Source organism: Ochlerotatus camptorhynchus, unplaced genomic scaffold (assembly GCF_037179485.1).
Source record: "Ochlerotatus camptorhynchus isolate MF236.1 unplaced genomic scaffold, CSIRO-AGI_Acam_v1.1 ptg000007l, whole genome shotgun sequence".
Lineage (NCBI taxonomy): Eukaryota > Metazoa > Arthropoda > Insecta > Diptera > Culicidae > Ochlerotatus > Ochlerotatus camptorhynchus.
The window spans coordinates 946,371-1,051,537 of record NW_027040499.1 but is presented as its reverse complement, the minus strand read 5'-3'; the positions used below and the strand labels follow the sequence as shown (position 1 = coordinate 1,051,537).

The following is a 105,167-nucleotide window of genomic DNA, read 5'->3' as shown; positions in this document are numbered from 1 at the left end:
TACACCCGAATGCAACCGAAACTTCCATAACGGTTTGCAGCAGTCCCTTCGCATCTGCCATCGGTGAATATTAAAAAGAGATCGCAAACTATCACTGAGATAATTATTCCTACAAATTTCATAAACTACATCGTATGAACGTATGCAAATACGAGCCTGAATCAATTTCATAATTATCTTATGTTTTCATACTCCATCTATAGTATTCATAATTTGATACAACAAAAGGTATACGAAAAACATTAAAATTTCATAAACACATCGTATGAATTATTTTGGTTCAGCTTACGGCAAAAAATCATACGATGATCGTATGAAATTTATTTAAACAGTGCAAATCAAAACAACAACAAAACACAAGATGGCGGATCCAGCTTCAAGACGTGGCGCAAGGCTCCGTAAACCTGTAAGTAAATTTTATTCATATTGTTTCATTGTAGTTTACAACTTTATTTACATTTGTAGACAGTTAAGCAAGCTGCTGTGGGTAAGTGTCAGATATATGTTTTGTTTTTGTGTTGATAATTTAATACAACAGTAAATTTTTTTGAACAGGAATCGGACACGAGTACAAACAAAACTACTCGCAAAATCGTAAGTATAAAGTTCTCAGTTGGCTCGTTATTTTTTACAGTACCGAAGGTAATCCAGCCCCGAGCTAAAAGCCTCCCTAATAAAGAAAACCTAGCCTAACTTTACAATTTTTGTTTAAAGAAATTGGAACCACCATCAATATCCAAATCAGCTTTTCTTCCTGTCACAGCTTCAATAATTCAACTGGGATCTTCTATTCCAGCTGTTTTCAAGCAAACAGGGTTGACAGAAAATTACGCTAAAGTGCTGCAGAAAAGAAAGACACTGAAGTCCTTGGAAAATGTAGGGCAAAACAAACAACAAAATTTCTTAAAAAATTAAAACTAATCGGTTTCATTTTCAATCCTCAGCTACCACAAATTGACGAACTGGAAAACCGTTTAAAGCTGCTACTCCAGCTAGCAAAACTGTATCTATTGCTGCAGCTCCACCTTTCCCAATAGCATCAGGGTCGACGATAGTTACTACAGTTACAGAAAACACGAGCTGCCTCGGAGTCTTAATTTAATATATATAATATAATAAATATAATAAATAATTGCTTGGTTTAACGGCTTTCTCAGTCTTAATATCACTCTAAAGACTACGATTTAATCTGCCCGACGCTTCAGTCATAGGTTTTAGTTCATGGTCTATGGCCAAAACGTCGGGCAGATTAAATCGTTGTCGTTAGAGTGAGATTAAGACTTAGAAAGCCGTTAAACTAAGCAAATCACTCAAGTACTAGTCGTCACCATCACTAATAAAGTAATTAATTAACTCAAACTACATTTTCCCTTCATATCCTTTATGAGTTTCATACGAAATGACAAATGAAATTGTTCGTAATATCCTATGATAGCTATTGTTCGTTTAGATTGAGATTCATAGTTATTTGCATGAAAAATCATACGATGGCTGATTGACAAAAACTGACAGTTCTTCATAGTTCGGTCGTATGAAATTCAACATAAAATCTTGTCGCAAAAAATCATACGATATTTCTATGAAATTTGTTTGATTAATAATCTCAGTGATGCTTTCTCTTTCTAAGAAAACGGTATGCAATGGAATCATTTTTGTGTCGAGTCAACTCTCAACTTGATTTTTGCACGTTGCGAATAGTCTCGCAATATCAAAGGAGCTTGTAAAATCAATATCAAGCATGATATTTTGTTCCAATATCGCGCATGATATTGCGAGCGCATGAGAGCGGAAAAATATCAATTGATTTCTGATTTTGCCAACACTGGTCTGGCGTCTTGCCGTCGTTCTTCATATTTTTTTTGGTTTTTTTTCTTTTTCTTCATTTTTGTTTTTTTCTCCAATTTTTATCCATTCTGATGGGTCCCCCTTCGGGCCACTATCTCCACTCGTTGTATGTAGCCGCTTATCGTGATCCCATGGTTATCTATGCAAGCAGGGAGGCCATGCTAGGGTTGACACGGTCCTTCATGGGGGCCGTGTTCAGAGCCAGATCGGCGTAAGTCAGGAATGTTACATCTGAGCCTACTACTCACTAGGTTGTCAATTCACCATTTGTAGCCCTGTGTGTGTGTGTGTGTGTGTGTGTGTGTGTGTGTGTGTGTGTGCGTGTGTGTGTGTGTGTGTGTGTGTGTGTGTGTGTGCGTGCGTGCGCACGCGCGTGTTTGTGTGTGTGTGTGTGTGTGTGTGTGTGTGTGTGCGTGCGTGTGTGTGTGTGTGTGTGTGTGTGTGTGTGTGTGCGTGCTTGTGTGTGTGTGTGTGTGTTCCCTCTAACCCCCCCTGGCCGGCAGTGTTATTATGGAAGAACTCTCTCTACAATGTCGTATTTATGGTCATTGTAGACAGCTTTAGTCCGGGAGTTAGAAAGTAATAGCTCTATTGCAGATCCAGCAACCCATTTCAGAATGTCTGGAGAGTCATGCCCATTCCGAGGTTACTTTCACTTACAATAAGCCCCGCATGTATGCATCATCGTTATCAAATGGAAATTGGTATTACATACACGCTTCCAGGTTCGAAAATATTCTTTTCAAACCTGTCACGTATTTAGCTTATGTTTTTTTTTTTAATTCTGAAGTGTATTTGGGCTGGTCTTACCATGTTAGTTTGATCCTCCAATGGGTTCCGTAGTTTTGATTTTGTCTTAGCTTTGCATCTCATTTGGTGATGCACTTTTGTCTTCATAATACTTCCTTCAACGAACACAAATTTGCATTGTCATGGTCATCTGCGAGGAGGTTCGCGTCTATTGCTTTTCCCAGGAACAGTTCGCGGCCACCAACTACCACCCGTCCAGTCTTGGGCGTATCCAGCGAGGCATCTTTCATATTGCTCGCAATCTCCGACACCGGCGAGAGACCAGCAGCCGAGCATTTTTGCAAGCGGAAAACTTGCTGATTCACGGCAACGTCGGCCACCGAATCACCACCAAAACTCGCGACGGACACATCATCAACACGTTCCCGGGCTAATTCACCAACCGGACCGATCTCTCAATAGAACTACACGTCAAAAGTGTAGCATCCAGCTCGGAGAACCGGGCTCCCGGGAGGCAATGAAAACCGACACCGAACAATGGAACTCAAGTTGCGTCGTATATTTTGGAGGTTAGATTCAAGGTCAACCGAGTCGCTCAAGTAAAACACAGGCAAAACACGATATATTACTAAATGATAACTCTATGAACACTTGAAATCAAATTTCAGCACACAAATTAACAAATTTAAAGCAAAAAATGTTTCATTCGCTGACGAAAAATACGCAGCAAAAGAAAAACACGTCAGCTTTCAAGCACGACCTACTGCGATCTCGGTTTGAATTATTCGCAATTTGAGCTAAAATTCGGCCATGTTGAATCTCGCATGAAACTTAAAAATGGCGTATTCGATTTTTTCCAACAAACCATAATTAGAAAATGTCACTTCCGAGACAAAGTTGTGGGAAAAATCAATCCTTTTTAATAAAAAATATATCTTAAAAATCTAAAACTGTTAAGAACATAAATAACAAAAATCAACCCCCATCCATATTGTTTAAAAACTTTGCAGTATAAAGCTTATGAAAAATTCTATCTTCTGTTAAAATTTCAAGTTGGACACAATCATTGAACAGCAACTTGTGGACAAATTTTGGTACTTTTTTTTTCAAACAAATGCTTGTAAAACTTTTCACAGAAAACATTTTTTTAGACTTTTAAAATCGTTTTCTGTTAAAAAAATTTATAAACAGGTTGTCCAAAAATTGATCTTTAATGATCTTTGTTAATTAAAAAAATAATGCAGAAGATAGCGTTTTTATGAGCTTTTTAGTTATTCAAGTTTTAAAAACTTGTTTGGATTTTTGAAGAAAATTACTTGAAATTTTTAACTGTGTATATTTATCCTTAAAAGCAAATATTTTTTTCCATTTAACCCTCTGTTACCCGCGCCAACTTTTGTAACATGAGTACTCGCGCGTTGTACTTAGTACAACAGTGTGAGTTTTCTATTGCCATTTTGCAGCCGAGCTACCAATCGATATGAAACCAACGAGTATTTCTTAAAAAATTGTTTTTAACTAAACATGCAAAATTTTTATCACAGTTAACCCCCGAAAATGCGGATAATAGAGAAAATGTGGATGGAAACCGCGTAAACGGTGTCCGTACTACGTGGAATTTGACTTAATTGGTTACAACATGGAACATCTCGAGATCATGACCAGATAGAAAGCTACTGTCTTCGGCAAAGCTGTTCAGGAGATCATAACCTTTTTGCTGGTGGAGAGTAGTTTAGAATTTTCTAACTACGTAGCGCTAGAATACATGTGAAATTCTCATATAAAATATCTAGAGATCCTGACCAGATAAAAAGTTACTGTCTTCGGCAAAGTTTTTCAGGATGTCAAGATCTTTTCGTTGGTGGAGTAGTTCAGAAAATTTTCACTACGTGGCGCTAGTATATACCTGCAATTTTTGCATATACAATATCTCGAGATCCTGACGAGATAGAAAGTTACTGTCTTGGGTAAAGCTGTTCAGGAGATCATAACTTTTTCGCTGGCGAGCAGTAGTTCAGAATCTTCTCACTAGGTAGTGCTCGTATACATGTTAAGTTCTCGCATGTGATACAGATCTCTAGATAAAAATAATTTGTCCGAAATAGATTAGACACGAAAGAATACATAAATTTTGTACGTGTGTTCGTGGCTAGAATAAATATTTTCCGCGAACACGGTGGCAGATGTCAGTTTTGTGCTTTCATTAGAGATTTTTTTTTGTAATTTGTATGATAATTCATGTCGGTTTGTCGGTGGTAATCCTAGCCCCTATATTCATCTTTTCGATATAAGCATGACGAAATTCTTGATTGTTGCCCCCGTGATCTCTAGCATCTAATACCAGGGTGGTTCACTTTTATTTTCAACTAATACTTCAAAATACACGCATAAATCATAAGTTTCCATAGTTGAAGATGCTAGTTTCAAATAACATACTAAAGTGGTAATGTTTATACGATAGATGAGGAGATGAAAGTATAGAATTGATAGTTCCGTGTGTGAAAATTGCATATAGAGAGTAGAAAGCGAACTAGGACAACTTTTTTAGGAAGGTACAAATCGGTTTAGAGATTAGGGCAATGCAAGAACCACTAGGACCTAAAACTGGCATACTTACCCTGGTTTTATTTCTAGCTTTTTTAGAAAAAAAAAATCGACTTTTTTAAAATGTAAACGTTAACATCCATAAACAGAATATTTCGTGCTGAAATCACAACATTTATAAGTATACTTACTAAAAGCACACCTAGTCAACGGAATCATCAAATCTTTGAATTGTTTACATTCAATTACATTAAATTCTCGTAATTTTCGTAATGAATCCAATGTAACTCAACTCTGTTGAAGAGACGACGAAATATTACATCTGTAAATAGGCAATATTACTGATTGATAACGGTCTCGATTTGTTTCTTATCGACTTGAAAATACTTGTTAAAAAATCCTTTGATAAGCCCCCTGTAGAGCTAGTCGAAAAAAGAATGGCCGCATTACCTTGACAATAGCGGCACCGGTGGTGTAGTGGTAAGCGTGATTACTTCTCACCCCAGCAGGCCTGGGTTCAATCCCAGTCGGCGCCGCCGGGATGTTCTGAGGCATAACATCTCTGATCACGCCTTCCTTCGGTAGGCAAGTACGCCTACCTATTCGGTACCACCCACCGAATGCATGGATGGATTTCTGTAGATGCTAAATGATACTGAAAATCAATTATCTATTGAAATTGTCAAGTTTCTTTCTGGATTTAACTACAGATCATGCTAAGAGTGGGCATTGGTTGTCAGAAAAAGTTCATTTGTTTACACCATGGCTTCACCCGAGCAAGCACGTCGCGATTCGATCCTGCACGCTCGAAACGAAAATCCCGGTCTATCCGCCCCTGGCATTTTTCTTAGTTTTGGGTTAGGCTTTTATACCTCGGTTGACCGGAAGAGTGCTCAAGAAGAATGTAAAATCAAAAAGAAGTCGAAATTCCCCAAAAAGTTCCTTGTTTGGCAAGCAATCTGTAGTAGTGGGCTGAAAAGCGCATCATTCGTTACATCTGGGACCATGAAACAGCAAATTTACGAGGAGAAGTGTCTACGAAAGAGGCTACTGGCTGGAGGGGGTATCCTATTCAACCTGTCACTACACAAATTCCACCAAACAGTGGTACAGCGAAAATGGTGTCACAGTCACAATACTCCGGAACTAACGCCAATTGAGGAATACTGGTAAACAACATACTGAAGAAAAAGGGTGGAAGTGTAATTGAACTGAAGAATTTCAAGCGGAAATGGAATTTGGTAGCCAAATAAGTGGGAACAAAAGATGATGGGCCGTGTATGAAGAAAAGTTCGAGCAATGGCCTATGGTAAGAAGGAAGACTGATGGTCTTACAATAAGCATAATACTTACTAATGTATAACTGTTACATTGATTTATGAAAAATAAAACGCATTTTTAAACCCCAACAAGATTGTCGTGTGCGGATTTTATGCAATCAATGACGTGAAAACCAAAAGGAAAAGGATTAAATCTGTTAAGCTGCAAATTTCACCCTGGGCGCGAATGTGAATATGAATGAATATCATTTAAATTTTGTAAGTCTCGTTTGTGGGACTTCTAAGTTCCATATAATTGCAGTGGGCAAAAATATCGTTGCATGGATTTATCTTATATCATCTGACATTAAATATTACTTATATTGAACAGCGAACATTTCAAGAAACCAAGCAAAGACCACCAAGCGTAACTGTTTTAGCATTTTTATTCGTCTATCTCTTTGTAGTACATCTACAACTAAATATTGTCTACTTGTCAACACTGTCTTAAATGAACTTAACCATCTGACTATGTATTTACGATTAACATGAGCATGAGTCTGTTCGAGTATCAATTTATTTAACCAACGAATTCCGCTTCCACGAAGCGCTGCCGTCTTTCTCTATTTCGTCATCCTCCGCAACCGAGGGGTGAACGGATTTCCTGATGTCATGTGCAATCAAAACAAGTACAATTTCACAAAATGAATCATTATGGCGGCATCCTAGAACCTAAATCTTCTCGATTTTTTTTTAAAGTCAATGCTTCTCGCGCTCTCTCGCTCTTTCACTGTTTTCTTTTCGGAATTTTAACGACTAATAATTTAAATAATAAACTCCTAACAAGTAAATCTGCGCAATCTAAATACATTTACATCGCGAAGCCTAGGCTCAGGTTTTACTGACTCTTGTTGGTGCTCGTCACACTTCGGGTAGTGGTCGGCGCTCCGCTCGGGGTCTGCTTCTTCTTCATCCGATGGACCATCTTGTTGATCTTTTTGAACTGTTCCTCGGTGTAGGGAGCATCCCGTTTGCTGGATGCCTTGCTGGTCAAACTGGAGCTGGAGCTGCTACCGCTTTTGGCCTTTCCACTGCTGCTGCTGCTGCCGCTGCTACTGCCACTGCCCGCGGATCTGGTGGCATGCATCCGATGGCCGGAATTTGATCGGGGCGTATTGGCGTGGTAGTTGTAGATGTGTTTGGGTTTCTGAGTGATCGCAACGATCGGTTCGGTTTCGTAGGGTGATTCAATTTCCGGTTCCGGAGATGAACCATGGCTGTGTAGGTCGTTGATCGCTTCCGGGGTCACGGGTTCGATGAAAGCCTTGTTCTCTAGGTATGGAGTCTGTGAGGGGTACACTGCCTGGTAGATGTACTGTTCCTGGTGATCGTGCTCGTGCTGATCGTGTTCTTGGTGGTGGTCCTGCTGGTGGTGGGTGGCGTATTCGGGTTGTTCTTCGGAGGCTTGCTGTAGTTGGGCCTTGATGGATTGGGATTTGTATACGACTCGGGTGTGTTTGTCACTGGGGTAGTTTTCGACCAGTTTCGGTTCCGGAAGGTAGTCTTCGGGTTCCTGGTGGAGTGGTTTATGTTGGGCATGGTACTGGGCGAAGTTTTGGTATTTGGGAGGTTGCTGGTAGTGCTCTTGATGATCGTCGTGATCGGGAGTTGGGGTGACGAAGTTAACCATGGGCTTCTGATAGACGTACTCTTCCTGTTGTTCTTCGGGGGCAGTAGGAGCTTGTTGGTGCACGTATTGGTACTGGACTTGGACTTGGGGTTGATGCTGGTGTTGGTGTTGGTGCTGAGCTACGGCTTGCGATTGATGATAGGTTTCGTACTCATAGGCTTGTTGTTCGTGTTCGGGTTCGGAAGTGCTGTGGTAGGCAACGTGAGTCGGTGTGGCGACCGGTTTGCGATAGGCTGGTTGCGTTGGTCGACTCTTAGGTGATTCGTAGTAGTGACCGTGGACAGGAATGAACTTTCCATGCCCAGCGTTGTACATCTGGACGTAGACTTCTTGTGTTTGGTAGGGATCTGGTTGACTGTACTTGGTCGGTTGAGCGTGTTGAGCTTGATGCTGATGACCATGGTGGTGTTGATGATAGTGTTGCTGATGTTGTTGTTGGTGATGTTCATGTTGCTGCTGCTGTTGTATCAGCTGTTGTTGCTGCTGTGCGATTGCGTGTTGCTGATGTTGATACTCCTGTTCCTGTATTTCTTTGTACAACTGAGCCGCTCGGACTTCCAGGTATTGCTGCAGAAGGGCTTTCAGATGTTGAGCGTATTTGGCTGGTCCAGGAATCTTCAGCACTATCGTAGGAGTATCATCCTCTTGTTCTTGCTGATGGTGGTGGTGCTGCTGCTGTTCATAGTATTGCTGTTCGCGTGTCGACTGGTGATAGCGACCGTCGGGGTACACTTGGTAGACCTCTTCGATTGGTTTCAGTTCGTAGCTGTGCGACGGTGTAATTTCAACCTCGGTGACCGTTTCCTCAGTGGAGTGCGTAGCTTTCAAGTGACCGCTATGGTGTTGGGCGTAGGGATATAACATATATTTCGGTTTAGAAAAATGATACCCTCCTTCATGTTGATTTCTGTAGTGACCATAACTAAAAGGAAAGAATTGCATTAGCTCACCAGTCAATCGAAATAATTTACTAACTAACCCCAGGTCACCGTCAATGGTTCGCTTAGTGCTTTTCGTTTCGGAGCTGTTGTCTCGTTGGACCTTGATTTTGATCTTGTTTCCTAGCTCGTTGAACTGCTTGTCGAGCTCCTTGATGAAGTCGATGTCCTCTGGCGGAAGGCCGTTGAACTCTTCGACAATGGATTTCGGTGTCTTGGTTGGCTTTACCGAGGAAGCCTTCTTGGTGGGTCGTTTCTCCGGCTTCTTTTCTCTGGTTGCGGCCGAGGTTTGCAGTGCCACCAAGGACACTAGCACCGATATCTGGCGAAATAGACGACAAGAAATTGAGTTAATCAGTGATAAGCTTGGAAAGCGAGTTGCCATGCAGCAGTATATTGTTGTGCTACCTGGTTGAATCACTTATAACCTACGATTTACGATGCATGATTTCAGCAAACGTGAACAAGTACAATTAGCGAAATTGCCTGGGAAGGAAATGGAAACCTACCGTCCGTTAAAGGCGTGCTGAAAAATTCGGTAAAAGTGCGTGAATAAGTCATGAGTTTTCGCTGGCTGCCGGCTGCATCCATTGCAGTGTCCGAATCGTTGTCAACAATGTGCTCCATCATGGTGAGAGATTTGTTATTGGCCATATCCGGTACGAAGTGTGTTTGTTTGTTGGGTGCTTATTTTGAGTTTATGAATTTTATGTTGTAGGAAGGATGACTGCATGATAAACGATTTATTAGTTTATTGTACGTTGTCTACTTTATGACTAACATGCGTTTGATTGATATGTGCTGGGGTTTACTGGGTGTGAAATTGATATTTATATTCAGTGAACAAACCGTATTTACTGCATTTGCGGACGAACAAATTATTATTTTCTAAGGGCTTCTTTGGAAACGTAATGTTAAAACGATGAAATTCTCCTGAAACCATGGAAAAATGCTCTGTTACTTCGTAGCTACACAGATTTATAGTCCTGATATTTTTAGTCAGAGGAGTGGAGTGACGGTTTCCGAATTTGTATCCGAGTTGTGTCAGTTCGTTGGAATTCTTCTTCTTCTTGGCCGTTAGTTTAGTGTTTAGATTGCGTACTAGAGTTATTTATTTTGAGCATTCCAAGCCTGTGTGTGTACACTTTACTTTGAAAAATATTTAAGTCTATTGCTGATTTGTATACAGATAGAAGATATATAGATTATTTTATGAATTACCGTATGTACTTACAGATTAAGTAATGTGGTCGCCTGAAGATTTTTTAAATAATTCTATAAATCAAATGAATTTCATAAGAAAAAGTGCCTTATCGATTCTGGGATTTACCATGTTTATTAGGGTCAGATACCTACTTAAAGAAAATTTCAATTCATATTCAGTTTTTCCTCCTTTTGTTCCATAAATTGGTATATGGCAGAAAGTTACCAATTTGCACTTATATAGAATGCATTCGACCTTATGACATTTTTAAGACTTTCCCGTATTACTGAAGCATTGTCTGCCCATTCTCTTACATTAAGACTCAAAATTATCCTTGCTTGCTTATAAGTCTTTCATTATCATGCTCTAAATAGTTAACTGAAAAAGTTGTTGAACTGCGGTAATGTAATTCAGACTCGAGTTGTTATTTTTAAATATACCGAACTATAATAAGGGACATGTTGAGTAGACAACGTGGAAGGTACGTGCAGCCTAGCTCTGGTGGTTTCAAGTTCTTACCTCACGATTCCTCGAGTTATATGATCACAATTGTGACTTAATTAAAATACTACTAGCTGGCCACAGCTGGTGGCATAGCCTGAGGATGTGATGCGAATACTGGTGGTTGTATCTATATTACGGTGATACAGAAGATTATTCGCCAATTTGAGCGTCTATTCATCATGGAGGTGCACCTTAAACAGCGTCTAACTGGCATGCAGTGGCTGAATAAGAAATGCTTATCCCCAGAAGCTACATCTAAGTTGGCAGCCTCCTCGTTTGACCTGGGTCCTGGTTAAGGTAGAAGCGTTTAGCCGCCCATGATGGAAGTTTTACACGTTGACCCTCGTTGATACATGAGTTAGTTTCTCAGCAGGTAAAGGGTGGAACGGTCAAAAATGGGTTGACTCAAATTTGGAGATTTTTTTAAATCTTGCATTTAAAAAACTACAAGAGACAGCCCTACATGGGGTTGTACGCAATGGTGACGTAGGACTACGTGGTCTTATATAAGAAATGTTATTTGTTAACTGCATCAGGAGCTTGTGTTTTGTATAGGAATAGGAATTTGAGCAGGGTTCTCTCTGTTTATACTCTTTAGTATGACTATGATTGCTCTGAAAAAAACCTTTTGATATGAGTTTTAGTTCGGAAATTTATCTCTTTTGGAAAATCCTGGTGGTCCTGAAAAGGGCCGATGGTAGTACAGGCTTACAGCCTTTGGAAGATGATGATGACGTGTAGGTAGCTGGATCAGCAAATCGGACCGGACAATCCCATATTCTTCTGTTTGATGATTGGGCACTCGCAATAGTCTCGGCCCGTTTGCTGCTGGACAGGGGTTGAACTGATGTTTGCGACACGTTTGTAGGCCGCAGAATACCAGCTAAAGCTCCTCCCCTTTTTAGTTTTTCTCGTTTTTTCTCAACAAGTTGGTGATTTAAGCCTTTAGCAGTTTAGCCTTTAGCAGAAAGACGCTTAACACTTTTTTCGGCGAATGATCCTGTTTCACGTCATGGTTCTTCTATATGCCTGTGCAGATAAATTAGTACTTATATTTATTTTCTCTACTGCGCTAAATCAAACGAGTAGAAATACGGAGGTATGTCGGTTACGCGCTCAAATAATTGAAAATTTGATAAATATTAAATCGACTAGCTGGAAAAATCATTACGATTAATCGTTAATGGAATAATTAGACTTTTAGGCATCCCTATAAAATAGTGTAATTTCATGTTTTTGGTGGTCCTTCCAAAATGTCGAACAGCAGAATTGCAACCCACAAATGTAGCCCATTCCTAGTTGAACACTCAGTCGGTTAACAACGTCCCGGTCTCAGTCGCGCGGCATCTAGTTTTTTTCGGTGTTTTTTCCGCCCGAGCGGTTTTTTCACCCCCCCCATTGGGTGCCCCAAGTGACCAGTGTGCAACAGAGGAAGTGGAATTCCATGGGCCGAGCCCCTTGGAGTTGCCATCCAGCTTTAATCCACCCCGGTAATCCATCCGGTCGTCAAGCCATTTTTTCATCATCGTGCCGACCCACCAACACCAATCATCACCACCAGCAGCAGCAAACGGACCATCTAGCTGCAACGGCTGATAGGTTGTTTACAACCGGCATAAGTATTAGACAATACATTTTGCAAGTCCATTGCCTCCCTATTGTAGTTTAATTTTGCCTCGTGGCGCGTGACTCTGTCTCTCACCCCTGGTAGGGGAGTATGGGTCATAGTGAGACAAATTTTTGCAAGTAGATATAAGTTTTTTTTTTTTTTTTCGATTTTTTTTTTCTTTTTGATTTGTTCGTACGTCGGGCAAAAAATTTAATTACTAGTAATTAAAATTAATTAATTAGTGAAGGTTTTATTTTTTTTTCCTTCTTAAGTGGTTGCGCACCGCTTTTGCGCAACACTTATGGCATCTTCCGATGCCTACGTTACGCGAACCAGATACTATGAACCGTCTTCGAAAGGACCATGGGTTGTCTTTTTTCGGCCCAAAAATAAACCTTTGAAAACTCTCGACATAACGAGAGATTTGCTGCGTAAGTATCCGGGAATCTTGGTACACAAAGAAAGATTCAACAAACTGCGTGTAGAAGCACCGACTTATGATGTGGCAAATAAAATTGCTGATCACGAGTTGTTTAGTGTTGAGTACAACATCTACATCCCTTCTCGAGATGTGGAGATAGAAGGCGTGGTCTCCGACGCGAGTCTGACTGTCGAGGACTTGAAACATGCCTCGGGAACTTTTAAAAACTCGACATTCGCTACCGCGCTAGTGAAGATACTGGATGTAAGGCAACTGCATTCAGCATCTTTGCTAGACGGTAAAAAAGTTTATAAACATTCAGACTCGTTCCGGGTGACTTTCGCAGGTTCAGTTCTCCCAAACTTTGTTAAAATTGATGGTGCTTTTTTTCCGGTGCGACTGTTTGTACAGAGGGTATATAATTGTACCAACTGCAAAAGGCTGGGACACTCGGCCAGCCATTGCGGCAACAAAACTCGTTGTGGCAAATGTGGTGAAAACCACAAAGAGGATTCTTGCCACAAAGAATCAGTAAAATGCGCTTACTGTGGCGAGAATCCTCACCCCTTGCAGGAGTGCCCGATGTACAAACAGCACTCCGATAAAGTGCAGCGTTCAATCTCTGGACGCTCCAAGCAGACATATGCTCAAATGTTGAAGGCTGCATCAGCCGTCCAAGATGCAAACCAATTTTCGGTTTTGTCAGTTGAAGAATCGGACTCTGACTCATCCGATGAAGGTGATTCTACGGTGGTACACGCACCTTCAAAAATAGACGGTTCCTCAAAAAGAAAATGCCCCTCTCCGAAAGTGCGCCGTAAGAAAACTAAAGTCACCTCCAGACGATTGCCAAATTCCCAGGGTAATGGGGATGAAAAAACAAAACCGAAGGCTCCTGTTGATCCAATCCCTGGATGCAGCAAGAATTTTCCGCCATTGCCCAACAAAGATAAAAAAAATAAAAAAGCTGCTCCTCAAACTTCTCAAAAGAAATCCAAGTCCGAACGAGGTTTGCTAGCTTTTTCGGACATTGTGGAATTCATATTAAACATGTTCAACATACAAGACCCTCTAAGAAGCTTAGTTTCTGCCTTGCTTCCAACGTTAGAATCATATCTTAAGCAATTGACTGTTTCATGGCCCCTCCTTGCATCAATCATATCTTTCGATGGATAATTCGTCGAACGAGGTTGAAGATATGATCACTGTGCTACAGTGGAACTGCCGTAGTCTAGTGCCTAAACTAGACTCGTTCAAATTTTTACTTCACAATTCTGATTGTGATATATTTGCTCTCTGTGAAACATGGCTTTCTTCCGATAAAGAACTCAACTTCCACGATTTTAACATTATACGCCTGGATAGAGACGATTCTTATGGAGGAGTACTTTTAGGGATCAAAAAGTGCTACCCTTTCTACAAAATTTCCCTTCCTGCTCTATCCGGCGTCGAAATCGTTGCTTGCCAAATAAATGTGAAGAACAAAGATCTTTGCAAAGCTTCAGTATACGTTCCACCAAGAACCTCCATTAGCCGTAGTCAACTCTGGAATCTAGTTTCGATTCTTCCATCCCCAGTATTAATTCTGGGTGATATGAACTCCCATGGTACTGGGTGGGGCGATCTATATGACGACAATAGAGCGGCTATTTTTTTACGATTTATGTGACGATTTCAATTTGACTATTTTGAACACTGGTGAAGCGACACGTATAGCAAAACCTCCGGCTCGAGAAAGCCGACTCGACCTATCTTTGTGTTCAAGATCGCTATCATTGGATTGTCAGTGGAAGGTTCTCAATGATCCCCATGGTAGCGATCATTTGCCAATCATCATTTCAATAAAGTGTGGCCCTCACTCTGCAGAACCATCTCGGGTTCCGTTTGATCTTACAAGGAACATCGACTGGCAGAAATATGCAACGGCGGTGACAATCGGTGTCGAATCAATAGATGCGCTTCCACCATTGGAAGAATATCGATTCCTAGCCGATTTGATTTACAAAAGCTCACTGGAAGCACAAAAAAGAAAAGTTCCAAGTGCACCCTTTAAAAGGAGACCAGCCACACCTGGTTGGGACGAAGAATGCACAAAATTGTATGTAGAAAAATCTGATGCTTTCAAAGCTTTTCGTAGACGCAAAACCTCCACATACTTCGAGGAATATTCAAAGCTTGAGACAAAGCTGAAACAATTAATCAAAGCAAAAAAACGCGGTTATTGGCGCAATTTCGTCGAGGGACTCTCACGAGAAACCTCAATGAACACCTTGTGGAGGGTGGCTCGCAACATGCGTAACCGCTCATCTTTCAATGAGAGTGAAGAATACTCCAACCGATGGATATTCGATTTCGCTAAAAAGGTCTGTCCGGACTCAGTTCCAGCACAAAATATTCTTCGAGAAGCGTCTCCTAGCGGCGGCTCTCTGGATAGACCATTCTCAATGCTGGATTTCTCTATGGCTCTTCTTTCATCGAACAACTCCTCACCGGGAAGCGATATGATTAAATTCAATCTTCTGAAAAATCTCCCAGATATCGCTAAAAGACGCTTGCTAGATTTATTCAATTCCTTGCTAGAAAACAACATTGTACCGCCTGAATGGAGACAGGTCAAAGTAATAGCCATTAAAAAACCTGGCAAATCAGCGTCTGACCATAACTCATACCGTCCGATTGCTATGCTTTCGTGCATTAGGAAATTGTTGGAGAAAATGATCCTTCGGAGACTCGATCACTGGGTCGAATCAAATAACTTGCTATCAAATACACAGTTTGGGTTCCGCAAGAGCAAAGGAACAAACGATTGTCTAGCGCTGCTTTCCACAGATATTCAACTGGCCTTTGCACACAAGGAGCAATTGGCTTCAGTATTCTTGGACATTAAGGGGGCTTTTGATTCAGTTTCCATTGAAATTCTGTCAGACAATCTGCACAGATGTGGACTTTCTGGAATTTTAAATAATTTCTTGTACAATTTGTTGTCAGAAAAGCAAATGAACTTTTCTCTTGGAAAACTGACAACTTCCAGAATTAGTTACATGGGCCTGCCCCAAGGCTCATGTCTCAGCCCTCTTCTTTATAACTTTTATGTCAAAGATATCGACAACTGTTTGGCAGAACAATGCACGCTAAGACAACTTGCAGATGACGGTGTGGTTTCCGTAAGAGGTTCACATGCCGTGGACTTGCAAGGACCATTGCAAAATTCCTTAGATAACTTGTCTTCTTGGGCTATGAATCTAGGGATCAAATTCTCGCCGCAGAAAACTGAACTGGTAGTGTTTACTCGAAAGCGGTACCCAGCCCAAATGCATCTTAATCTTTTGGGCAGAAACATTACTCAATCATTGTCTTTCAAGTACCTTGGGGTCTGGTTTGATTCAAAGTGCACTTGGAATGCCCATATTACGTATTTGAAGCAAAAATGTCAGCAGAGGATCAACTTTCTCCGTTCAATTTGCGGCACATGGTGGGGTGCTCATCCGGGAGACCTCATAACGCTTTATAAAACAACTATTCTCTCTGTTCTAGAGTACGGCTCTTTCTGCTTTCTCTCGGCAAGAAAAAGTCACCTAATAAAATTGGAACGAATTCAATATCGTTGTCTGCGTATTGCTCTAGGCTGTATGCACTCAACGCATAACATGAGTCTCGAGGTTCTGGCAGGAGTAACACCCCTCCAGAACCGTTTCTGGGAGCTCTCTCTCAGAATACTAATCAAATGCGGAGTGACGAACACACTTATAATTGCTAATTTTGAAGAAATTCTTGGGTTGAACACACAATCTCGATTTATGAGAATCTACCACCACTACATATCATCAGATATGTGTCTTCCTTGTTATACTCCAGACCGTGTTCACTTCACCAATCGCAGTTCCTCAATTGAATATGATCTGACCATGAAACAAGCAACTCATGGGATTCCCGATCAACTTCGACCTATTATTATCCCACGTATTTTTACTGAAAAGTACCAACAAGTCAATTGCATGAAAAGATATTTTACAGACGGGTCCCGTCTCAATGGATCCACTGGCTTCGGTGTCTTCAATGAAAACTCTAGCGCCTTCCGCAAACTTCAGGAACCTTGTTCCGTTTTTGTTGCTGAGCTGGCAGCAATCAACTTCGCATTGGGGATGATTTCCAATATGCCCACAGACCATTACTTCATCTTCTCGGATAGTCTTGAGGCTATTCGGTCGATGAAACAAGGTAGGCACTCATCTTATTTCCTTTCAAAGGTAAGGGAGCAGATGTGTGTGCTGGTCGAAAGATCATATATGTTTACCTTTGTATGGGTCCCCTCACATTGCTCAATCCCAGGCAATGAGAAGGCGGACTCTCTCGCAAAGGTGGGCGCGCAGGAAGGCGAATTGTATGACAGGCAAATTTCACACGATGAATTTTACCATTTAGTGCGTCAGAGTACCTTTTCGAGTTGGCAAACCGATTGGGACACTGGAAGTCTTGGACGGTGGTTACATTCAATTATTCCTAATGTTTCTTCGAGAGCGTGGTTTAAAGGCTTGGGCTTAAGTCGTGACTTCATTCGCGTGATGAGTAGACTTATGTCCAACCACTACTCGCTAGATGCTCATCTCAATAGAATAAACCTCGTGGACAGCAACATCTGTCGGTGTGGAAACGGTTACGATGACATCGAACACGCAGTTTGGCAATGTACGGATAATGACGCCGCCAGAGAGCGACTTTTGAATACCCTCGAGGCCCAAGGAAGACAACCCTATGTTCCTATCAGAGACGTGTTGGCAACCCGTGATCTCTGCTATATGCAGTCCGTTTATGTTTTTCTTCAAATGTCTAGTATAAGAATTTAATTCCTTTTGTATTTTGTCTCTCTTTATTAGTTTTTGTTTGTCTTGTCCCCCCGTCTCGATGAGTCTCATCGTCGCCCACTGGTCACCATAGCCGGTCGAACTCCTGACGAAGCTAGAACAGCACTACCGTTCATACTGGCGACAACGCTCTGATGAGACAACAAAACCCTACCCCAAGCTCCTCCCCTGATCCTATCCTTCGAAAATGTACCCTTCTAACCTCGAGTAAGCCGCGAGTAATCGGCCCAACTCCTACTAGACATAGAATTAAGTCAATTTTGTTACACACAGTGAACAATGAATTATCGGCTCCGTAAAGCTAACGCGATTGAGCCTTCCAAATAAACGAACTAGATAAAAAAAAAAAACAAATGTAGCCCAAGAACCAAAAGTGGTGCGATGCTAGTTTTCATTGCTATGAAGACGACTGAATTAATGGGCTTAGAGGCAGAGGGGTGAAAGTCAATTCTCTTCATCGATTTCCTCTTTTGATTACCATGGCTTCACTAACCTATTTCGCACTATTTTTGCTATGCTCTTCTATCATCCAAAAAAACAAACGTATCAATGAATGTGTTTGCCGTCGAGTTATTGACGAAACAGAAAGTCGATGAAGAGAACCGATCAAAATCACTTGCACCCCTGCTTCCAAGTTGGGTTACAAGATTACATCTCTGGAAAGCATTTTGTGTAGTCGTTGGGGGCGTGTGCTTCTGAATATGGCGATGAGTGTGCAAAATGTTACGAAATTGCATCCTCCTTATTCGCACACTCCCGAAGATCGGAGGCGAATGCCACTTCGACTTGTTTCGTCTAATAACGACTCTCTGATGACAGTGTTGGGGAAGCAGCAATGATACATCGACATATTTCGTCTAGAAATGATTCTCTGATGACTGTGTTAGAGAAGCAGCATATGCACGCAATCGGTGGATTTGCTAGTTATTTCAACGCTTTTAGACAATTCTTGACATTTAGCTCTTTTCGATAGTTTCTTGTTAAAAATCAATAGTTGAAAGCATTAATGTTGATGCGTTGAACAATTTCTGATCGATTGGTGATAAAAATATTCAAATAAGTCCAGGGGCAGCTTAGTTAATTACGTTCAAAATCTTTCATAATTTCGTGACATGTTCCATTTTCGGCTTTCACAAAGTGTACCCCCATATAGAAATCACAGACGTATTCTTACGTCAAAACTTGAACACCCTTTATTTTATAGGTCTGTGCATACGGAATGTTGCCTCTATTTTGTTTTTGCTGTTTTCCATTCAGTTGTCAAAATGGCGTCGAATCAAGAGGAACAGCGTATCAAAATTTTGCTCGCGCATAAGCGCATACACTGCTACCGGAAAAGGAAAGGTTCAAGATAAGGTTAAGCAGAAAAAGTTGTCAAAGTTCCCGAAAAAATACTTGGATTGGCAGGCGATTTGCACCTGTGGGCTGAAAAGCGAAAATTTCGTAACAACTGGCATTGTCAACCAAGATATTTATGAAAAGAAAGGATTGCAAAAACGATTGTTGTCATGATAAGAAAAAACCCAGTTTTTCCGGGTGGCTAGACCTCACTTCATGTCACTACGGGAAAATAGCTCAGGAACGGTATACCGCCAACAACCTGCAAGTCAAAAACCCTCCTATCTCGCCGCAGCTGCACCCAATTGAAAAATATTGGGCAATCGTTAAGCGGAACATCAAGAAAACTCAGAAAACAGTTGTAAATGAGTATCAGTTCAAAGCAAATTGACGTTCAGCATCAAATAAGGTTGATACAACAGCGGTACAAAATCTGATGGAAGGTGTGAAACGTAAAGCCCGACAGTTGGCATTTGGAATATCGGATGTTTAATTAAATAATTTTCCTGTATTTTGTTGGCATTGAACTGAAGAACTATAGTTTGATCATTTATACAATAAAATAATCAGTGTGCACTTAATCATGATTGACCAATTTTTGAACGTTCCACCCTTTATTCCTTTAAAAGATTTTCATAAGGATTTAGAATTGGTTTGAAATTTACTCTGCAATTCTCTTGCAATTCTTAATTATTCCTGCAAGAACTCGCTGGTAGTTTTCTTCATAATTATTTCTCACAGTTCCAATTTGCTCCCATTATATTAACTATGAAATTTGCCAAAGAGTTGCCAAGGAATTTCCCTCAGAATTTTCTTCTAATTTTCCTGTAAAGCAGAATCAAAGTAAAATATCTTTATGTTGAGTAATACTTTTTACAACCCAATCCAGTTATATAAAGGTTATATTAACTGCTATAGTACTTGCGAGTTGTTTGGGAAGTGTTTACTCTCTGAGTTCCCAGCGTTATTTAGGTATTAAAAAAAATATTTGGAATTCTACATAAAATTCTTTTGAAATGTTCATAGAAATTAATTTACACTATCCTGAAAACATCATAGGAACTCTTTTCAGGAACCCTAAATATTCTCTCTGCATTCACTTGGAATTCTTCTCAAAATTTCATTGGAATGCTCGCATAAGTCCTTTTGTATTCCCTTGGATTCTTCCTTGCAATTACTTTGAAACTTTCCTCAGAATTAGAGATCGCCTTGTCATTCCTGTGAAACTATGCTTCGATTATGATTCCATTTGAATTGCTATCAGAATTCAGTTGGAATTCTAGACAGGATGCTTTTGAAAATTCAGGCAGAATTTCCTTTAACATTTTCTAAAGAATTATTTTCATCCAAAAATGTCCTATGAATTCTGCTAAACATCCTTCTAAATCGGGAGATGAACCAGCCCGTGGCTGAATCTTGTTTTGAATTCTTGATAAGAAGACAACACAAAAATTCCTCTAAAGTGATGGAATTTTTGTCAAAGCTCGATTTAAGATTTATTATGTTGCATTTCCAGTTCGGATGCTAAACTATAAGTGCTGCTTGATAAAACCTCACAAATGGTTACGAAAAAGCCGGTGAAAAAGCAAATGTAAGTTAACCGAACAGTTACCCTTTGTTCAGCTTTTAAACATCTAAATCTGGTAATTTCAATCAACCGAAAGCATAACAACCCAAGCTACAATTCAAGATGAACAGTAAAAACAGCAGTTGATTTAAGGTGTACAAAGCTGTTTAACTTTGAAGCTGAATATACAGTTGAATAGTAGTGCATGAAGCTAATTGTATCCCCAGAATTCAACCTCAATAAGTTAGCTGATTTAAAGATTGAACTTCAAATATTTTGATAGCCTGATCTGTTAAATGTAGTCAGTGTCACTCGTTGCATTTCCGGCATTTTAGTTCTTCTGAATTCACTGCCTACCGTTCCCAAGCAGTGGCAGCAGTAGAGACAAGGTAGAGGAGCTTTTCAGGAATAGCTACAGGTAGAAGTGGGCTGTGATGACATCGGAAGTATTAACATTTGTATTTCTGTGTTTTGACTGCTATATTGCACTGAATTTTCAGACATCACTCCAAAAATATAACAATATAATTCGTCGCTCTTCCGCCCCTTTCAAATGTTAGTCTAGAGTTGTATAGTGCTATACGTTTTTTTCACTTCCACTTTCTTGTAGCCATTAACATAGGGGTGATCAAAATATGTAGAACCTAAGATGAATAACTGTACCAAGAGTTAAAATTCCTTTAAAGAAATTGAGATACAGTGCATCGAGATATGGAAATTTTTATCTGTTGCAGAGCAGGTAAATATAACGGCCATCATGTGACAATTAGAAAACAGGAAATCTCACTATCACGATATGAAACTACCTATCATGAGCTTTCTTGTCATTTCCCGATGGTCAAGCACTCATGAGAATAATTCTCATACGGGTTTGATATCATAATTTCTGACTGATTTAGATACATTTAGGCAAGCAATAGTATGTAATCGGTGGAGTGAATATATGTTTAAGATTTTCGCAGCACAAATAACAATAATATTGATAAAAGTGCTAGTAATTGCGATGTTCACAGCATTGGTCACGTTCTATTATGACAGAAAAATTATGAGATATTGAAAAAAATCTCTAGCATCGTTTTCTCACCCGATGATAGTGACAGATCGAGGATTTTAAATGATGCAGTAATGTGAGCCCTGTCTGAATTTGATATTTCATAAAGCAGGACTATCATCTAATTATTTTACTATGTTTTGAAATACTTAGCCAGAAAAAAATCAAAATGTTTATAGATTAAATCAACATTGAAATTAAAAGTTATGGATTGAAATATGATGGCAAATGTTAATGTTGCTGAATGAGAAATATTGTTTCATCCGAATTCGTTAAATAAATCCAATTTTTCTTTATATATCTTTTGTAACGTAAACAAATGTGATGTTACGTTTGAGCTTAGTTCTCTACCCACATATCTCACAAATTGTCACGTTTTTCCTACTTCCTCGCCCCCTAAATGCGTGACGTAATTTATGCATGGACCCTAGCCTAATTTATAGGGGTGCCTACACAATTCTGGGCGTGGCCTCCCTCTAGGCAATTTTATTAGCTACGCCGGTGATTGTGAAACTAGGTGACTAATTGTATTAGGTATGCTTATATTTTGAGATAATTTTTGTTTTTCGGCTGAAATGGGTAGACATATCATAATCCATATTGTCAGAGGCGAGTATGTATGGCGATGTATGGCCGGAGCCTGTTCTGGTTTGTAAATGCCATGAAACCTAATGCGGCCTGAAATGAATAAAACCCATCATGTGACACATCAAATGTTTTGAGAATTCAAAAACCAGTTAACCAGTCAGAGCACAGGACTATACTGGCCACATCCTGCCCCATTTTTTTTAACTAAGGGCCAAAATCTATCATGCCCAAGATCCAGTTACATTTTCGTACACGGAAAACGAAACTAGCTCAGAGGGTATGAAACTTTTACTTAGAGTGAGTCATTTTTACTCATTCGTATGGAGAAATTTTTACAAGCGTAGATCACTCAGTCCATGAGTAACCTGCGCTTTAAGAAATTTCTCCGTAAGATTGAGTAAAAGTGACTAACTCACAAACTCCAATAAAACTCGATAAGATCAAATTACGATCGCTATTCAACTGCAATTTGCAAGTGGTGCGCGTCCATAGAGAAACAGGCTGGTAAGTTGCACGCAAGTCCCGCTGTGCAAAATGTTTTCTTAAGACTCTGGGTGCACAGCGGAAGACTACTTTTGGGCTGTTTGTACTAAAAACGATTAGTTGTCAGTGTAACCGGTTCGTTTTTAGTGCAAACAGCCCAAAAGTAGTCTTCCGTTGTGCACCCAGAGTCTTAAGAAAACCTTTTGCACAGCGGGACTTTCGAGCAAATTACCAGCCGGTTTATCTATGAACGCGCGCCACTTGCAAATTGCGGTTGAATAGCGATCGTAACTTGATCTTATCGAGTTTTATTGGAGTTTTTATGTTTTTACTTTAATTATCCTCCACGATTATAAAACCATTAGGTGTGATGTTTATGTGCAAACAAATGTTAATTTATACTGATTTACATGAGCATTATAAACGTTCATATCTATTCATGCCCAATTAAATTTCTGTTATGTGAAACATCATCACATACAATTTTCTTCCCCTGCGTCTCAGCTTGAAGAAAGAAAGAAAATTCCGCTAATTTTTTTTATTGCCATCCAAAACCACCTTGGAAGGCCACTGGAGCATTGAACGCACGATGCACACTCGGTCGGACTCGTTCGGTGTCAGCCAAATTGTTAGATATGCTCCCAATTTCTTCAGTTTGCGGCGCAGTATGATCAATTGATCGATTGATCAGTGAATTGAGAGGTGAGCGCACGTATGTAGTGAGGTAGGCAATGGGTCAATGATCACCGGCCATAGCCATAGCACAGAGCATAGCCAGTTAACGAGCAGCTCGTTATTCCTCGATGTGAATTACTGTCATTTTTTTTGTTTTCGGATCGCCCGTCTCCGTCTAATGGTTTGTAAGCGTGTGAGATATGATTTCGGTTTTTGCAATAGCACTTTATGTGGTTATTATTTTCATAAATGGACATTTCGTGCAATTTCTCGTTTGGCCGGCGCACGCCGATCGGTTGGGGATTGTGGCGTGAAGAAATGAGAGAAAAATGGGAAGGTCTAACCAAACGATGATTGGTCAGGTGGCTGATGCAGATGTTCCGATAAAGAGCTTGCAACTGAAGATGCCAATGATCGTTCAAGGAGTATTCAATTAGGGTTTTTGTTATTGAAGACATAGGTAGGTATGAATGATTTATGGTATGATGATTGGAGAATAATAACGATTGCCAATTGAAAATTGGCAGAAAGGTTGTAGAAGGACAAGATGTGCAACGACAAGTAAAAGCATTCAAAGCAGACCACTGTAGTTTGGCAAGTGGTATGGTAAGTGAAACACAACGAAATGTTATTGTAGTAATTGAATGATTGTCAAAAAAACGTAGATATTAGTTTGTTATGACAGTGTTTTCATCCGTGTTCTTTTTTCCGGGTAATTGGTCGCCGTTTGTTCACTGAAAAGGATAGCATATGCAGTCGCCATTCTACCTGCCGAAGCTCAAGCATCTAAAAATTCGAACAAAGGAATACGGGCAAAAAACCATCCAGGAATAAGGAAACCCGACTGTAGTTGAGAATTCACGCAACCGTTGGTTAAGTGGTAGCCGTCGCTCCTTTCTCACACACCATCGGCTGTTGGATGCATCCCGTTGGGATTCCCTGAAGAGAAAAATCTCAGATCACGTCTTCCTTCGGATGCGAAGCAGAGCCGTCGATCCCGGCCCATGTGCTGATAAGTTCGATATTTAGCGTCCAGATGTGGAGTTGTTGCCTCATGGTCGGTGATAGGGCATGTGCTTGCAGAACAGAGACCAATGAAAAATTAACAAATGTACGCCAAATCACGAGTTAACAATCTCATCCCTGGACAAGTCACGAATTGACCCAAGTCAGCTGCTATCCACTTCTACGGGGAACCCGGAACATACACTGTTCTTCTTCTTCTTGTAGGCTTTTTACGCTTATGTAGCGAGCGTTTTGACGGTTCGCAACTTATTGTTCTAGATGCACTTCCTCAGCTCTGGTGCTCTCTTCGGTCCCAAGCTAATCGAAGCACCCTTTGAAACATAGGAAAATCCACGAGCCTCTTATTTTATCTGTCAAACTTTCATAGCGAATCAAAACAAACATAGTGTAGTACTAGAATTTTTACTGGAATGGAGTACGTTAATCGATTTGCCTGGGGCCAATAGGCTAGTCAAGTAGTGAGCCAATTTAAAATCGTTAGTTTCCACCGGTTGATGATACTCTGGGTATGTGTGATATTGTTATGTGCACTCAATATGATCACTAATGATGTTGTTCTTGAATTATCATCTGATTTTATGTGTCACAAGATGGGTTTTTACTCAAGTCACAATTATGTCACTTCCCTAGAGGTACCCAGAACTTGTCCTGTAGTAGTCAATGTGTATTGGCATTTCAGTCAATGGTGAATCAAAACGCTTCTATTGTTTTATGTCCGATGTTTCAGTCCTGCAATTAATGAATGTAACTGCTCTGAAGCTCTCCGATCTTCATTAAGTACTTGGAACATCGCTAAAAAGAATGAAACTACCCAATTATTTCAAAACATCTCTGATGTTCTTTGGGTTTCCCTTAAGATCTCAAAAGTGATAAATAGCCCAAGACTGAAAGTTTCTCTAAGAAAGAGACTATTAATCTCGGAAAATTGCTGAAGTTTTCGGAAATTTTCTGAGTTTCTTGGGCCATCTGCATAGTAATTTTTGAGTTCAATCAAAGTGTTTGCTACTTCATACGTGAAGTTTACGGTTTCAGAGTTTGGAGGAAATGCTATCCTAATATCAACCTGAAGCATAAGTGTGATAATATATTAGCTATAGAAAGTTCTGAAGAGTATATATTGATAGTACCGTTAGAGTACGACAGTGTGAAAATAGAACAGAAGTTGAAATTGAGCGAAGGGCCATTAATGTAGCAATACTAATCAAAAGGGGATAAACGTGGCTAGAACTATTCCACAGCCACAGACAGTATATGAGCAAGTAAAACGCGCACTCTTTTGCCTATATATTTGAGGAAATACCTCAAAACCCCTTACCCATACAGTGAGCTAGGTAAAGGAGTGTGCATTTTATGTGTATAGATGTATAAACATCCCCAAAAGTCTGGACTTTTCTGATCTTTTAGCATTTCTGAGGAATTCTAGACGTAGCTTCTCTGAGGTTGTTGACTTCCCTTAACGCCAATATTTACAATATGATTTTTCTAAATATAACAAAATATTATATAAAAAATACATAAAATACTGTAAAACCAGACCTTACATTATTTGTTATATTTTTTTGTAAATTAATTTATTTGTAAGGGCTCAATCGAATAAACTTTACAGAGCTAAATTATCATTTCTGTTTTACATTATTAATATTTTAAATCTAAAGTTATAGGAATTGAACCGAGTACTCGCAGTCGTCTCGAGGTTAGTGGAGATTTACAGTTTTATGGATGGGGAGAGGGAGAAGGAGGTTTGAAATATGATTTACGATACAAATATTTCATTATTCCTAAAACATGAACTTATTCCTATTCAACTTGATATCAGCACTGTAATTACACTATTATTACAAGACAAACTCTAAAAACTTCTTCTTTGTTATAGTTTTCTAAATGATGAAATAGAAAAAAATGTTTTTACTCTTCAATTTTCCTTAGAATCACAGAAAGAACAGATTTTCTTGGGATATTGATGTATCTATTTCCAATACTTTTAGAAAAATCTAAACGTGTCAAAACGCGACTCTCCGGTGACAGCAGGCAGGATTCCGTGCCGGAAGATCTTGTGTCGACCATAATGTCACGCTCCGCATCATCCTGGAGCAGGCCAATGAATTCCAAGAGTCCCTTTATTTGGTATTCATTGACTACGAAAAAGCTTTCGACCGACTCAATCACGAGAATCTGTGGGGCACCCTGAGACGCAAGGGAGTCCTGAATAAAATCGTCAGCCTCATCGAAGCACAGTATCAGGCTTTCACGTGCAGAGTTCTGCATAACGGAGCCTTGTCTGACCCTATCCGGGAAGTCACTGGTGTGAGACAAGGATGTACTATGGATGTAAGCTCAATGACCTAGCCGAACGCTCCTCTGCGGCGGGTCTCACCCACCATCAACGTCAACAAGACCAAATCTTTGGATATCAACACGGGCAACCCTTCGAACTTTACGGTAGGGGCGCAAGCAGTGGAGAAGGTCGAAAGTTTCCTATATCTTGGCAGCCAAATAGCGTCGGATGGCGGGACCAAGAGCGACATAAGAGCACGAATCAAGAAGGCTAGGGCTGCCTTTGCGAGTTTACGAAACGTGTGGAGATCAAACCAGATAAGTCAACGCACCAAAATTCGAATTTTCAACTCGAACGTGAAATCAGTGTTGTTATACGCCAGCGAGACGTGGTGTGTATCAGCGGAGAACACTCAAAAGCTGCAGGTCTTCATCAAGCAATGCCTGCGGTATACAATTCGTGCCTGGTGGTCTCACAACTGGATCTCGAATGCCGAGCTCCATCGTCGATGTCATCAGAAGCCGATAGCAACAGAAATTCGAGAGCGAAAGTGAAGGTGGGTCGGCCACACACTTCGACGGAAAAATGGCTCGTAAAAGATTTTTATTGTTGCCAAATAGCGTTCATTGTTACTTAAATACGGTTTTCAAATGGTTCTCAATTAGTTCGTCGTACAATCTTTTTGCTGTATATCAATCTTAGAGAATACACCCTTCAGAACCTTCTCCAAAGTGTACCAACTAGACAAATTCTAGTCTTAATGAGGTTTTGGTGGATCCCTTAATGGCAAAGCAGCCTTCACCAGGATTTTATGAATGATGTTTTATAGTAGCTTTGTAGTATTTCATAAAACATAAAATCTCCCTTGGGATGCCAGCATTGCATGAATTTGTTAATTGTGTGGCAAGCATAATAATACTCGATGCCCAGGAATGTCGAGAAAATCTCCAACCCGGAAAACTTTCTGGACCGGTAATACCGACTAATGTAATATGTGACTAAAACACTTTGCCATCTAAATTTTCTGTTTAGGTAGGTACTCCAAAAATCTCCATCCTCAGCCGTTTTGCATTGTTGAGGGTTGGGCTCCCACTCGCTTTTACCTAGGAAACTATTTAATGATAGTGAAGAATCCTGTATCTTAGATAAACAAAGAGCTCAATGTAATGAAATCTGCGCAAAATTCGCACCGAACAACCCACCAGACCGGTACCCGAACCAATTCGCAATCACTTCCTAGTAAATTTTTGAGTGAAAGAGCTGTCGCCGCCTGCCAATAGCTACTTGCGTGTCAAAGCGCCAAGCGACCACCAACCACAGGAGTCTAAACTAACCAAACCCACCTAGTCTAGACTTACCCATCGATAAGCCTATAAGCCGGTGTGAGGTGGCATGAGAATGCATGGTTTGGGAAAATTGTATAATCAGCCAACCGGTTGGTCGGTCGCTCGCTTTGGCATCTAAAACCGACATTTGCTGCATACATTTTCAGAGACCGAGGTGGATTTTATTTTCGCGCCTGAGACCTGCGTGAATGGGCAACATCGATGTATATTTTATCCATTGGGAGGATCCTACCTGCCAAAGCTGTATACTGGGCGAAATGTTTGATTTCGGTGCACTATCAGCGCGAACAAGACTAAATTTGCAGTTTTCCTTCTGCGTGTTTATGGAAAAAAAAAAATAAATACAAGAGGAAAAACAACTAATCGAATATAAAGCCAGAGCCAAACTAATCCGTTATGAAAGTGAAAAGAAACATGTTTTCAACGACGTGGTGAACAGCGTTTGTAAACGTGCTATTCGTCGATGAAGACAAGGATGCAATCCAACAATGTTAATAGACTCGTCAGTTTGGAGAAGTTGAACATGTGCTGAACAGCTGTTTAATTACTTTTTTGCTATTCAAAATCAAATGTTCACGATAAGTTATGCAAACTGGGGTAAGGTGATACTACTGACTGAAAGGAAGTGCGTTTGTAACGATTGACCTGAATGGTCAGTAGGGTACCAGGCTATTCATTTGGTGGTTGGCATTTTAGCGGGTTTTTCTTTCTTTCTAGCCAGACTAATGCAATTATAAGCTTGCATCTATTTATCTCCTGTCTGCCTTAACCTGATAAAAATGACAATTAGGATTGAAAATTGGGTATACATTTTTGACAAACTCGTGCACCTGAGCCCAATTGGTTGGGTAGAGAACTACTTCGACCTAATCGCCCATTTTGGGCCTATCAAACAAATCCATGAATTCAGAGTTAACAAATCAAGTATGCGTTTGGTACGATACTTTAGTTAATAACATTAGTTTACAGCATTTTTGAACTCGGTAAGGTGATGATCATTTCCAATGCAAAATCCTACGCTGAATGCAATGCCGTGGTCAGAAAAAATTAAAGTAGAGCCATTTTTTGAGATATACAAAAATTTTGATTTTTTGAATTTTGGACAAAAGTACGATTACTAAAATGTCAATATCTTTCGAACTAGTGCATCAATTTTAAATCTTTTTTTATGAAAATGAAGCTAAAATATATGTGTTTTTTGTGTAAATGGGACAGTCGAGCTCGTAAGGAACACTACGTCCGAAAAGATTGGCCAAAACGGGATAATTTCACAATTGGTAAAGACAACGTTAAAAATGATCCTCTTGTGGAACTCTAAAGCTGTTGTATTTCAGCAACATTTTTAAGTGTTTTACAAAAATGCTCATAACTTCGACAATTTCCAACCGATTTCATCCATTAAAGGCTCATTTTCTCCAATTTTTAATGGACTTTAAGAATAAATGATGAAATGATTTTTTGAATCTTTTTATCCCATTAAAAATGTTGATTAAAACAAGATTTTTATGGAAAATTCGCAGGAAAAATAAAAAAAAAATGCTGTAAATTTTTAAATGACTTCAAAATTAAATTTTTAATTAAGACATAATATTCTAGTGAACGATAGAAAATTTATTTAGCTTCACTTTCATGAAAAAAGATTTAAAATTGATGCACTAGTTCCAAAGATATTGACATTTTAGTAATCGTACTTTTGTCCAAAATTCAAAAAATCAAAATTTTTGTATATCTAAAAAATGGCTCTACTTTAATTTTTTCTGACCACGGCATTGAATTCAGCGTAGGATTTTGCATTAGAAACGTTGGTCAACCACTAAAGTTCACACTTTTTATGTTGTTTTGTAAGCTAGTGTAAGCTACCGAATGAAGTCAATGAGAACGCGTGATAAGAAGATTTGCACACATTATTTCCAAAACCAAAAGAATCGCTCCGACCGAATCAATTTTTATCTTCATCCGATAGGCCGAAGTGAATCCGTTGGCGTTTCAATGGCGTTACAATGCGTAAATAAGTTTGGACGCCATCAGTAATAATAACATTATGTTTGGTGCTAAACTGCGCTAGAAAGACTAAGTGCTTAATAGGCCAGAAATGGGGTATTTAACTCTACTTATGATTCTTTTACAATTTTTGGTCAATATATTGAATTTAAATTTACATTATAATCTAAATTGATTGATGAGCGTTTTAGTAGAATAATTGTGTACCTTATTACGTTGTTTTTCATTTTAATTCTACTACCGTATTTCGTTTCCTATTTGCAAAATTCATAGTCATAGTCACTGAAGAAGTTTGCAACGAAATACGTATTTGTTATAGTTTTTTAAAGTGGAATATTGGAAGTAAAACACTAAAGTGAATAGTGAATTAGTGAAAGTGAAAGTTACACAATATAAGTTGAATTAAAAGGAAAAGCAATGCTATGAGTTATACAATATGTTGAAGTCAGATCATAAATAAAATTCCAACGAATATAGTGACAGCTGAGAAAAGCCTTGTTAAGGAAACTATTAATGGAATCCATTTTCCATACAGTTGGTGTTACAGCTGCACATTTTCACGGGCACACATCTGGCGATCTATTTATTGGGCAAAGTTAAACATGAATCTACATGTCTGGTGCAGAGAAGCAAGCATCTCATTTAATTTTCAGGTTTGTATGACTTCTGGATGGTGAGATCAGTGCGTGTGAAAACGCGAAGAGGATGGATTCCATGAGTTTTCACCTTTTGCTAAAAATGCTTATGTGTTGGAAATCGCTAAGAGACAGGTAATTAAATTACATTACAATCAAATGTCAATTATATATAAATTATATACAATCGTTTGAACGCAGCACCGCACTCTGCTACATTCGAATGTGGAAAGTGGCATCAATAAATGTCCCACGCCGGCAGCGTTGCAAGATTATTTTCTAGCTTTTCGGCATTAACAGTTTAAAGAAATCTGTATTTATCGGTATTTATTATCTTAATTAATTTTATATTTTTGCAAAATTGGAAAATTTGCTTTCTAGGAAATGTCGGAAGAATTTTCCGGGTAATGTTTGAACTAGCTTCTGAAGGAAGCCGATAAAACTTCCATAGAAAGAATAAAGTATGTAGCTCTTCGGGAAAAAGTTTGAAAAAAGCTCTAAGAGAAGTCGCAAAAACTTCTGGGAACACTTAAGACAAATATTGAGAAACTTCTGGTAAAAATTTAAAGAAGCTATCAGGAAAAAAATCGGATCCATCCACATATCCAGAGGAAGCCAGACAATATTCGGAAATCTGAAACAAATTCCAGGAGCAGCCATTTCCAGGGAAAGCCTTAAGTCGCTCAGAAAAAAAAATCCAATATAATCTTAATTGATTGATGAGCGTTTTAGTTGAATAATTGCATACGTTTTTCGTCGATTTTTCCTTTTAATTTTACTACTCAGTAGTAGAATTAAAAGGAAAAATCGACGAAAAACGTATTCCAATAGAAGCCGAAAAAACGAAACCTACGGAGAATGGCTTATGAAAAAAGTTTCAGAGAAAGACGAACGATATTTCTGGAAGATAGATTTGGTAGAATGTTAATTGAGCTTCCAGGAGAAAGGAAGAAACGTTCAAAAGTAGACTGGAAGAAACTTCTGGAGAAAATGGGAAGTCAGAGGGCTTACGGATCAGTCGAAAGAAACTTCAGGGAGAAGTTGGGGAAAAATTCCGGAAGAAAGAGATTTCTTGGGGATGTTAGCATGCTTGGCATACACAGTTGTACACACCAACTGCTCATTTGTTAATAGCTTTTTACTCAGTTGTTGAAATTTGTTTTTATTTTAAGTAATTGATAGATTAGGATCATCGCTTACTACACACAAAATCACGGCCTCCCTGTTCGGTAATTTTTTACTGGGTTTTTGAACAGCTGAAAAAGTCAGTAAACTTAAAAAAATTGTAAAAAATTGTATAAAAGTGATTTTTTCTTGAAATTTATACAGACTGTGTTCTTATTACATTTATTTGATGATAAAAATAAAATATGTTAAAATTGTTCGTTGCATTACGTGTGACCGTTATTTTCAGTTTACTGACTTTATCAGCTGTTTGAAAACCCAGTAAAAAATTACTGACCCCAGTAAAATAATCTCTGTGTGTATAGATATGCAAAAAGTAGAAAAATCTTAACATTTGAATCAACACCAATGAATTTTCACTCTTAAAGTCCGAGATGTGCAGCGAGCATTTCTCACTTCATTTTTACATCGCAAAAACAAATAATGTTTATTACTAGAACTAAAATCTACTTTATTTTATGTATCTATAACAAGCTTAAACTCTATTCTATCTACTGCTTCAAAAAGAACTATGTTATTAGAAAATGAGCAGTTCGTGACCAAAACCAACATTCCCTGAAGTTCCACCCTGGAGGGATCGATTTTGCTTACTGAGCAGAAAATCATGGATTTAACCCCAAGCTCATCCACAGCACAATAAATCGCCACCATCATTTGTATATTTGATATTGAATATTAACCTCGGAAACTATTTGCATATCAAGCGAAAACGTAGCCCTGTATTGTCGCGAAGCGTTATGGTTCTGAGGTGCTCGATGACCCTGGAGGGATCGTGTTTGCTTACTGAGCAGAAAATCATGGGTTTAATCCCAAGCTCTCCGTAATGACTTTTAAAATTCATGATCACTAAACAAAATGAATATGTTCTTTCGATAGCCGGCTATCGAGAGATTAAATAAACAACACATAAACAATACATACTTTTGGTTGCATCGCCAACTTGAGGTGAATCCTAACCGAATACCCTACCCAAACCCTCCAACTCCGTAGCACTTATGAGGGTGTCGCTAAGTCGGTGGCCTCTCGTTAAGTAAGTACTACATCAACATTTCCTTCCCTATCCCTAGTTATGGTGAAGATGGGCGTGGCCGGGAATAGTGACAGTCATGCTTCTGTTACTCTTGTTTAGATTGGAACCAATGTTTACTCCCCAGCATTATTCCTGAAAGTAGTCTAACTGAGAATTTCAGAAGAGACGTGAGTGTCGCTAGTATCCAATCTACGAAGTATATCATAACAACGCTAACGCTAACGCTCACCAACATTCCCTGAAGTTCCTTACTTGTTCTAATTATCCTGAGCAATTTTCCATCCCTGAAGACCCAACAATGCCCCTGAAGTTTCCTGAACATTCCTGAAATGCACTTCGAAATATCACATAATTCCTAGGAAATTCTTGAAAGTTCTTGTAATTTTCCTAATGTGTATGGGGCTGTTTTGGAGTTCTCTGATCATTGTCGAAGTACTCGAAACTACCTTGATTATAATAAAACCACCAGTAAACCTCTAATTTTTTTTAAGATATCCGGACTTTCATGAAGATTTTGGATCTTCTTAAGATGGAACATCAGCATTAAAGTCATCTGATTTTCTCGTACTTTTTTTCGAAACTTTCCTTAACCCTTTACTGGGCAACGTTTCAAATATGATGCATAAATTTTCTTTATTTTTTAAATTTTATATAAGCAACTAACTTGACTTATAATCAGCTTTTAAACTAGCCTTATACCTAGGTTACACATGCCAGACATCTAGCGGGCGATACGATAAGTCTAGATAGAGCTGGAATTAGGGCGTATCAACTTTTGTAAACAATGACTTCTCTTGATGATTTCTAGGAATTCATATGATGATGATGGTCCCACCTCTTACCCCTACAAAGGTGTGAGCTGGACGATTTATCTTTAAGATAATTAAATGTAAACCCATAACCCATAGAATTCAAGGCACGCCCACGCAAATAAACATAACCATCGAGGGGAAGTCTTCCTCTACCCGATGGTGATGTTGATTTGCGTTGGCGAGCCTTGACTTTCTAGAAATCATCGGATGAAGTAATTGTTTACAAAAGCAGTTACGCCCTCATTACAGCTCTATCTAGAAGTAATTATTTCATTATAGCCACCATGAAGCAAAAGACGAACACACATTCAAAGGCCTCCGTATTGAAAGCCTCAGTCAGAGCTGGTAAATATCACGGCCGTCATGTGACGATGAGAAAACAGGTCCTCTCACTATCACCAGACGAAACTACCTATCATAAGCGTTCTTGTCATTTTTCAATGATCAAGCACTCATGAGAATAATTCTTATGCGGTTTTGACATCAACATTTCTAAATGATTTAGATTAATTTAAGTAAACAACCGTATGTAATCGGTAGAGTGAATATATTATCAAGATTTCCTCGGTACAAGTAGCTTTAATAGCATTAAATGAGCTAGTAATTACGATGATCACAACACTGTCACTTTCTGTCATCACGAAATATTCGATGAGATTTTAAAGAAAATCTCTATCACCGTTTTCTCATCCAAAGATAGTGACAGAAGTATCTCTGTAAATATCGCGTGAGATCTTTCATTGAAAATGACATTTGCCTGCCCTGGCCTCAGTTAAGCATTCAATTTGTATGGAAACACGTTAATAACAGTACAAATACAGATGCAATAAGGTTTTCAGTGGATTAAGTCAGTCTTGGTTGTCAACAATTAACATTTTACATGTATGTGTCAAATATGATACACTGCCCAGTGTGCGATAAACAACTCGCTGAAGGCAACGTATCAGATTTGATACGATGCCCGGAATGGATACTTGTATCGGAATGTTTGTATCAATTAAAATTTCAATCTCGAGCAGAAAATGTACTTTCTTCGGCAATGTTGCCTAAATGTGGCTGGTAGGGATGAAGAGGACATGATTCGACTCGATTGGGATGACGATGACGATTGTGATACTGATGCTTCAACGTACCCGTCGGTGGCAACGTCTTTGGAATCTATATTGCTGCGCTTGAATCCAAGGTGCCAGGCTAAAAGCTTACGTCCAATAAAAAATGAACTAGTATAAGTTACGAGAGTAATCGTTCATGGTAGTTCAATATTCCAGAATATAACAGGAGAAGAATGCTTTCCACCAGCAGAGGACCAAAACGACGCAACTGGAACTGAAAACGGTAAGGAAATATCACATTCTCAGCACACTCACAAGAAAATACAGAGAACCACGAAAGAACTGTTATTAAAACGAAGACGTTAAGGAAAAAGATCCTTCTGTTTTGACGATCCAGAGTTTTTCTACGAAGTTTCATCCAATATACGATTGGCTCTCGAGTACTTCAAGATGTTTTTGACGTAGGACTATGTCTGTGATTTCTATATGGGGATACACTTTGTGAAAACCAAAAATGGAACATGTAACAAAATTATGAAAGATTTTGAACATTAATAACTCAGCTGCCCCTGAACCAATTTAAATATTTTTATCACCAATCGATCAGAAATATTTCAACGCATCGATATCCATGCAGCCGACTGCCAACAAGAAACTATTGAAAAAGTGGTAAATGTTAAGCATTGTCCAAAAGTGTCGAAATATCTAACAAATCCACCAATTACGAACATGCATATGCTGCTTCCCCAACACAGTCATCAGAGAGTCGTTTGTAGGTGAAACAAGTCGAATTGGCACTTGCCTACGGTCTTCGGGCGTGTGCGAATAGGGAGGATGCAATTGCGTAACATTTTGTACACTCATTCAGAACCACACAGAAGTGATAAAGTGTCACTAATAAATAATAATAACAGGGCTGGTAGCGAGTCACTTTTTTCAAGCCAGTCACTAAAAAGTCTCTTTTTTTAAGGCCAATTCACTAGAGTCACTTTTTCTTGTTTTCAACTTTTTTAGCGTGAATTTATTTTAAGATTGACCATTCTTTGCTTTGCGACGTTTAATCGTCTTTCTCTATCTACTAAATAAAATTACCTGAGTTTTCCAGAACTTTAACGGATCAGGCTTATAATAACAAGGCTATTTTTGAAATGCGTTAAAATATGCTTTTTTTTGTAGATCAAAACAGTAATAATTTACCGAAACGTTTTTAAGAAATGGCAATCAGTTTTAAAGAAACAGCTTTTCAATCAAATCCATTGAATGTTGAAGTTTAACACTTACTTAACTTCTCACTTTATAAAGTTACAAAAAAACTTAATTTGAGTAAGTAAGATCTAAAATTATTCAAAATCTTTCGCATTCCATGTACAAGGGGCTGTCCATAGTTTAGGGGGGAGGGGGGTTGGCAATTATCTACGGCCCATTATTTTTTTTTGTATGGACAATTGTCTACGCAGGGGAAGGGGGGGGGGGGTGCTCATGGATTCAAAAAAAAAAATAAAAAAACTGTCTACATAGTGAATGAACAGAAACTTAGAGAATCCCCGGAAACTTCAGCAAAGCTCAGAGAGAATTTCTTGAACGTGATAAAAATTATATGAACATCCGGGAAACTTGAGAGTATTTTAAGGGTGTTATATCTTGGAGATTTCACGAACTTAAAAAATGCGAAAATTTAGCTAAGTTGATTAGTGAACATCAACGAAGTTCCATTAATTAAAAAAATGCGAGAACTTTTAGCAAGCTTCAAAGAAATACAGCGAACTTCTAATACATTTAGATATTTTTATATGGTTTCATGATATTCAGTGAAGCTCCGAGTACTTCGAGGACGATCAGCTTCAGAATAATCCTATTAACTTAAGCAAATTTGAAGGATTATCATTCAAAATTTGAGAACTTCAGGTAAGCATAGATAAGTTCAGGGAAAATTAGTGAGTGTTTATAATTATTATAATACTTAAGGAAAAGTGTCAAAACATCAAGACAAAACATTTAATTTCAGTAAAGTTGAGGGTTCTTAAAAAATACTGATAAATCCAGGGCAGTCTAGAGAACTTCGAGGAGATTCAATAATCGTTTAGGCACTTTTAATACCACCAGAAAAGTCTAGACTATTGAAAAAGCTTCGAATTAGTGCCTATAATTTACGGGAAGTTTAATGAACCTCAGAAAAATCTTGAGAACTTCAGAGATAATCATAGAACTATATTAATTATGTCGCTCTAATTCCACGAAAATTGCGGGAGCACAAAAGTTCCAGATGTTTAGAAAAACTTTGAACTCTTCACAGAAGGATAGTGATTTTCAGAAACATTTCTAGAACTTCATAGAAATCTACAAAGCTTAAGAGGAGATCCGCGAACTTCAGCAGAATGCGGGAGCATTTGAAAGAAGTTTAGTAGGCTTCGAAAATTGGAAGAATTTCAGGGGGAGGTCAGTTCCATTAGTTTCAGAAAAAATAGTAAAACTTTAAGGCAGTTCCAAAAATTTTCAGATAACTTCAGATACGTTAAAAATTTAATCAAGGTCTTCCCATGAGTTTAGTAGTTCAGTGAAGCTTAAACATTTTTAGGATGGTTCAATTAAATTGAGCGCAGTACAACAAGCTTCATGAAAACTGCAAAAACCTTGGAGAAGTTTTGAGAATTTCAGAAAATAACAGAGAACCTCAGAGCAGTTCCGTTCACATTAGAGAAGTCACATAATTTTTAAAGAAGCTTAGAGAACTTCAGCGAATTGTTAAACCTTTAGAAGAGATCTATGATCGTTAAAAAATGGAGGAAGTCCTATCAAGTTCAGAAAAGGTAAAAAAATTAATGAGAAGTATTATGAACAGCAGGCTAGTTTCTCAAACAAAAATGAACTGCAAAGCAGTTTCATTAACTTCAGGACAAATTTGGGAACTTTCAAGTAGTTCTGAAGACCTCAAAATAGTCCATTCTCCTCTATATTCCGATGAAGCTTCGAATTCAATTTTCTTTTCGTTTTCCCCGGAAATATCTTGAAATTCACCACAATAAGAAACCATTTGGAAAGATTCTCCGAATATTCATTGCATTCATTTCAGATTTCTTTTTGAATCTCACTTCTTCCATTGGAATTCTACTCACATTGAAAGTCTCCTAAGAATTCATTGGCATTTCTCCTCACAAATTCTTTAGATTTCTTCTCATAATTTGTTTGGTAAACTCTCCTGAATTTATTTTTCGAATTCCGTTGAAGATGTTATGGAATTATTCTCAGATTTAATTGTAATCCTCATTTTAGTATTCTCAAAAAATTCCCGGATTCGTTTTCTCCCATATTCTTTTAGAAATTATCCTTAGAAGACCCTTGGAATTTTTCTCTGAAGGAGTTGCTCCTCAGAAATTACTAAGCGTTTTCATTAAAATTTGCTTTCAATTCAATTCAGGGTTTCTTGAAATTCTACTCAAAACTATCAGGCTTCACAAGAAATGTTAAATCTCTCAGAACTACCTTGAAAGCAGATTGAATTTGATGTTTTAATGGAAGATTTTTTTTCCCAGAACATCCTCGAAATGAGGTCCTAAGAAATTTTAATAAAATTCAACGAGCTTTTAAAACTGTGCATGGAATTTGACTCCAGATTCTTGAAAATTTCTTGAAGTATTATCGCTTTTAAGTCCAGAACTAGTTCAAATTAAAAATTTCTAGGAAATATGCACGTTAAAAAAACAAAAAAAAAAAACATTTCAAGTCTAGTTTTTTTTATTTATTTATTTATTTATTTATTTGTTACTGAAGATTAATCCATTCTATCCATAATGTTCAAAGTGTGAATGAAAATAGCGAAAAAAATTAAATGCTTGTATTTTAAAAATAATTATTTTCTTTAAAATATCCTTTGTAATAAAATTATTAAATTATCTGGGCCTTCCAGGTATTTTAAGGAAAAATAAAGTTTCCTGAGAATTCCCGGTTTTCCAGGTTTTTGCAATTATTAGACACCCTGGGTTTGGTCATAAACTTTCTATTGATTCTTTCGGTTCAAAGGTTAATATCGTACATACGTGTTTATGAGATATTTATTGAATAAGGCTAAAACATAACACTTTTCTTCTGTTAGGTCACTTTTTAGTCACTATTTTTACAACTATAAGTCACTATTTGGTCACTTACTTCTTCAAAATGGCCACTTAAATCACTATTTTTGACAGCAGTTATCGCTAACAGCCCTGTAATAATAATAATAATAATAATAATAAGAACCACACACCCCCAACGACCACACAAAATGCTTTCCAGAGTTGTAATCTTGTAACCAAACTTGAAAGCAGGGTTGCAAGTGATTTTGATCGATTCTCCTCATCGACTTTCTGTTTCGTTAATAACTCGACGGCAAACTCATTCATTGATACGTTTGTTGTTCTGGATGACTTTTTGAGAGAAGGAGTTTCGAGAAAAACTTAAAAGGGGAGGAGCTTTAGCTGACAGTCTACGGCCTTCGAACCTCTCGCAGAATACAGTTCAACCCCTGTCCAGCAGCAGACGGGCCGAGACTCTTGGTTGATTGATTGTCCGGTTCGATTTGCGGATCCAGCTGCCTACATGTCAGGATCATCTTCCAAAGGCGTTAAGCCTGTACTACCATCGGCCCTTTTCAGGGCCACCAAGAATTTCCAAAATAGTTTAAATTCTGAAGATGTGAGAATTCATATCAAAAGGTTCTTTTCAGGGCAATCATAGTCATACTAAATAGTATAAATAGAGAGAACCCCGCTCAAATTCTTATTTGTACACAAAACACAAGCTCCTGTTGCAGTTAAAAAATAACATTAATTATATAAGACCACGTAGTCCTACGTCACCATTGCGTAGAACTCCATAGGGCTATCCTTTGTAGTTTTTTTTTTCCAAGGATACCCAAGTAGCCATAGGCACGTTATTTCGCCTTTTTGGCTATATACGAGCCTCATCAGAACTTGTAAACACTGGTATAGCCGTTGTTCAGCTGTATTTAGCCAAAAAAGCGAAATAACGTGCCTATGGTTACTTGGGTATATTTGAATATATCGTGGAACGTGCTTACTCGGTCCAAGTGAAAGGTTCATGCGTTAATCTGAAAATTGACCACCTTAAAGATTTTATTTCAGTTGAGTTGCTGATGCGAATCTGTCAGCTTCCGGCTTATACCGAGCACAACAAGGAACTGGAAGGAACTCAACGCATTACATGAGTCTCGAGGTTCTGGCAGGAGTATCACCTCTCCAGAACCGTTTCTGGGAGCTCTCTCTCTCAGAATACTAATCAAATGCGGAGTGACAAACACACTTTTAATTGCAAATTTGAAAAAAAATAATAATCTTGGGCTGAACACAATCTCGATTTAGAAGAATCTTCCACCACTACATATCGTGTTATACTCCAGACCGTGCTCACTTCACCGATCGCAGTTCTTCAATTGAATATGATCTGACCATGAAACGAGCAACTCATGGGATTCCCGATCAACTTCTTTTTTTTTCCTTGATTTGTTTTCTGTCGATCTTGTTTTCCGTGCTGAGCACCAATGCTACCGACGCCAGGAAGGCAGCTCTCACACCTGGACCCTACCTATCGACCCATCAACTCATGAACCGGGGACCAACGGCTTTACTTCCCCGTGATCAGAGATGTTATGCCTCAGAACATCCCGGCGGCGCCGACTGGGATTAAACCAAGGCCTGCTGGGGTGAGAGGTAATCACGCTTACCACTGCACCACCGCCGCCGCTTCCCGATGAACTTCGACCTATTAATATCCGGCGTATTTTTACTGAAAAGTCAACACGTCAATTGCGTGATCAGATATTCTACAGACGGATCTCGTCTCAATGGATCGACTGGCTTCGGTGTCTTCTATGAAAACTCTAGAGCCATCCGCAAACTTCAGGAAACTTGTTCCGTTTTTGTTGCTGATCTGGCTGCAATCAACTTCGCATTGGGGATGATTTCCAATATGCCCACAGACCATTACTTCATCACTAGACACTCATCTTTTTCCTTTCGAATGTAAGGGAGCAGATGAGTGTGCTGGTTGAAAGATCATATATGGTTACTTTGTATGGGTTCCTTCACATTGCTCAATTCCAGGCCGACTCTCTTGCAAAGCCGGGCGCGCAGGAAGGCGAATTGTATGACAGGCAAATTTCACACGATGAATTTTACCATTTAGTGCGTCGAGTACCTTTTCAAGTTGGCAAACCGATTGAGACACTGGAAATCTTGGAATTTTCCTTACATTCAATTATTCCTAATGATTATTCGAGAGCGTGGCTCAAAGGCTTGGGCTTAGGTCGTGACTTCATTCGCGTGATGAGTAGACTTATGTCCATCCACTACTCGCTAGATGCGCATCTCCATAGAAAGAACCTCGTGGACAGCAACGTCGGTGTGGAAACGGTTACGATGACATCGATCACACAGTTTGGCAATGTACGGATAATGATGCCGCCAGAGAGCGACTTTTGAATTCCCTCGGGGCCCAAGGAAGGCACCCATATATCCCTATCAGAGACAAATGTCTAGTGTAAAAATTTAATTCCTTTGTCTTCTGTCTCTCTTTATTAATTTTTGTTTGTCTTGTCCCCACGTCTCGATAAGCCTCATCGTCGCCTACTGGTCACCATAGCCGAATCTAGAACCGCAATACCGTTCATATTGAGACAACGAAACCCCACCCACAAGCTCCTTCCCTGATCCTATCCTTCGACAATGTACCCCTCTAACCTCGGGGAAGCCACGAGTATTCGAATTAACTCCTACTAGACATAGAAATAAATTAATTTGGTTAAAAACAACGAATTATCGGCTCCGTAAAGCTAACGCGGTTGAGCCTTTCAAACGAGAACGAGATAAAAAAGAAAATAACAAGTAGATTGTTTTAGAAGACTCCAGAAGACTCTTTGATTCTGAAAAAGGTTTAGAACGCTTGTCAAATGACCAAATCCGCATCAATCAATTCTATTTCTTCCGAGGTGGTCAGATTCTCACGATATAGCAAAAATATAATTAGTTGGAGAACCCTACCCGGATTTGATTATCCTTCCTTTTAAAGTTAAGGAATTTAATTGAATGGCTGTTCGGTAATATTCGAAATGGTTTGAATAATTCTTATCTTTCTAAATCATAGTTGTTAAGTCTTTCAGTGACAGACTGTTTCTCAATCAGCATATCTGAAGCAGCAAGTGTGTGCGCAAAACAAGTCTTACATTGCCCTGTTATACCTTCAAGAGTATACAGTTTAAAGTTATTTGCGCTTAGCTCTCTGCGATAATGCATGCAGAAAAAATGAAATGCTTGTTTTTACTTTTTCTATAAAGCAAGATACCATCAGCTGATGTGACCAGTTTAAGTACGGTTCACCGTGTTTTATACCGGTTATGTGAATTTCAATGACTGAAGATGCTGCCCGTCAGTGCTGAACGGAGTTTTGCCTCTAGCCGATCAATCGAGGAAGAGCGATTCTCCCGTAGGCAGACAGGCTGGCAACGACGACGGGTTCGTAATAGGTTATGAGGATTGCATAATTGTTGGAAAGTGGCGTTGTTGTTCGGCTGTTGACAACTACCTGCCACACAACAGTCGCCCAAGCACTTTAGGGTCCTCATATCGTTTGTAATTACCATGCTGATGATGGTGTGATAAAATGTCAATAATGTCAAGCATAACAAAAGGTTGCTGTAAATCACGTTTTGTAATAACTGACCCATTGGTTTGCAACATTCCAGGAAGACTTGCATAGCTATACGAAAGGCACATTAGGAAGATCCAACTTTCAATTGCTTCGTTTGAACTTATTTCAGTGCTGCTTCTGTGAAAACATCGTCAGCCAAACTCCCAGATGTACACAGCTAATGAATCCAGTAACGCAAGCTTTACCCTTCTCATCCTGTGCAGATTTTCCCTCGGTTAAAAGTAGATCTCCGTCGTTCGGCTCATGCAACCTTCCAGCCAACAGGTGTGCAAATGATGCACCATCAGCGATAATCTGGTTCTTCGACGAACAACCGTCATAATTCCAGCGAGCGAAGAAGAGTCACTCGCGGCTTGTTTACCTATGGTATGGTTTCACCATGGTCCCCGGGTGTAAAAAGAAGGAAAATCATGCCAATTACAGACTACAGAGAGCTCGCTTTTGCTACCATTATTTCCCCAAAGACGGGAAAATATATGTTGGGGTGCCAGAAGCAAAGACGAAAAAGAAGCAGAAGGCAAAACACAAACTCATCAACCGAGGCAATCCATCAATCTCGGTCTTGAACGACAACATCGTCGCTGTCGGCGACGGCAATGATGCCGCAGAGTAGATCCACATACCTACCTTGGCAAGGTAAAACCAATAATGGGATGCAGCGAAAATAATGCGAACAGAGAGTGGCGGTGCGCAGAAGCAAGTGGAAAACCTATTGCCCCAGTAGCAACACTTTGCCGGGGTGCACCGTGCGACGTAATGAGTTGATTATAGGTTGCTCTCGGTGGGTTTTGGGCTACGAAGATGACGCGACCGACGGTCGGTGTCGAACGCTGAGCGGGTTGTGTGAGAATGAAGGGGTTTCCTGCTGGTAAAGCTTGCCGTCGGGCTTTGGGAAGTGTTGTTACGGGGTGTATTCGAATGTGACCCATTTCTGCGAATTTCGGTAATAAGTTATGAAACTTTGGTGCGGATCAATCATGGTTGTTTCGGTTTTCGTAATAATCCCTATCGGTTATAGATTTGCCCAGACAAATAGAAGTCGTATACAAATGTACAGAAAGTATCGTAATATTTTACATTTTAAGTCAATCTCGCATCTTAGAATGACATACATTGCAATACGTTTAAGTTAAATCGTATAGAATGCAAATTTCTGACTTAATATGCGATTAATCATTTTTCCATCGTACTGTATCTCAAATAAAATTGAAATAGGCCGTTCGCAGTGCTGAGTTTCAAAATTGTTTCAATCTACTCGACAATTCTAAAATTTTAAACTGTCAAAAATGAAACTGCAATACGATCAGCGCACAGATTTAAATGGTGTTTGGCATTCATCCCTACATATGTGTGCGTGTGCAAAATTTGTTTGCTTCGATTATTTTAGCACGAAAGGAGAAGGTGATTCTGATTCAAGAACATGTTTCCTGAAACAAGATTATTACAACAACGCAATCCAAGTTCGAACCACGAGAAGAGGTCCCGAGAAGAAAGTACTATCTGAAGTGCAATTCGATGATGGAGGAGATTCCGGTGGCCATCATATTCAAAGGTATGGGCACTAGAGTGGTTTTGACGTAGAACTACGTCAGTGATTTTTATGTGGGGGTACACTATGTGAAAACCGAAAATGGAACATGTAACGAAATTATGAAAGATTTTGAACGTTAATAACTCAGCTGCCCCTGGACCGATTCAATAATTTTAATCATCAATCCATCTGAAATATTTCCACGTATCGACAACAATGTTTGACTGTTTATTTTCAACAAGAAACTATTGAAAAAAAAAATGGTAAATGTCAATCATTATCCAAAAGCGTCGAAATAACTGACAAATCCACCAATTACGTACATGCATATGCTGCTTCCCCAACACAGGCATCAGAGAATCGTTTCTAGATGAAACATGTCGATGTAGCATTGCTGCTTCCCCAACACTGTTATCAGAGAGTCGTTTGTAGACGAAACAAGTCGAAGTGGCATTCGCCTCCGATCTTCGGGCGTGTGCGAATAGGGAGGATGCAATTGCGTAACATTTTACACACTCATCGCCATATTCAGAACCACACGCCCCCAACGACTACACAAAATGCTTTCCAGAGTTGTAATCTTGTAACCCAACTTGAAAGCAGGGGTGATTTTGAACGATTGTCTTCATTGACTTTCTATTTCGTTAGTAGCTCGACGGCAAACACATTCATTGATACGTTTGTTGTTCTGGATGATAGAAGAGCATAGCAGAAATAGTGCGAAATAGGTTAGTAAAGCCATGGTCATCAAAATAGGAAATCGATGAAGAGAATTGACTTCCCCCCTCTGCTTCTAAGCCCCTTAATTCAGTCGTCATCATAGCAATGAAAACTGGCATCGCACCGCTTTTGGTTCTTGGGTTACACTTGCTGGTTGCAATTCTGCTGTTCGACGTTTTCGAAGGACCATCAAAAAACTTGAAATTACACTATTTTCTAGGGATGCCTAAAAGTCCAATTATGCGATTAACCATTAGTCGTGTAGATTTTTCCAGCTATTCGATTTAATATCTATCGAATTTTCAATTATTCGAGCGCGTAACCGACATCGCTTCTTATTTCAATTCGTTTGATTTAGCGCAATAGAGAAAATAAATAAAAGTACTAATTTATCTGAACAGGCATAGAGAAGAACCATGACGTGAAACAGGATCATGAGTTAGCCGAAAAAATTGTTAAGTGTCTTTCTGCTAAAGGTTAAGATTTACCAACTTGTTGAGAGAAGGAGTTTAACGAGAAAAACTAAAAAGGGGAGGAGCTTTAGCAGGGTGGACACCAGCGTTGCCAGTATTCCAGATTGATCTGGATTTTCCAGATTTTTAGTCGTCTTCAAACGTATATTTCCAGAATTTTGAAATATGTTCCAGATTTTCCCAGATTTTTTAAACAGGTTGCTTTAAAAATATTGATTACCCATCTAAGCAAAAAATGAAAAGCCAAACTTGCATCAATGTTGAACATTATTGGAGTTTTAAGGTAATTCTGAAAATAGTTCACAGTGAAGTGTAAGGTGAATTCCCTGTAAAATCGAACGAGAATTTCAAGCTAATTCTGAGTAGAGTTCCACCAATCATTGTGGGCTTCGTGGTCGTGCGACTTCACCCGTCGTTCAGGCGTTTTGTGAGTGCCACAAAGTGATGGTTCGATTCCCGCTCCAGCCGGTGCAAATTTTGACAACCTGAAAATTTCCCTACTGGTCTACTGGGTGTGGTGTGTTGTCCGTTGTCGAGTGTTAAATATTCAGTCTGTGGACCTCTGGTTGAAGACGGTGTCAATTGTCTTGTCAACTCTGATGACAGTTGGATGAAAATTTTGTGGATAAATCATAGAAAATTCTTATGATGAATCGTGAGAATAGTTTCAATGGAATTCTGTCCAATGTTTCTATTGGAGAGTGATTTATAAGAGATTCCAAGAGGTAATGCTAAGAACTCTTAAAATGATACTGGAAAAGTTGGGATATTATCATGAATATTTTAGGGGAATATAGAAAAGAAGTCTGATGAAATTCTAGGATGATTCAAATTGAACTAAAAAAAGGGCGAACATAGCCTGTGAAGAGTTCCACGTAAAATCAGACTAACAAAAAAAATCATGTTCTGGGACCCAGAAAAAAGATAAATTCCGGAATTTAGAATCATTTCAAGACCCTGAGACTTCAAAAATGAAGCTATCAGACTTTCATTTTAGTAATATAATAAAAATATTCTTTGGTATAAAATTATTCGTAATGGTCATGCAAATAGTGGAGTTACCCGTAGTTTAGGTAAACTGTGTGTGAGTACCACGATGTTAGACTTTGATTCCCAGCCAGGTGAATTTTGCTTCAAAATAAAATTGCCTACTGGTCTACTGGGTGCTGTGTGTTGTATGATGTCAAGAATAAAATTGTTTATCTGATCATCCTCAGGGTAATTAAGAATTGTTAGAACTAATAAAATCTTTAAATTCTGGTACTGCAGCGAATAGTAAGGACTACATCGATTATTAGTTTAAAAAAATCCATCCCATCAAATTTGTTTGATTCTTTGCTTCTCATTCCTTTTAAAAAGTTACAGTTTAAAAAACAATTCTAAGCATATTTTCTGCAGCATTTTACCAACATTTAACTAAATTTTTGATATTTAAACTTTTTGGGCATACTGTGTCAATACTTTTTAGCTTTTGGATGATTTCAGCAATGCTAACAAGTTATTTGCTTTATATAATTTATTTAAACATGTGATTCATTACCATTCTAGTACTTTAAATAAATTCCAGATGATCATACTGACCGATTTTTACGGGAGATTGGCACATCACATTGATTTCAATAGCATTATGTTAAAGCTGGATTTTTTTAAGCATTCCAGATTTTTCCAGATTTTTCTGAAAATGACCTGGCAACGCTGGTGGACACTGATATTCTGCGTCCTTCCAACTTGTCGCAGCACCAGTTCAACCCTTGTCCAGCAGCAGTCGGTCCGAGACTCTTACGAGTGCCCAATCATTGAACCGAAGAATATGGGATTGTCCGGTCCGATTTGCTCCACCAGGCTTTATTGAATTTAAATCAGGTCCTGATCATTCTCTCAAAATTTGAGTTTATATGGATGTGAACTCAAACTACACTGACTCTTTGAAGTTTATATGGAATCACTAATGTGAAAAGTGAACTTTAGTTCTTAACTAGGACGTTAATGATTTAAGAAAAAGTTTTTAATTTGCTCTAATGTGAAATTTTATCAGCTGCAACTTTGCTACAGGTCACTTTTTGATTGGACTTCAAGGCAATTAGTTATTAATTGATTTTGAAGCCGGTAACTTGTTGGTATAATTTAAAGACTGCTTTCAGGGAGGACTGCATCTTGCACTTATAACATAGTAGCCTGGATTTTTTGCCCTATTATTCGCGCCATGTACACCAATGTTGCCTGTTGAGCAGTTGATGGAGCACGTCAGATGAATATCATTTTCCTCATTAATTAATAGCTTACTATCCTCAAATAAGTTCAAATCAAATGCAGTCTTGAGCAAAGTTGCAGCTAAGAAAATTTCACATGCTTTAGTTTGTTTATTTGTTATCAATCGCGTTAGCCAATTATTCATTGTTCTTTGTTTGTAACAAAATTCACTTAATTCTAAATCTCGTAGGAGTTGAGCCGAAGAAATTTCACATTATAACAGAGAGCGAAGCATTAGAACGATGAGAACAAAGTAGTATACCATAGTAATTCCCATCTGAACTTCAAAGGACCAGTGCACTATGAGTTCGCAGCCAAATGAGCTCCTATTTTGGGAGAATTATTGGGGCCTGATTTGAAATCGATTGACTTCGATGTAGCAAAATCGATATTTTGATCCACCCTAATGGATACTGATTCGGATAAGGATATAAGGCAAGTGGTAAGCATCGATACGGATATACAGAAACTGAAAGCGGTCAGTTATGGTTTATACGCAACATCGGGCTCTGGAGCACATGGGATTGAAACTGCTTGTGATGTGGTTCACGACGGCACCAAGTATAAGACAACGGCCGAGAGAAGGCTTTCGAGATCTTTGATCACCGGATAATCTTAGGAATATTTTGTAAGGCACCTGGTTTCATGAGAATATCTAAGAGACGTGATGTGCATTTGGACTTTTCACCCAATGCTTTTTAAATAATTTCAGTCATCCTGGTGTCATGGTTGAATATCTGAGAGGCGTGACTTGAATTGTTGTTTGTAGAATAATACTTAATTGTCCTGAAGTATGGAAAAAAAAGTCTGAAGGTCTTTGGAATACTTTCTGAATCACATTAAAGAATACCGGAGAGACGCAAGGGGTAAATCCCTCAGTACATTGTGCCGAAATTTGATTTGGCACAGCTTGGGCACATCCATCGGCACACCTTCTGCATACCTTCTGCATACCTTCGTCACAATCTCGTAGGCATTGGATTGTTGTAAATAAAATGGGAGCAACTGCTGGACAACTGCCATTACGTGTTGTTTGACTATATTTTCAGGAACATCCTCTAATTGAGTATACCAGAAGAACTCAGATCAGCAGTTTACTTACAGATCTAAATATGAAATGTAGGTTGTAGAGTGGGTACAAAGGAGGCAGTACCCTTAATTCAAATAATGCTTCAACTCATACAAAACAAACTAAAGCAGTCTATTCATCATCATCTATAGTCAGTCTCTAACAAGGCTCCCCACCGGTTTCAACTCTTTCCGGCCGCTATTAGCTATGTTTCTGGTCTACCTTTGAGGGCATTATAAAGCACTAAAACACAGGACTTTTATTACCCTATAGAACACAAAACACCAAAATTTTGCACACCCGCCACTTCTCGCGTCATCCTCAATCCGATTTATCCTTGCGATTTTAAACCAAAACATTCAAGGTGTCAGAAATACCGGGTTGCCGGGATGGGTATTTTACAAACAATCGCAGCTTGCTCTATGACCGGCACAATCAGCACACCTGCGAAACATTTGAGGCACTCTGACAAAAAAGATGACCCATGATTGGTGTGCGAAGTGACCTACCCCATGGAGAGACGCTATTTTAACTGTTGGGGATACCATCAGAATGGTACCTATTTTAACTGGAAGCTTGAAAAAATATCCTGAGTATTTAATGAAGATCTCTGATCACCTGATGGCTTGTGAAATAATTTATGAGCAACTTGGTATCATGAGAGAATATCTGAGAGACGTGGTTTGAATAAATGGACAGTAGTAGACCTTCAGAATAATTGATCAACCAGTATTGAAAAAAAAATATCCAGAGAAGTTTTTGAAGATCTCAGATCACCTGGTCTCAGAGAGAATATCTGCCAGATATTATTTGAATTGTTGGACAGTTTGGAATCTGCAGAATAGAACCTGATCATCCATGTATACAAAATAGTACCTAAGCAACCCGAGGATTTGAAATAATATCCTTTCTCCTATCTCCGAAGAAAGCTTATGCAATACTTTCTGAGTCGCTTGGTATCTTAGGGTTGTGATTTGGATTGTTGATTATTCCATAGAGATCGCTGAACGCCTGTTTGTCTTTGATGCAATTTTGAGTGATCTGACACTGGGGTGTTAATATCTGAGTGACGTTTCAGTTGAAGATCTTTAGCTTGATGGTTGTTCAACCTGAAGACTTGAAAAAAATATCATGAGACATTTTTGGAGATCTCAGATTAGTTGAAGGTTCTTGGCATATTTTCTGAGTCACCTGGTATCATGAGATAATATCTGGAAAATGTGATTTGAATTGTGGGACAGTTTGAGATCTTCAGAATAGTACCTGATCATCCTAAAGTCTTGAAAAAATATCCAGAGGGCTTTATGGAAATCTTAAAACACATGAAGGTCTTTGGAATAATTTCTGAGCTATCTGGTATGATATGAGAGAATATTTGAGAGATGTGATTTAGATAGTTGAATATTTGTAGAATGATACCTGAACAACCTGAAGTTTTGAAAAAGCCTGCGGTTATGATGGGGATCTTTGATTAGCTGATGGTCTTCGGATTAATTTCTGAGCTGCCTGGTATCATGAGAGAACATCTAATAAACGTCATTTGAATTGTTGGATAGACTTGGCAGTCTTGAAAAAATATCAAGAGGACTTCAACACCTGAAGATCATTGGAAAAATTTCTGAACAGTCTGCTATAATATAAGAGAATGTCTCTTTAATGTAAAATCATGAGCGCCTTCACGAAATTCTGTGAAGATCCATGCATTTACATGAAATTTTATAAATTTCTATGAAATTCCCAGAGCTTCTATGATGCTCCCCGATCTTTTATAAAATACCTCCAACTTCTGTAAAATTACCTGAACTTCAAAGATACTTCCTGAAACTATTTTAAAATGCAAGTTTCATAAATTTTACTGTTCTCCGATTGGTTTGTGAAGTACTTTTATGAAGTGCCTGAACTGCCGTTCTACGCATATAAGTCCCATGTTTCAAAAGTTGCTTCTGAGAAAATCGTGAATAATGTTTCTAATCATTTCTGCTCATTGGAAGAAATATACGTTAAAATTGTTCACATTTCAACAGAATCAATTAGTGAAAACTACAGAAATTACCTTCAATGAAATCAGTTAAGCCTATTTTTATACGAACAATTTGTAATGGGACTGTTATGCCTAGAAATTGGCATGATGTTTTTTTTTTATACAAACCCAGAACAAACAATATGTTTTTCTATTTTCAATCCAATCTACCTAAAAAAGTACTGTTTTATGAACAAAAGTGAAAACGCTCAAAAGAAACATGGGACAGATATGCGTAGAATGGCAGTGAACTTATAAGAAATATCCCCAAGCTTCTCAGAAGTGCCCAAAACTTTTGTAAAATTTACGAGAAACTTCTATAAATATATCTAAATAAACAGAGTTCCATTCGCGTTTCAAACCCACTTAGAAATAAACCATATTAGTCGAGCAGTTGCAAATTTGGTGCAAAATAGTGCTCGAGTAATGAAACTGCAGCTCAGCATTGCGAGGGATTCGTTTAGTTTGTTTTAGTTTCAAATTGAAACTCCACTCATTAGGTTCTGTACAACATCTGACTGCAGCTTCTTCTGTATGGAAACACACTTTTTCTTCATGTCTTTCATGAAGTCTCCGTCTCTGTCCCTGTCTCACAAAAAGGGAAACAAACGGGACGTGGATAATTATCGTGGAATCACATTGTTGAGCTCAGTTTCGAAGTTATTCGAGTTAGTCATCATGGAGCCCCTGCTATCGCATTGTAAGCAGTATCTAAGCAGTGATCAACACGGCTTCGTTTCCGGTCGTTCTACTACCACTAATCTACTTTGTCTGACATCGTATGTCACGGAAAGCATGACAGAACGGGCTCAAACAGACGTAATTTACACCAACTTGTCGGCTGCATTCGATAAACTGAACCATGCAATTAACCACTTTATTCGAGCACTTAAAATGACGTTTACTACCACTCGAACTTTGAAATAAAGATTATTTTGAGACTTTTTCTTCTAGAACCTCGAGAAAAGTAGCCAACATTTGTGCGTTTCACAAAAAAATAGAAATTATTTGGTCCAGTTTTGTGAAATCGCTGGTAGAAAGTCACGCCAAAACTGCTTGACAAAGTGGTCAATTGCGATTGCTAAGTTAGATAGACTCGGGGTAAATGGCAACCTCCTGCGATGGTTTCACTCTTATCATGTTCATGGGGTTCATGTCCTTGGGGACGAAAGTGCCCCCGTTGCCTTCGTATCACTCCAGGACAACCTTTGAATAGTGGCACGATGCAAGATTCGGCCAGAAGATCGTAGGGCCCTCGTTTTGCTTCAACAGAGGAAGCCACATGGGCAGATCGCTTAATCATGTATTTCGTGGCAAACTCTGAAAGTTTCTGCTTCCTTACTTCCTCCGGAACATCAAACTTGTGCTGGGCGGTGAAGAACAGCAGCCCTGGAAGCTGCCAGAAGTTCGCCTTGACCCAAGTTTCATCATCCATGATGAGACAATGAGGCTTCGTCAGCATCTGTGTGTACAGTTTCTGGGCCCGTGACTTTCCCACCGTATTTTGACGTTCGTCACGATTTTGAGCCTTCTGAACTTCGTACGTATGCAGTCCCTCCCAGTTCTTGGCTCTCTGAACGAAAGACTTGGACAGATTCAACTTTTTGGCCACATCCCTGACCGAAGCACTGGGATTTCACTAATAGAACATCCATTCTGACCGCATTTCTCCTTCCTTTAGATGCTCAGAGTTTCGTAGTAACAGTAACGTCTAATCACACGACTCACCGTTGACTGCACGATTCCGAGTTGTTTTCCGATGTCCCGATGAGAGAGTTGAGGATTTTCCAGGTGCTTGCGCAAAATCAATTCGCGACGTTGCTTTTCGGGTGACGCCATTTTTTTCAACTTTCGAAAAACTGACAGCGATAAAAATACAGTGTAAACAATACACTCTAAACTACTTCTACCCTAATTTTAAAGAGAAAATACCCAATGGGTCATTTTCTACAGCGTTTTTTCCGTGATGTAATTTGATGTGGGACACCCTTTATCGCCGTTCGAAAAATTCATGTAAATTTCTGCAAGATATAGCGCACATAAAATTAACGCTAGATTTGGCATAAATTTACGCGATATTTCATGTAAATTTGGGCGCAATATCGCATAAATTAGCAATATTGTATGCAAGCTTGTAAATGATTTCGCTGTTTATGCCAAGTATGGCTCAAAATTAAAAGAAGGGAGATTTTACGCGATAGTTAAAATTCAGAATTTTTTTCTGTGATGGCCTCCACGTTTGTACGTATCAGCATTCTATACGATTTGTTTGTCTGCAGGGATCGATCGCTCTTTTTGAACTTTTTCGATACTTTTTTTAATATAGAATGGTTACGTTAAATGCAATTGAATTTCCAGTTAATCTATCTTGAAAAAGATAGTTTAGTGCTATTAATCTCCCTACCAAAATTCAAAATATGCACACCGTAGAGCCACACTCTGTGTTTTCAGTGAAGGTACACTTGAGAGTGCTCTCGAGTGTAGCTTCAGTGAAAACACAGAGTTTGGCTCTAAGGTGAGGATATTTTGAATTTTGATAGGGAGATTAATAGCACTAAACTATCTTTTTTAAGATGGGTTAACTGAAAATTCAATTGGATTTAACGTAAGCATTCTATATTAAAAAGTAATGAAAAAGTTCAATAAGAGCGATCCATCACTGTTTGTCTGTATATATGTTTGTATATCTTAGCAAAAACTTTGAATATACGTGCATTCTGGTTGTATGGGTGGATAATTGAGCACATAAAAAAAACAAAGTCAAACACCTTTTAAATGTTCATCAATCAATCAATTCTTAGGAAATCTAATTCTGACGATAACTCAGAAAACCTTTGCAGTATTTCAAGTGCAGAAGATAGTTTGAAGGGTAGTCCTAGGAGTGGTCTTTAGAGTTTTAAGGTGATATTTCTAAAGAGTTCTGAGCAGTATTGTAGGGCACCGATTCTCAACGTTTCCCCACCGTGAAGGGAAATCCTGAAGTAAGTTCCAAGGGAATTTAAAGAAGAACTAAAAGAGAATCAAATTCTGAGCATAATTCAATGGCAAGAGTTTCAAAAGAAATCCAAAAAGAATTCCAAGGAAATTCCTAAAGATTCTCTCAAGAGCATTTTGAAAACTATTTCTGGAGAATTCTGATGAACACTCAAATGAAGGAGATTTTAGTTTATTTATTTATTCATTGTTCCATTGATTTATCTGACCAGTGCGCAAAACAGTCAGGTTCATTGAGTCTTTTTGATATGAATATGAACTGCCAACTGCCTCATCATTCACTGCCTCGTGAGAGTCTGAATGATTCAGAGGTAAACGAGTCACTGACAGTCGAGCACTCAGCGTACATTTCTAGACTAACATTTGAAAAGGGCGTAATTCCAAAATGACCATATCGAGAAAATCGCTTCTGAATTTTGTTGACCTAAAAATTCATCCTTTTTCACGACTTTCCATTTTCTGGTTGATTTTATAAGCTTGACATATAGTTAATAGTGTAATCTATCATCATGCATCACTAAAAACTCAAAAAAAGTTTTCTTTGTCGTGAAATTGAGAAGAAAACATCATACGCCCTGATAATTTCATACATGTTGTTACCCCCCAGATCTTCCACCCTTTGAACTGCCAACACTGGTGATACGCCGTGGAAGTACACCCTCGGGATTTTTTGTTTGTTGTTCCGCCTTGGTTCTTCGTTCGCAAATTTTGTGAGAGTGGAATTACGCCCAGAGATTTTTTGGTCTTCTTTTTGCTCGTTGTTTACACGTGAACTATCAATCGGATGCATTTCAAATGAATCGGGCGTGACTAGATACTACAGAATCAAAACATTTGGCATATTAAAACGATATAATTCGTAGTTCTGGTGCAAGGCGTAACAACCAGATTCATCATAGAGTTGAAAGTTGGAAATACGCCATGTAAGAAGAAACGTTTTTAATGATTTGAAGTGATATTTTTTTCTACTTTTTCGTGTTTATCGAGTAGTTTGTAAACTATTCTCTCTATATGTGGCAAAATATGGTTTGTTTACATTTTGGCTCTTCCGCCCCTTTCAAATGTTAGTCTAGATTTTCTATGGAAAAATGACTCAATTACATGCTGTGTGAGCGAAGGCAAGCGTGTGCGTCGCCTGCTCGTGAGTGACTGAATGTTTTTGTTGGCTCTTTCATTGTCTCGTCCTTTAAGCTGGGTTTAGATAGGGCAAGTCAATTGATCAAGTCAGTTGAATTCAACTGACTTGAACGCGAATTGAACGTGTAAACCATGCCATTCAACTGACTTGATCAACTCACTTGAATTGAAAAAAGTTGAACCAGGCTCAACTTTGCAAGCCAATTGAATTCAACTGAGTTGATCATTTGACTTGCCCTATCTAAACCCAGCTTTACCGTTTGGAACAAACGGTCTGCACAGAGCAATGGATTGAATAGTGCAGTGCTTCCACACTCAGCCTAGGCAGTCTACAATTTTAAGCTCTGCATCTGACATATGGATGCCTGAATGAGTTAAAAAAGTATAATTAAAACAAATACACGACACGTTCTAATTCAGGGCAGTCTTCTAATAAAAACAGTTAACGGCAGATTAAAGTCAAACAATGCATAGACGTCATTAAACGCATTTCATTCAACCTATATTGCCGATTACTAGCTGCGAGATGTACACAATTACGCTGTCTAATCACTCTTTCAGGTGCGTAAAAGAAAACCTGCCGAAGTAATTCGCGGGAATCAATTTCGCTGGTAATGATCTTAGCAGCAAACACAGCTTGAGCGTTCCGTCTTCTTAGTTCCTAGTTGTCAATTCCAAGCAGACGACAGCAATCCACGTAAGACGTTAGCCAAGTTAGCCGTGTCACGCCAAGGCAGATGTTGAAGCGTGTAGCGAACAAACTTTCTCTGTACACTCTCAAATCTGGCTATCCAGCATGCTTGGTATGGCCACCAGACGACGGCACTATACTCTAAGATTGAACGTACTAACGAGCAATACAGCGCCCGCTGCCTGTTAGCCAGGATGTCATTGCTGCCTGTTCAGTCAGGATGTCATTGTAGTGCGGTTTGAAGGTCAATTCACAGTCGAGTGTTACTCCCAAATCTTTGACCTGGCTTATCCTCTCTAATGTATGCCCGGAAATGGAATAATCAAACATTATCGGGTTTTGTTTGCGGTGAAATGATATCACATTGCATTGCAGCGTCAAGAAATTACGGGAGCACCAACTCTGTATACGATCCACAATCAGCTGCAACTCCTGACAATCAATGCAATAAGATGCAATTGATAACCACATACATTCAGAACGAGAAGCTCCAATCTTAACGCAAAGCGATTTGGTTCATGAACCACGAGATGAAAGATCCAGACACTCCGAGTTTCTCAAGCTTACTCAAAAGAATATTGAGGTCTACTCGGTCTCAAATGCAGTTTTGAGATCAGTGTAAACCGCGTCGATTTGTCCGCCAGAGTCCATTGTCGGAACGCAGAGCGACACGAATTCGGTCAATTGGTTGTAACTGACCGTTTGGGGTAGAATCTATGCTGAGCCGTGGAGATAAAATGCTTTTAAAGGAGAGTTTTGATGAATACTTTGGAAAAGCCAAGGTGAATTCCAAGGACATTGACAATCCTGAGGATAATTCCTACATTATTCTGATAAGATTTCCATTCTGAGAAGAATTGCAACGTTTCTTTATTCTAAACAGAATTCCGAGAAAATTTCTGAAAACATTCCATTCTTTAAAAATATTCAGTGAAATTTAACGAAATTTTTGAGAAAAATATTCAGATAATAATCTAATATAATAATATAATAATAAGGTAAATGTAAAGTGAATTTTTAAAAGTGCTGTGAATTCCTGTAGTGTTTTACACAGACTTTCAAAACTGTTATGGATAATATTTTAAGAGAATATCCTTAAGGATAATAAGATTATCAATCCCTAAAAATAATACATTTCGGGATGAAAGTAAGACATTTTGAGATGATCCTTAGAAAATCATTGAGAAAGTTCCTAAAAAGTAATTTAAATAATTCAGACATTGAGAATTTTACATGATTCCGTACATAGAAGCAAGCGCGTCTCTTAAATTTGGAAGGAGAAAGAGACAAAGAAAAGAGTGATTTCATACCTATCGGTGAGAGTAGTTTGACTACACTATTGTTGCTATATTAATAGTCTGGTTCGATCTATCCAAAAGCGGAACCAATTCAATATATTTTAGACCAACAATTGAAAAGGGACTATCAACTTATGTAATCAAAACGTTGATTATTCATTCCTCGCCAATCGAACGCAAATCACCGGCATCATCGGATAGGGAAAACTTTCCTCAACCCAAATATGGTGTTAGTTTGCGTGGGCGAACCTTGAGTCACAAGAAAAGGGTTTCCGAAGTTTTGTTCACTTGATGTGTTCTTTTCTCTCTTTTGTTGGTCATGATTTGCTCGATTGGTTCCGCTATTTGACAGCTGGTTCCCGAGATTCTATCCGCCAGACTATGAATTTAGCGACTATATACTACACGGGTGTTACTCGCGTATAGCACCGAGTAGTGCACTACGTTTTTACGGTAGTAGCACTTTCCAATCGGAGGAGACATGGTTTAAATATTTGCGTGGAATGACTGCGCTTTTTATGGATGCGTTGGATCATTTTAAAGTAACTTAAACTCAAGTGCAGGATAAGTATAAACGATTCAATTTATATGCTGTGATGTAACAGAGCAAAACAGAATCCCGACAACCTTGACAACGTTGTCGGCTTTTTCCGAGGATTAATCGAATGTGCGGTTTTCATTGTAAATCACCTTAAATCTCGATTAACCTGCTCGGCGATGTTGAAATCGTTCATGTTAAGTATCCTTCTGAAACTGAGAATGCAAATTTTATAACAAACAAAACCACCACTTGCTCCAATTTCCAAACAATTGCGATTTCAATTTCATCAGCACAAAAGACATACACAGCAAAACAATAGGGGAAAGGGGTGTTATAGGGGAAATGTATGTAATGTCGGCTTAAATGTCCCTAATTTGGGCCCATACATAAATGCAGCAACCGACTAAATTTTCAATAGCGGCCAAAATATCCATTAGTACCGTCCCAATGACGCGTTCATCTAGATAAAATTGATTAATAGTAGATTTTTAGCGAGGGGCTCTTAGATCCATAGGCCAACATTAGAGCCATTTCCCCTATTACTTGCCAAAAAGGACAAAATTATCATTAATACAGTGAATGAACTGACAATACGCTGCTTTTACCGCATTTGATTATTTTTGTGGCCATAAAAATTATATGAGATTTTAGACATGATTGAAGTGCATCCTCTTGGAGGCTGTGCGTGTGTTCGAACCTGACGTTTGTTTATTGCGTGGAGTTTATTTTTTTTTATCTATAATCGGTTGCTGATCGGGCCATAACCAGGCCCAGGAGACAATTTATATCTCCTCATTCTAGTTCCCGTTTATTTGCCGCTGACAATCTGTTCCGAAGCCAATTAGAACCTCCACGAGACGTCCCATCATTCGTTCCATCATTAGTTCCATCATTAGTTCCATCATTAGTTCCATCATTCGTTGAGTCGCATCGTTGAACCTGACTATTGGCCACGAAAAGGCTTGCCAATGCGCATCAAAAATCGACTACATACATCCGAACATTTGTTTATCTCAAGTCGAAGGAAGACATTCCGCGCAACTACCATAAACCGGACTAGTTCACGTTGATCTTCGTCAAGCTTCGCCAGCAATTTGGAATTCTACATCAACACATGTCAGGCAGCCTCAGGTTCAATTGGCTAAAACTTGGTGAGTTCGTTCCTTTTTGAAATTTTTTATCTTTACAAATCAGTAACGTTCGGAGATCACCTTTTTGTGGTGCGTTACTGGTATAAGATCTACCACCGAGTCCTAGTCGTGACAACTTCAAACTAGGGAACCAGGATTTTCCAGTAATCAAAGGATCACATTTTAGTCCTTGTTACTTTTTTTAAACTTGATAATAGTGACAATACTCGGGTAGTGACCACATTTCTATATTGTATATTTCAAATCAAAAATATTGTTTATGTTCATAGATTTCACATAATCCTTTTCCCTTTGTCCTTCTCCTTTTCCTTTCCCTCTTCTCTTTTCAGAAAGCGAGTAATTGCGCTATAGCCTTAAGTCATAAAAGGCTAGGACAAGAGTTAGTGCTCATGCGACCAACCAACCAAAATCGGAACGTACGGTACGAGATGTCCACGTTTCATCCATTTATTGGATTCTGAAGCATCGTGTTTAAATCTTCGATTTTCACAGGCCCGATTTTTTCTGATTCATCTTGTCCCTTAAATGCTGCACAGTATGCCTGGCCGTTTTGATATGTGTGACGCATCTTCGATGTGAAACATATATCAAATATACAAGAAAAATGTAGTAGGTATATGTATCATTTTCCAGGATGCTTTCAAGAACTGGCTGTGTTGATGTTAGATTAGATTACTTCTTCTTCTTCCTTGCATTTCAAGCTTATTGCGTATGGCATATTAGCTTTTTGCGTGCTCTCAACTTAGTGTTCTAGATGCACTTCCTCAGTTATTAATTGAGAGCTTTCGGTGCCTGTACCATTTTTGCATTAGTATAATTGTGTGGCAAGTACAATCATACTCTATGCTCAGGGAAGTCGAGAAATTTTCCACCCCGAAAAATTCCTAGACCGGACCGGGAATCGAAGCCAGCCACCTCCAGCATGGTCTTGCTTTGTAGTTGTGCCTTTACTGACTGAGCTAATGGAGGTTCCATTAGATTAGATTAGATTAGATTAGATGATTGAAGTGTATCCTCTTGAATGTAATATTAAAATTTATTTTTTGCTGGGTAAAATATGTTGCGATGACTGCATAGCTTTCAATAGTGTGTAAATACCAAGTTTGATGCTTTTACTAATGCAATATTTTTTTTAACTTCAATGAGCAGTCGTCTGTAAATTCTTTTAGAGAAGCTGCTTTGGGTCCTTGTGGGAAATCATAGAAATTCAATCGCTCACTAGGTTTCAAGTATTAATATATACACTAGGCTAGGTCATTTTATCTGATCTGGCCCCGCTGGTGCTGATTTCTTCACCTTGTTCGGAAATGGCCGAATAATCCATAGGCCATAATTTGAACACACCTTAATACGAACGTATAGCCCTAACTGGTACCCCTACCCTAGATATTTCAATCTCTATGGATAACTTGCCAACCGTGTTCCCAGTAGATATTCGAGTAATTCTTGAATGCTCTGTAATATGCATGCGTAGAAATTATAGCCCTTCAAATATCTGCATTATTTCGGATAGTCAAGCAGCGTTAAACATTTTAAAATCAGCAACATGCAATTCAAAACTAGTATGGGAATGAGCAATGTCACTTCAGAAATTGACCTGCTGAAACCAAGTGAACCTATATTTGGTTCCTGGTCACCGTGGAATAGAAGGGAATGAAAAAGCCGACAGGTTAGCAAGGCTTGGATCGTCTCAACAATTCATAGGACTGTAGTAGATGTAGGTTTGTGTGCCCTCTTACCGGGAGCTTTGGAAAAATATTTCGTTGATGTGATAGATTATGCTGCTTCGCAATAGGGGTTTCTACCCAATCAATTTCGGTGGTAGCACATAGCATATGTGGAACTTCATGCAAAATAAATGACTAAAAGTTGACCCCTTTTTTGTGTTGTCTCAGTAGTAAACCTTGTATAGTTGGCCATCGAACTGTCAAAATAATAGGAGTAAAGAGTTACAGAGAGTAGCCGAAAAGGCCAATTGTAAATTGTAAGGGAATGCGGCCATTCTTTTTTCGACTAGCTCTCAAAGGATTTTTTTTATTAGTATTTTCAAGTCGGTCAGAAGGCAATCAAATGTTGCCAATTTACAAATATAATATTTCTTCGTCTCTTCGATCTGGTTGAATTACATTGGATTCTTTACGATAATTGAATGTTATTGAAGAGTTGATGAATGCTTTGAATAGGTGTGATAAAACTAACATTTTGTCTATCGTATGTTGGAATGTTATTCACTGTGCTTTTATTAAGTTACTTGTTGCAACATTTTGCCACTTCTCTCTGGGCTTCAAAATTTATGTATTAGAGTTAAGAATTAAACAAGTATTCACGTGAATTTTCCCCAATTTTTTGGCCATAGCTACAGAAAGCAATGAGTATCGTTTAAAAATTGGGACTGTAAACAGTTAACATATGGTAGCTTACAATGACATTTCAAGATGGGAAATCAGCGAAAATGTCTACTTTATTAAATGCAAACAATAATATGTTTTTGCAAGGTAAAGAATTTGTTAAAGCCAAGGTTGCAAATATTCATTTCAGCTAAAACAATGGTTTTTTTTATTGTGAAATAATTAGATGCTATGATCATATTTTGAATTGGTAAGATACAAAAAGAGGTTGCAAAGAATGTGTTTGACATATTAAACCTGTTTATTTCACTTCATGAGAGTCACAATCAGCGATTTTTCACAAACTCACTCACTCCCTCACTCACTCACTCAACGATCAGCAAATCGCTGATTGTGACTCATAGAAAGCAAAATTTACAGGTTTTATGTTTCAAACGCATACTTTGTATCCTCTTCTTGTAAGTTACAAGTAAAACATGTCATCATACCATCTTTTGGTTTTAGTATTCCGAAAAACATTATTTTAGCTGAAATGAGTATTTGCAACCTTGGTTAAAGCTAGCTATATAGTTATAAATAAAAGACGTTAATAGATAAAGAAAAACAATGACATAAGTTCAGAAGTGCTAAGAAGACATAAAATCATAACCACGTTATAATTATTTTAATAGAATGGACTACCCCCTTGATCCCCTTTCATATTTTACAGCTGGTATAATCAATTTGACAGATCGATGTCTTTATATTCCACTTCAAATCACTGAAATGGGGTCGATTTTTGATGATCGAGTTCCACATATGTTATGTGGTGGTAGTCAAGCTGGCTCGATCTCTTCTTTTTAGGAAGATTTATACTTGGACTCGCCCTTGTCGTGACGGCAGCCTTTCCGTATTTCAACGCGCGTTCAATCGCCTCAACTATCGTTTAACAGAATGCTCGAAATTCATTAAAAGCTTTGAGTTCGGAGCTTTCTCTCTCTCTTTATTTCAACACGAACATACAGAGAGAGATATGATATTTATTCATAATACAACCTACATCTACTACAAGGACCAGAACCATTATGTGGAGTTTCTCCTTGTTGGGCCACCCACATTAGATCAGGATCTGGCGCGTTGTGGCAAAGTGAAAGCTAAATCTATTGTCTAGCTGTCAAATTGACGTCCAAGCAACGCAAACGGATCTGGTTGGTTGTTTTTATTACCAACCAACAAACAATATCCGTTTGCGGCGCATTGACGTAAATTTGACAGTTAGACAATATTTTTTTGCTGTGGGCGGCCCTTTAAAATAGAGATTAAGAAATGGGAAACAATGAAAGTGGCGACCAACTGGAACAGCACTTTCTTTGCTAGGCAGGAGAAATGATTCATAAATCCGAGCGTTGACTCGCTAAATTCTTGAATTATCAAAGAAAGATTTCAGTGTCTATACTGGTTTAATAACAGAACATTATCGTTGTGTGAATGTGTGTCGCTTCTGTGGCATAGTAAAGGAAGACTCTGAATAGCTGCTATGCTATTGTACAGCAAGTTTTAATAAAAGGCATTTTGTGAGGGACTTTAACCCAGTGGTCATTCTTCCTTAGTATGTTTTCCTGGCTTTTATACCGTTCCTAACCGACAAGGCTCTCTGAGGCCCCATTATCATGGTTATATGGAATAATAAACCCCTCAAATGCACCCCAAGCAACATTTACGGTTTTGTTATAATCTCAGGTCCATTATAAACTTTATAAACCTCTTCAAAACCATGATAAAACCAAAATTGTTACTATTCTTAAATTATATGTTTATATGGATTGTGATTTTGAGTAGAGAAATTTGGTTTGGCTGAAGTTATTGTTACCATAAAATACTTCTACTTTTTGACGTGGAACTACGTCTTTGTCGACTATACTGGGGTGCAAATCAAAAAATATGTATGGTGAAAAAGTGTTAGGTTTTGAACGCTTGTAACTGTCATTTATAGATGCAATTAAAATACGCCAATCGATAGGATATTATTAACAAATCTGCTGAAATAAGTATATTCAAAATTATCCATTAAAAACTTTTGAAAAATGTACAAATGATAATTTTATCACTGTTTTCATGAAATAAACGTTTTCTCCAAACCCAGTCGTCATAATCGAGTACCACTTGGTTCCACATCGTTCTGCTTGAACTTGAAAAGATATAAAACAGCTGTCGTGTCTCTGCTTATTACCGCTTCGGGCGGCGTGGCGCTAGCAAATCCGCATAGATGTTAACACCCCTAAGAAGGGGGGGGGGGGGCTCTTCACCATCTACTGGGTGGGACGCTGGAGGAATTCAAATTAATTTGTGAAAACATTTGGACCTATTTTTACCAGCGCTAATATAGCCCAAGAAAGTCTAAGAAACTTCTTATAAAAGCTCATTACTATGAAGAAAAAGGTCTGTTTTAATGATAAGCATAAGTCACTCACTTTTAACTAATTTTCCCATCAACTTGGCTCACTTTAGAACACTCACAAGCAGAATAATTACTTACACTTTCAAAGTTTTTGTGCAGTATAATACTACTAAAAGATGTAAACTTAATCTAGCAGACTATTATTGCATTAATTTTATTGAATATTTGGCAAAATTCCTAATGTATATTTGTAGTATGGTTGGAACTAGTTATTTCCTGCATTGGCTGTCCGGTGTGCTTCGGTTTGTTTGCAATTTCCTTCGCGAGCAGCAACATAATTTTCTGTTTACTTTGCTAGTCACAACATTTTTTTAAACAGAGTATAGAGGAAGTATATAAATTCTCATGTGATTTGAAGCATCGCATAATGGATTTTGATCCATCCGGCTACTTTCCTAGGAGTTTCCAGAAATTGGCTGGATCCTGGCTATTTCTAATAACTGTCATTGAACTGGTTGTTTAATTTTAATGTGAATCGATGGTTTTAGACCATATTCAGAAACTGTCCACTTTTTCGAGGGGATCGAAACATGGCCAGATGTGGCCAATGTGGCCAGGGCCCCCCGAATGACTGAAAATTGAACAAATTGTTTAATTCTAATGTGATTCAAGGTGTCACATGATAAGTTTTATTCGTTTGAGGTCGCAATTTGCCTCATGCCTCACACGAGCTTTTGCTCTGACTTTGAAGTTCAATAATTGAATCCTCCTAATTTTCAATAAATGTTGTACTAAGCATCTACTTATTGGAAACCAAACGTTTGAGTTCAGAAAAGTCACAGTATTCTATTTTGCATCATTCTACGAACACGCTGTAAACTACATAATGATGATGCATGATAACTTTATGTTAGGGTTGTCCTCCAAATTGGAGAACAAAGAGATGTTTAAACCCCGTAGGATCGATATACCCCTTCTTTTCCTTCTTCGTTGACATATGAACCAACATTTTGCTCAATATTGAAGAACCGTCTTCTGGTAAGGAAAACAACTGCTTTTTGCGTTATCATAAAATGCAACCTTTACTCTCTTCTCTGATTCAGAGACCTAATTTAATACTAATGATTAAGCTACTGAAAAAAAAATTAACGTGTTTTTTGGCAATTGTTTTATCTCACAACATGAATAGTGTCTTTGTCCAAAATGTGTAACGGCTTGAAAAATTAAGACAAAGTATAATAGTCAAAAATGCATGACATACATCAATTTTGCGTAGTTCTACGTTATACTGCGGTCGTGTGTAGGACACAACCCTTTAATTTTTTTTAAATAGTTTAAAATCGATAATAACATTACAGATAATGCACATATATCGTTTGAGCATTTAGTTGTCGTAACAATAATACTGCTCCCATTGGAATTTGAATATCCACAGAGATGAAATGATCCTTTCAACCTATATCTATCCCTTTTTCAATCCGACAAACCGCCTTAGCACTAATCATCTTATCAAGTTGAGAGAAACCCCTTTTATCATGTTTCGCAAGATTCATCAAACCAACATTATCCTACCGTGCAAGTATTCAATCTGAAAACTTGTTCGTCCACCGCACTCCATCATTACAGGTCATTTAATAAAGCATTTCATCTCATATTAGCTCTTCACTACGTTGCTTATTAAATCAGCAGAAACCATTATCAAAATCATCGTTATTAATCACATTTTGCAACCGATCCACTCTTCTCCGTTCACTGAGCGGTCTCCGAGACCGTGTCACGACCGTCTTGGCAGCACTAGAACCGCACTTGCTATAATTACATAATCCACGGCACCGCTCAACAAGCACACCAGTTTTTTTTTCAGTTTGAGATCCTTGATCGATCTTGTCGTTTCAATGCGTGGCGTAACAGCAGCGTTCTGTTTGTATTTTTTTTGCTACTGTATGTTCAAAGTTTTTCTCGTCCATCGCACATACAGAGTCCTTCGGCATGCAACTCTTCTCGTAACAATTTTGGATGTTCGAACGTGCACGACCTCCTCACAGGTGTTTCAAAAGTTTAATAATTATGTTCAACCAGGTAGCACAACTCAAATTGCAACGATGCAGATAAAGGTATTCTAGGACAGAAACACTTAAAACTAATTAGGACATACCACAATAATCCACTTCATTCTGTATCAACAGTCCATACGGTACTAAAAGGCGCTAAAATGCGGAATAACACTTTTATAATTGCTTCGAAAAACAATCCACTCGCGCCGCGATGCTGGGGCTGGGGTCTTGCTGCTGCTCGGGAACGCTCACTCTCACTTTCGTTCGGCCCACAAGTGGGTCTCACTAACTCTCTCCCCGAGTGTCGCGCACTTAGTACCCGGTACTAAAACCAAACTTGCTCCGCTTTGTTTTCCTCTTTTGGGAGAGCTAGAGTTTCGATCGATGGGAAGGACCGTTACACGTGGAACTCACTGCACTCGACCAAAGGCACGTGCTCTCGGGGTAGATTGTCACACAGAAAAAAAAAACAACAACACACAAAAACGCACTTACGCCACGACGGTCAGTTGGCGTCTGTCGCGCTTCGATGCTTCCAACGGTAGCCTAGCGTGCTTCTGGTGGATCGCGTTCACGGGTTCGTCGCTTGCAATTCGAGCTCACGAGTAGCGTTCAAGTCACCGGTATCACACCATAGGGACAGAGCAGCACCGATATGGTGAGAGCGTTTGCGTCGTCGTGTCGTGAGAGGCAGAGAACGAGAGGGCCTGCAGGTTCGGAAGTTTTCCGGGGAGGGCTGCTGCTGGGAAAGTCAAGATGTTACGATCCGATGATGATGATGATGCGAGCTTGGGGTTTAGTTGTTCGATGTGGTTTCGAGGTAGTAACCTCTGAGGTGGACTGTAAGGAACAAACTTTAATACAGCAGTCAACGGTGGCTTTTATATTGGGGGTCAACTCTAGCCGGTGTTACTTGGCGATTGGAGGGTTTATTTAGGCATGCGTAACGGATAGCCATTTGGAACGGATGGGGATGTGTGCGATTGGACTAGCATATGTGTGAAAACGTTTATCCGGTGTTTTGCGTTGGGCGAGGAGGGCCATGATTTCAATGTAGTGAGAATATTAAGGGGGATTGAGTTCAATCTAGTGTCATAACATTTTCTACACTTCAGTAGATTTTCCTTTTAAACTAAACACTCCTTTTCGTTGTTGTGTTTTTGAAAACTGTTCATTTTCTTCAAAAATGTTCGATTTGTTTAGCTTAATTTGTATAATCTGGATTGAATCTAAACGTACTTCCGATATTTTGCGATGCGTTTGTAACTGATCATAACACATATGTTTATACAATAAGATATTAGATCAAAATTCGTTTTTCAGTTGCCAAAATATTATATTAAATTGTATTAAGCCTAAAAAAAATATAACTTTGAATGCAACAAAGTGCTCAATTTACAATAGAGTATCTTATTGAGATACTAGGGTTTTTTTTACTTTATTAGAAAATCTTTTAAATTTGTCGAACCTCTTAACGGAATCATGAACAGCTCTTTATTAGAAAGATTTTCAGCCTTGGGCTGGTTCGTCTCTTACATACCATACGGTGATAACACTTTGAAAATTATTAATTTATATTTTTTCTAGAACGAGCGAAAATTTTGAAGGATTTTTTTTAGCACGGGAGTTTATTTTGTTGTGAAACGCTCAATAATCAAGGTATTTATTATCTTTCTTGCTCTTAGTCTATAAGCTGGCATGAATTATCAATTTCCCTGCTCAAGCGTTCAACAAGGGTTGACTGTACACCCGATGTTTCGATGATTTGTTTGCCCAGTATCATATTTACAATTTTCTCGTTGCTTTATGGCTATGGTGAACTTAGAAACTGTATATGGGTAACAACTTTTTAGTTTAGTTTCTGGTCTTTTAAACCAGTTGCATGCAATTTTTGTGTTATTTGAAGGCAGTAGAAGAAAAATTACACCCGTGCTAAATAAAAATCGGGTTCATATGAAATATATACTAAACCAGCGTTTCTCAATCAATGGTTCGTAACTCACTGCACAGTGGTCCAGAATGCAGATTTAGGTGAAAGGATGTGTTTTGAGCCTGAAATTGAAACTTTAGGCTAAAAGCCTCTTAACCAAAGTTGTTCCTAATAGTTAGACCCTCATTTTTATGACAATGAATTACGTAAAAAACTTGTTTTGTTTGCCCCAACCAGAGATATTTGAAAAGGGCATATTTTTAGTATAATAACGTGAATAACTCTTGATCGGCGAAAGATATCGACAAGGTCTGTGCAGCAAAAATTTGCTCCTTTGAAAGATCTTAAAGTTATTCAAGACATGCTGAGGAATTGGAAATATCATGTAATTTATACTCAGAAAACATTTTAAATCATTTTCTGTGAAAAAAAAAAAAATACAGAAAAGCGTACTAACAAAAAGCACAAAAACGTTATCAAACTTTTTGTTTGACTCAGTTTTCAACTATCCATGGTCTTAAACATTTCAAATGTTTGCATTTTTAATAAGATTTTTGTTTTAATTTAAAAATTTGATAGGGACATTTGGAGATATATTATGTTTTTAACATGTTTATTGAAATTTTTCGTAAAAAAATAACGATTTCCTTTGTTTATTTTTCCCCGAAAAACTGTATTCTTCTCTACAACTTTGTCTCATTTTTTTTAAGATTTCGAGGGCGCTATTTTGAAAATTTCACAAGATCCAAAATGGCCGAATTTTAGCAAAAATGTGAGTAATGACATAACAAACATTTAAATGAAGTTTCATACACATTAGAGAAAGTTGTAAAAGTCGTGATGATGCTGATGAAGGAGGAGGAGGAGGAGGAGAAAGAGAAGGATTTGTATTGCATATAGACACCCACACTCATCAGGATTCAGAAGGAGAAGGTTCGCTTTTTGGGTTAGATCAATCAGTTTTATCCTTTTGTACTTTTTTATTTCAATAATTCCCTTACATGTTAAAATAGCGTTTCCAGAGCGCGAGGTAAAGCGCTATAACCTTGGCATCAAATCTAGGTTAGCATTTGGGGTAAAACTGATTGCTGTGTAAATCTAATCAAATTAGGCCTTGATTTTTATCAACAACTATATGGAATGTAGTAAAATTGTAATTTCGATATATTAGCTGGTAATTGGCTCCTAGTGTTCACCAGTGGTCCGGAGGAAGATCCGTTAAAACTTTTGGGGTTTTAGAAAGTAGACTATCTGAAGGCGGTGTACTCGATTTCCAGAGCGGTCATGAAAATGCTGAAACCTATACTTACTACAAGATTTTTCGCTGTTTTGAAATGTTGGAATTCGATTTGAAAAAAGATAAGATGCATATTGTTGCATCAGTTGGTAAAAAAAAATGAGTGTTTTAAATTCACTAATTTTTTGATTATCTTAAGCAACTATGGGAAAGAAAGGGTTAACACTAAATAAACATATTTCAGCCACTGAAAGACCGTTGAAATTACTTATAAGGGTTTTTCGCATATATTTTTTTTGGTTCATAAGTTGGTGGTTGCACTACCGATAATGCTTTATTTGTTAATTGATCTCTCGCAATTTAAAATAAATTCATTTATAGGGGAAATGGATGTAATGTCGGCCTTAATGCCCCTAATTTGGGCCCATACATAAATTCAGCAATCGACTAAATTTTCAAAAGCGGCCAAATATACATTAGTACCGTCCCAATGACGCGTTCATCTAGATAAAATTGATAAATAGCAGATTTTTAGCGATGGGCCCAATCTAAAATCCATAGGCCAACATTAGAGCCATTTCCCCTATATTTAGTTATATACTTCAAGACGAGCAAAAACTGTTTATCGATATTAACAAACTATAGGAAGATTTGTGTTTTTATTCAATTTCTTAAAAGCCATTGTGTGGTGGGCGTTGGCCAAATTTGGATTTTTCAGATATAATCCTAAATAGAACCTAGATTATTTAATACTCTAGTAACCTCAAGTCCGTGCTTTGTCACAATGTTTCATTGTGATTAATCAACACTCAAAGGGCTAAAATATAAAATTTGGGGTAAATTTGAAAGAAAGGGAACTTGGAGTGTAGAGCGCACTGCCTACTGGACGATTCTGAAGCCTGGCCAAATAAGTGGGGTATGGGGTTATTTGATTGAACGTCATTTCCAATGTATATATTGATACATTCAAACCATTGGAATTTGAGGTAAAACCACAGAGAACAGACGTCCAACTTCCACCAGAAACTTGTGTAAAGATAAGTGGGAACGTTGCCGCTACGGAGCGCTAGCATCTCCTGATTTCCTCTATAAATTTTCCACTTTTGACCAATTTGGCGCTAGTATCGAAAATTTTCGGTTGAAAATTACCACTTGGCGCTACCGGCACTTAGTATATAGTGTAAGTTGAGCAACGCCACTGCCATCATGTTGTCAAATAGGGTTTTTAAGTGGGGAATTCGGCGTTGGTGACGCTAAAATCGAATAGGAATCTTTACACAAGTTTTTACAGAATTTTGTTTGAGCCTCAACGTCTGTTCTCTGTGGTAAGACAGAGATAGGATGCAGGGCTTAGGAGGAGCGTAACCCATGTTATGGTTTCCATTTATTAAATAGTTCAGATAGGCTAGAAACGACAGGTTTATAGTGAGAGAATGTACCATATTGGGAAAGCATAATTTTCATAGGGTTCAGAGCGGCTGAGCCTTTCGTTTGTAGTTTGACCTTCCTTCAAAACCAATTTGGCTCTAGAACAATGTTAAATTTGTTCTGCATTATTCTACATTTATTTACATTTATTTACATTTATTTACATTTCTAATTATTGAAAAGAGCTCGATATAAGATAGCCACAGAGAACAGACGTTGAGGCTCCAAAATTTCTCTAAAAACTTGTGTAAAGATTCCTATTAGACTTAAGCGCCACTAACGGCGACTTCCCCACTTAAAAACCCTCTTTGACAACATGATGGCGCTGGCGTAGCAAAACTTACACTAGGCACTAAGTGCTGGTAGCGCCAAGTGGCAATTTTCAGCAGATAATTTATCGGTACTAGCGCCAAATTGGTCGAAAGTGATAAATTTATAGATGAAATCAGGAGATGCTAGCGCTACGTAACGGCAACGTTTCCACTTAACTTTACACAAGTTTCTGACCGAACTTGGACGTCTGGTCTCTGTGAGATAGCTTAATACAATTAAATAGAAATGCCAAAATCTTACCGAGTAGTTTAGCTGTTCTGATTTCGGTCCAGTTTGTTGAGTCGAGTTTCGAACGCCTTTGGATACGGTTGTGTTTTAAGTTTGTTCGATGTTTCGTGCGTGCATTCGCTTTCACAGTTTTCGGCTGCATTTGCCGGATTAGCGCTGGCACTCTGCCTCCCGGACGGTTATACTTGTGTGAGTGGTGGTTTTCTCGCTTTCCGAGAAGTTTTAGAATCGAGAAAGAAAACACGATTCATCATGTTTGCAAGCAACAGAAGATTTGACGCTATCTGCGTTGTTTGATTTTTTCTCCCGGTCCAGAAATTTGTGGCATCGCGAGTGATAATTTTAATTTATTTAAGCGATAATGATGTTGGTTCACTCGCAACTATTTTTGAATAAAAATTAAGTGTTTTCGAACGAAAGTGTACCAAAAGAACATCCCGGTGGCACCGACTGGGATTGAACCCAGGCCTGCTGGGGTGAGAGGTAATCACGCTTACCACTACACCACCGGCGCCGTTAATCGCCGTCGTAGTCTTAGGCAGTGCCGTTAGTATATTTAAAATAAACCATCAACCGCTGAAAATATGAATTATCGCGTATTTCTGTTGTTCGTTAATGTCAAGTGAAATTCGAGAACGTAATTTCATTTGCATAGCTTGTTTAACCAGGTCTTAAACAATCGTCACGTCGGTCATAGCTTGTTATGATTGCCTGAACCATGCGTAAAGTGAAAATCGAAACATTGAACGTCGCGTGAAAGTGGATCTTAATGATGACCTAAGTACTCTTTCGTAACTTTTAGTTTTAGGATTTCAAAGATCGTCGGTTGCAGTGACTTGCTTACTGAGCAGAAAAACGCGGTCCCAGGTCCTTTCATATTAAAAATGTATGGTAATATTACTTGTTTATCGTGTATTTGGTAAAACTTTTCGTTGTTGTCGGTGCCGGGTTTGAATAGTTATAAAAACTTGAGTAACGCTATAATGTGATATGAGAGGCTCGATGGCCTTTGAGCAACCGATTTTGCTTATTGAGCAGAACATCATGAGTCTAATCTCAAGCCCATCCACATTCAAGATTCGTCAATCGTTTTTTTTTGGTTAACATGACTACATGGTAATAACAGCAACTCAATGATTAAAAAGGAGCTCGTCTGCCTAGTGGCAAACGTTTTTGCTTACTGAGCAGAAGACCGTGGGTTCAATCCCAAGCTCCTTCGCCATATATGATTGTTAGGACATCAATTCAGCTTATCGTTTACCAAAACGAACCCTGCTGCAAACCCAACCCTTTTATCCAACATCCCAGTGATTCCTCGTGGAAGTGCAGAGGTGTTCTCGGCTTCCATCAAAGCGAGTGTTACATCAACACATTCCTACCCATTCCTTTCTTGATCTGTGTTTGGGCGCAGCTGGCGCTGGTATTGCCTAGTTTTAGATCACCAGTTTTTACACATTGAGGATGATTGCTAGTCCCAAGCATCGTCTATTGGTTCTCTGTGTAATTACAGATGGTCTGGCTAGAACAGAGTAGCAACCGTGGGCGGTCAATCATGCTCATGCTCATGCTCTGATTTCGGTACAGTTTGTTGAGGTCGGGTATAGTTTCTGAGTATGGATGCCCATTTTGAAATAACTCATATTAGCACAGAGTAATAGTTTTATTGCTTGGGAACTTTCTTTTGGGATCGTTTTTTCTTCATACAATTCTCATTATTCATACTATATTAATCATGATCAGTCTTAGAAAATGTTGTATGTTTAAGCCTCGTTCTAGATTTGTTTGTTATTCATATCTTATGCATTGCAGCTCGCGAGAGGTTACCAAATATGGGTTCTTTTTTTCATCCACAATAGTTTGGAGGGAGGGGGCGATCTGAGAGCTGAATAGAGGCAAATAAAATAGGGAACACAACACCATGACCCAAACGACTAACCAACGCATGCGGCTCACACTTAACTTGTTCTATTTCTTTCTTCCCCTTATGTACCAATATTACCTACCTGAGAACAAATGGGAACACGACCACGGTAGGTAGGATATATATATATTTTTTTTTTATAATCATTTTAACACTCTTGGGTCATTCGTGATTTGTCCAGTGGTGAGATTTGAACTCATGACTTTGGCGTGAGAGGTATGGATGTTAACCACTACGCCGGGGTCGCCCCCTATCGGATAAGAATTGTAAAAGGTGTGTGCTTGCATTATTTACCTATTTTAGAATTACCTATAAGCCTTCAATTACTACTCCATTGCAGCACACACCTAATAATGATCACTAACATTCATATAGTTTCAGCATTATCGACATTTATAATCAAAAGGTGAGTTGTAAAGTATAATTACCATGCATAGATATAAGTTAATGTACCAGAACCTGGACGGACACGAGCCTACCCAGGGGAGGACCCGGATACGACCACCCATGTGTGTCTAGAGTATCACACGAGCTGATGAGTGCCACGGGAAGGACAGTAGGTGTATAGACTAGGGGGTTAGTCCCTAGATAAGCCAACTTAGCGGTTCGCACAGCCTATACACTGAACAATTATAATTACAATTACATACATAAATTCAGCAATCGACTAAATTTTCAAAAGCGACCAAATATATACATTAGTACCGTCCCAATGACGCGTTCATCTAGATAAAATGGATAAATAGCAGATTTTTAGCAATGGGCTCAATCTAAGATCCATAGGTCAACATTAGAGCCATTTGCCCTATATTTAGTTATATACTTCAAGACGGGCAAAAACTGTTTATCGATATTAACAAACTTTAGGAAGATTTGTGTTTTTGTTCAATTTATTAATAGCCTACACAACCTGCTGAAATTTGTACAATAGTACAGAGCTATTTCAGTGTTGCTACACATAATTCACTAATTATACTTGTAGCAGGATGATATGTGAACTGGTGACATTCAGCGTGAGATGAGCTTTACATTAGCGATTCTCTCTTCCTCAGCTACATACCAATAAGACAGCATACCAATGAGACGTTACACAGTTAATAAATCAAAAATCACCATTGAACTACATATCATATAGTTGCAGACACAAATCAAGGCATACTTTGATCAAATTTACGTAGAAATCAATTCTACAAATGTTCCGGATGTCTAGATTTAGATCACCAGTCATTACTCATTGAGGATGATTCCTAGTCCCAAGCAACGTTTATTGGTTCTCTGTGTAATTACAGCTGATTTGGCAATAACGGAACTGCATTCTCGGGCGGTCAACAATGCTCATGCTCATGCTCAAGAAGTAAGAATCTCATGTTTTTCTGAGATTTTTCCTTCTTTTATACGTAAAAATTGCTTTAAGGAAAAAAATATCAATGCAATTAACATTCATTCATAAAAATAAAGTCATTTTTGAGATTTCAAACATGTGTCCTTTTGACCTGTTGTCCCTTTCCACCATTTGTCCTTCGACCATTTTTCTTTTCAACCATTTGCCTCTTTCGACCATTTGTCTTTTTCGAAATATTGTGTTTTGACCTTTTGTCATAGATTTGTCTCTAGAGATATGCTATCGAAAACTGACGAAAAGTTTCACCCAAATTCAAGAATTTCGCGTCAGTTTTTTTTTTGCAACTAAATCACGTGAGCTTCTCATGTGTGTGAACGTCATCATCATTTGATAAGCAACATTTTATGATCAGTACTAATTAGTGAGGTTCGATAGCGATACCATAAAATTATCGTAACGGATATTGACGAGCATGTAAATGCTTTATGAAGTAATAAATAAAATTCCGTCTTGGTCAGGACCGCTTCAGTGAGTACCATGACGCATCGATTTATGTAACTGGATCGAACATGAGTGCTTCAAAAAGACCGCCACCGCCAGCTCAAACAAAAAACGCTGTCAATAATCATGATGAGTAACAGCATACAGAAACACCACTATTGCTGCCGTGTAGAATACATATTCAATTCAATTCACCACCTCGACGAAAGAACTCCTTCTCAATAATCTTTCGCGTGATTCATTAGCCACCATCAGCAAACCATCATAGGTAGTACATATAGTGGCTGCCAGTGAGGGTGCTACACTTCCTCACCGGCTCAATTGGCACTGCTGTCGTTCCTGAGTGAGACAAGAAGCTCTTTGCCAATAAATTTAGTATTTTTTGTGGTTGTAGCGTGCTAGCATTTTAAATTGACTCTTAATTATCTGACACTCAACACTCTACAACACTTGCCACTGTTATTTTCTTCGTTGTTTTGTAGCTCTGCAGCTCGAGAAATACAATTGTAGCGCCTCACGCACGTGTGAGAGGTTGGCGTTCAGAGAAAGAAGCTACTGCGGTCAACCGTTTTAAAAAATGTTGTAGGGATGTTCACTTTCACCCAAGTCAGGTAGTAATAGATATTTGAATTCATCTGCTTGATTGGTGAAAAAATGGGACCCCCGCTCTAGATATGATAATTGCGACTGTCCATCAAAAGCTTAATATTTAAGCTAAAACATCCCTGAACCCTATGCTTTCCGGAAAAGAATAGCCTCACTGCGCTTCAATGATTCCTCTTTCCGACAGCTATAGTCAGTATGCTGTGAATTGCTGGCCGAAGGCGACCATGCCGGTTGGTGGAAATCATTAATCATTGCAAGTCATGTTCGCCAACTTTTTGAGGAGCAATGCGTTCACGCATAACTGCATTTTTTCGCATGCTGAGTCCCAACCAAAGATTACGGTGACGAGACGGTCAACTACAATGCTTGCTATAAGGAACTACCTATGGTCCATGGATATTGTGCAATGCACCCTGTCGGAAAACTTCAGCCCCTGATCTCAGTAGTTGCTCAACTCTTTTTTTTTTTGCGACCCATCACGATAGTGGCATTTTTCGAGTGCGAAATTCAAACTCAGCAATTAAGCCGAGCACTTATGGATTTATTCCCGCGAGAATGTGACTTAATCGCACCATCATGATTATCATCGTCTCGTCATATAACTGGATGCGCCAACAGGGTGGATTGATTGTCTCGCCGCCAAGTTGACAATGCACGATCGTAATCGGTGTTATTAAACCAATCAAAACAGCGGCTGGTTTGGCAGTCGTGAGTGACGATCGCGTAATTTATAGGTCCACTTTGGCGTCGCCGTCGTTGGTTGGGTGACTAAATATTTGCGAGCGTATGTTGCGTCCATCGTCCATCTTAATGCAAAATTTGAATACGGTCACAGCGTGGTCTGCACAGATGGATGGGTACATTTTCGACACCTTTCTCAATTAAGATTAATGGGTGTGAAAATGGGTAGGTTAGGTTCGGGTTTGTTTTAAATAGTAATCAGTTGTGATGAGATGCAAATTGAGCCATTATGAGCTCCATTAATTCAGTTTGGTGCTTTTTATTTTATTTTCAGGATTATTCTTGTGAGAAATGGCTTCCCTTATGTCAAGCTACTTCGACTCTTTAGCGGCGCCGGTGGTGTATTGGTAAGCGTGATTACCTCTCACCTCAGCAGCCCTGGGTTCAATCCCAGTCGGCGCCGCCGGGATGTTCTGAGGCATAACATCTCTGATCATACCTTTCTTCGGAAGGGAAGTAAAGCCGTTGGTCCCCGGTTCATGAGTTGATGGGTCGATAGGTAGGGTCCAGGTGTGGGGGCAGCCTTCCTGGCGTCGGTAGCATTAGTGTTCAGCACGGAAAAGAAGATCGACGGAAAACAAATCAAGGGAAAGACAAAAAGATGAAAGTCAAAAGACAAGCCCCCAAACAGGAAGATGCCCCAATGAGTGGGGAGAAGAGCCCGCCCTTTATCCACGAAATGTTATCAACAGGGAGTTGGCATTCCCACTCTTCCCGTCCAAATCGCTTCAATCGGGTGCCCTGTTGGACCGTCCTTCTCTTTTATTTATGTATTTCAATGTATATACGAGTTGATTGTTATGATTATTGTAATAATACTTACATTTCGATGAAGATCGTGATACTTATCATTACAGAAACCAATCTTGAATCGTAGACCATGTCGTTCAACAATACACTCGTTCCGAGACGGGGCTCTGTGATAAAGCCATCTTCTTCATCATGTTCGCTCGGCACCCGGAATGCGTAAGTCTTTGTTACACATTCTCTGTCTTATCCTTTTTTCTTCCAGTGTTTATAACTTCCTTTTCCTTGATCTTCTTCCTCTGTCGATACACCATCTGAAATTTCGCTATCCTTATCCTTATAAATTTCTTCCACTTTCTTTTTTAATTTTTCTCTGTCCTTAGCTAGTTCTTTCCATGCTTCTAAATTAAATTCTTCAGATCTATCAAAGCCCTGATTAAATGATTTCCTCCAAGTAAGGCTTGGTCTAACCTCTTTTTTCTTGTTGACTTTGAATCTATACGCTAATTACAGTGGATGATTCATCTCTCTTCTTCTGATATGTCCAAAATAACTTATTCTGCCTACCCTAACTCGTATATTTATTGTTTTTCCTGCTAAAATTTGTCTTGCATTAAATTTCTTAGTACTTGGTTTTTTACAGCTACTAAAAATGTTTCTTAGAATAATTTGTTCGTAGTTTGCTAGTGCCACCCCTGTTTTTCTTTGTTAATACCGCTACCTTTGTTCCGTATAATAACGCTGGCGCCAAAACTGTATTATATATAAGTTTTCCTAATTCCCAGCTCGGATGAAATCTTGTACAAAAATCTACTACTGATCTTGAAGTTTTCAAAGCATTTATATATCTATGCTTATTGGTTAATTTCCTGTTTAGGGTTGCTGTCAGGCAAACTCCTAAATACTTAATATATTCACTAGTTTTAAAAGCAGTTCCATTAAGCATCAATTCGTTGGGCTGTACTGCTGTGTCATTTGGGTATCTAACTAAAATTTGACTTTTCTCCCTATTGATTTTAAGACCTACCTTGGATAGCTCCTCTTCTAGGACTTTAAGAATATCCTCTAACTCATTAATACTTCTTGCTATTATTAATATGTCATCGGCAAATGCTAAAATTATCGGCAGTTTTAAGCAATCTACATCTATCAACCCTAATTCAGGAATATCTTTTCCCACGTTCAACCCTAATTCAGGAATATTTTTTCCCACGTAAAACTCTAGTGAGTTCTTTCTAAACACATAATAACACCCTGTCAAATAATCTAGACGGAACATTTAAATTAAGTAAAACTTCTCTTAAACTCTTCCATTTACTGTATCAAATGCCTTACTGATATCCAATGCTAAAACAATTAGATCTTTTCCTGCATTCCATGACTTCGCCTAGCAATGAATATATGATCATCTGTTGAACTACTTCTTGTAAATGCTAATTGATGGAACCCTGGATCTCCTGTGAATTTTCGAAGCTGGTTACCTATCCATTTAGCATATACTTTATAAGCCACATTACAAAGAGATATTCTACGAAAATGATCGGCTTATGAAGCTCCTGCCTTTTTTGGAATGGGAATTTGCGTCGATTTGTTCCAGTCTTTGGGCATTATGTTTTCTACATATACCAACTTCATAATTTCAACTAGCTCTTCTGTCGTGCTCTGATCTGCATTTTTAAGATATTCTTAATAGACTCGGTCTGGCCCTGGCGTTTTTCCATTACAAGAAGTATTGATTATAAATCTAATTTCATCTAAGGTAGGAGGGTTTGGTAACGGAACATAATCGTGTTCATTACAAAAATGTATTTCTGGCCCTTGACAATCCTTCAAAATATTATCCCATACTCATGTACTAATTTTTGAGGCTTTGTTGTTCTTCTGTTTTCTGAAGATTTTTAGATAATCGTTTAATTGTCTGAAGAAAATCATAATTTCTTTTTCCTTATGGTCTTTTATAGCTTGAGCTAACTCTTGTTTGCGATTACCTAATTTGTATTTATAGTTCTGCATGTCAGGATGGTTCTTGGAAAATCTCAAAGCATCTCTTAAATTATTAAAAGCTTTTCTCCGCTTTGGTGTACTTGGGATTTTACTTACTTTATTCATATTTTTAACTAGGTTTGAGTATCTTTGATCTACGGAATATTTGTTTGTGTGTTTTACTTTAATTGATTGGATTTTTTCCTGATATTTCTTTTAAATACTTGGATCCTTAAACAATTCTATACAGATGCGAGATGATTCTTTTGCTTTTGATGCTTGAATTTCTACATCTTTAAGTGAAATACCAACTTGAATCAGTTTATGATCCGTTTTGACTTAAGTCCAATACCCTTTAATAAATTTAATCTTAACATTGTTATACTGCGGAGCTAGAATATGATCTATTTGACTTTGTTTATCTTTACATTTCCAAGTTACTTTTATATCTTTCCCTATTTTGGATGAAACGTTTTATTTTTATTTTTGATGTATGCAAGAATAATTTGAGCAGTTCTCCATTTTCATTACAGAAATCATGACCGATCATATTTCCCATATATTTATGGTCCTCACTACTCATGTCTTTTATTCCTAGTTGTGCATTAAAATCACCCATGATCAACAAGTTCTTTCTATGTTTGTCTTTTGATATTAAATCACTAAGATTAGGTAAAAATGTATTTTGTCGAACATTAGGTCCATGAACATTTATTAATATTAAATTTATTCCATTTATTAGAAGCTTACACCACATAATGCCTCTTTTTCTTTCTTTAATATGAACAACTTTTATCCTGATCCTATCTTAATTCAAATTGCTAGTCCTCTTGCCTTATTAATATGGTTGCCTTCCACCATCCAAGTGAAATTCGCTGTGTGTATTTGATTCCTTAGGGTATTTGCTTCCTGTAATACTGCTACATCTACGCCATATGCATCTAACGTACCGTCAATTTTGGTCCTTTTGGTTAATGTTTTGCACCCTCTTACATTCCAACTAGCAATTTTTATTCCTATACTCCTTTCTACTGGTTTGCTTTCAGTCGAATATTCAGAATTATTTAGATTTCTTCCATTCTTTTGTTTGAAAATTGCTGGTTCTTTTACTTTAATAATTTCCCTTGCACACCTACTTAAAGGCTTACTTCTATCATTTTGATAACTTCTGTATCACAAACCTGAGTGGGAGTTATAGTTGAAACATTTTCGATTGTTCTATCAATTATACTGTCATAGTGGTTTTGGACTACTCTTCCTGTATAAAATAGTCTAAGCTGTTTCCTTCCACTCTGAGCTTCTCCGAACTCATACATATTTCCATTCTGATCTATCACTTTAATTTCTACCTCACAAATTACTGTTAGTACCACTATAGCTTTTTGTCCTAACCAATACCCATTTTGGTTCAACTTCTCTAACGCCGCTTCAAAACTTCCTTCCAATTCAATGTATTCTGCTTGGTACACTTCAAAACGTACCCTGTTTATCCTAATATTCGTTATAGTATTCGTTGTTCACTCTTCCAAGCTGGTCCAACATAGCTCTTAACAGGCAATTCCCATCTCCATCTATCTTTTTAATATTAAGAACTTACTTTGATGATTGTAAGCTAAAATTGTAATACTCTTTTTTTGTTTCAGTCAACTATCTGTCTTCCGCTAATTTAAATGCTTGATTATTAGAATTATGCTTGAAATTAGGTCTTGTAATTACCGCACAAAATTCCATCTCACTATCTTTCTCCACTACTTCCAAAATATAGGGCTCTGACTTCCTCATTCTCTCTGTGACTCCAAACACGATTTCTTTCTCCTCCTTAACTATGACTATTTCTTTCGTCAACCTCACAGCTAATCTGTATATTAAGTGATCCTGTTTCAAAAATTCGTCGTCATATAAGTTAAGGCTTGTTATCTCATCAAAAATTTGTGAATTAATCTTTCCTGAACTCTAACTTCCTCATCACACCATTCTTTCCTCTTATGTTTCAATTTGAGCACTCTTAAAAGACCAGTTTTAAGCACTTCAAACACTAATCTTTTGTTGTTTTCATTTCTCGAATAGCTATCTTCACTGTTTGCTTCCGGAATAACTTCACCATTATTTTCTTTCCCAATCGTAAGTTATTCACATCACTTTCCCTCATCACGTCCGTTAAATTTCCCTTATCACATCGTTTTATGATTGCCACTTTCGGTTCTTTTTCACTTTGAAGTGGAATACTTTTCTCTTTTTTACGCTTCAGTACTTCCAAAACACTTGTCACTTCACCATTTATAGAGCATGAGCATGAGCATGATTGACCGCCCACGGTTGCTACTCTGTTATTGCCAGACCAGCTGTAATTACACAGAGAACCAATATACGATGCTTGGGACTAGCAATCATCCTCAATGTGTAAAAACTGGTGATTTCAAACTAGGCAATACCAGCGCCAGCCGCGCCCGAACACAGGTCAAGAAAGGAAGGGGCAGGAATGTGTTGACGTGACACTCGCTTTGATGGAAGCCGAGAACACCTCTGTACTTCCACGAGGAATCACTGGGATATTGGGTAATAGGGTTGGGTTTGCAGCAGGGTTCGTTTTGGTAAACGATAAGCTGAATTGATGTCCTAACAATCATATAACGCGAAGGAGCTTGGGATTGAACCCACGGTCTTCTGCTCAGTAAGCAAAAACGTTTGCCACTAGGTAGACGAGCTCCTTTTTTTTTATCATCGAGTTGCTGTTATTACCATGTACTCATGTTAACAAATAAAACGATTGACGAATCTTGAATGTGGATGGGCTTGAGATTAGACTCATGATGTTCTGCTCAGTAAGCAAAACCGGTTGCTCTAAGGCCATCGAGCCCCTCATATCACATTATAGCGTTACTCAAGTTTTTTTATGACTATTCAGACCCGGCACCGACGACAACGAAAAGTTTTACAAAATACACGATAAACAAGCGATCTAACCATACATTTTTAATATGAAAGGATCTGGGACCGCGTTTTTCTGCTCAGTAAGCAAGCCACTGCAAGCGACGATCTTTGAAATCCTTAAACTAAAAGTTATGAAAGAGGCCTTCATTAAGATCCATTTTCACGCGACGTTAAATGTTTCGATTTTCTCTTACGCATGGTTCAGGTAATCATAACAAGCTATGACCGACGTGACGATTGTTTAAGACCTGGTTAAACAAGCTATTCAAATGAAATTACGTTCTCGAATTTCACTTGACATTAACGAACAACAGAAATACGCGATAATTCATATTTTCAGCGGTTGATGGTTAATTTTAAATATACTAACGGTACTGCCTAAGACTACGACGGCGATTACGACAGCGACTACGACGGCGATTACGACAGCGACTACGACAGCGACTACGACAGCGCCTACGACAACGACAACAGCGAATTTGTAACTTACCATTTGTCTAAGATTAACACCTTTGCCCGGCACCTCCACTTGTTATTCATGTCCGCTATCTGTCACTGTTTGAAAAATATCTAATAGCAATTACCTTTGTTGTAATACTTCCTGTATTGCCATGGTCATCTGGGAGGAGGGTCGCATCTAGTGCTTTCCCCAGGAACCTTTCACGGCCACCATCTACTGCCCGTCCAGTCTTGGGCGTATCCAGCGAGGCATCCTTCAGATTACTTACAATCTCCGACACTTAATGCAAATCGCAGGCACACTTACGCTAGTTACAAAAAAAAAAAACACCCGTGCAAAGAAACGGATCAAATAAACGTCACTCTCGCGAAAGCACACCCGTCGTCGTCGAACGGCAAAAAAAGGAATCGGTGGGCAATTTTGTTACACGGATTTCCAAAATCAACCGGGAATGCACGAATTTCACCACACCCAACTACGAAACACGTTCAGAAGCACTTTTGGTACACTTTCGTTCGAAAACACTTTATTTTTTTTTTCAAAAATAGTTGCGAGTGAACCAACATCATCACCTCGTAAATAAACTGAAATTAAATTAATCGCTTGCGATGCCACAAATTTCTGGACCGGGAGAAAAAATCAAACAACGCAGATAGCGTCAAATCTTCTGTTGCTTGCCCTTGTCACTTCACCATTTATAGATCCCCAAAACTGCAATTTCCCAAACGTTGAGTTTCTGCTATCCCTACTATAGAATTTGTTTCCTCCCCCCTCAAAAAACATTTCAACTTCACATTCGAGAATCAAAGCTAAAGCCCATGAAATTGCAGGACCAAATTCTGCCGTGCCTTTCTCTACCTCCTTGAAATATTCTTTTAGATGATCCTTGTATTCAGATTCGGGGAATCTGGTTCCGACTGACTTCCTTGCGCTTTTCCACTGTAATATTCTTATTCCACCACAGCTCTTTTTTATCACAGCACTTTACCTTCAGCTTGTGCTAATCACTGTGCTAATTGATTACACTTTTACTCCACCGTACAATTTTCACTGCACAATTTTCTCCACAAAGCACCTTTTTCACTGTTGTATTCCATCTCAGTACTTTTTTTTTCACAGCACTTTTTCTTCTAACACTGCACTGCACTTGACAGCCGATCGCGTAGTTATGGAAGTGGCTATGTTATGACTAATACCAAAACCCATCTTGCGCCACATCAAATTACATCAGAATTCAAAAACAACATCAATGACAACCACAGGGTGCCGTCCATTCATTTTGGCTAAAAAAATGTTTTATGAAACAATAAGATATAATGATGATATTTTGTATGTGTAATGCCGCGGATACACTTGTATGACAAACTTTGAACATGAGCATTATTTGCTTTGACGTGAGAGGTATGGATTCTAACCCCTACGCCGTGCGACCCCCTATGAAAAGATCGTAAAGTTAGTGTTTGATACATAAAACCTGCAAATTTAGCTTTGACAGAGTCACAATGAGGGATTTTCTGAGCGCCTCTTCGTGTACGTAGAGTGAAAAGCGAAGACTGGATGGAACTCACAGTCTCTTTATTCTGGGTGTTTAATATGTCACTTGAATCCGGTATATTCCCGAAAGAATGAAAAAAAACCCTACTTAATTCCCCTATATAAATCTGGTAAAAAATCCGATAAATATTCGAAATTATCGCATCCGCATTGGCCTGTTAGTTACACTTTACATTGCTGTATCACTTAATATAGGCTGTAATGTGCACCTAGGAAACGACCCCAATGTAGTGGTTAACATTCATACCTCTCACGCCAAAGTCACGTATTAAAATTTCATCCCCGGACAAGTCACGAATGACCCAAGAGTGTTAAAGTGAATATAATATCAGGTCATGTTTGGACAGTAACGATAACGCAGACATTTTGCAAATTCCCAGACATTTAAAATTTGTATCACAGACTTTAAAAAATATCATCTGGCATCTCTGGTACCTTACATGTTACAACCGCGTCACCCTACACTTTCGGCTATCAGAAAGGGCCATGTAAACTAAGAATTTTATGCCTTCATTAGCAAGCCTCACTCTTTTAATTATTCATCAACAACAACAACAACAACAAAAAATTCACCTCAAAATGCTAATAATTGCACGTTAGCACATCAAAACAATAAACAGCACTATCGCGGGCGGCTGGGTGGCAATTTTATTTCAGTTCCCGCACTCCGTTTCAAAAAAACAAGCCGCTAGATATATGCATGCGACTAAAATAAAAGTCCCACTGAACTACTTTTCTGTTTACTCTAAAAACTCCGTCCAACCCGTCTCGGTCGTCGCCACCAAGCACACAAGGGGGTGGTTACAGTTGATGGCAACATACGGCGTTTCTTCCGTGTGGATAACTCTAGAGGATCGCGACTTTTGGACTTTTTTTTTTATTTTCGACGGGCTGAAACCGGTGAGAATCAGGAAAAAGTGCTGCATACGGAGTCTCTCCGCGCCCTAACAAACCGGCGCTACAGGGTAGATGCGAATTGTTTCGCAATAGTGAAACAACATCGCACCATCCTACCTGGTCATACTGGCTGAAGAGACTCTCTTTTGTTTGGCACTTGAACTCTGGCAGATGGCGTCGTAGATGTGGCGCAGGATTGGTCGGTGAGTTTTGCGATCGTAAAGATAGTCTTTACGATCAATAAAGTTGGGCTTGGTGGAGGAAAAATAGTTGAAAGAAATGGTGCGATTGAATTGGATACAACTGCTTTGCGAAATTGATGTTTTTGGAGTGGATTGATTCAATGCCGCTGGCATTTTGGACGGTATAGTGATTTAATAATTGCGCAATTTGGTTGAGAGACTTGAAAATCGTCACGATACGTTATGTTGTAATAAATAGTAATACTGTAAAGTTTATTGATGTCCTTAAAACAAAAACAACGCTGGAGAAGTAGTACTTCTGTCGAGCTTTCTATGTGATATCTCGTCCATTTCACGAATCTTCCCCTTATGCTGCGTTCGGTGACTTCGGATGGGTGAAAGTCTTAAAGAAAGAAAGCTTTTCAATAAACAGATGACAGTTTCAACGATCATAACACTTACGTTCTGTAACGGCTCTTCACGGGCGATCCGACTGGTTTCGCCACCGGAGGTCGGTCCGTATCGAGCGAAAGGCCAATCTTCGCTAGCGTGTTCCTCAGATGCGTATCGCCACGAACCTCCTGTGAATTGAAGGCGGGTGGAAGATCGATGATCAACCGGACGGCTTCCTCGGATTGTGACAGTGGTTGCTGGCGGGGAGCGATGGTAGTCATTGCTTTCGGGAGATGAGGCTTGTGCTTGATTGTTCTGACCGGTTTATGCGGTTCCCGTTTGACGTGGTAGTGGGCGGAGGGGTATTCTTCTTCATTGCTGCAGTCGAAGTCATCGCCCGGAATGTCGTAGGCTAGATGTTTATATGGGTCGTAGATGACTCTTTCTTCGTACTTGCTGCGTGGAGCAAAGTAAGCTTTTCTTGGGTAGTATTCTGCCTGGGAGAGTTTGTACCAGGGGAAGTCAGCAGGTCGAAAGTGAGGGGGATGGTAGTACGGTGGTGGGTAATATGGTGTAGAGATAACTGGGGGCTCACAAGTCGTAGCGGGGGTTGTAATCGGTTCACATGTTGTGGTAGTTGGCGAAGCCGTGGTAGTTGTGGTTGTAGTGGTGGTGGTGGTTGTCGGACATGGAGTGGTAGTGGTTGTGGTAGTTGTGCTCGTCGTTGTTGTACTCGTGGTAGAGGTAGTAGTGCTAGTTGTGGTCATACATTCTTCGGTAGTTGACGGACATGGATTTGTAGGAATCATTCCACAATTAGTCAAAAAATCTAAGCTGAACGAGCCAGAAGACTGTGCACATGGTATGTTACAATTTGGCAATGCAAATGAGAAATTTAACGATTGTGGAAGTGGACCGTATATTACCGATGACTGCTGTGAGCAGTTTTTCGAATTTTCATCAGAACCGTTACCAGCGGGTTTCAACACCAAATATCCAATGTGTGAGTTGTTGAATATGTTAACTACATACGGCGAAGCACAGGCATCCTGACTTAATTTATGACTGGGGCAATATGATCTTTTGTACTTGGGCGATACTTCAGAAGCACTGTTTAACTCTGCCTCATTACTGTTAGTCCTTTCTTGGTATGCATTTTGAAGCATCCGATTCATAATTGCCTTATCCGGCTCATTGTTCACCTCCGGATCCAACGCTCCAAAGCTAAGCTCTTCCACCAAGTGATTCATGTCGTGTTTCGAAATGTTCTGCCTCATATTATCAACTGCTCTTCGCAACAAAATCGGAAACCATTTCTGTGCAATTACCATAGGATCACTGGGATTCTGCACCTCATCTTCCACAAATTCCAATTCTCGATCGTGGTTTTCACTCATTCTGACCTTCAAAGGAGGTGCCATCTGCACTACCTCTTCACTGGACTCCTCATCATGGTCTCCGCTAAGTTTGTTCAAAATCTTGGACCAACTTTTGCTCGTTACAGCCACTAAACTCTCCGTAACCGGTACCGGTTTGGGATTTACTCGTTTGACCATGTACACATTCTTCCCCGGCGGTGGATCCAGATATCTTTTCGAAACCACTGCCTTCCCATCATTGTCATGGCTCACGAAGATTTCTGCTTCATCCGAACTACTCGATGCACTACGATCTGCATCCGCGGTTTCACTTCTGTACAGCACACGGGCATCCACAAGTGCCATTACTAGGATCATCCGAAATGCCACTCCCAACATCTTTGCACCATCGAAATTTTGAACGTATTGCATAGGACCGAACCTAAGTAGCACTAACCTTTGCAAACGGGTTATATCGGGTTTAAATACAATCAGCTGCTTACGGGTCAAGTCACGTACCCGATGATAGGCCTGGAACGGGTTCAAAGAACCAATGCCCGGTTTAGTTATCGGTTCTGCGGTGAGACAGAGGTAGGTATTTGTTGAAGCTTTTCTGCTGAATCTAAAAATTTGATTGTTCAGCGTAGCACGTTCTTTGAATCGACGTGACGTACCCCGCTGCCTACCGGTATCGGATAGTGTTATGAAAATAAAGCACTACTTGCACGTGGCTCTGCTTAATGTTCGGTTGGCGACAGTGATAATTGGAGTTGCTTTTGTTATCCTAAGAGTTGTTAGAATTTTTGCATTCATTGATTGGACTTTGGTGTATGAAATCGGTAAATATTGTGGAATTGTTCAGGACTTGTGTGTGTGTGTGTGTGTGTGTGTGTGTGTGTGTGTGTGTGTGTGTGTGTGTGTGTGTGTGTGTGTGTGTGTGTGTGTGTGTGTGTGTGTGTGTGTGTGTGTGTGTGTGTGTGTGTGTGTGTGTGTGTGTGTGTATGTCTGTGTGTGTGTTTGCTGGCCAGCGTTGATGGGGTTCTCGAACTGCTGCGGGTGGGTTGGCTTCTCGGCGCTGCTTGTGGGGTAGATACAGCTAGGTGGGTTCGATGATTGACGAAACTCTTGAGGTGGTCGGGAAACTCTCACTTGGCTGCGCAATACGAGTGCATTTACAGTGCAGAGTACATTTACATAGGCTACGGTTCCACTCCGATGGATATCGTGTCGCCCCTAACCGATCGACGAATATCTCGATACCTTAAATTGGTATGGATGAGCCTGACATAAGAGGTAAAATACCAAAAAATAACACCAAACAAATGTTCTCACAATACCATTTCAATACCAAATTAGGATAATCCAATATCTAAGCAATACTACACAGGTATTGTTTGGTATCCAAATATCAGTTTTCGGTATTTACAAAGTATTTTGCGTGTAATTTTTTGGTATTATTCTTTGGTATTTTACCTCTTATGTCATGCTGGTCAATATCAAATTTTGGAATCAAGTATGAATTAGGTATTCATTTGTTATTTTCTCCTGCTCGGGTTGCTTTCACCTAGTAGGTAAAGGAACCAAAACGGTAGCATTATTGACAGAACTGCTAATTTAAGGCTTAACCAAATTAATCATATGAAAGAGTAGGCTGTGCGTGTGTTCGAACCTGACGTTGGTTTTTTCCGTGGATTTTTTTATGTATCTATAATCGGTTGCTGATCTGGCCATAACCAGGCCCAGGAGACAATTTCTAGTTCCTCATTCTAGGTCCCTATTATTTGCCGCTGAAAAGCTGTTCCGAAGCCAAGTAGAACCTCCACGAGGCGTCCCATCAATAGTTCCATCATTCGTTGAGTCGCAGCGTTGAACCTGACTATTGGCAACGAAAAGGCTTGCCAATGCACCTAAAAAATCGACTACATACATCCAAACATTTGTTTACCTCAAATCGAAGGAGGAAATTCCGCGCAACCACCATAAACTGGACTAGTTCATGTTGATCTTCTTCAAGCTTCGTCTACAATTTGGACTTCTACATCAACACATGTCAGGCAGCCTTTAGCTTCAATTGGCTAAATTTGGTGAGTTCGTTCCATTTTGTAAATTTTTATCTTTTCAAACCAGTAACGTTGGAACCTTTTTGTGGTGCGTTACTGGTATAAGATCTACCACCGAATCGTAGTCATGACAACTTCAAACTAGGGAATCAGGATTTTCCAGTATTAAAAGGATCACATTTTAGTCCTTGTTACTATTTATGACTTGATAATAGTGACAATACTCGGGTAGTGACCACATTTCTATATTGTATATTTCAAATGAAAAATATTGTTTATGTTCATAGATTTCACATAATCCGTTTCCCTTTGTCCTCGCCTTTTCCTTTCCCTCTTCTCTTTTCAGAAAACGAGTAATGGCGCTATAGCTATAAGTCATAAAAGGCTAGGACAACAGTTAGTGCTCATGCCCAACCGTCAGAAGAAAATGGAGCATCACTTATCGTTTCTAGCTTTGATGCTTCCAACGACCAACCAATCATATAATCACCAAAATCGGGACGTACTGTACGAGATGTTCACGTTTCATCCATTTATTGGATTCTGAAGCATCGTGTTTAAATCTTCGATTTGAACAGGCCTGATTTTTTCGAGAAACGAGAATCAATTATCTTATTCATGTGTTTCACTTATACATGTTTGCAAAACATCAGCTCTATACATTCCATAAGACAACCCACATGGGTCCTATAAGAATGTATGAAAGGTATGTGTGACCGCTTATACATTTCATTTGACACATGATCTTCATTAACTTTTTGCAAGGCGCCTGTTATACATTTTATGAATAATCAGCAATAGAAATGTGCCAAAAGGTATAAGGAGATTTCTATCCGTGTGGACATTCTGTTGACGAATATTGATGAAGATTCCTTCGTGATCAAATGAAACATTTCACACAACAATAATTCAATCATTGAATGTCATTTATTTGTACATGAATGCAAAAGACCCAACGACTGACTGTTCGTATGAGGAAGCAGTGCTGCAACATCTCGACAATACACGGTGATATTGACAATTCTGCTTTGGTCACTCATTTGAGCTAACAGTCATAGTCAAGGCAAACCATGTCAATTGTCAATGACAATGCTGTCAGTGACGAACATGTGTAGATTTTTTAATTAACTAAATTTGTAACGAAATTAAATGACTTGAGCCACATAATTACATGGCGCCGTTAATGAGAACAAGCATCTACGTCCTGAACTGCTAAGATAGCAATAATGTGACACAGAATGTACAAAATTACACTTTTTGTTTCCAGATGAATCTTTGTCATTGACGAAAAAATGAATAAGATTTTAACGAAGGTTTTTTTGAGGATCAAGTCTGTCTGTGACTATGTGACGAACAATTTTGTCAATATCGCGCGAAAGTCTGTCAATGACAAATAGACAAATCTCAGCACTGTGAGGAAGTCTTTGAATACCATTTTTTTTATATCTTTAGCCTTTCTTAGAATTTCAGCCCTGAGCTGGTTCGTTTCCGGTAAATACCAATTGACAACCTACGAAACTATCAAAAACTTGGTGCACTTACCCTTGTTGATTTAAAAAAAAATCATCATGTTTGATTTGGATGAAATTTTGTCTTAAGATAGGTAATTATGATTAAGTAACCGTCACTGTCCATACATCGCGAGATGGGCACTTTTAATGAAAAAAAGTGTTTCATGTCTGAACTGATTTTTGTTAACGTGCCATTTTCATACAATACTAAACCACTGAAGGTCATAAACATCTCAGAATCCAACGAAGCTCAATTTGCTAGTCAATTTTATCTAATCAGCAACTAAGTTCACTTTGATTGATCGAGAATTCAATATGAAAAGGGCTTATGACGCATTTCTCGTCAAACCGTATTCGGAATCGGCTGCACCCTCTCAGAATTAGAAAATAAATATTATTTCTTTATTCTATTATCTCCTAGTGAGGCACAATCTGATAATGTATGAGAGTAAAAAGACAAGATTTTTCATGTATAATTTACTTGTGTATTTTCAATCTAAATATTTGTGAAACCTATTTTCATAATGCTATATTTTCCTTTTTCCAATCAAGGTAAATATTTTTGGTTCACGGAAACGCCTCGTTTTCTGATGACAAAATTATGCATATTCGCACACGGAATTTTTAGTTTATTCAATAGATAATAAAAAAAAAGTGCAACTGATTGGAGGAATTTTCTTCTAAAATTTCCCAACCGTTGGAACGAGGGTACCCCGTGCTTGGCATAGATGGCCCACAGCTACTCACGAAGAGCTACTGAATCCGATCAGTAGCGGTGCGGCTTCTTCCTCATGCTTCGATGAATGGACGCTCATGTGGGCTGCAGCTTGCTGCTTGCGAGCAGCATTTCATTGTGTACTGGGGAACAATGTTCAACGCTGCTGATAACGACCGACCAGAAGATAACCACACACGGTGATCGAATAAGTATTGTTCGGCGAGACCGGATGGAATTCGAGTTTGAAATCTGCGTTCGAGAAAGCGCTTTTTCAGGCAATAGGTGATAATTTTTAACACTATTGCAACAGTTGGACATTTGTATAATTTTCAATAGTGACCTGTTGAAAATTAAAACGATTGCTGAATTTATGTATGTGCCCAAATTAGGGGCGTTTAGGCCGACATTACATCCATTTCCTTTATATCAGAAGTTTCCTTAATCAAGAAACAACAACAACAACTTATTCAAGTTTCTTTTCATCTTTTCGATGGGACATCTATAGATTAACCTCTGTTTGTTTGAATTGATTGAATAAAATTTTATTTTCAGCCTTTTGATATTCTCATTTTCGTTCAAGCTGTGGTTTGCATACAAAAAAAAAGGTTAATCGCGAGTATCTCCTTTGTTAAGGCCTTAATCGCGATTTAAGGGGTGTTCTAGGGTTAGAAATCTTTACTCGCGTTTATCTCCTTAATTAAGGCCTTAAATGTGATTTTTTCAACGAGTTGATGGTTGGAAGTTTTTGAGCGTAAAAGTATTTTTTATACAGAAATAACAACGCGAAAAGGTTAACTTTCTTTTAAAATTTATAAAAAAATTCAACCGATATACCAGCTAATTACAGATCATTCAGATGGTATCCTTCCCTGTTATTTGTTTAAATTTAAATCAATATTTGCCAAATAACATCTCAAAACAATAATTGAGGAGCTTGGCTGCTCGAAGGATGCCACTTTATGCTTAAGACGTGTTAATCCATATCAAATTCTTCTCAAGAGTACTTGTTGTCGTCGTCTGTGAGGTCGTTGTGATATAAGGAGCTCGGTGGCCTAGTGCCGTCCGATTTTACTTACTGAGCAGAAAATTATGGGTTCAATATCATGCTCCTTTACATAATAGAGCTTAAGTATGAATCAGATTTATTCTTAATATGAGATAAAGCGTGTTGAGATTTGGTTGGAGGAACGAGTTCGTAAAAGAAATAACATTCGAATTTTAGGAAAGACGTGTTGATTGGAAATCTACAACAAATCCTTCTCAAGATTAGCTGTTATCGTAGTAACAGCAAGTTGAACAGGAACTTGGTCGTAATTTTTTGTGAAATAAAGAGTGCGGTGGCCTTGTGGTGACCGATTTTGCTTAGTAAGCAGAAAATCATGGGTTCAATCCCAAGCTCCTTTACATTATAGAGTTATACTTAAAATCGGCTTTCTTTCATAATATGATGTAAAGCGTAAAGCAATTCGTATTTGTACATGAATGCAAGGGGCCTCCCTTAGGTCAGTCGGTAAAGGCACAGCTACAAAGCAAGACCATGCTGGAGGTGGCTGGGTTCGATTCCCGGTCCGGTCTAGGAATTTTTCGGGTAGGAAAATTTCTCGACTTCCCTGGGCATAGAAGTATGATTGGACTTGCCACACAATTATACCAATGCAAAAATGGTACAGGCATCGAAAGCTCTCAATTAATGACTGAGAAGTGCATCTAGAACACTAAGTTGAGAGCACGCAATAAGCTAATATGCGATATGCAATAAGCTTGAAATGCGAAGAAGAAGAAGAAGAAGAAGAAGAAGTAAAGCAATTCGGTTGAGACATGTAAAGACATGTAGATTGGAAATACAAATCAAATTCTTCTCAAGAACATTTGATGTCGCCATCGGTAAAATTGCCGCTGGGATAACAACAAGATGAACGAAAACTTGATCGTAATTGTTTTGTGGAATATGGAGCTCGGTTGCCTAGTGGCGACCGATTTTGTTTGCTGAGCAGAAGACCGTGGGTTCAATCACACGCTCATTCGCGCTTTTGAATCGTTAGGACATCAATTCAGCATATCGTTTACCAAAATCAATCCTGCTGCAATCCCAACTCTTTTATGCAACATCCCAGCGATACCTCGTGGAAGTGTAGAGGTGTTCTCAGCTTTCATTAGATTCGTTTCTTGAGCGGCATTCGGAGGTGGCTGGCGGTGCCTAGTTTTGGATTTCTCCACATTTCTTCTAATAGAGTTCTCTTCAGAACTATCATGCAATTTCCCTTCATCTTTCAGCAACTGAAGCAACTTCCGCGGTTTGAAGACCTTGAAACAAAACTAATAATGAGACATAGCTTGATCATTGTACAAGATTATTTGTTGTTTAATTTTGTTGCTGAGTTAGGGGGAGGAAGGGTGCCCCCCTCTTGCTACGCCAATGTAGGCGTAAGATATGGACGCGATATACCAGAAGAAGAAGAAAATCGGGAAAGTATGATCATCCGACTCCGTGGAGCTACCGCAGTTCGAGCCAGAATGAAAACACGACTTAAAGAAAAATGGGCGATCAAAACGTCCTTGGGATGATCTACTATTTATAGTGTGTTTAAATACGACTCAGTTCGGTCAGTTGTTTACATTTCCCAACCTCTGTTGCACCATTCGCTTCGCAATCAGCACATTTACAGTGCATCACATCTCATGTGCCACATGACCGACTAAAATATCACCTTCACGGTCAACAAGCGCGCGAAATTTCAGCAGCTCACCTCAACACTAACTGGTTTACATTTGCACTTGCCGAAAATAATTGCAATTCGCTTTCATCATTCAATAACCTATCGGATTGACCTTGCCAGAGCAACTACAATCAATCGAGGGCCACGTTGAAGCCCTTTTTAGCTGATGCCACTCTCTCGACGTCCACGGTTCAATTAAGCCCATCTAATGGATTCGGATGAACTGTGAGCCCAGTACAGCATCCACCAGTACTTCATCTTGGCGTTGCCTGCCATACGAATAGACCTTGGCGTGTCTCCGTTACGTAACCCTCCGGTCATCGCCAAGTAGCACCGACTGACGGCGATGCGGTCAAATTCTGCATACTGACCGTTGACCGTTTTGCAATCGCCATCGTTTCACCACCTTCAAAGCTTCAAACATCTCGGTATGTTTTCTTATAGAAACACACACACATTCACACACAGCGCGCAGATGCCTTGTGCTGTATTCGCTGTTGTTATTATAAGGTTTTATTTAATTTGTCGTGTTCTGTTTTAATTGCACTAAGAGCATCAATTAATGCGATCGATCTCGGTGTATTCGATCCGGTCGGACCAGTTGAACTTGATCGAGTTTCATAGAGTGCGGAGAATGGTCCCTGCCAGAGGGGGCCGTGTGATGTGATCAAGGGCATCCTCCTCGGCGGATGCACAATGTGACATGGCTGGTAGCGATCCTTCGGGGTGAAATGTAGTTGTTGACTCGGGCAGGATGGTAGTCTTTTTTTTTAAGATGTACTTTGATTGGTTAAGGTTCTGGTGATCTGAATTATATTAAGTCCACAAAAAGTCATTTGACGCATTATATAAGCTCTAATCTTGTAGATAATATTATAGTTATTACATCCATTCAGATAAAATTTACCCCATTTAGCTGATTTGCTCTGCTCGGCAGGAGTCCCGACGCTCAAGTAAACAGTGTCTAATTTTACTATCTATTTATTACAAGTCGGTCAAGCTTCCGCGTACAACCAGTTCAATTTCACAGCTTGATTAGAAACAGAGAAATGTTTTTTTTGTCCCCATATTCTACCTACCTACCTGGGCGAGTCAACCCACTGACTGACTAACTAGCTGCCGCGGCACAACTTGTAACAGACGTAACCACCGTGTCAGAGCGCTCTCCCTGATAGGCAGAAAGCCAAACCAAATCCGCGCGGTTGATAATTTATCCACGCATAGCAATGGCCAACACTCGGGACCGAAATCATGCTAATAAAACACTTTTAATTTTGTGCTCTCATCCACCAGCAACGGGTATCTTACAGCTGACGGCGTGCACCGTGGACGCATATTGCGCACACTTCTGCGTTTTTTCATTCTTCGCGAAAAGTGGTCACTGACCATGGTGAACGCCAGGCACTGCGCAGTGAGCCCGAGGAAAGATTTATTCCAAATTGATAACAAGTTCTAATACCTGGTTATCGATATTTTATCATTGTGGTCAAATTTTTAACTGATTTTGTTATCTTTGTAATTATCTGGATATCAGTGAGCTATGCAAATTTATTCAATCAATTTCAAATTATGTTGTCTATTTGAAATTAAAGCCTTTAGCAGATATCTGAAACATGATTAACTGTGCAAAGCAACATCTTTTCTCACCATTTGTCTAATATTTAGAGTTTTGAACAAACCTTGCATCCTTCGTAAACAAGTAGTACTTTTTTTTTTCATGATAATAACTGATCACAAAATTATTCAAGGTTGAAGCTGAAAACAAAATGATACCTGTAATATCAAATGATATCGGGCTATTATTTTACTTTTCTCGGGTAGGTAGCTACACGTCGGTTGTCGGTAGCAGTAACCGAGCAGTTTCGAAAGGTGCATCTATCTGATCAGATCTGTGCAAGCGAAGATGCCATTTTCGAGCGGTCCACTTTCACGCCGCCTGGTTTGTGCTTCTGTTGCTTGGTTGGGTACATCGGAGAAGAATGCAGTTTGCGGCGATTGCATCCAATTGTATCCACCTTAATGCTTTGCGATGCATTATCCATCCACGGACCGATCGATCGATTGGTCGGTACGGCTCCTGCTGCGCAATAAGATCGATCTACGCAGTGTGATCACACAACGATAATGAGAAGGTTGCGAAATTTTTTCGAATGAAAAGTTGCTCTAAGACATTGGGGCGATTGAATGCGATAATTTTCAGCTAATATTTTCAATTAACGTGTTCTTTTGGAAAGCACTGCACCAAATTGGACACAACAACCACCAAATGCAAGGCGCCACGGTTTCATGCAACGGCATTGTGTATTTTTTTTATTCGGTCAACTGGTTCCGGATATATAGCCGGAACTGCACCTACCTTGAACATCAATCTTAAATCTGAATGAGAAATATTTTTAATAACGGTCATGTGAAATTATTGAAACATAAAAGTCTAATGCAAAGTTGGGTAATTACTGGCCCACATTGGCTATGAGCCTTTAGCGGTCTTAGTACCCAGGACAATATTGACTATAAAGGCACATTAGGGTGAGCCCAGTTTGTATGCCGGATCACAATCCCTAGTTCCCGATTGCTCTTTCAATCTGTATTGAGGTTTCTAACAAATGTTTTAAATATGAACGAATTTGGTTACGATCCGAATTTTCGGGATAACTCCAAAGTTTGTATAGGAAAATTAACGCCTAAGTTTGTGAAAACTATTCAGAGCAACTTTGTCGTAGACTGTGAATCGACTTCTGAGCAAAAAGTTCAATAAATTTTTATCCCGTTTATAATTTCTCATGCCGTCACACAGTGCACAGTGGTCCAGAAACCGTATTATGTGTTTGGAATAAATAATTTGCCATTAGCCATTCCATAGCAAAACGATTTGCCCCGTAACGTGGGTAGATCACCTTTTTGTGGTACGTTACGAGATGTAAGAACTACCACCGATTCCTAGTCCTCACCAGTCTTGTAAGCGATTATGGTAGCCGACACATTTTCTGTGATAATCGACTGACTTTGCCTCCGACTCTTGCAAAACAAACTATCATAGTACAGTACCAAACTTTAATGTCATATGACAGGCTCTGTCATATAATACTGTCGCCAAAGACCGTCACGAATGTATGCATTTTAGTTTTTCTTATAATAAGAGCTGCTTATGTTGTGCTTGCGTGAATTCTGAAAATGCCAAGCAATGATGGCTTAGTAATAACATTTCTGATCACACATGGTTAAATTTACACCAAATTGAGGAATTAGAACGAAATCACACATGTCATATGATAGTTATTTGATAATTTTCTTTTTGCTCGAATGTTATTCTACCGTTTGTGTTGTGTGAGAGAGACGACTGTAGAGCATGAGTGTTCGAATACAAACATACTGTCGCGCACGACAACGAAGCAAGTGTAGTAAATAACGTCAACCGTTTCAACCCCTGGTCCTGACTACTTCAAACTAGGGGAACAGGATTTTTCAATAATCAAAGGAACACATCTTAGTCCTTGTTACTTTTTATGCCTTGTTGATAGTGATAAGACTCGGCTTTGTCCACCGAGGATGATCTTGAAACAACGAACAAATGAGCTAGTTGGTCTTCATATATGTGATTCCTAATCTTCTATTCGTTGTTATCTAGATTGAAGTGCTCAGATATACGACTGATATAAAGTTTGGAAACCCTATATTAACTTTATATTGCAAAAAGGGCGATTAGCGTGCTATTAGCGGGCATGGTGGTTACTTGGGTGGTCAAGACTAGGGTTCTGATGAATGGTTATTTTCGGCGTCATTCCTTAATTTTGTTGCTAAGGAATCCAATTTTGACTGACAAAGGGGCGCGCGAAGAGTGTTTCAACACTTCGAAGGGTATAAATAGCGGGAACTTTCAATTAGAGTCGGATCCTTGCGATAAATGCAAGACTGACAACTGTAGAAAAAATCGAATACTTCACCATTTCTCAATAGTGATGGAGTAATACGACATGCACTAAACTAAGGACACAGAATATACTACAATAGATCAAAGTACTGGTCGGAGTGGTGTTAGGTCCCGAACAGAAGAAAAAAAAATATGTGTACTTTCCCTCGTGCCCCTTGGAATGATCGTACCGAACTTCTTTCGCCCGCTTCACAGCTTCTTCAATAGTGTTGGCGTTGTCGAAGTAATCGTCGACGTAGTGATTTTTAATTATTTTCTCCGCTGCTTCTGGAAACTGCCTTGCATATTCCTTCGCGTTCAGATTCTTGACATACTGTGCTGAAGATGGTGAACAGGTAGAGCCGAACGTCACTACGTCCATCAGTTCCTAACAGAAATCTCAGCACCCGCTTATCTGCTTCACGCATTTTCATCTGGTGATACATCTCCTTTATATCTGCGCCAAATCCGATCACCCTTTCACGGAATCTGCAAAACACCGCGGGAAGTGCGGCCAACATATCCGGACCTTTCAGCAATGTTGAGTTCAATGAAACGCCTTTAACTTCTGCCCTGGCGTCCCATACCAGACGATACTTCTGCTTTCTCGGGTGTTCAGAGGCACGTACTACACCTTGCTGCAGTCGAACGCAGCCAATTATGACGGTGTAGCTATGTGCGCGTATCCCTTGGCTAGATAATCGCCAATCATACTGGAGTCCTTCTGCATGCGCCTTTCCATACACTGCAGACGCTTTACTGCCATAGGATAGCTGTCGGGAAAACTCGGATCGTCCTCCTTTAGAAGACCCGTCTCGAAGCGATCACCTACCCTCACAGTTGTCTTCTCCAAAATCTCCTTTGCTCTTCTGGCTTCCTGCGGTTCAGGCAGCAATTCGGCGGAAATCCCTGATTCTTCCAGAGTGTCCAGAGATTCCCTGAGGAGGTCGTGCAGCTCCTGATTCGACAAGGTACTACACGTATGGCGTCCGACCATTTCACCATCCGTTTTTTCCATACCCGTTGGTACGTAGACGGTCCAGCCAAGCTTGGATCTGACCGCAATCGGTTCCTGCGGTCATCCTATTCTTGACTCGATCGGCGCGTACAGGTGGATGTCCTTCAGCCCGATGAGAATCTGCGGAATGGCTTGCTGGAAGTCTATAGCCGGTACACCATGCAGATGACTGTACTGCTTCACTATCTCCGTCAAGGACAGAGTATGCTGCGACAGCTTCAGGCTCTCCACCGTGTGCGCACTGTTGATGTGGAAACGCTGTGTGGATCCTCGTGCGGAGATAAATGAATCTACTCTCTGCGAGTCCTTCGCGATCCGAGAGACTCCGGCAGTCCACGTCATGCGAAGTGGTTGGGTCACTACTCGAACTCCCAATTTGCTGATCAGCGGTTTCTCCACCAGCGTATACGACGGATCTTCGTCTAGCAAGGCGATCGTGTTCACGGAGCACTTTCCGCAGTACACTTTAACTGGCATCATGTGGAAGCTGACGGAGGGTTTCGTTAGGATGGCATGCATGTTGCAATTTGAACCAGTAACCGATCCCACTGGATGGAGTAGCGGATTGTGACGCTCGTTGCAACTTGCATCGAATGTTACCTTGCTCGTACAAACATAACTGGCACATATTCCACCTTCGTACTGCTTCCCAACGGTCGGCAAGTCGGAGTTTGCGAAATCTTCCACAATTCCAAATTGTATGGCCGACTCTTACACAAATCCTACACGGTTTTCTTTCCTTCACATGCGGACTTTGACCCCGTTATGAGCATGCAAGAATCCGCTTCGATTTCCCTTTTGGCGGCCGTTGCTCCACAAACCGAGCTGCTTCTCCGAACAACGTCACTTCACTTGCATCCTTAACAATGTTAGACAGGAAGGAGTTCGTATCGTAACGATTGCGCTCGTCCTACGATACCGTACCCACTTCATCTGTGTTCCTGCCGGCAGTTTATCAGTCAAACCTGTAGCTTCAAGGTGATCGGCAAGTTGTTGAACTACTAACCCGAAGCTGATGAAACTCGCTAACCGTTCTGCTTTCGGGGGTGTTGCGTTGCGGATTTTCAAAAGCAACATATTGAGCAGCCCCTCCGGACGGCCGAACAGCATCCGCAGAATTTCGAATTCCATCTTCGGAACTGCTTTGGGTAGTACAAGCCTGCTTCTCACCGCCTCCAGGGCCTCTTCTTTCAGGCCTTCTTGAATCCTCACGCTTTCGTTGACGTCTCAACGCTAGACTAGCTCTGGTAGCCATACGTTTCAGTGTTTCTCCTATAGCATGGACCTTTTCCATGCGATGTTGCGAAGAACTAAAATTCCATATTTATTCTTAAATTGGCAAAGACTAGAAAAAAAAAAATCCGATTTTTATACTGTTATGCAGTTCCGTCAGACATGAAATTAATTTAATTCACAGCGAATTATATTCTAATGTTGATTACGTGTCAGATTTGGCTTATATATGGACGTAGGTAATTCAAAACCGGGTACACGACGTTAGGCATACGGTCGTTAGGCATACGGTCGTTAGGCATACGGTCGTTAGGCATACGGTCGTTAGGCATAATGTACGATAGGCATAATTGACGTTGGACATAAAGGACGTTAGGCATAATCTACCAGACGAATTCCAGAAGGATGATAATGGGTACCGTCTATTGATTGCTGACTTCGGTGACAATAATGAAAGAGCCTTAAATTTTGGTACTCATGAAAATTTGCGACGTCTTGGACAGGTAAAGTATTGGGTTACAGATGGTACGGTTGCCACAGTTCCTTGTTTGTTTCGGCAGCTCGTCATTCGTTCCGCTAGTTTTCATTCTGATGACAACAAAAACAGAATCGTTGTATCGAAAAGTATGGCAGGAAATCCTGGCGGCAGGAGGTATGTTTTTTTTGTTATTGAATGAAAAACCACAGAATTCACCATTCTGTATTTCATGAGCTGTTCTTTGAGGAAAAACTTTTCTTCTTTAACAATTGCAATATATGTGTAAGAATATATTACAACAAATGTGTGATTTTTTTTATTTCTAGATGCGATTGATTTCAAGATATAGTTCAAAACTATGCTGAGTTTTCATTGCCAGATTACTTAACCGCTATCGCTACTTATTTGGGATCTATGTAAATATGTAGCTACGTCACTTATGATATAATGGATTCCAAACTGTGTTTATTAAATAAACTATGTTTGTTTAACTTGTATCATGTTTTATTCAACACTTAGCCTAATTTAAGCTTTGTTTACCATGCTCGAAACAGATTTCTAGAGTTGCACGTTGATAATGTCGGAGAAGAATTTCCCGTCGATTAGAACGTGATCGATTTGGTTTTCTGTGTGTTGGTCAGGTGATCTCCAGGTGGCTTTGTGGATATCCTTGCGGGGGAAAAAGGTACTTCGAACTACCATACCCCGGGAGGCTGCAAAGTTCACGCATCGTTGGCCGTTGTCGTTCGATACGGCATGCAGGCTGTTTGGCCCGATTGCCGGTCTATACATTGCCTCCCGTCCTACCTGAGCGTTCATGTCGCCGATGACGATTTTGACGTCCCGTTGCGAACAGCCGTCGTACACCTGCTCCAGCTGCGCATAGAACGCTTCTTTCTCGTCGTCGGGTCTCCCTTCGTGTGGGCAGTGCACGTTGATGATGCTATAGTTGAAGAAACGGCCCTTAATCCTCAACTTGCACATCCTCGCGTTGATCGGTTGCCAACCAATCACGCGTTGGCGCATCTTACCCAGCACTACAAAGCCGGTTCCCAGCTCGTTGGTGGTGCCAAGACAACCATCAATGTCTTTTACATAAAAATTATAAAGAAGGGGGCTTAAACATGAGCCCTGGGGGAGACCCATGTAACTAATTCGTGAAGTTGTCGAGTTTCCATGAGAAAAGCTCATATATTTCTCAGACAACAAGTTGCTCAAATAGTTGTTCATAATTGGTGAAAGCCCACCATCGTGGAGTTTATCCGAAAGGACATCGATACAAACATAATCAAAAGCCCCTTTAATGTCCAAGAAAACTGAACTCATTTGCTGTTTTTGCGCATAGGCCAGTTGGTCACTACCGTAGGGATCCACGAGCAATCCAACGATAGTGAACTCGAACTGAGGGAGAGGTCTAATCTACTTTCTCTTGCTGGAGGTTTGGCCACTCGTGTTACTTCCCCAGTGTTTAGAATTGCCATATTGAAGTTATCGCAAAGGTCGCATATCAGGGTTGAGCGGTTGTCATCGTACAGTTCCCCCCAGCCTGTACCGTGGCCGGTCCGTGGGAGTTAAAATCTCCTAAGATCAACCGAGGCTCAGATAAAGCTGAGCAGATATCTGAAAGACCTTGGCGAGAAATCGCAGTTCTTGGAGGAAGATATACTGATGCAATACTGAGGCTTTTACTTCGAATATTTATCTGACATGCGACAACTTCAATGCCTGTCATGGAAGGCAGATCGATTCTATGAAAGGAATCTACTGCATACTTTTGAATATTTCGTTGGATTCGCGGCTCTACAAATTGCACTCCTCTTCTTGGAACAGCACTTGACTTCACTTGTTGTTACTGAAATATATGTAAAAAGATAAAATAATTACAGAGAATTTAACAAGAAGTCACAAGCTCACCTAACGACCAATCATATCTCCGGAAATGGTCATGACATATCCTCACTCTAAGTAATGCATCGTCGTTCATGTCCAGCTCTAATGAAGATATCCATTTTTTTTTTGCGGATGGCATCATTAGAAAGTGGTTTCACTAAACGTTTCTTGGCTTTTACGTTGCATCCAACCACCTAGCACCCCTCTTTAGGTTCGATTTTCTTGACGAGACATCCGGTCGAAAACGTTGTTGGAACTGCTCGTGGATTCAACTTGAATCGCTTATATGTAATGAAATCTTCGGGAGAAAAATGGTCACTGCATATCCTGTGCCCTGGATTACCGTCGAATTTCAGGAGCTTCTGCATTTTCTGCGGAACCGGATACAAAATACGAGCTGAAGTGCGGCAATTTTCAATCACACAATTCATTTGCGCATTTTGTTTTCTGCGCATCTTAAGAATAAAATTTAAAAGGACAATTTAATACCTAAAATTATAGCATACAAACAATTAAACTATTCCATTATGACGACTTTTTTTTATTTTCTTTCGATTTATTGTAATATTTTCCGAAGAAACGAACGAAACTTTTAGAAAAATACAGATTATCTAAATGTTTACAAATTTTTACACTGGATTTGACAGTTTTACTATTCCTGAACACTTTTTTCACTGCCGCGCCACCTCACAACAATTTGTTTAAAAAAAAGGGGTTTAGGTAGCATTAGACTGATGCAAAATTTGAAATTTTCGCTCCACAGTGCTCACGCGGTTCCAAATTGGGCCCTGATTAGCCTCCCAAAACTTGAACTCATTTAGTGAGAAACTGACTTGGCACAAACCATTTGAAGTTTACATGGAATATACTAAAGGGTGATACGGTCAAAATTTGGTCAAGGGAAAACGCGTGTAAATCGGTGAAATCGTTTATTTAAAAAATCAAATTAAATTTCTTTTTCAAGTTCAATTAGTATAAAATTCAGGAAAAATATTCAGTTAGGCTTCCGCTTTTCCAAATCCGAATTGCCGGGCCTTACGCTTGACCCCTGCCATCAGATTTTGTACAGCCACCTTGTCCACCTTCTTCGCCGCAGAAAGCCAGTTTGCCTTGAACTGCTGCTCGCCCTTAGCAGTTTTTTTGGTCTTCTTTAGGTTCCGCTTGACAATAGCCCAGTATTTCTCAATTGGGCGGAGCTCTGGCGTGTTGGGAGGGTTCTTGTCCTTGGGAACCACCTGCACGTTGTTGGCGGCGTACCACTCCATGGCCTTTTTACCGTAATGGCAAGATGCCAAATCCGGCCAAAACAGTACGGAACAACCGTGTTTCTTCAGGAAAGGCAGCAGACGTTTATTCAAACACTCTTTCACGTAAATTTCTTGGTTGACAGTCCCGGAAGCTATGAAAATGCTGCTTTTCAAGCCACAGGTACAGATGGCTTGCCAAACCAGATATTTCTTTGCGAACTTTGACAGTTTCGTGTGCTTGAAAACATCTGCTACCTTTCCCCTTCCTTTTGCCGTATAAAACTCCTGTCCCGGAAGCTGCTTGTAGTCGGCTTTGACGTAGGTTTCGTCGTCCATTACCACGCAGTCAAACTTCGTCAGCATCGTCGTGTACAGCCTCCGGGATCGCGCTTTGGCCGTCGTATTTTGTTTATCATCGCGATTTGGAGTCACTACCTTCTTGTAAGTCGATAGTCCGGCTCGTTTTTTGGCTCGATGCACGGTTGTAGACGATACACCCAGCTTATTTGCGGCATCTCGGAGAGAGAGGTTAGGGTTTCGCTTGAAACTACCGGCAACTCTCTTTGTCGTCTCAGCCAAATTTTGACCGTATCACCCTTTATGGGAAAACAAAACTTTTTGTTCATTGTCTTCTAGCCTTTTTACATATTGTACTTTTAACAAATTCTATTGCTATTCTTATGTCGAGGTAGGTCAGGGAAATTTTAGATGCAGTTAGTTTATTGTTTTCTAGTAGAACAAGATTTGTATTAAATTTTATGCTTTTTGCTTTATTTTTGACTTTTCCAACTTTACATGCTGTAATGTACACATTTATTTTAGGATGACGCACAGAGTTAATCCAAATTGGGCCTCTCATTTCAGTTTGATTTTGCAAAGGTTGAAATCATCGCTACCGTCAGTATCTACAACGGTCCGAGTGAAATATAAACGACTTCTATGTCAACCTGAATGATAAAGTAAGTTCAATTGAGGATAAAAAAAAATAACCGGACAAGCTCAAATTATTCAACAGACCATAAACCAACAACTTTGTCCATAATTTACCACGCCACCTGATCACTTATCGCCCGCGGAGATGAACACGTGCAACCGCACAAATACTTACCAATCTGGATCCCGCCCAAAGATTGCGTCCCCTACATCAATCAACCATTCCAATTAGACGCCGTACAACGAAAACTCTATTCACCCGTCGACAAGTAGTGACTTGGGGGCAGTGATTACCCTCTCGAAGAGGAGGTTTCATGAAATATAACTCGCTTCCATTACTATGGGAACGAGCTTTTGTCCCGCGATAGATCTATTTGATGGCGTCTCTTGTGTCTTGTGTGGCAATTTGTCAACTTTGCGCTGCGGTTGGAATGCGATTTGCTTAGGCTGACGGCTGAAAGCGTATTGGGCAAGGATGAGTAATGGTATGAATCAATTTAACACGATCGTCCATTATCCACTTATAATTTTATGTAACGTTGTTGATTAGACATGATTAGACATAAAAAAAAATATTCGTTGAGCGAGTTTAGCTTAACAGAAGCATTATTTCACTCAATTAGCGACCATAAAACTGCTATAACATCACATTTTATACCTTTGAATTTCAAACAGGTCGACCCATAAAGTTGCAGTACCCTAAAGTGAAAGGGATAAATTAACTGAATTTCATTAGTTAAACTCCTCAATTATCAAGCAATGAAACTGAGATTCCTATTGTACGACCACGGGTCCAGTTTGACGATTGCTTCAATCACCGAAAAATAAATCAACTTGTATACTTGTTTTACCAATTCAATGGGGTGCTACTATTTACAAACAATGCGCAAACATATCACTGAGAGTCAAAGTGTAGTAAAGCTCCCACCAAAGTAAAAAACCGAATCGTAGTTAATTACCGGACGCCTGCTCGTCGTGTTGGGAGATCCGAACGAGTGTTCGAGTGTTTTGTTGGTAAAGAGCATAAACATACTCAAACGAACCGACACGGCTTCACGGCGCGCTGAAGTTTTTTCGGTGTTTGATGTGAAATTGTTCGGTTAATTTTGGTATGCGCTAACCAATCAACCTTGAACCACATCTTTCGAGAAGATGATGATGAATTTGCATTTCTTGCCCCGATGCTGCTGAGCGCATCATCAGGTGCAAATTTACACAGACCCACTATGGGGGGGTCACGTGTACGTTTAATGAGAGTGTTTGGATGGTGTGATTTTTAGAGCCGTGATGCGACACATTAATAAACTCCAGTGTGAAGGATAATAAAGTGGCAAATTGCACACATTTTTCGTTGTTTACGACTGATAGTTTGTTCAAGAATCGATTGCAAATTTGACAATGAAATTTCCATATGGGTCATTGATCCAGCTCCTGAGGTTGATCCAGCACCTGAGGCCGATGTCACCGATTCCAAGCAAACTTTGCAATAATACTTATTTTCATGTTCTATGTAAAAGCTTTATTGTAATAGGCAGGGCACTGCAGTGCTTGCAGGGCTGTTGTCGTAAAATTTGTTTTTACCAAAAGTATAGTGAGTGACATATACCTTTCCATAGCAAAACGATAAGGTGGTTCTCAGAA

At 39.2% G+C, this 105,167-nt stretch overlaps 2 protein-coding genes across 2 annotated transcripts; both read right to left on the bottom strand.

The window, feature by feature from the left end:
- Positions 1 to 7,078: 7,078 nt before the first annotated feature.
- On the bottom strand, positions 7,079 to 65,659 carry LOC135697600 (bromodomain-containing protein DDB_G0280777-like). Its single transcript, XM_065217386.1, has 3 exons — positions 65,144 to 65,659; positions 9,068 to 9,348; positions 7,079 to 9,010 (listed from the first exon to the last, which is right to left on the bottom strand). Exons 1-3 carry the CDS (start codon positions 65,159 to 65,161, stop codon positions 7,297 to 7,299), a joined length of 2,013 nt encoding a protein of 670 aa, XP_065073458.1. The 5' UTR covers positions 65,162 to 65,659; the 3' UTR covers positions 7,079 to 7,296.
- Positions 65,660 to 84,348: 18,689 nt separating this feature from the next.
- LOC135697065 (uncharacterized) lies at positions 84,349 to 86,213 on the bottom strand. The gene is made up of 2 exons (XM_065216649.1): positions 84,526 to 86,213; positions 84,349 to 84,466 (listed from the first exon to the last, which is right to left on the bottom strand). The coding sequence occupies exons 1-2, from the start codon at positions 86,211 to 86,213 to the stop codon at positions 84,349 to 84,351; spliced, it is 1,806 nt and encodes a 601-aa protein (XP_065072721.1).
- Between the last annotated feature and the right edge of the window lie 18,954 nt (positions 86,214 to 105,167).

Bases quoted from the DNA above. Each gene is read 5' to 3' on its own strand.
- LOC135697600 (XM_065217386.1), bottom strand. The intron at 9,011-9,067 runs GTTAGTTAGTAA...CTTTCCTTTTAG, and splicing joins ACCATTGACGGTGACCTGGG to TTATGGTCACTACAGAAATC.
- LOC135697065 (XM_065216649.1), bottom strand. From the start codon at position 86,213: ATGTTGGGAGTGGCATTTCGGATGATCCTAGTAATGGCACTTGTGGAT. The intron at 84,467-84,525 runs GTAAGTGTTATG...TCTTTCTTTAAG, and splicing joins GTGAAGAGCCGTTACAGAAC to ACTTTCACCCATCCGAAGTC.